This window comes from Phalacrocorax aristotelis, chromosome 5 (genome assembly GCF_949628215.1).
Source record: "Phalacrocorax aristotelis chromosome 5, bGulAri2.1, whole genome shotgun sequence".
Taxonomy (NCBI): domain Eukaryota; kingdom Metazoa; phylum Chordata; class Aves; order Suliformes; family Phalacrocoracidae; genus Phalacrocorax; species Phalacrocorax aristotelis.
This window is the reverse complement of record NC_134280.1, coordinates 24,218,522-24,362,700: the sequence shown is the minus strand read 5'-3', so window position 1 is coordinate 24,362,700 and position 144,179 is coordinate 24,218,522. Positions and strand designations below refer to the sequence as shown.

Genomic DNA, 144,179 nt, shown 5'->3' with positions numbered 1-144,179 from the left:
CTGGAACATCTTTTACATATTCCGAGTACGTCGGGCACTGGAATTAGGTCTTCAGCTGAGGTGAATCAGTGATGCTCCCTGTTCCAATTTATACCGCGAAGGATTCGGTCCAAAATGTTTGGATGGTACATAAGAGGAAAGAGTGCTTTGGCTGCTAGGTTATCGCGTTTTCCTCTGTCCTTTTTAATCTTTGTTTTGGAAGTCTTTTAATAAAAGCAATTTTTGTTACTCTCAAAGGACACATACAAGCATAGGTGTATACAGGTAGTTATTGTAAGATATGATCAGAGACACGGTCAAAGAAATCGAGTATTTCTTTGGAATACATATATGTACTAAAGAGCATCAACCTGAATGCTAAGGAACTCACCAATTACAAAAAATAAATACCGTTTTCCGACTGTCATTTAAACAGTATGTTCTAAAAAACCTTTGTAAAAATTACAAAGGCTTTTCTTATTCTCTCCTCGTTTGGAATAACCTCTCCCGGCAACACAGAAGGGGAGGCATCGCCAGGAGCCGCGCGGCGGAAGGAATGTCACCCAGGTGCTGACAAACGCACAAAGAAAACCGCCGGCCGCGGGCGAAACGCGGTCCTTCGCCACGAACGGCTGCCGGCGGCCGGCTCCGGCGGGCCGCTCCCCGCGGCGGGCCGCTCCCGGGGCGGCGGAGCCGGGCTGCCCGCCTCCGCCTGCCTCCCGCACCACGGGCGCCCCCGGCCCGGCCCGGGCGGCCCCTCCGCCCCGCCGAGTGTCCGCGCTTTCCCGCGGCCGCCCGCCGCCACTTTTGGCGGCCGCGCTCGGGGTGTCGCGGCCCGCCGGGCCGGGCCGGGCCCAGGAGGAGCGGGGCGGGCCGGGCCACACCGCACCTGCCGGGCGGCCGCGGGGCGCCGCCACGGTCCGCGCCGCTCCGCCCGGCGGCCAGGCTGTGTCCCGGACGTCGTCACCCCTCCGCTCCCCCGCGGCAGCCCGCGCTGCGGCGCAGGCCGGCGGTACCTGCCGGGCGCCCGGGGCAGCCACCCCTCCCCGGTCCCGGTCCCGGTCCCGTCTCCGTCCCCCTCCCGTGGGTCGCGCCATGCCGCGCCGCGCGGCGGGGGTGGCGGGGCCGCGAGCGGGACGCGGCCGCAGCGGCGGCGGCGCGTTCCCGGAGCCAGAGCGCCCCCTGCCGGCAGCCGTCGCCGCCCGGGCCGTGGCGGAGGCGCGTGCCGGCGCCGCCCGTTGCGGGCGCCGCGGCGCGGGGGAGCCGGCCGGCTCCGCCAGCCCGCCCCGCCGGGCCTGCGGCCGCACAGCCGGAAGGGGCTCGGAGGGCCCCGAGCCGCGGGTCTGCCCCGGGCGAGGGGGAGGCCGCGGGGGAGAGGCGTGGACCCTCCGGTTTTGACCCCGGCCGGGGCCGCGGGGCTGGGGTGCCGCCCTGTCTCTGAGGAAGGTTTTCCTCCTGCGGACAGGGCGTGCGGGATTGCCCGCGCTGGTTCACGCCCCCAGCACCGCCAAACACCCCGGTGCCTGCGGGGAAACCCCCTCGCCCGCCCCAGGGCCTCCTGCTCGGCCCGACGTGAGACCCGCGTCACCCACACACAAGCCATCAGGCGTTGCTGGAGCCACGCCAGCGAAAGCGAGGCGCGCACCGCGCTTCCTTCCGCAGCTTCCATGCGGGGGACGGGGGTGTGACATGAGCGGAGACCCGTCCCAGGGAAGTGACAGACCTGCAGCGCTGGAGGAGACTCGGCCGACCGCAACCACCTGCGTCCACCCGCTGAGCGGGGTTTTGTGCCTGGGGAAAGTAAATCCTGCAATTAACTGGTGTACTTTCTTACTCATTTAAATGGCTGCAAGTACACAACTCTTTCTGAAGAATTACGTCTTAAAGAGATTTAGCTGTTTAATAAATCAGCCCCTGATCCCCTGCAGCGGTGACCTCTGATCCCTTATCAAAGCAAAGGTTTCTTGTAATGCTGCGCCAGCAAGGCTGCAGCCGAGCGGCGATACTTACGAAGTGTCAGTGGGCAATAAAACTGCTTTGGTAAGAGGGAGGCAAAAAAGCCCTCTCCCACCCCTGTGGGGCAGTTTGTGACTACCAGCGCCTGTAGCAGTGGCCGTGCTTGGCGGCCGGAGGGACCCTCGCTGAGCTCAGCGTTTTGTCGGATGCAGGTGGGAGGCAGGCAGCAGCCAGCACCTACGCCTTCGCTTCCCAGCCCACACCGAGCACAGCTGAGAGGGGTGGCTCATAGCCCCCGTCCTCACCTGAGAACACGTGTGCCATCTCACCTCCTCCTCCTCCTCCCGGCCCCCCCAGCCCTGAGCATGGCAGGTGTAGAAAGCTCCCAGCACCACATGTGGGGGCTTCGTACCCACCCTGTCCCTGGGACAGTCGAAGAGGAAGGCAGGAGTGAAACAGGCCCCGTTTGTACATGGCAGCAAACTGTGGGCTCCTGTCCTCCTTCTCCTCGGGCGCCAGTGCCCCCAGCCAGCAGCCAGCTCACCTGCTGGCAAGCCCCACGCCACCCCGCCGCCGTGGCTCGCCCTCCCCAGCTGCCAGGAGCCTCCCGCTGCGAGGAGGAAGGAGAAGCATCTGAGGAGGGAAGGGGAACAAAAGGATGAGGTCAGGAAAAGGAATAAAGAAGGAAATGTAGTGAATAGTAAAAACAAGAGAAGGAATTTTCCCGAGGCGGGGGGGGGGGGGGAGGGATGTGCCATTTATGAGAGCTTTTTTTTCCCCTACAATTTCTGCAGAAATTCTGACAATGCACGTGCTCGTTTTCCCTTTCCCATCCCACACAAACCTGTTGTTATTTTACTTTCATTATTTCACTTTGTTGCATGAGAAATGCTGAATCACAAAATGGGGGTTAGTGAAAATGGTATTTATCTTACAGAAATGAGCCCCGCATTATTTTAAAGATCCCTGCACTACCACTGTTGTTATTATTATCATCATCATCATCATGCATCTTGGCAGGTTGAAAGGTATCTCAGAACAGTAAGAATTCAGCAGTAATTTAACATCCCACAGTAGTACTTTAAAAGCATCAAATAACATTTTGAATTTTAAGTCAGTACAAGTGTAAATAAACGGATATACTCCCACATGTCTGTTGTTTTTAAACTTGTGATGATCCTAAAATATTTGCCTAACAGCTTTGAGTTGCAACAGAATTTCAGCTCATATATACACACATGTGTGTGATATTGAATTAAACCATTTGTCACTCTTTTCCATAAAAGACACAATTTGGTTCTCAGCAAACCATTTGAAATAGAAATTATGATGATGATACCACAGTTCCATTTTATTTTATGGTAGTGTATTGATTGTCAAATAGACAATACATGTATTTTTGTAATGGTCTAAAGGAAGATATTCTGCCTTTTTATTTTACAGTCCTTACACTATTACTCACTTTCATTTCAATAAAGGATGGCATTTTTCAGAGATGCTACCATAAATTGCTTCATTTAATAAGTTGCTACACAGAATAATAATGTTACACCGGAGAACAGCACTTTGTAATTTGGAGGAAATAACATTTTTCTTTTAAAATATTTCTCTCTCTCTCTCTCCTTATTTTTAAATTAAAATGATCTCTCTCCTGTTTTCTAACAAGAATAATCTGATTATTAGCAAATTCTTTTTTTTTTTTTCTTGCAAAGATTGGAGCTTGGGTGTGACATAAAGATGCTAATTAAAATGGGGAACAAATTAGATTAATTTCCATGGATATAAAAGTGTTTTAAAAGTCTTGTTCTCAACAATGACTCCATAACAGAACAATTTCATTTATGCCTAAGCAGGTTCCTTATTCTGTCTAGCGAGGATTGCCACCAGTGTCTTCGTGACAGGTTTTTTATTATTTCTTTGACAGTTTGATAGGAAGTCAGTGCTTGCTTCTGGGTTTGCAGTCTCTTCAAACCTGGATTATGAAGGTTACCATAAAAATATGGATGAAATGGTACCTCCCCAAAGCCCCATCCGTTATGGCCCACACCCCAATGTGGAGATTGCTTTTGTGATAATAACTGCAGACAACATGCTCCATATGCTATTAGAGCTGCAATTCAAATACTCAGTCACTGGGGAAGGAGTCTCCCAAGCTGTGGAAGACAAGGTCAGTCAAAACATAGAGCAGGCTGCAAATTTGTCACAAGATGGTGTGATGTCTCTGGTTTTATGTTTTTGGTTTTGTTTTTTTCTTCTCCTGTGGCCACCAATTTCAATAGACTTAGGCATTTTCATACCCGTTTTTTACAGGGATTCAATCTGAAATTTGTAATGAGGGATCTCTAGTATATGTGAGTCACAAATGCATTATTTTGCACCACATATTAAAAAGATCTTGCTGGAGTGTTACAATATATTAATAGGGTTGGGCTATTTAGGATCCTCTGTCAGGTTGCAAAATGGCATTATTTGCAAACTACAAGGCAGAATTTGCTTTTCTTCCTAACAGCATGAAATGTTGTTGCACAGGTCTTCCACTCCTTCTCCATTTCATAGGATAAATCCTCCATATCCTTCATATTATGACATGAAGGCAGTAGAACTGCTTTCATTGCGTAAAGTTAAGATACACAAAGTTTATCATTTCCTTTACATTATTGCAGGAGTGGGTGCACGAGAGACTTGCCTCATGACAACATGGTATCTCTTGGAGGTGAAGGCAGAGCTAGATGGCATACAGAAAAAAAAACTTTCAGAAGAAAATAAGATCAGATATTTTATCCAAACACCAGCAGAATGTTCCTCACATAAATTGATTTTTTTTTCCAGAATATGAGAGACTGGATCTGCTGATAGATGAGGTTAGGTATTCTCTTCAAGAACTTAGTTTAGGTCTGAAGATACATGTGCTTTACTAATCTCAGGGGATGCATGGGTTTAAACACAGCATCAACGTAGGTGCCAGTAACAGGCAGCTGTGAGTGATACTTGGGGAGCTTTTTTCTGATTTCATTGATTAAAATAATGTGCTTCCATAAACTGCGTGCTCCAAACATGTAACCCGTCTCCATATATCAAATTATTTGTTTTAATTTGTGGGAGGCAAAAAAAAAACACACCACACATTAAGATGCTCAGGAGACTGAAATCCTCTCTCTGTCTACTTACTAGGAAGAAAAACACAAGGCCTCTGGTTGCAGTCTGACTCCCATTTCAGTGCAGACCCAGCAGTAAGATAGGGACACTTTTCTGCCATTGCAGAAATTTGGCTTCTCTGTTATAGCTGCTAAAAGATCTGGTTGCTAGTTATGGCGTTTCACATGTTTCACAGCTGTTTGATACCTCAGAGACCCTCTGATGCCAAAAACGAACTCTACTTCGTGTAGATTCCTGCTGGATAAGGCACATGGTTCAGCTCGTGTTAAATGATCAACATGTTCAAAGACGGCGGTACGTGGCATTTGACCATCATTAGGAGATGGCCGTTAACTGCGAGTGAAGGTGCAGTAACAGTAACACCCAAGTCCTGATCTCACTACGCATCTAGTACAGTAAAGCTAGGTAAAAAGGACATGAGTAACTCATCACATGTCTTTGTCGGCGTTGAGAGACATTATTACAGAAAAATGCCAAAGTGCTGAATAGCAACATGTAATGTTCTTAACCACGCAGGGTCAAATTTTCATAACATCTAGCGATCTCAAACAGTGATGTACCTGCTGCACTAACATTTAATATATGTTCAAATCATGGACTTGGGCAACCAACTAGCTGCTTAGGCATCGCTAGCAATTTACACAGACAATTGTAGTATGTGCATGCACAGCCATAGTTAATGCATACCACTCCAAGACTAGGTACTGAAAATCTAATACATAGGGCTATTTTTTCAAAGGGACCTCCTTTTTCACCACCTAGAATTACCTCCCTTTCGATCTTTAATTCAGAGTAACAAAACATGAGCACTCAAATAGCCATTAGTGCAAGCAAGCCAGCAGAATGGTAGCTTGATTGCGTGTACAATTTTCTGTGGAATATCTGAAAGAAAGTTAGTAATTTGGCCCTTTATCATTTTCTCCCTGTACATATGTGTAGGTGGGTGCTTCTGTGCATATGTATATGAATTACTATATCATATAATTACTTAATGCAATTAAAGTGAATTTAAGAAATACAGAAAACCCAGAACCTACACTCTTGTTTTTCTGACCATTTCCCCTTTTTAAAAAATAAATTACTCACCCCAGTTGCAAGAGCCAAGATATTCTTTACACTTGACGATTTAGCTACCTTATGTGTTTTTACTGGGGAAAAAAAAGCCCTCTATCATTTATCATGTCATCTTATCACAGTCTCTTTGTGCGACGCAAATAGCACACTAATGTTTTCTTTTGTTAGGGTGAGTTGGCAATCTCCTCAGAGATGGAGCAACTACAGACAGCTCTTTTTTTTGATAATCTTCCTGACACTTGGATGGGACTGGCTTATCCATCAACATACAGTTGCTCAGTGGTAAGTCGCATGCCAACAGTCAATCAGTATGGATGGCGCTTCTTGTCCATCATAAAAAATAGAATAGAAACTAAAGAAATTTTTTTGGCAAATATCTTACCTTCTTGTGTAACTCAGAATAGCTTTTTATCATAAACTGATATTACCAGTGTTATGAAAAGCAGAAAGAGCCTTTCATTTACCTTGCCAATTACTGCAGACTTTGAAAGATTTCTCTAAAATTTGCATTCCCACTTCTTCCTTGCTTGCTTGGTTTTTTCTCCTGCCTGTGTGTGCGCTGATCAAATAGGTTTGGCAAGTGCTTTAGCATAAAGTATCTCCTACTCAGAAGACTAAGCTTGGTTTCTTCTGTCTTTTGGGATCAGAATTTGTAACAATAGAAGGGTACGGCTCTGAGCTCAGGGGTGAAAAGGAGCAGGAATTAACAAAGCAGCTTGCATTAAGAACTTAGAGAAAAGTTTCAGAAGTAGTAGTGGGGCCATGATGGTTCTGTTCATCTTAATTGAACTAATTTTAGGATGTGTCCATCTACCTACTCTCCGTGGCTGTTTTGTAATACCAAAAGAGAAACCGAGAACAAAAAGTGAAAAGTCATCCAATGCTGGCAAATTATTTATTTGCTGACATACATTCAACTCTCCTTGGGAGCCTCTTGAGTAAGGCAGAGCCACTGGTTGATGGAGCTGACAAGGACTGGAGTGCTGACCAAAGGACAGGAAAGCTCTGCCTAGCACAAAGACAGGTAGCGCTAGAAGGCAAAGCAAGGCCACGCTTCTGAAATTAGTTTAGACTTCTGAGAGATCAAGAGAGGAAGAAGAAATCTTGTTCAGCAGAGGAGACATTGAGAGAAGCACCAGAGGTACATTGTGACGAAGATCAATCAGAGCTTTTTGGAATTAAATGCTCTTTTAGCTTCCCTTGATGGAAAACTAAAGCACCATAGAGATACTGTGATGTCTGTGATAAATATATGTCCTGAAGACAGAAAGCGTTGCCTAGGGGATATAATGCAGTAATGCTAAATTACAAGCTGTTTTCCTGAAGGACAACACAGCTGCTTTCTTTAAAAAAATGTATGAGGGAGTCAAGCTGGACCTTATGTTCATGTTTGGAGAAAAGAGGGTAAAAGTACCCACTGATTATATAAAAGCTGTCTTGCAGAACTAGTAGGATTTGAGGTGTCAGATTATCTTTTGCCATCAGGTGCAAAAGGCAGAGAGTCACTAGGGAGCAAAAATATTGCCAGGAGATGCTGTGTTATGCAGCTGGGCTCCAAGACAGCCTCCCTGCTGGAATGAGCATGTTCGGGGAGGGACTGGGGAGCAGGTGAAAGGGAGGTCTGTCATGAGCACCATAGAGGTTACGCATGCGTGTGACTAGTGGAGTGCCTAGTTCTGCTTGGCCATCGGTCCCTTGGGTCTGGGGAGATGAAAAAAAAGAACCAACAGAGACTGAAAACAAAACTTGAATCACTGTCACATCTAAAAAGCCTGTAGCAATTGTTGTCAGTAGCAGGAGCTATGAGCTTCCTACAGGGAAAGACATCCTCTCTATACCACCCTGTTATGCACACTGCAGAGCACGAGAAGGCCTCAGTCATCTTGATAGCTTTATCCTCCCTGTTTTTTAAATCCCCCTGTCTCTTATATACCTAACTGACATGCTACTGCCTGAGACATCAGATAAAAACCTTTGATTTCTAAGCAGTTGCCATTTCAAAGTAAAGTGAGATGGGGTGAGGAGGTGAGCAGAAGAAATCTGAATACACTCACAGTTTAAGCATCATGGGCTCAGCAAATGTGTCAGAAACAGCAAGCGTGGGTGATGAAATGAAGGAGATGATGTTAGATCACCTAATAATCTCAGATCTTCATTTTGTCTTCAGGATCCTTTTCTGTGTCTCTGAAATGAACATGATTTCTGTTAATGCTTCCCTTTATAAGCTGGCCCTATATGTCACTTAGTGTTTCACACTTCTGTGTAGGAGTCGCCTCTTGCCCCTGAGCCAGCAGTCTCCTGCCTCTGGGTTAGAGACAGTCAACTATCCCCAGGGCAGAAGATGTGTCTAGCATTCCTTAATAGCAGCTTGTTATGAAGCAAGCAGCAACACTGAATAGCGCCAAGAAAAGATGACTTCGGCTAGAAAGGTGGGGATGTGATGCCAGTGATGTTAATTGGGGTAAAAGGAAAAAAAACAAGCTGATGCTTTCTTTTTCAGGCCACAGAAATTCAGAGAAAAATCCAACAGATAGGGAAAAAGAGTGTGGACGGAAAAGGAAGATTGGAAGCTTGTGTCACAGGTCATCCAGCTTTCTGGAAATCTGCAAAAGACCAACCGTGGGATGTCTTAACAGAGGCAAATATGTTTGGGTTCTGGGCTGCGACTGTATTGGCAAGCAACAGCTGGAGCATGCTGAGGTGACAGCAGCAGTGCGGGAGGATTTGAAAGGAGACATTACACGCAGAGGGGATGAAGTGCAGGGGCTTGTAAGGAGCGGAGGGTAGCGGGCAGGGGGCAGGAAGTCATGAAACGTAGGAGCTGCCAGAAAAGGGGATGTTCGTTCCCCCTTTGGAAGATATTCATAATACACAGATACAGGCTTAGAAACTATTCCATGAAAGCTTAGGGTTATGGCACTGACTCCCTTGCAGGCTAGAAAAATACATGCTTGAAAGGAAAAGGCCTTCAGGGTAGGAGGGTTTGTTATTTGGGGTTTTTAACTGACGGAATCCACTGCTGACTTGTAAGGTGGGGAGGCATTAACTCCTGAGAAGGAGGAACAAAAGGCAGGGATTGCAATCCTGTGAGAAAAAGCCAGGAGCATTGCAAGTAGAGGTGGGCTGGTCCAGGGTGGGGGGGCTAAGGATATTCATCGAGTGCTCTGAGATGAAACATGCTGTGTGTTCGCAAAGGTGCCTGTCAGTCAAGTGGGGGAGCAACATTACGACAACCTCTCTTCCAGGAGCAGCAAAGACCAAGATCTTTTTCCTTGTAAAGGCAGCCAAGAAATTACTGAAATGGTTGTTTTATCAAAGCTAACTGGGAGAACAAAAGAACTCCAGATGCATGTACACACACATCCATCCATCTGTCCATGTCCTCCTATGGCCTCCAGTGGGCCACCTTCCATTCAAAGAAAGACTTTTACATTGGTGAGAAAGCAGGCAGCAAATTATTTTGCTGCTGTAAAACTTGAAGTGACCTGGGTTTCAGGGAGGAGTGTGAAATGGGTGTAAGCTGCATGAAAATTTCTGAGAGTACCGTTAAGTCTAATGCACGTGGAATAGCAGAAAATAGGTTAGATTTCTTTTGAAGGAGCCACTCTGGTTTCCTGAATAGCAACTTGCTGTCTTACTAGCTACCTCTCAAAGTGCAGCTGCTGCTGTAGCTCCTTGAGACAGACGGGCTCAGGTTCCAGAGGGGCTGTTCTGAAAGCCCACAAGCATACAATATTGCTGCACTTGGTGCTATTCGCTTGTCAGTACTTAATTAACAAATACAAATGCAGAGCTGTGCTGAAATCAAAAAAGACACTTTGGTATGGAAAAAACTTAATATGAGGAAGTTGCTTGTTAAACAGAGAGGAATTTGTTGTTCAGCTGCACTCAAAACACAAGAAAAGAGAAAAAAACATTAATGTGTGCCAGGGCAAAAGTACCACTGTCTTGGCAAGAAAAAGAAACATTTGCAAGCTTCTGAGTTGGTATTTGAACAATGGGGAAGAAAATGAACTAGAGAAACTGTTTGATGGGCTGCTGAGAAGAATCCTCCCCCCCCTACATACACTGATTTTTGTGTTTTCTCATACCCAGATAAGATGGACTGATGGTGCAACAAATGATATCTGACACACAACTGACAAAAAAACCATGGTATCAAGAACAGAATTCAAAATGGGCTGAACTCCTTGAATTCAAAGGCAATCAGGTAAGTGGCAAAAATACAATCAACTACCACCATTCCTTTCTACCAGAAGATGTTAGATACTGAAAACATTCTACAAGCTTTTTTTGCAGAGTTGCTATCCCAGTATAGCCTGATACAAAGGAAAAAAAAGCCAAAACAAAACACCAAAACCAAACCACGCCCTGAATCCCAGTTGAAGATCAAGGTGAGAGGAAACAAGTCTGGCTGTCACACATCTGAAGTAGTAGGTTTTCCAGTGTTTACTTTGCTCATTTTCACTGTGGCTGTGATCTTTAGTAAATTACCCCTAATCCTTCATCAGAAGACTGCCCTTATTCAGTTTTATCCTAAGTTCCTTGTCAGCAACTTCTCAAATTACTATTAACATTTTGGAGCTTTCTTCACATATTGCAGATGAGGGTCAGAATTCCCCATTGCTAAGCTATTCATTTGTATTTCCTTTTAATCCTTCTCCTACACAAAACAAATATCTAAATATTGCCTGTGTCAAAATAAATATTTTAAAACATATATACTTAACTTGCAGCTGGTGGGAGGGGTGGGCTGCAATTGTTTGCAGTCCAGGAGCTTCACGTTACTGGATCCTTCCTAGCATGGCAGGTGCCAGGTCAGAGAGTGTGTGTGCTCACACACAGCATCCCAGGTACACGGTGCATCTAGGTCCTTCCCAGCGCCTGTGATTCCTGACCTCCTATTCCCAGCTTGCTTCTAAATGTTTTTAAAGCAAGAACACCCTGTTCAGATGCTCAGTGTTTCAGCATTTTCTAAGCAGTACATTCTATTAGTGAATACTTTCACTGCAGGTTAAAATTCTCAGATGCAGACCATACAATGCGCTGAGAAGTATTGGCTCGGGGGGGAAAAAAAAGCCTGTCATACATAGCAGTACTACTGATAATGTGCAGTGTATTACACCCCAGCAAAAATGAGTAATATCAAAGCTAAGCAGGAATGATTTGTATGGTTGAGACAAGTAGAATAAAATATGTATTTTAACTAAACCATTTTTTAGGAATACCAGGCACAGGTTAATCCTTTATAAATATGTTCACGGAGTACATTAGACACCAGCCCGCCTACACAAAATGAATGCAGCACACACTCTGATGTATTACAGAGGCAGGATAAATGAGGGAACTCTTCTGTGTTTGATCTGGTTCTGCTCTGTAATTCAGAGATACTGGAGATGGGTGGTGAGTTTCTCATTGATCCCAAAAGAACCAATACTGTTGAATCCTGTGAAATGTAAGCTTTGTAGAGGATTGGAGGCTATGCACGAAGGACATTGTAGCTTTAGGGGCATATTCTCTTCTCGGGAATGCGTGTAACTGGCATTCACAAGAGTCATACACATCCTGGGGAAACTAGACCCTGTAACAATAGTGAAAATGCGTACCTAGCTCCACAGGCAATTATATCACTTTCATTGCTACATCTGCATCCAGTTATCAAAGGATAGATTTCCAGCAGATAATAAAGGAACCTGGAAATGAATGTCTTGGGAATTTTGAAACAATGCTGAATTTGACACACATCAGCATTTAAAAATGCAGCAAAGTTTAGTCAGAGCATCAATCCAAGTCCAATATATTTTAGATAGAAAATAAAGGGCTAGCACATAGATGTGCAAATAATCAATTCCAGAGGTTTTTTTCCCCCATTCCTTCCAGCTTTTTAAAGCATTTACACCAGTCCTTGCTTCTCTGAACTGCATTTTGAATATGGTGGAGGTGTTAATGCACAGTTACTGCGCAACGGGGATGTGAATTTTAGTTAATGAAAGCTTTTAAAGGCACAATGAAATCCTCAGATGAAAAGCAACAAAGAAGTGCAAAGTATTATTATAGCCTAGCCTAAGTTTTACTGAGAGCATTCTTATACACGATGGACACAGCATAAATATGTATTATGGATGATAACCTCCCTGTAAAGGCTAATTCCCACTCCTGAGGCTGCCAGAGGCAAGGGGTGGCAGTCTTATAAGACTTAATAAAGTCTCATAATGTTTTCATCCTATTCCTACCCACAGGAGCTAGAAGAGGACCCCTGTATATGTTCTGAATCCTTAATGAATAGCATGGCCATCCCGGCATATTGCATGCACAATTAGATCACAAGGACTGCAGACCAAGATGGTTCAGTGAACACTTAAAGGCAGAGGCAAATATAGGAAGTACAGCAAATGCTGTAGTTCCAGTCACAGCAGTGTGGCATTCAGTAAGTTTGCAGTGTCTGTTTGTATGCTGTCTGAGGAAGAGGTAAGCAAAGGGACAGAAATCTGTTTAATATTTTCCTTGATAATTTTTGCTAAAATCCAAGTAATTGTTTGTGCATGATAACAAAAAGGAACAATTAAGATGATCGGCATTTTGCAAAGGTGAGAAAGGGATAGCTGTCAACAGGATGTGGATGAAAGCTCCAGTAACACAGTTGGAAAACAGCAGATGTGTTGTGGAGACACATCTAGCACCAGAATAAATGTACAACAGCTTACCAGGCTGAGAGAGGACGGGATCTGCTGGTCTGAACGATGGTTTTATCTGTTACAATAAGAGTGAAGTCTTCAGTTTGAAAAATATTATTCTGCTTCCTGGGTCTGCAAGAGCTAACATTGTTCTAAAGGCTGCATCCCTCTGATCAGCTGCCCTGTTTTCACTGATCATAGCCTAAGTGATCTGTAGCCTCCTTCTTTTTTTGCCTCTGTTCAGAGAAAAGATTGCAGCCTCATTTTGATTATTATTTGCATGTTTTTCGTAACAGTTTACTCTCAGCAGCTTCTGATTTAATCTTATATGTTCTGAAGTTCAGGAAAATACTAAAAAAAGAATTTTCAGATTGGTACTTAATATTTTCAAAGTAATAGCAGGCACCTCACGCATACATCTCATGTTCCACCCTTTTGGTAAATGTATTCTAACACTCTTAACTTACCTGCTTTAAAAGGACTGGCATGTTGAACCAGATGGCCTTTTTTCACTGCTCTAGCTTTTCATGTTATATTCTGCTGCTCCAATTTCTGTATTTTCCCTGCATTTTGCAAGACAAAATGCAGAAGTTTAAAGGCTCATAATGTTTATGTGACAAAATCTTACTGCTAAGTACAGTATTACTGACGGATTAGTTTAATGCAATAGCATAATGTAATTTAATTATAGTAATAGTGCACAGCAACAACCTTACTACTTATGTCAGATTGTGAGACATTCTCTCTTAAAAGCTTCATCATTATTATTTAGTTTTTAGGTTTATTTCCACAGTATTCCCCCCCTCCACACACATTAAATTAATTTCGTAGAAGAAAAAACATTAGGTAGCCTGCTCCCATTTTGCCACTGTAAGATTCCATGAGAATGCACAACACTAAATGAAAAACCTATTTTGCATCATGAGACAATAGTCAGCCAGCCTGTAGTGAAAGCTTGGAGTCTTCTGGGCGTAAGCCCTCGGATCTGCATGCTGCAGTTTAAAAACAACAACAACAAAAAAGCCCAAGCAATAAAAAAAGACCATTCCACCAAGTCTACCTCTTGTGTTTACCTGAAAGCTTTTAATGCAGATTGATCCGAATTCCCGTGCCAGCCATGAACTACTTCTACATTCATGTAAACTATTGTAGTTCAGGGCTCCAGCTATTTCAGCCCACAGCTTCCACTGATTTCAGCTGTGGCTGACAGCAGTTCCGAAAATCCAGCCCACAATAACTCCTGTTTCTAAAGTGTTTTCTATCTGAAGACCACAGAATTTTCTATCAGTGTTAATTTAGCCTCACAACAGCTCCAGAAAGACAGAAAAATGCATCTTCAGCCAGCACAGCTGTATGCAAAGTGAACATCTGTCCATTGCCAAATTCAGTTTAGCTAATAATAAAAAAAAACACACTTTATTTTCTCTTCCAGACAGGACCAGACTGCAAGGGAAAGCCTGGAGAGGATTTCCATGCTTTAAAAAGGGAAACAGGGAGAGACTGAATTTCCTAAGGTCACTGAGGAGATGCGTGGCAGCACTAGGAAAAGAACCCAGCACTTGAGCAGCCGAGGTACCATCTTCACAGCCAAAAATGGATGTTTTTTCTCTGCAGTGTGACTGCATTACCTCTGTCGTGGTGACATAACAGCACAGACAGAGCAGGCTCTGTGGATTTTGTGGTGATGAAGTTAGGTAAGATTAATTTCTGGTAGGCAGGCATGTTGTCTTTTTGTAATTGCATCATGGCGAAAGCTCTTCTTGCCTTATTTCAATAATAAGAAGGTAGGTAACGTGAATTAGCTAAATCACTGCTTTGTAGAAGGGGTAACAAAGGTACACCCTTTTTCTTGAAACTATGGAAACTGCGAAATAGTCCCACTGTATACTGACCTGTTGCTACTTACTTACTAGCTCGCCCAAGGTTTTGTAAGACTCAATTGTATATATTTTTCAGTGTATACATTTATTTAGGTGCAAGGCTAAAGCCACAAAGGGGCTTGGGCTCAGTACTGCAAGGGTTGACTCTTAGGGGCTCTTTCAAGCTTAAGAAACCATAGCTCCACAAAAGCCAGCATCTCTGCACAAGAGTAGGCTGTGTGCAAGGGATCTACATTTCTGTTTCTTTCAAGGGGTTTGGAAGATGACTCAAGGGTGGATGGACACATTTCACTCCCCTTTGAGTTCACAGCATGTACGAGTGTATGGAAATATCTGTGCTCTGTGGTCCCTTTCTGTGCAACATACCTGTGTAAGGAGGACATAAATTGTGCTAGACTTCCCCACTCCCTTTCAAGGCACAACACTATATTTAAGACCAGTTCTGCGCTGCAAGAGATTAAAATTCACAACATTTTTCTATTTGATTTTGGGTAGATGTTTGAACCCAGTATCAATCTTTTGCAGCAAATATTTGCTAAAAGCTAGCCTATTCACTGTTTTACAATACCAAAGGCCACCTGTCAAATCTATGGCACCTTTGTAAGCTACAGAAAGAAACATATGCCAATTCACTTGTGGATTAATTTCAGCATGCAGCAGAACCCCTTTCTCTAGCCAGCCTCTGCTACTGCAGCAGCACCCTGCATTCAGCAGAAACCTGGACTTTTGATAGAAGTGGCACCATTTTTACACCTTTATGCCTCAGTGTTATTCATACTGTGTACCATTTGCTACCACAAGCCGCTGCATTCCTTAAAGCTTTGTCTCAGAAGGAAGAAAGAAATCCAGGTCAAACTTACTGCATCAAAGCAAGCTGGTGGGGGATTTCAACCTTTGTCTTAGCTCCACGTCTTCGGTGACTGTTCTGAAGATTTAAGGGAACTAAGAAAACATTGTCCTCTGCTGTGTTTTGCATGAAACTTTATAACAACTAGAAAGCAAGAAGTTGCTCCTAGCCCAAGATCTACTACAGTAAATTAGGTCACCTAGGCCGCTTTTGTAGACAAAGTGATGTACAAACAGCAACGTAGTCTCTTCTTCCCATTGATAACATTGATCCCTTGCCTATACATGTTGATTTGGAAACGAACCTAGAGTTACTGTCTATTTAAAGTGAAACTCCTGATTATAGGTCCCTCTGCTTTTTTTTTTTAATTGTCTTTTTTTTTTACTATTCAGGTACAGTGAACAACTTCTGCACTGCTGTGAGCTTGACTTCTAGCCTCAAGATTTCACCCTCCCTAGTGTTGTCTGGATATCAGGTTTTTCAACCCCCAGTCCTTCCTCACAGGTAGGAAGCACATCACAACTCATTAGTAATTTACTGCTACAGTAATTTTTATAATTACTGCCAGGAGGCCTCATTAAATTTCATCTAATGAATAAATATTGTATTTTTCAACGTGATTACCAGAACAGCTTAAGCTGAGTGCCATAAACAATTATTTTCTTCAATACGCAGTATGTCAGTAAGTATTGATTTTTATTTTGTAAGGAATTTACTATATTCCTATCCATGGCTAGTAAGTAATAAATAGCCAGCCCTCTGAAGTGTCAATTGCCATGAAGCAGATGGCAAAACTGAAATTGGGATTTCTGTTGCAAAGAGTAAAATAATGCACATTAGTGAAGAAAAAGGGTTTGGCTGGAGGTCAAGGAGGAGTGCTCCAATCTGAGTCTTTCTCCTAGCCCTCAAGAAAGCAGCCTGCTTTAGTCTGGCATCTCTGATTTGTAAGTCAATTATACAAAAAAATTTACGAAGTATTAGCAGGGTACAAGAAAGCATTTTATCTCACATAACTAAGACATGAACAAACAATGATGCCTTGTTTCATTCACTTTTAGATCAACTGATCAGATGAAAATTCTTCTAACAGGTTTAAGAAAAATATAGAAATATGTAACATGCTGAATGTGAACCTGCAGTTCAAACCAAGGCTGCAAATTATATTTACTTTCCAGCATAATTTATACCTTCTTCAGTAATTGCAGACTTTAACATACAAACCTCTTTGAACTGTAACAAAAGGCATGCATTGCCAATGTCTTAGGCTATACATCAGAGCAGCTTAGCATCAGGAGAAAACCCTTGACATTTCTGTCACCTAAGAATGTTTTCTGCACTTCCAGCTATATGGTACCGCATTAGATAGATCCAATTCTATAGCTCAAGCACTATTTAAATAAGTAAATTTATCTATATCAACAAATAGCACTGCTGGCCTGTGCCATCTTTTTTTTTTTTTTTTTTTGTTTAAGCAAGTCTTTCATTTAGGGCAAGAGGAAAGGGCACGTGAGCCACTGAGGGAAATTCATGTACCTGAAAGAATTTTTTTTTCCTATTTAATGAACATTTTTGAATGAGCAGCAATTTCTTCCTTGGTTGTTTAGTTTAAAGAAACCTGGGGAGTCTTGAGATTGTTGGCTCAATATCTCCCACTTGTCTCCTTACTGTGGCCAAACTGTGATCTGTCCTCCACCAAATTTCACTGGAATGAGTACAGTGCAGTTACTGATTTGTAACCGTATGTCATCAGAACAGCCTGTCTGACTTTTACCAACATGCAGCTTTCCCCCTTACACATTACCTCCAAGTGAATTGTAGGCAATTAATCCTACATAGAACCTTAGGACTGGATCGACCTTAGCTGCTGCTTCACTCAATACCTCTGTATTTCATGACACTTAACATTTGCTCTCATAAAGTCCCTTTAGTACCTAGGTTTCTGTTGTGACAGATGTGGAGGAACCTCAGTCTCACCAACACCGGCTTCTGTGCTTCCAGACAGGTTGTAGAACAAAGCATAACCTTCCTCATCTTACTAGTGGTGGGATTTGGTGGCACTTGCTGAATGATCCTTGCACAAGGAGAAACTACAAGAGAGCTTCCCTTCCTCCTTTGTATTTTTGGTGTTCCATGACCCAGAAACACGCTAACCATGGCACTGCAGTACAACTACAGGTCAAAGTAATAGTAACAGTGCCCTGCACTACTGTGGTCTGACATCTCCAGTACCTCTCTCGTACTCCGATGACTATTTCTGAGGGATAAGGTCAACATGGTTTAGGCACCAGGCAAACATCAAGAAATCATTGTTTGAAAACTAAGGCAGAAATAGGTTCAGGTGTTTTTAACTGTGGGCAGGAGTGTTTTGTACAAACTAAGCCATTTATCATAGGGACTTCTGAGAATCCCTTTTACAAAATCCATGCCTTCTTGGACATTGTATAGCAAGCTGTGGTGTACTGGCAGGAGCAAAGGCGCTCCATCAAGGCTGGCTATTTCACTAGATAGCAGGGAACCCTAAGATCTGGCAGGAATCACATCTCATGGATCCCAACATTTTAAAAGTTTAATGTGATATCTATACAAGGAAAAACAGAAGATTTCAGCAGTCAGGCTTAATTAGCAAGTTAGTGTGATATCAGCCAAACTGTTCATCTTACCCATAACTATTCTCAGAATTGAAAAAAAAAAATCAGATGCAAGACATAAGCTTTTAGAAATTGGAAAAACAGGTAGAAAGAAAGAAAATGGTATCTAACAGATTACAATACTCAACTGCCTTGTTTCAGCTGTAATGCATAATATACTTAATAGCGAGTACATCCAAGAAATAGACTAACTCTGCTTGCAAGGAGAAAGGGTGTATATCTCCAGTCTGTGCTTAGAAGGTACACAGGAGAGAAAAAAAACAACCAAAAAGCATTATTCCTTGCTGTGGGTAAGCCTGCATGTCTTGATGAAAATTAATTGTAATCATGTTAAGAACATTCAATTGTTATTTTTTTCTACAGTAGGCTTTAGCTATGTGGATGAACGGGGTTTTAGTCTTACAGCTGCAGAAGTAGTGACTTGCTTAGGATCATACTAGAAGGCTTTGACAGAACACTGTATCTGTATGCTGTAATGGGCACATAGATACCATATATATTGGTATATTTTTATTTACTGGAGGTACTTTTCAGAGCTTTGTAGTGCAGATGCTGTTTTCTAGCCACAGCAACCATTTAAAAACTAGAAGTTACTTCTCCCAGGGAAAACTGGGATTATATCAAAGCAGTTCAGTTCCTCACAACAAAACTCTGTGCTTGGTTTCCAATACCAAAATTGTAACATCGCAACTTTTTCATAAGAATTAAATGGAAACAGAAATAAAGGGGGAAGAAAAAGCTTTTAGAGTGTTAACTCTCCGCGGCAGGAGGAAGCCAGCATGGGCATTGAGCTCGGCACACTCATCCCCTTCTCCCTGCTGAAAGGGACACAAAAAGAACTCTGGCTAAGCATTTATTTTTCTGCTAATGTGAAAGTTTTCTTTTAAAGAGGAAGCAGATTGAACAGAGCACGAGAAAAGAATTTTACTCTGGCTTATTTCCAAAGGTTTTTTTTCCTGATGATTCACTGTTATCACTTGTATTCACATTACAACCAGCCTCAAAAAGAAATACCCAAAACCAAAACCAACCCCCCCCACACACCCAACAACAAAAAACCCATACCACAAAAGCACTAAGAAATAGGATCTTTCCTACTGCTAAATTCTGCTAATTAGCCATATAAGAAGAGAATCACGTAAGATAAGAGTGCCCGTGTTCATTCACATTTGAGTAGTAACATAGCTAAGCCTCTAGGTCTGGAACTTCAGAGCACATCTAAAGATGGTGAATCTCCAAGGTATTAAAGAAAATGGTTGACACTGATTCAACTTCTTGGTTTACTTCAGCTATATAGACATAGAAAGCATCTGAATATCTCTGAGGTGTAAAATATTTAAATTTTCAGTATAGTCTTTCCAGTAGTTTTGTTTTCAAACAGGAGTTTGTTTGGATATCCAGGGAGGAGACAACACTGCTAATTCTCTGAAAAGATGAACAATACACATTTTTGTACTTGTGGGAGCCCTTTTACCCTCAGCCCTGGTGGCAGTCAATCGTGAATGCCCAGTTTACGTAGCAATTCACAAACATACCACTTCCATATGGGCATTCAGCTGAAATGAGGTAAAGCAAGGCCAAAAGAAGGAATGCTGGTAGGATTGCTTTGTTATTGTGTACATGATTAAAAGAAAATGAAGATGCTTGCCATAGGCTTCTGTTACTTATATCTCTTGACACAACCTAGCACACAAATTTCATTCTCCTTGCCTGCAACGGTATTAACAGACAAGCAAGGATATAAAGCTAACTTGAACTCAAACACAAATCTGTCATTTCAGTAGCATTTTCAGGAGTAGATGTAAGTTTTACCTGCAGACATACTCCTGAGGAAAGATTGTATGAGTAGGGCTCAACGCAGCAGGATCTGCAGTTCAGCTGATTTTTTTTCTAGTTCAAGTGATCAGCACAAATACTGCTTAAGTACTACTAGTAAGACACAGATGCAATGCATTCTTACCCCACCCTGACCATTCCATGACTTCTAGTTTATTTTTTTCCAGTACCAGAACTATCTGCCATCCTTGCGATCCTTGGAAAAAAGCCTGTATCAAACAGCAGCTAGCAGATCTTGTTTAATATGACTGTAGCTCTAAGCTCTAGACATATTTTCATACAAATTAATTATCCACAACTTCTTATAAATATCAGTCACAATAGGATTCCAAATTCCCCCATACCTCCCAGTTTTAGGACTCCTACCACTAGCACCGATCATTACATTTTTGGGTTCAAACATATAATTCCCCTCCTGTTTGCCACTCGTACCCCAAAGGGTTTGTGGGGTTTTTTGATGCCCATCTAGGAGCCCCAGGCTTATTATTTAGCAGAAGGGTGAGACTCAAGCATGAAAGCATGATGCTGTCTCCTCTCTTAATGTTTGGAGCCCATACTCTCACATCTATCTATGACAGCCCGGCATTACCCGGGTGCTGGCGTTTAGGACCCCATAGACTGGCCAGCCTATACCTGACAGAGAAAGCCATATCTTCATACTCACTTTGGTTTAGTTGCGAGGCCGAGAACATGGAAGAACTGCAGGCAATGCTTCCAAATCTCCACACTAGCTTGTGCCATTAGCCGTGCAAGCACTGCGCTAGTAAAAAGCCGTAAGAGAACAAACTGGTTTATGCCAGCAGAGGTCAGTGGGTGACTCTCCTGCCAAATGTTTCAGATGCACATTGTGTATTGCAGATAAGGTTTCAAAGCCACCTACATTCCTTCAGCCTGGAACAACAGAAAGCCATTCTTTGACTCGAGGCAACTGCTTTGCCTTTTTGATCCTGTCAGCCTACCCAAGCAAGTGATGCTGGCTGCTCTGTATTGTTACCATCTCCTTGCTTTTGTCTTTAAAATGTTTTTAGGTTTCTGGCAGACAAAATAGAGGTATGAGGTTTAGGAAGGGTGAGGGGATAGTTTCCAAAGCTAATGCCTGTTTTTAAAATTTCCATTGCGGCTCCCTACATTAATGTAACTGGTTAAGTGGCTGAGTGTGTTGCTCTGGAATGTACAGTGTACATTCTACTTCATCAGCCTGTGAAGCAACACTTCAATGCTATTTTTCTAACTTACATGTAACAAAAAAATCAGTTTGTTCAATACATAAGGAAGACAAAAAACTTCTCAAGGTTTGAAGAGACCTAATGCTACAACATTTGGCTTAATTAAAAAGAGACAGGGAAGAAGCAAATAACATACTAATACATACTAGTCTAACAGAATCTTCTGATAGTAAGGAGGTTTTTGCCAATTCCATCAGTAGATAGTATATCACTATAATGAAAAGTTTACTCATAAGCAAGCTTGGGGTTTTATTTACATATTTAACTTTTTAAAAAAAAGATATCACTCTCCTGGCATTGTCACTTCTCTGACTATTAGAAAGCCACAAATGCCCTTCTCATCCACCTTCCATCACAGGGAACAAAGGTCCAAGGCATTTAAGAGTTTAATTTGCCTATTAGTCTTTTCAGTATTCTATTTCTAGCAGTTATAAATTATTATACCAGGTTAAAAAATAATTAGAAGTTATATCAGACCTAGGCACGAGATCACCTGACCCTAAACCTGAGAGTAGTGGGGGAATAAAAACTCATATAGCCTTTTTCAATAATAAATTAAGTCATTCTACCTTACACATGACCTTCATTCTTCTGTTCTTCCTTTATGCTCTATTCCCATGCATCTTTGTTTTTAAAGCTGACAGAGTTAGGATCTTTTCCTCATGAAGTTTCTTGAATTGCTGGTCATTTGCTGCAGATACAAACCATGAGCTCTGTAACCATTTATCAGGTTAATATCAACAGTACTTCAGTAGCTGCAGTACAGAGGCTTGGGGAAAAAGATGTATTGAGACACCTCAGAATCATCACATAAACCATAAACTAACATACTATGCAATTACATACACATTTATTCTCACATCACCAGCAGTGTGATGAAAGGTAATGCCTCTAAGCAAAGCTTTTAGGTGAGAGTAATGACATGAGGATTTTACCAGTAGAAAGTATCTAGGGACAGCTCAGTCACTCTGCTTGATCACTTTTTCCCCATTTCCTCTCTCGTTACAGGTCAGTTTTGTGCAGTCTTCTGCCAGTCTCATGTAACTCCTCTCTCTAGACCCAGCTGCGCTGATGCAAAAGCAAGCAGCACAAATACCAAACACGCACACACACACCAAGCTCCCAAGAGAAGTTACTTAAGTTTGTTTTAGGGGAAAAAAAAACCCAACCCATATGTATATTTCTGTACATATATAACAGTAGGCACCCAACTTCAACTTCCATCCAAAATCCTCCTCATCCTCCTCAGCTCAGGAGGTAGGCATCCAGTCTGAAAAAAACGTAAGAAAAAAAAAAGCAGATGGGTAAGCACATAGCACATGTGCTTAAAGTCTGTATCTGCCCTGAACTCAGCACCTATATATTTCTACCATCGCAGGTTAGTCATCAGGTACCAAACAGTTCAATTCAAGCAGCATGAATATCAGAGCAAGCCTGGTTCAGGGACAAAGGGCTGAGGAGAGAAAAATGTCCTAGTCTTACTGCACCCCCAGGTATCATGGGGCCAACTGACTCCTTTACTTCACAAGAAAAGTTTACCTGAAAGGTGGTAAAATCTAAGATCACCTCTAATGGGCTTTTTAAAAACAGTTAAGAGGCAAAAAATTCTAATCAAGAAAATGTTTATTTTCAAAATAAGACTGTACAGAACATTGTAGATCTAAATAAATCTAAATACAGCAGTCTTTGTGATACCACGCAAGGGTGTGCTTTTAGCATAGTCCTTTTACACTCTAGCAATCAGCCATTTGCGGGGGGAATTGCTCTTATCTGTCAGAACATGTATTTCTAGAGTTCCTTCTTCACAAAATGTACCTAGCAGGTAGAGCACTCTCCACCTCAGGTTGCACAGCTATTCACACTATAAAAACAGAGAGGACAGGAGCTCTTCAATAGGATGGATGACTTATGAAACAGAACTGCAAGTCTCAGACACAAAAATTTTGTTTCTAAATTCCTCTCTTCACACACTGATGTAATTCCCAGAAACATGTAAACTGTGAATCATTATGTATAGACAGTGCAAATACTGCGCAAGCAGGAGTCTAAGTCCATGTTTTGTTCTAGAGCTCAATAAAAGCAAGTTGATTATTCTATTATTCAACTGTACATTATTTATAGCATTGCATTCTAAACCTTGTACAAAGCTTATACAGTAGTTTCCATAACCAAACTTAACCGCATTTATACACTTCGTAGTTCTCCAGATGCAATTTTCACGGCACCTTCTTTTCAACAGCACTGGGTACGCAAGACCCTGTCCACGCAGCACGTCAGAATTCTTCAGGTCCATTTTTGCTGTACTCATGCTTCATTAACTACATCATGCAATATATCCTTCTACAATCACGTGGAACCAGATACAGAATTGCAGCTGGACCATTAAGGAGATGACCACAGCACTAACCACCATTTATAAGTGCTCACAAACTGGGAGCAACCCATTACATCCCCTTTTTAATTTATTTTTAAAAGCCTTCTGAAGAGGCAATTGTTATTCCTCATCTGTTATTATAACTAGGGTGTATCCCGAGAACACTATCTATTTACATTTATGCTGCCCCATGCAACTGGAAGAATATCTCACTTTAAGCTGGACTGTAGCTTAGAAAGTCCTTGCTTTTTAAATTTTTCAGGGGTAAAAAATTCAGGCTTCCAATTCCAGTGATTGTTTGTCATTGCCCCTTTTCCTGATAACAAAATTCAACAAGTTACCATCTTTCATCCACTTGTAGTTGTCCAGCCACCACATGAACCACTACCCCTCTACTTAAGCAAGCCCTGGTCTGCAGGCACCCCTCTTCCCCAGGACCAGTGCTCATTCTACAAAGAAGCAGGTCTGCAATTGCGGCAAGAACAGAGAGAAGGCAAACCAGAAACCTAGTAATTTAACAAAGGGTACATTCTGTTTTAGACAGAATGGCCACTCCACAATGTATACCAGTATGTTCACATCACTGTCGCCACTAGGCAATGCTAGTCCTGGTGCTGTGGAAGCTTTCAGCAGTGGCGTCGTCTCATCTGAGCAAAAATACAATGTGCCACCCCCTACTGCTTCTGCTGCATTTTTACGTCACTCAGAAAACCTCCCTTAAAATGGCCAATGTGCACTTTGAGTACTCTATAAAACCAAGTATTAGTGCTTGAAGACTGTTCAGTGGCAACCTTTAGGGCTTCCTTTTTGAACTTAAGGATGCATTGCTGTTTTAGAGAATTCTTAGCTTCTATTTGACCATTTATGCCCAGTAAGAGTCTGTATTGCAGAGGAAGTTGGCCTGGAGTTAAGCATGTACCTTTCACCACCTGGTTCTGTAGGGAACAGTGCCCTGAATTTTCAGAACATCTGTATCTTTTTGTGATCAACTTCAAAGCATAAACAAACCTGCAGCACCGATCACTGCATGAATAAAACTCTAATGGCTTAAAGCCCTGTCTCCTTTCAAGAAAAAAGAGATATTGGCATGAAAGAAAGTACTGATGCTATCTGATTTGCAAAGTTTTTTAAAAATAAAACAATGGCCTGTGGGCAAAGACCTTCGTTAAACAGTTTTCTCAAGTATGATTTACACTGAGATAAGTGAAAGTTCTTTATCCTTTTTTACCCAAAAGGGGAAGGGAAGGCAGGCACTGGCTTTGTAATATCATTTGATTAAACAATTCACTGTAGGCAATAACATGACATTGGTGAAATAGAACACAATTTAAAGGCAGTCACAGCTTCAGTCTTCCATTCCAAGTTCTTGTTTCAGACTGCAAGACAAGTAGAAACATGAGTTAGCTTGTAGCAAAACACTGTTTGGAAACTCTTTAGACAAACTAGTGGAAGTCCTGACAATAAACACAGCTGAAGTTGAAAGCGAAAAGAGAGTGGATGCACCACTCATTTTGGGTAAGAACCAACATGTCAGAAAAATCATATGGCAAAAACCTCAGATTCTAAAGGCAACGCAGACCGATCTTGAGATTCACCTGACAAACCAGGATATAGAGAGCTCTCCCTTCCCAGTTTTGAGCTGTGCATCCCACAGAGAGGAGCCATGCCACTGACACAATGGTATGCTTACCTTTTCAAGTAGGCATGGACATTGTCATAGCCATGGTACTTGGCCAGATAGACCAGGACACCTGTAGCGCATCGGCCATCTCGCTGTCTGCAGAAGCTACAGTTGCAGATTCCACGACATGGTGGGCACCTCCAGGTCTAGATAAATAGACAGACAAGGAGCCATTTTAACCAAACTGGAATGCCAGACATGATTCACACTCACAACTTAGGAGGGTTCCACTCCACACCGAGTTCTGCAGTGAACATCAGCACCGCAAAAGTTGTCTAAACTAGTACAAGAGTATGAATTCTTCAGTCAGTTAGGGACTAAACTCTCCTTTGCCTGCTCTGCACGTAACCACAGGAAGCATTCCGTTCTGTTCAACTCCTGCCCCACTTCCACAGCCCACAACAGCAGCACTCTGTCCACAATACAGGTCCTTTCCATAGGGCGTTAAGCACTACTGCAAGGCAAAGAGAACACTGGTCTGATGCTCAGACAGAGTAATATTTTGGCAGCTGCTCTGCTCTTGTAGTTTACTCCTACAAACAAAGCTACAGAAGTAGTAACTACAACAAGTTCTATGCAACACAAGGTCCTGTGATTCAATGTGAATCAAACCAGTGCTGCATTATGTACTATTGCACTGTAAGCAGTTCCCCTGCTAAAACTTTCACTATGAGTAACAAATGCACGCTTCTGTTCAAGCTAAGCACAACAAAGCCAATGTTCAAAATTGTCTTACCGGATCCAGCAAGGCCGTTCTGACATCTTCCCCATACCTATTGCGGAGGCATGGCCCACAGAATTGGCCCCGTACTCCTATGCAATCAGGGTTACGACAGTTTGTCTTGGTGTCTATGGTTTTTTGGCGACACTGATGACAGGTGGATCCCTAGAACACATGGTAAGTAGGTCAGGAAACAAGACATTAAAGATTGCTTTTTAATTAAGGGAATAAAGCATTTAACAAGCAATCTCTTTGGCAGCCAGCACTGTTTATCCTGAAACAGAAAGCCACCTCCCAAGTTTGAATCAAGACTGTTTTAACATTGCATCTTCACTGCCTATTAATCACCTTCCTTGGCTGCTATTGCCTAGGTACTACAGTTGTTCCAGGGTGAAAGCAAGCTAATTGGCTTAGTAAAGGCCATCCTATCAGTTCACGGAAAGGTAAGAGACAACATTTCAAGATCTCAAGCATACTTCTCCCAAAAAATCACATCCTTCCTCTCAGCAAGAGGGAGTCTGCTTTATTTGATGCTAAGCCACAAGCAGGAAATAACAAGAAAATGCCTTTAAAGTATGCAGTTCACAAAGCTGGAACATACTTACCATGGCCCTGTTATAGACTTTCTCTCTTGCAGATCCACAAATATTATTTAGCTCTTCCGCTGTTATCTCCTCAACCGGGCGCACAATGTGTGGAAAAGCCATGGCACCACGGTGACCCCTCCTGGGAGTTCGGGCTTCATCCTGAATAGTGAAAAGACAATACTACTAGTAATAGTTTCAGCAAAAACTCTACATAAACAAGTAGGGGATCTTCAAAGCAATGCCAAAGTCTAAAATACCATCACATATTTAAACAAGAAACACAGATCTCTGTAAAGACCTATGATATGGATGCAGCTTTAGCACCATCACTTGATCTGTCACCTTCAGGGTACAGAACTGCTACTGGATCTTGCATAATTCCTGCTGGAGTGCAAGAGGAAGTCATTTTTCTAGGATAACACAGGGGGAAATGGAGAATACATACAACATGCTATTTCATGTACTTCCCAGGACATAGCATACTCAATCTTGATCAACTCTGTATGAACTGCTATTTTCTCAAAGGGATACAAAACCACCTTCACAGAATCATTAAGGTTGGAAAAGACCTCTAGGATCATCAAGACCAACCATCAACCCAACACTACCATGTCTCCTAAACCATGCCCTGAAGTGCCACATCTACACGTCCTTTAAATACCTCCAGGGATGGCGACTCCACCACCTCTCTGGGCAGCCTGTTCCAATGCCTGACCACTCTTTGAGTAAAGCAACTTTTCCTAATATCCAATCTAAACCTCCCCTGATGCAGCTTGAAGCCATTTCCTCTCATTCTATTGTTAGTGACCTGGGAGAAGAGACCAACACCCACCTCAATACAACCTCCTTTCAGGTAGTTGTAGAGAGCGATAAGGTCTCCCCTCAGCCTCCTCTTCTCCAGCCTAAAAAATCCCAGTTCCCTCAGCTGCTCATTAGACTTGTTCTCCAGACCCTTCACCAGCTTTGTTACCCTTCTCTGGACACACTCCAGCACCTCAAATGTGCTTCTTGTACTGAGGGGTCCAAAACTGAACACAGTATTCAAGGTGTGGCCTCACCAGTGGTGAGTACAGAGGCATGATCACCTCCCTGCTCCTGCTGGCCACACTATTCCTGATACAAGCCAGGACGCTGTTGGCTTTCTCAGCCACCTGGGCACACTGCTGGCTCATGTTCAGCCGGCTGTCAGCCAGCACCCCCGGGTCCTTCTCCGCCAGGCAGCTCTCCAGCCACTCTTCCTCAAGCCTGTAGCGTTGCATGGGGTTGTCGTGACCAAAGTGCAGGACCTGGCACTTGGCCTTGTTAAACCTCATACAATTAGCCTCGGCCCATCGATCCAACCTGTCCAGGTCCCTCTGCAGAGCCTTTCTACCCTCGAGCAGATCAACACTCCCACCCAACTTGGTGTCATCTGAAAATTTACTGAGGTTGCACTCATTCCCCTCATCCAGATCATTCATAAAGATATTAAACAAGACTGGCCTCAAAACTGAGCCCTGGGGAACCCCGCTCGTGACTGGCCGCCAACTGGTTTTGGCTCCATTCACCACAACTCTCTGGGATCAGCCACGCAGCCAGTTTTTTACCCAGAGAAGAGTGCACCTGTCTAAGCCATGAGCCACCAGCTTCTCTAGGTGGATGCGGTGGGAGACAGTGTCAAAGGCTTTGCTGAAGTCCAGATAGACAACACCTGCAGCCTTTCCCTCATCCACTAGGCAGGTCACCTGGTCATAGAAGATCAGGTTGGTCAGCAGAACTAGAACTTCGACATACCTCCAGATATTCATCAGACATCTTTCTTCTCCTCACTAAGATGTACCGGTCATCATCTTCCTCTTCTGGTAAAGGAGTAGGAGGACCTTCAATTAGGGACCTGGATCTTGTGTGAGGCCGAGAACTTCGGTCTGGGTTCCTCCTCAAAGCACTTCTGGGCAATGAACGCCTTGGAAGTCGCTTTGGTCCCTGGTAAAGTTTAAAAGCCCCTAATGAAACAGGCAAAACCACAGGCAGCTCCCGTCCCTACTATGAACTCCTCCCCCAAAAGACATGCTTTCCTTCCATCTTTCCCAAAGATGAAGCCTCCCTGCCATCCCAAAGCAGAAAACACAAGCTAAAAACATCCTAGACAAATTAATCTTTGGCATTCTACTAGCTGCAGAGAAATAGTCAAAAGCACGTTTGTGTCCAAGCAGGTATAAGACACAATAATTTCCACACACAGCAGCAGAAGCCATGTCTATGAGGAGCTGCAACTTTCACTTTTGTTCCCATCTTCACACAAGCTTACAGGTAAATTAGCAGTGAAATTCATTACACTGCCAATTCACAACCCAACCTTCTTTAAGGACATAGTTAGGCCAAACGTCAGTTTTCTTTCCAAGGCTCCAAACATACAGAGCATTCAGCCTTGAGCTTCAAAGACTGAGCTGCCTCCCTTATCTCCAGCTTTTGTATAAATACCTATTTACACAGAACCTTGTTTAGTTTTATTGGCCTGTGGAGACACCTATCCTTTATGAATTCATATGTTCTGCTTTATACAGTGGCAAATCAAGAGAACTGCACAATGAAGATGCCTGTTTTAGGAATAGGAAGCAATAAGATAATGAACTGGACTTTGATTTACATGGTTTACTAAGTTTTTTAATTCAGAGTCCTGTTTTGTAATGTCAGAATTTGACACTCAAATCTGAAGGCAAATACAGTAAGTTTATACTTACATGATTGACAGCTGGTAATGATTTTTGCCCACCAAAGATACCAGAAACATTTTGCAACTCAGCCATTAATTTTGCAAGCTAACAAGGGAAAAAAAAAAAAAGGAAGCAGAGCCTTAAAAGGGGTTATGTGCTTTACAGACTATTAGATGAGGGCAATTGGCTAGAAGTACAGTTACTTATAGGAAATGCAGTCACTCTTCAACTTTTTACTTTTGTCTCTTATTAATGTTCTAGTGACTGCAAGTAATTTGAAAATGCTCAAACTTATTATGTTGAAGCCCTATTCTTTAGGCTTGCAGCCTATGGATTTTTACTGAAGTACTTAGCCTATGGATTTTCACATGCCAGTGGACATAAAGTATCAAATTTAAATACTAGGAACGAAAATTCCTCTTAATGCATTCACATAATTCCCATTAGAATTAATTTGAACAACCAAAGAGATCCACTAAGCATCAAGGGAGGAGAGAAGGGGCTGCCCCAAGGGAAACATTGAGTACTTGCCATTGCTTTGTTTTCCTTTATGTTTAAAGCTCTTTTCTCTAAAAATACGGCACCCTTTTCTTCAGAGTCAGAGTCTGAATCTAGAGCAGGCGTCAGCTTTTCAGGGAAAGGTTCCATCTCATCCTTCCTCCTCTCTGATCGTCGAGGTGGAAACTTCATGGCTACTTTTAGAGGAACAGGGCATTTCTGCCTTCTCTGAGCTACCTCATTTTCAGCACTTGTATCATCCTCCTCTGAATCCGATTCCAATTTCTGTTAACAAACCAGAATAGAAGCATATAAATCCAAGTGAGTTGCTCTGCAATTAAATACAGTTCAACAATATTTTGTTTGGGGGTGGTTAAAGAGGTTATCTGGCTGAAATCTAGTGCTCTAGTATATTTTGGGGAGGGGGCTAAGGAGCAGGAGGAAAGGAGGGCACAGGGACAAAAGCATCTCAGGGACAGCCACACCATACTGCTGCAACACATCAGAAAAAGGAGCTTGCTTTCAGCTGCAGCAGTCTTAGCTGTCACTTGCAGGTCTAATACCCAAGAGAGTTTGTGAGAAAGAGGATTGCCTTTAAAGGCCTTGATTTTGCAACATATTGTATTTGGCTGTAAAAAAAAGCCACTACGCAGTTCTCAGCACAGGGTCAAACCCAAGTTTGTAAGCTGTCAAGAACAGTCATCTCACAGTACCAATGATACCAAGTGAAAACATCTTTCTAGAGCCAGTCAGTGAAATAAGTATGAATGAAATCCCAATATTTTCTTATATTTGAATTCTGATGCCTCACAACTTTTTTAAGAGCCAAGGGTTCAGTGAGGACAGAAATTTATTTAGTTAAAAGGCCATTTTGCAGTAGGCTTTGACTTTCAGGTTTAGACTCAGTAGAAGAATCTTATTTTGGTCATAGGTAACAACAGGCTTCCTGCTTCACATGCACAGACCATCAGTCTCAAATGGCAACCCTTATTTGCACAGGGTTTTTATTAAACCAGGTATGTGGTTCTGGTTGCCCAGTATGCAGTTATTAATTCCTTTTTCTTACATATCTATTCCAGCTTTGCCCCGCTACCTATTTTCTTTACCATTGTGTATTATTTAACTCAGACATGTCTTCTTCCTATCAGACATTATTCTTTTCTAGTCATTCCTCAGCATGTTCTGAAGTTACGACAAACCTATTTTATACCAAATGTGGTACTACTTCTGCCTTTTCTACTACAGATCAATTGGTGGTCTCTTTAAACAATAAAACTGCTCTTACACTGATGTCAAAGATAAGCAGGAAGGTAGATTTCACCACCTATCACTATTTCTCTACTGTTAAAGAAGTACAGCAGTTCCTGTTATGCTGTCAGAGCGCAGGTCTGGCTACATGTCATACACAGAAATTTCTCAGGTTTGCTGGAGTCGATGGGCTAGCATAACATTTCATACCGAGGAAACCAGAAATGTGAGAGTCTAATGGAGTAGCATCCAGCAAGGGCAGTTTTAAGAGCTATTATATTTCAAAATCCATATGGCAGATTTTATTCTGAACTTGGAAAGCTCAGGAGCTTGGGGGCTTTGTAAGGAGACAAAAAGAAAATGGAACTATGGCTACTTAAGACTGTACATTAAATAAAATTATGCTTATTTCTGACAACATTTGGCTTTCAAGCTGAAGCTGCCGTTCTTTTTCAATTAAGAATGTGTAAGAATTTAGATTTAAAATTGCAAACTAAAATTAACTGTCTTACCAATGCATCTTGAATCTCATTTTCTGAAAAGCCACAGAAGGATTCATCATCAGAGGCTTCATGAAAAATTTTTGCCAGTTCTTCTCTAATATCTGACCTAAACTTGCATTTCTATGAATAAAAAAATATCATTTAACCGAAGTTGTACAGAAAATGATTCACATTTACCAGTGCAGCAAAAGTAAATAGCTTTTTTTAATAAAGAAAAAAAATAGTTCAGGCATTTAACAAGGGGTTTCAGAACCACAGTTGCAAATTATCAGGCATGTTAGGTTAGTTGACATTTCAAAGGCTAAAATAAATAGCTAATCTGCTTCTAACAATTACCACCTAGAAGCACAAGTGAAGAGTGAAATGAAATTACAGCATATAGCATAGATTTATAACTACTATACAAAAACATAAGCAAAGCAAGCAGTTTTGATCGTGCACAAAACATTTACTAGCTTTACATTTTTGCAAGCTTTATAACACTGCACATTCAGTTTTATTTGTTCTTGAACTGTACTTACCGTGTTTGCAAAATTATCAGAACCAAAACTGTCACAACTGTCATCAGAGGATGAGGATGTTTCCATGGGAATCAGTTTCGTATTTCGGAAAGCTGTTAAGTTTTTCCTTCCTGAGCAACCTCGGCGCTGCAAAAGGACAATGGCAACACCATTAGTAAGAGATACCTACTCCAGCATACTAGCTTTTAAGAACATTCTTATATTGAATTTTAGAAGGTTTGAACGTCTTGGGATGTTTAACAGTCTTTTATACAAGTCAGAAGAATTATCACCAGCTTTGAAATAATTACCAGAGTTAGAAATGGGAATAGTTTCTGCTCCAATACATTTCTGATCATTGTTATAGATTGTTTTTGTTCAGTATTTACAAATACTTGTTTTATGCAAACAGCCAAGTGAAAACACACACAAAAATCATATCCTTCCCAGCTCATTACAGGTAATGCTGGAAAAAAGTACAAGTGCACATATAGTAGCTATAAATATACTTTATTAATTATTTTTAGTGTGAGGCACTTGGTAAATATACACTGTAGCTGTTAAGGAAGGGACCAAGGATCATCTCCACAGAAAAGAGGAGCTTTGAAACAATTTCTTAGATATACCAGCTTCTTGATTTGTTAATTTTGTTACCAGGTTAAAACACTTTTGATGGGCTTCAGGTTTTCATTTCCCAGGGAATGTTTCTACTTGCAACGAGCCATTTTACATCCCCAGGGCAGCGGCGGCCGCCCGAAGGCCAAGCCTGCTGCGTCCACACTCAGATGCCGGCCAAGTCGAGCGCTCTGACCGTTACCAGCTCTCGGGCCCAGACCTCTGGCCCGGCTACTTTATAAACACGGTTTAAACAGTAACTAGCCAGAGCAATTTAAAGACCCCCGTCGCCTCCCAGCACCGTTCCGCAGTGGAGCGGCACCGCCGCACCCCGAGGCTCGCCCACGCCCCGCAGCTTTGCTGGTGCTGACAAGGAACAAAACGGTGCTCGGCCCGGCCGCGGCCCCTCACACAAAAGGGGCCGTTTCTGGAGCCGCCCGCCGCGGCCGAGGGAGCGCCCATGCAGGGGGCCACTGCGGCGGCGGCGGGCCGGGATCGCAAGCGGCACGGAAATAACGCCCTCCCTGCTGGGGCGCGGCCCGGGGCGGGGGGGGGGTGCGGGGAGCTCTCCTCGCCTCCCACTAAGATGGTGCCACCCCCCCTCCCCCCACACCCACACCGCGGGGCCGCCCACCTCCGCGCCCCACAGAGGCCCTTCCGCCCCGCTCCCCCCCAGACCGCGGGCTCCGCGCCCGCCCGCCGTGAGGTACCTTCCCCCCGCAGAGCCCCCCGCGCACCACCGCCCAACGGCCGCCCTCATGCCCCCAGGCGCAGCGGTGCCCGGGTCAGCTGCGAGGCGGGCGGCAGAAGGCGGGGGCACTGGGAGGATGGCGCCGGGCCGGCTGCCCCCCGCCGCAGCCGCCTGCACCCCGCCGAGCGCGACTGCGAAACCGGACCCCCTACCCCGGCCAGGCCGGCGAGGGCAGCGCCGTGCGCGGGGCAGGAGGCCCGGGGCTACCCGTCTGCGTGGCTGATCTCTCTCCCCACGCCGCTCCCCGTAGGGCGCCCGGCTCGCTCCAGCCCAAAGCCTCACACTGCCCGACCCCACCAGCCTCCCCACAGCCCGGCTCAGCAGGGTCGTAAGACCCCGCAGAGTCGCAGCCCCCTCGCCGCCAGCAAGCAGCAGCGGGAGCAGGAGGAACGACCCGACCGGCAGCCGTGCCGGGAGCTCGGCGGGCAGCCCCTCGCCGCGGGCAGCGCTCACCTGCGGGCGCGGCAGAGCCATGCTGGCGGCGGCGGGGCGAGCACCGGCGAACTGAAGGTTCGCGCCAAAGTGGCTGGGACCGCGGGGGGGCGGGGCCCGGCGGCGCCTTTCCCGCGTTGGCGCCCGCGTCCTGGCAGATGCAGCCGACATCCCCTCGGGATCGGGCACCCGGCGTGTCCGCCCCGCGACCCCCCGCCCACCCCTGCTGAGGAGCCATTTGCTCTCCCGGGGCGCCCACGGAGGGGCTATGGCGGGGACCCTGGTTTTTATTTTTTTCTATTCGCTGTGCGGCGTTTGTGGAGCTGCAAGGGCCTGGCCCTGTGGCGCGAAAAGCTCCCGGCCGGAACGCGGCAAGGCTCGCGTGCCAGAGGGGAGGGGCGCGGACGGGGGCAGGTCTGCACGGGCGGGGTGAGGGGCCAGGGTCCCCACGTCGTCTCATTTTTTTAATTTTATACGTCAAAGCTGGATTAGTTTCCAGCACTCTGAAGTAAAACCCCCCCAAACCTGCCGGTTTTCAGGGGCAGAGGGGGTTTCTCCTCAACAGGCAGGCGGGGGCTGGGGCAGCCTCGCCGTACCCGCGGACACCCTGCACCCCGTGGGGCCCGGCCTTCAGCGGCGACCGCCGAGCGGGGTAGTGAAAGTGCACTTTGTTAAAAACCCAGCCAGCAACACGCACTCTTTCATGCGCCGCCACAGTAAATGCAGCGTTATTTGCCAGTGCAGCACGAGTGCAGCTCAGCGTTAGGAGTGAGATCGCGGGTGCTGCCCTGCTGCCTCTGCCCCCTTGGGAGTACAGCAGTGCAAAAGGATTGTACAAAGGAGTTGGCTGCGTTGCTCTTTGCAAACAAAATTCCACTTGAAGAGAGGCCAGAGGAAAGTAGATCATCGGTCACTGTAAACCATTTTAGGTAGCGTTTGTAATATCGCATTAAATCAACTACAGCCGTTAAACACAGCGAGATAACTGCTGTGCGACCAGTATTGGGCAGCGATAGTAACAGGAGAAGCCCTGAAAAAGCTGTATGGGATTTGTGGCCCCAGCGTTTGCTATAATCCTCCGTTAATTCTGCGGTTTGAGCAGGGCTCAATACCAGTGCAACTGTAGCTGCCCAGCATTTCCAGGTGCCTTCCCAACAGCAGGCGAGTCCCTGTTGCGGCTGGCACGAGGGAAGGAGGCCCTGTGCACGTGCAGCCCGCGCACAGACCTGCGCCTGTGTAAAGCAAACCGCGAATCGTCTCTAGGCTGAAGCCTGTAAATAGGCTACAGCACAATAGAGTACAAGAGCCCTTGCAGAGGTTTTCTGTTTTCTGTGGGCATTATTCTCCCTGCACGTGCTGCAATCTGTCGTGTAGAAGAATCTCCATTTTAAATAAGCCCATAATTACCTACTTACCTGCACTGCTGGCTTCTCAGCGCACGCACAAAAGCAGATGAACTAAACCCGATTCTCCAGAGACCAGGCCACACTCAATTCCTCTAAATCCGCTTTAGTGGAGGATTGCCACCCAGATGGTTTCCAACCAAGACAGCTTAGTTGGGAAGGGGGGATGTTTCTCGAATTTTGATGTAGTTCTACTTCTTTCAGAAAAACACCCAACAAATCTAGTTTACTTACACAGAAGAAAAGATCCAGTTTCTCAAGAGTAATGTCCTTTAACATCCTGAATCATAATTATAATGATTTTACTGGAAAAGTAGCCATCTTCCACAGCTTTTAAGAGCGTCATATGAAATGTCATGGAGTACTGATGGGGCTAGCTGAATCCATACTTCAGACTGCAGTTAATTTTCCATTTAATGCTTAACGGAACCAGCATTCTTCAAACAACATATGCAGTGAAATGGCTTTAAAATTAATAGGCCAGAGCAGGGTCTTTATTGGGAAACTGGACAGGACAATATGTGAACTCTATTTTCAGATTTTTTTTTAATATGTGAGAAAGAATTAATTTATTGAAAATTGTGTATATCAGCTCAGATATTTTACAGAGGACTGGGGAGAAGAGGGCAGGAAAGGGAGTAATGGGAAGTATGTGAAGGGCAGGGTACCAGAAAATGAAGGTCTGTAACTTGGGAGGTGGCTGTTGTGACCTGCACTGCTGTCATTTCCCCTGTTTTCATCTTCATGCCCTTTGTACTCCTGTTCTACCCTGCAGAGCCCAGATGTCCTCAGTGGATGGGCAGAACAAACTTACCAACTGGCTTTACCATGACTGCAAAAGTTTCCTAATGTTTGTCGAGATGTAGGCAGCACCACTGTCCTACATCCAGCTATCTGCAATAGCTGAGGACATGCAAAGCTGACCCAGGTGAGTATTGCATTTTCAGCCAGACTTAACTCAATTAGGCTAATGTGAGTGGAAGAAAACATCCCTGCCAGTTTGGTCTCCCAGTCCAGGTCTTGTGTGGCCTGTCCAGTGCTACCAGCCTGCTTGCTGCCCAACTGTGAGCAGCACTTCCCTCAGGGCTCACGTGTCAGCAAAGATTATCTGGAGTATTTTATTAGGTGTTTCCAAGAAAATAGTGTCTTAAATTTTTGCCTTTCCTTGAAATGAGTTGTCAGTACATGGTAGTGGCCTTTGGAAGACCTGCTAAGGGAATCAGCTGAAATTACAGAGGGATGTGCAGTAGATTGAGCATATAATGCTTTCTGCATCCATCTAGGGGGATCAAAGTTGTTGACATATTAGGAGCCTCAAGCAGTAACAAGAACATGGACCTCCAACAACAATAGCTCCATTGTCAGAAACAGTAAATGTGACCTTTGTTCCCATGGGACGATGGACAAGTGCTGTCCTGCACGTTACCCCGCAGATTACGGCTGTCGGCATTGCAACTTAGCTTTTCTCTCTGGAGGCAGGACTCCTGCTGCCCTATCCCTGGCTCTCCTACACACTTCCTATCTTAACTATGGACAACATGCTTTATGCTCTAGTTCCACCCCCCCTTTTTTTTTTTAATAGGGGCAATACATTTCTACCTGCCTAAAATAGCATGTGGATACGTTAATTACTGTTTGTGTGATGCTAGTAATTACTGTGATGGGACATATACAATGACACAGATTTATAGATGCAAGTGTTTCAGTGGAAAGGGAGAGTTTGGATTCTCGTGGCCACAGAGCACCTGTAGCACAATGCAACAGCATGTATCCTAGCTCCATAGAAAAGAATAAGATTGCAGCCACTAATGACAGTAATTAAAAATTTCTGTAAGAGCTGTCCAATCACCTCTTCATCTGAGCAAATTATAGTGTGTTACTGAAACTGTTAGAGCAATAAAATGAAGCTAAAAACATTTTGCATTAAAATAATCAGACATTGAGTTATGATGTAAATTGTAAATCGGTAACCTATAACACAAGCTAATTGTTTCTCTCTCTCTTGAAAGGTGTGTTTCTGTAAAAGATCTGATCAAGCATATGTATTTGTTCACATGTCACCCTCCAGTGGCTAACACTACTATGCAAGACATAATAAGGTTTATAATCAGGTAACCTGCTATTGATTGCAACCCAGAAAAGACACTTGTTCTTACACAGAAGCAGGAGGATGGCCGCTTTTGGAGATTTAATTATAGTTAGACCTCTACCTGTTTGCTGGACATTAATTTTTATGAAGTACTTTTTTACCTTAAATACTTTGACATTGTGCTCTGATAGGCAGAATCAGAATTTGTACAATAAATGTAAATTTAAATATTTAGTGTGTATAATCAGTTTATAGCCAAGACCAACTGTACCAGCTCCACAAAATACCTCCACAATGCAATTAGCATCTCTTTCCTTTTTTCTCTCTCGAAGGGAAAATATATTTTTCCCTCTTAATTTAACAGTTTGCATCTCCTTGTGCTTTGCTGTAAGCTCCTTACTAGTAAAGGCTGGGTGCAAATGCATCCTGCATGTTGAATTGAAGGTGGTCATGTCTGATCCTATTAAATACTATGTTTCTTTGACACAAACTGTCGAGACCATAAAAATGGAAAGAAAAAGAGAAAGAAAACCAAAGGAATAAATACAGCCCAAGGAGAGAAAAAGTGCAGTTCATAAATGCCTCTAGGAACCTATATTCATCAGCACACTAAGAGAATGGCTGAAATGTAGTCAGTTTTGATAGAAATCTTAATGATTATTCCAAGTATACGTTGTAGCAGATCGTTCAGAGCCCAGAGCATTGTGATGCACATTATGGGAGTGTAATTATAATGCTTGTTTTGAGTGTTCTGTAGCCATTCCACAAAATGCATAGCAAAAAATGCTGATCCAAAGTAGCTGTTGATGGTATGCAGTAGCCACTTTTAAAAGCTCAAGATCCCAGCCCTTTCACTTGTGAGCTTTGATTTATATTTCTCTTTGAAAACACAAAATAGATTAAGTCACATCATAAAGAAATTGCTTACAAAATGTTCTGCAAATGCATAGCTGTGGGAAACAGGAGGCTATCAGAAAATAATCAAAAATGCTTAATGCAGTCTGGTGTTTTGCCCTTTCATATAAGGTTTGCCACTGCCTCTTTGCGAATGTTGATTTGCACCACCTCCACCAGCCTTCTGTGAGGTGCAGTTCCTGGGAGAGGATGGGAGTGGTGGGACAGGCGGTGGCTTAACCTTCTCCCCAGGGACCCTTCTCCTGGCTGCTCCCTCAGGAGGGAGGAAGGGGGGGGGGGACAGGTAGAAAGCTGTCTTGAAAGAAAGCTACTTGGTTCCATTTTAGTGAAGTGAGATCTCTGGGGTTTTTCCGCTACAAAAGCAACTGCCCATCTTTCCCAGCCTAAAGTAATAATAATTATAATAATTAGATCAAAGTGTAATCTCTAGCACCATCACAAATATCAAGTGCTTATCTTTGCTGCATGGTCTAGTATTCCTGGCAGCAAGTTTCCAGAATGTCTTAAAATACTTGGGGTTTGATCCTTAGCAGCATCAGCTGAGCTGGAGAGGAGGACAGGGGTAAGGGTGCCCCAGGCAGGGGCTGTTGCTCTGAGTGAGGAAGGAGGGGGGACACAGAGGGTTTGGGCAACATCTGCTCCTTAAGTCATCTCATCAAGTTGCCATATCATGGTCAGCTTATGGGGTTGTAGTGTGCGCCGAGGGAGGGTGGCATTGCTGTCATACATGGCCAATTGCTAGAAAATAATCAGTGGGAACATGTTAAAAAGGGCAAAACTATAGTGGCAAATATTTTCTTTAAAAAGCAAACAATGTCCAAAAACACCTATCCCTGTTTCACACCAATGTCAGCTAGAAAGCAGGTTCTCACGAGGTGTTAGCTCGTGGTGCAGCAGTGCTGGGGGAGGCATGAACAGGCACTTTCGCCCCGCAACTGAACAGGAACTGAGTTTGCTTTCTCTAGCGTTTCACAGAAATAATCAACCAGCAGCAACACCACCAGTGAAACCCAGCCCTGAAAACCACCATTCCTGGGAGCATGGCACCACTCAGATAGGGTGTAGATGGGGAGACAGAGGGGCTAGTATTGTCCCCCCTGCTACAGGCAGGTCTCAGCAGCATCAGTGCAGAATGACCAGGTCCCACAGCCAACCCATCCCACCTGGTCAGTATGACCAGTTTCCCCGCAGCACAGAGGTACAGTGCACCGTGGCAGCAGTTGGACAGGCTGAATCCCTGGCAGCTGCTTTCCCCAGTGAAACAGGGTCAGATGGCCACCCCATCTCCCCTCTCTGACCATTACTTCTGTTTAGCTTCCCGATGAGCGCAGCACAGGCATAACATTTCGGTATGCGCTTTGATATCAATGCAAGGCCAAAGCAAGAGCAAGAAATGTTGCAAGAAAGAGATTACAGCGCTGCCCAAATAAATCACTGAGCTGGGTGAAATCCCTGCCCAGGCCATAAAAAGCAGCCTCTGCACCTCTGCGGCCCCGAGATGGATTGACGGCCTACTCATGTCACAAAGAGTTAGGGTGAGGAACAGCCTGCAGTTGTTAATGATTTTGGGGGCCCCTTGGACTGTTCAGTGGGCTGTCACCTCTGTGACAATCATCCTTCTGTGAATTTGCAAAGGCTCCATAGGAAAAGGAAGGGCTTGTGTGAGGGGTTGAGCTGGGATTATTCTGCTGTTTCATCCTCTCCCCACCCAGGCAGATGAGCAGCTACAAAAGCCCTTTGAGCACCTCTCCACCTTTCAAAAATGTCTTCAGCTCTGTCAAGCAAGCTTCACCTGGGCAGCCCCTTTGAGCCCTGGCTGCATGTGAACAAAAGCAGTCTGCGTTTGCAGGACTGGGCAATGTTTTTGCTCCAGGGACTCTCGCATGTAGTGCCCGCTGTGCTTAAGACCAGAGTTTCACAGGTTCTGGAACTGCCAGCTGGTTTGCAGCACAGCAGCACACATGCTTCTGGCCTGCAGGATATGGGGAACATGTGGCTTGAGAGCGCAGTTACTTGGCCACTTCCCTGTGCAGCACAGCGCCAAGCTGCTGGGCTGGCTGTTAGTCCCTCTGCGGAGCAGGTCCCCAGGACATTTGTCTCTTACAGCCAGTCTCTCTGATGGTGGCAGCAGGTGCACTGGACTGCTGAAGAAATTTGTCTACTTAGGACACCAATATCCACCAGACTCAGTGCCAGCTCTGGAACACCTTGCTGAGCTGAAGAAGAATGATTGCTAACCTCAGTGTTAAGTGCCTGCTCTCTATCCTCCTGTTTTTCTTTTCTTTAAATACATCCTTAGGTATATAGGAAAGACAAAAAAAAAAATTAAAAATCGAATGACATATTTTGTTGGCAGAAAAAGAAAGAAGTCTCAGCATAATTTTTGCTCATGCCATGAGGACATCAGCTGGGAAGGGAAGCCTGTAAGGTTTCAGAAAACTGAGGACCGTAATGCTGAGGTTAATCTGTTCTTCCTCTCTGAGCTGAGCACCGCTTCCTCCCTCCCAACCCACCAGCTGAGTCAAGAACTAACGGCTGGAGAGAGACACTGCTGTTCACCCTGAAACCTTGCTGCCAATGTCTGGCATCCAGAAGGAGCTGGGCAACTCTTGTGATTCCTACAAGATCTGGAGTAAAATGTTGCCAAATGAACAAACAGGTTCTGTGTAAGCTCTGACAGTCAGTGTCTCACACTTTAATTAAAAAAAAAAAAAGAAAATTAGTAACTGATTTTGGAAACATTCTCACCATTGGATGCAAATAGTCACTCACTTTGGATGTCCAGTTCTGAATTTGCTTTCATGAGGTCTCCACTATTTTTCATCGTCCATTCCAGCAGTCATCCCAGAGCTGGCTTCTTATAATTCAGAGCATTTTAAACTGTGGAAAAGGAAAATGCACCTTTTGGGGATTAAGAAAACAGCAACACCAGAGCATGGAGATATGAAGACCAAGAGAAAGGAGAGCCAGGAAAACAAGAAGCAGCTCTACAGCAGTGATATTTTTTGCCATTTGCAGAGTCAGCCATGGAGGGAGGGGGTAGCACTGTGGAGGGTATGGGTATGGATGGAGGGCAGTGTGTCCAGTGTGCAAATCTAGACATACTGGTACTTAAATATGATTGGCTTTAACGGACTTGTAAGAAAACCCTAAGAAAATACAGCATAGCTCCTCTCCAAAGAGTAGACATTTGCTGAGGTATAGTTGCCCAAGACACTCTGATTTTCCACATTGCTGTGAATGGTCTTCTAGCTGTGTGCTGGTAAAACATGGAAATAAATTGCTCAGCTTCATGAAGTACTGGGAGGTAAAAATGTAAGCACATTTTGACTTACAATGAATTATAATCAAGATAGGGAGTAGCCACATTAAGAGTGATACAAATGAGATGGAAAACTAGATATTGCTGAGACTTTTTTTTTCTTGACAAGTTCACTCACTGTTGCTTTAACCAGCAATGCTGGTGCAGCAAGAGGATTTCTAATCAGTCACTATTGCATGATTGTTTAATTTTAATAGACATGATCAATACCATCCGCTCTTCCTTTAAATGCTAATGAACACCTTAATACAACAGATGTGGACAGACAGTACATTGCAGATTAAAATAAGGCACAGCATTAAATTGCTTACAAACAGCAGAGGAATCCTGCTGGACATCTTGACAATCAACCACAGGCAGCTCATAAATCTTGAATTGCCACCACCAGCCCACAGCATCTGCTGGGTGGGGCCTTGTTTTCAGGCTTGTACAACTACACTGCCATCCTCATCACCCTGGAAGAGAAATGTACCTTTCCAAACTCTTGCCATTTCTTTCCAGAATTTGTCCAGGCCCAACTGTGAAATAAGATCTCACTTCCTGAGATACATGTCTAAATTTTAATAACACAAGCACGTTTCCAGCAAGTGCTCTCAGGCCTGGTTACTATCAGTTGGTATCCTCCAGCCCATTTGGGTCATGGCAAGAAATGTTAGAGAAGGATCCCCAAACCAGACAAAATACCAGTCTCCTGCTAAGATGTGACAGAGAAACATCCAGCAGTGGATTGTCCACATCCCCCAAATCTGTTGTCAGGTTCAGTAAACCAGGGCCAGAAGCTGGGTTACTAACTAGTTTTCAACAAGTTTGAAGCCACAAGAAAGCAGCAAGCTTTGCTACCACAGAGCTTCACATGCAGCCCCATTCACTTCCAGGTAAAGCTTCTTACTATTTTTTCTGCTCTTAACTGTTGCCAGAAGAAAGATGTTTAAATGACAGAGATCCAATTCCTGACAGCTGGTATCCGTTGTGTTCTGCTCCATTGGTTTTGGTGGACCCTGTCCTGAATTCATGAAATGTGGGTCCCAGTTCACTCTCGTGGGTATTGGGAAACCCACCATGGGGCTCAGCCTCATTGGGACTGGTGGGAATCAGAGGAAGCAGATATGCATGTGCAGAGATGACCAGGAGTGGCCTTTGTGTGCAGGAGGGAATTCATACCTCCTTTTGAACATCCAGTGGCAGGGCTATGGTGGTGGGGGTCATTGAAGGGCTGACGCGCCAGCAGCTCCTCCAGCATTGCTCACAACTGCGTGCCAGCGAGCACTGCTTGGCACGGATGGTATGTAGCACCTTGTTCAAAGGCATTTCTAATTTACAGTTTCTTGGCTTTCAGAGGGTACCATGCATTGCTTTGGGTTCAGCTTCCTTTATCTGTCTCTTCCTTTTTTCCCCCCTCTTGCATCTTGGGAAACCCTAACTTTTTTTTTTCTTTTCCCCTTTTTAATTGTGTGAAATCAACTTGGAGTGAAAAGGCCAAGAAGAAACTTTCTGACAACAAGTGAGTCTACAGCTGTGTCTTTGTTCTCAGCAGAGATAAAGACCACATTAATCAGAAACTTTGCTGACCTTGTCTTTACTACCTGAAGACTGAAAGACAAAAGCGACACAGCCTGGCCCCATTTAAAAATTCAATTAAAAAATGCCTGCTGCCCAGGGATAAACATTATCATAGACCTCAGTGAGGTTAGATGTAACTATGATAAAGGCAATGCCTTTTTCTCCCTCAATTTTTATTTTTATCCCAAAACAAGAAAGCCTAGTTTTTGTTTCTCCTTCTGATTACAACTGCGTATGTGACAGAGTGTGGTCAGTGGTGTCAGGTGGCTGGTATGGGGGCTTTTAGTACAGAGCGAGGTGAGAAATTCCTGAGAGGGGATGGCAAGCTGGTAGTGGAGAAGTGAAGCTACTGGAGTGGACCAGAAAGAAAATCTCCATGTGTTTCTGCTTTTTCAGACTATGCTTGTCTGATAAAAATACTACCTCTTCCTATAGCTCTGGCAGAAGCAGACTGAACAAGGGGTGAGGAGACCCTGTTCAGTGCCAGACTCGGTGTCTGGAGACATAAGCAAGGTGAGGGGAGATGTAGCAGTACAACTCCTTCCCTAAGGATGAAACGGAGAGCCTTTCATTATGGCACCTGGCTGTGCCTTACTGCATTTATTATTGAAATATTAAGCAAATCAGTGGATATCCAGTCAGATGAGAACATGAGCAGCCACAGGAAGGGGAGAAAATAAAATTAAATCCCTTGGTGCTGACAGTGACTGGAGCAGAGGCAGGCAGGTCTCCCCTTCCACGGACAGGCCCCGGGCCGTGCCAGCCAGCGAGGGAGGTGGCAACCCGGCTTCAGTGCAGCGAATTCAACAGAAGCAGGCGTATCTTCTCTAGGTTGAACGTTCAGTTAAATAAAGGGGCAAATTCTTCCCTCAGAACATCCTCCGGCCCCGCCAGCTCCCCCTGGGCCTCTCCTTCCCCAGCTTGCTGGCAGTCTGTCTGTGGGACTTCTTGGCGTGCTGCACCTTTATCCACCCGCCCTCGCTGAGTCTGCTCTCCCCTTCGCCCCTCCTGGGCTCGCTCTCGCCCTGCGGGGGCATGCCTGGGATGGCCTTGGGCTGGGGGAGGCTGCGGGGGTAGCTGTGGTGCTGGGAGGCCGGGGGGACCGCTAGCGAGGGAGTCCTGCAGGCTCTTCCCGAGTGCCGAGGGGGGACTGGGGAGCTGGTCCTGCTGCACTGCCCGTCTGAGGAGCTGCGGGAGTTACCACTGTGTGAGGCATTCCTGCCTTTGCCGGAAGACCTGTCCCTCTCTGAAGGGGTGTCGGAGGCTGTGCTGGAGGTGCTGCTGCCTTTTGAATTCAGGTGCAGATTCGAGAGGTTTCTCATCAAACTGTGCGAGAGGGGAGAGGAGTTTCTGGAGTGGCTGATGGACGTGAACTGGTAACTGACAGGACCACGTGTCCTCCTCACGGCAGCAGCATAGGAGTCCTGGCTGCGAAGGTAGGGCAGGTAGTGGGTGACAGTGGTTGGGCTGTGGGGGTGGCTGTGCTGGAGAGAAATGGCTTTCGCTATTTGGTGCATCCGCAGTGTCTGCATCCACTGGCTGTCGATACCTGGCAGAAAAATGGAAACAGAGTCAGCTTTCTGTGAATTGATGGAAAACTGCTTTCTGTTTTACTGAATGTGTGAAACTAGGTACCAGGGTTTCTCTCTGAAGAAGCTTGACATACCACAAATCATCCTTTCCCTCCCAACCTTGCAGCAAATGGTCTTAGGTTTGAGTACGCTCAACATTATGAACATAATGTTAGACTTTTACAATAGCAAGTGATGCAAATATTTCTGATGCCAGTGAAGATTATGGAGCTTAGACTTGAAAACACTTACTGAACCATCCGTGTGGCTGTTCAGGTGGGTTCCAGCTCTCAAGTGCCTCCCAGTGTTTTTAACCCAACCTAGTTTTAAACATTTCCTGTTATGCTCTTGGCAGCTTTATCAGATGTCTCCACAGCTTTCATTGCAAAAGAGCCTGGAGACCTCCAGAGCAGGCATGGAGCAGGCACCCCAAGGTGCTGGCACTGCTGTAGCATCGCCCTCCACCTGCGTCTCCCCCAGCTGGCACGGTCACGCCATTCACAGCCGAGCGCAGAGAGAGGCAGTGCAGACCCCAGTGCAAATCTGTGCTGTGGCAGCCAGACTCACCTCCTCTCGCTCCATTTTCTCTTCAAACTGCTACACACCGCAACAACCAGAGTCATTTCGGTTGTTATTACTACAAGTTCAGAAGTCAATCCACTTCGCATGCTCTAGATACAGAGTCTAAGCTGCAGCTACACCGCTCCATCTGGGTTTGTGCAGAAAATCAGCTCTGTATGTGGAAAAGCCGGTAAGGCAGCATGCTTCAGCCAGGATAGCCCAGACAGTGCTTAACTGTGAGCAACTTGAGGTATTACAGTTCCCTCACACCTACTGTCACAGCCACAGGGTCATAACAAAAGTTGCAGCTCCCAGAGATCAGACTGACGCGCTTTTGAAAGTAGGTCTTGTGGTTTGCAAGAAAACCTATAGCAAATATAATAGTTATAAATTTTCCAGTTGAACTTTGAGGGCTGCCTGGATTGCTACTTTATGGATAGAGCAGAGACCAGGAATTCCTTTTATCCAAGGCTACAGCTGTGACCAAAACCCCATGGGGAGCAGCTTAAATAATTTGCTCTAGAGAGATTTGAATGATTTGTCCTTGAAGATTGCTAATATCATACCAACAGGAAAGAATAACCCCGCCAGCTTGAAGCAGCATAAACATGACCAAAATGTTATCATCTTCAACAGAGGACCCCAGCTCCTCTCTGGCCTTTTGCTGGTTTTCCAGGGAAAGACTCCCTATGCTGTGGGCCCTGTGCCTCTCGCTGCAATGCTGGATTGGTCGTGAGGAGTTCTGTGGGAGCTGGGTAGCAGCATTGCCCTTGTTAGGATTGCTCCTGCTAAGGTGTAATGGATGGTCTCTTCATTCCTCCTTTCCCCAGACTTTGCTTGAATCCCAAGAGATTTAAATCACTTCGACTTAATGTCAAATATGTCAAAAGAAAACTGTCTTTCCTGTCAAAGTACAAGTGTGACACCGCCACAGCAGATAGCTCTGGCTGCACTGAGAGGTGAACCCTCCTTTCACATGAATACAGATGGGAATTGCCTTCTCTGCTTCTTAACCTCCTTGAAAGTCACAGTTTCAAAACAAACATGCATGCTGAAATGTACTTGCTAGACACCATCTCCTCTGCCGTTCCCCTGTGCCCTCCTACCAAGGCTGTGGATGTAAAACACAGACCTCATAAACCTGGAAGCAGCAGGCTCAGGACTTGACTTTGTGTCTTCCTTTGTTATCAACCCTCAGGTGGCCACCACATGCCCTGTGGGACCAGTGCCAAAGCTGCCCTGAATGAGGGGCTCCCTTTAGTGCCTTCAGGCTGTTCAGTCCCTGCTCCTTACGGCCAGATGCCATCGCCAGCCCAGGGACCAGCTGCCCAGCAGGGCAGTCCTGTGGGGCTACCCCTCACTACTCATGGACTGGGGGGGGCTTCTCCCTCGTATGGTCTCTGTGCCACTGAATCAAATGCTCTATGTGGCAGCCCACAGAGGTAGTACCTTCACTGCTGGTTATTTCAGCCTCTTAGACAGGTATTACCCTTACCTTCATGTTTGGGTTTGGTGGCGTTTTAAACCTGGGGTAGGTGGTCCTGTAAAGAAGACAGGGCAGAACGCTTGCTAGAGCTGTGGCACAGCTTTCATGCTGGCTGGTAACTCACCTTCTCTGAACTGTGCCTATTCACTTGGGTGCTGACAATACATTAGTGCCTTCATGAAACTCCTCCATGTGGCAAAGGGACAGACAAGCTCTCCCACTGCTCACCACAAAAAAATGAAAGCAGCTCAGCTTACTGCAGCAGAGTCAATCTGCTTTGGTATGGCTGTATGGCTCACCACCCTGAAAGCAGGGTAACCTCCATCAGCAGAGCTAATCTGCAATGAAGATGTGTCTTTTCAGCACACCTTTAGGTTCCATCTGCATTACAAAACATAGTTGTGTCGCAAATGGATCACGATGGCTTTGGAATAAGTGCACCCATTTTAGATGTGTCTGTAGTCTAAACCCAGCAGTCTCAATTCACAAGGTCATTCTTCTACATTCGACAGTAGTGTACAAAATCGGAGAAGTTCACCTTCTGCTGACTGGTATCATATTCCAGCCCCTGTGTTGCCCCTCAGCTGTCTCATCCCAAACATTTCTGCAGCCCTACTGTGAACTCGATCAGAAAAAGAGCTTTAGCTAAGAAACACCTTTACAACAAGAACAGCAGATCTTAAAGGCAGAACCATGCTAGAGTCAACTGAGTTGAGTTTGACTATGTCAGTGGCATACTTTAGTTAGGAAATGAAGACTGTAGTGTAGAGCCCACTGTATTATTAAATGTGTATCACTGAACAAGTCAAGCCCCAGAAACCATAACAAACACTACTCCAGAAGTCAGATAATGATGAGCCAGGGCTGGCTCAAATGGACAGAAGAGTGCAGTGGGAAGGTTTCCACTCTTTCCCCACAGCAGAGCAGGACATCAGGAGGCACCTATGGCATCTGCCAGGCTGGCAGCATGTGTCAAAACTGCATTTCACCCACCGGGTACTTCTTGCCACCCCACATGCAGCTTCTCAGGCTACAGCCTTTGTCCATGTGCCCCCTGCAAGAGCACTGGCCAGAAGAGGAGCAATCTGCACCCACACATCTCTTCCAGGAAGTGCCCTGTATCCAAGCACAGCATCTGTGCAAAGCTGTCTGTGTCCTTAGTGGCCAAGAGCGGGAGGAAAGAGCTGGCCAAAGCACTCCTGTTGAGTTTGGGTTGCAGGTAGTGAAAGCCAGAATAGAAGCTGCTGAAGGCACTGGCTCCCAAAACCCTCAAAACAGCGGTGGAAAATTCCATTATTCCCAACAGGTAGAGGGTAGAGATGTGTGAGATTGTCTCCTTGCCCTGCAGATGCCTTCCTGACATCCTGGTTGAGAAACATATCTTCACCCCAGGCTCTGCACGCTTTGTGTGGGTGCTATAATTCAGTCTAAATCCTTTTGCTATGCCAATACACTTGGCTTCACAGAGCAGAGAACTCTCTTGTCTTGGTGAGGAGGGACGGATTGGGACATGAAGGGCAGATCAAAAGGTTGACCCAAAGCCAACCCAAGGAAGGGGTTGAAGAATTTAAGGTTGTGTACTCCTAGAAGATGTGAGGCATTCAGGGTTTTGGAGCAGAAGGATCTGAGCTCTATCTCTGCTGTTAATGTGAAACTACTAGTGACTACAGTAGATGAAAGATTTGTAGCTAATTACCATGGACTTTAAGCTAAGTCAGATATGCCAGGGTGCTCCTGCATGCATCTATGAAGACATTGTGGGGACCACAATGCCAGCTGATGCTGCAAGATGTGATCTGTTGTTGGAACAGAATAATGGCATTGACTTTTTGCTGTTCTCCCCGCATACGCCTTGCTCATGTCAGCAATAAAATTCACATGTACTGACTTACTTGAGTCGGATCTGGTCCGTGAATTTCCCTCTGAGTTGGGGAGTGAGGTCTGTATCATGAGCTGTACTGTCTCAACCTCGTCCTGCGCTTTCACCTTGCTCCAGCAGATAGCTTGGATGTGCCTGGTGGTTTTGGGAGCTCTAACATCACTCTGCTCAGCAAGGACACAACATGCATGAGAACATAATGCATACGAGGATATAACAACACAGAACCCACTAAGCTCTCCTACGAGGGAACTTCCACTAGTGCCTGGGCGGCAGCAGTATTTCCAATATAGAGTCTGTTTTGCAAAACCGCTTAGCCAGTTCTCAAGTATTTTTAGACTCTAGATAATTTTGGCTGGTATTTTGTGACTATGCTAAAAATGTGGTAGTGAACAACTGTTTCAATTCATGTACCATGTGGAGGAAAGATCTGAAGGCCTTCCTCTACAAACACAAAAATTTATTTTACTAATTGCATTAATCTGAGCATCATATGGGCAGTGCTTTCTGCTAAAACATGTAGGGTTAAGCAGGTATTCTTGCAGGGGAACCCTCCACAAAACTTTCTTGGAGTATCAAGCTCTTCAATTTGCTGTTAAGGGCTTATGACTCCTGTAAGAAACTTCAGTCTGAAAGAAAGCTACTTCACTTCTGAGACAGGCAAGCAAGGTCCAGGATTCCCCTGTCTCTCCATCACTGCTTGAATCCTTGTGTGGGGCAGAGCTGGAATCTCAATTATTAGCCTCCTTGTGATGCACAGCATTGGTCTTTATAAAACCACTTTTTAAAGTAACTGCAAACTCTTTTTACAAAGGCTAATTTCTATCACATTAAATTGTGTTCTGGGTTTTATTTTATCTTATTTTACTCTTGACTTCTCATTTTCTTCTCCTGTTGCTTCTCTGCTCTTCTAATTAGTACTTCATTGAAAAGGTAAAAACCAGTCTTTTCAAGTAGTGCAAACAACACTGACCATTACACTTCAAGGAAAAGGAGTTTTGTCCTTGAGAAAAAGACCCAGTCTGAGGACATCGTCTGTGTAAACCTCATTCAGCTTTTGCTCTGAACTTTAGATTTTCCAATTAATTAAAGGCTGCTGAGAATTTATTATAGGATATAACAAAGCCAGAGGATGCTATATCCACACCTCCCGTGTAGGTTTTATCTTGGATAAACAATATTTTTACTTGTTTCTTAGAGCTTACCTCATACGTAACAACACATTCTACAGACTGGTGTTCTTCTATCCCCACAATCCATTTCTCCATTACAAATGGTGGCTGAAAAAAACATGGTGGGAGTTTTATAAGGTGCTCTTAATTTCCTGACTTGTTTCTGAAACACCCCAAAGATATTTTCAATATTTGCCTTTTTTCATCCACTTCCATATTTGCTAATATCAATACTTTTCTGAAAATCTTACGAGACAATATATTTTGGCATTATTTACTTCCTTGTTTACAAAAGGAAACTGAGAAGATATCTCTATAAATAACGGATAATATGTACAACAACATGGAATGATTTAATGGGGGCATAAACCTTTTCCATTTTTGTGTATGTACAGGGTTTTTTTTCTGCTAGACTTACAGAAGCCAGCAAGAACAAATATCTAGAGATTCTTGGAGATATTCCCTGACAGACACAAAAATGTTGAAGGATGTGAAAAGTTAATGTTCTTGTACTAGTTATTAGTTTACTTAACTTTAAGCCTTTTTTTAAAGGAAAAAATTAAAATGCCCAAGAAGAAAATTAAACAAAACTATTTTGCATCATAATAATAATAATAGTAATAACACCACAATAATAATAATACAAAAAAATCACAAGTATTGTTCCAGAAATCACTAACTATAAAAATAGTTTTAGCGTGAATTAAATATGAGAATCCTTTTTGGCAAGTACCCATAATTTCACATTTTCCTTAAAATTCTGACTGTTGAGAATCTGATTTTCACTTTTTCCTTGAGAAAAACTAACCAAAAGGTTCCCCCAAAATTCCCCCCCCCCCCCCCAAAAAAAAATCACAGTGAAAGCATTCAGGAGTTTTGGGTTTTTATCAGTGCACATTAGAGCAGCATTCTAATTGGTAATCAAGCTCTATTTTTTTTCATTTAGAAATTTATTTTGTTAGCTATTATCAAGTGGAGCATATTAATAAGAACAAACAAGTGAAACAACAGCAAACAGAATTCCCTCTGCATTGACAAAGCTTCTGTTGGTTATGGAAAAAGCAGCCTAAATGCTGGCTGGTAACTATTTACAGGCAGGTTCTGAAATGAGGTAAAATGCACAGTGACACTGGATTGCAGATGTTCAGTGCTGTACTGTCTGTTGATGGGTTTCAGTCTTTGCAACCTATCGTTGCATGAAAGAGGAACTTTCAGAACCACGTAAAAGTTCTAAAACCATGTAAAAAAAACCCAAAACAAAACACAAAAACACACCAAAACTCCACCCAGACAAATCACACAAAGTTTCAAACTGGAACATTTTAAAACACTTTCTTCTCTTGAAAAGGAAAGTAATTTTTTGAACATTCTTTTCTTTAAAAGGGGTAATAAATTCAGAGGATAGAACATAGAATTAAAACAAGAAAATATAAATTAGTTGCTTCTCTTATTTTTCTATTGTTAACGTTATTGTCAGCTTAAAAGAGAACCAAAATACCTAACTCCTATTATGATACAAACCTGTTTAAAATGTGCATTTTATTTAAAAGCTGTCAAGAGATTGAGCTTCCGCAAGCACAAAAGTCGACTGCTGTGGTATTTTAATGTCTTTGTTTGAGATCTGTGAATTCGTGAAAGCTTTAAGGCTGTAAATACCTTTGTCATCTTTAAAATCTCTACATCAGGTAGGTTAGTGCTGAATGTCACATCTTTTATGTAGGTTATTGCAATTTCATCCCCGTCCATCTCCATGTACATTTTCCATTTACAATCCTATGAATAATATAAAAAAGAATGCTGGATTGTTAGAATACAACTTAAAACAAAATAAAACAAAACAAAAACAAACAAAGCCAAAATGAAACAAAACTGGAAGCCAAAACAACCTAAAACCTAATCCTCAATATATGAGGGGAAAAAAATCACCCAACAAGAAAGATAAGGAACACACACATATTTTAGGATACGCATGTTTTCCAGTAAAAGTATTGATAACGGAAAACCCTCAGGTTCTCTTGCTTGCTCTCCTCTTATCTCACCCAGAAAGACAGTCGCCACATTGACGGGTCTGGATGTCTTCAGAGGTGTGGATCCCCTGAAGGGCCCCAGGAGTATGGTGGCTTCACCCACCTGGACAGACAGCCCGTTTGAGCAGGCAGTGCAGGAGCTCTGCACACCAGTGTGGCAGTGGAGGCACAGGGCAGAGGTGGGGGCCATCACTCGGGGTCACAGCCAGTGCTGGCAGCCAGCCCCAAGGACGTCTTCCCAGTGAACCCGGGAACAAATGCCCAGAGGGTCACTCGAATAACGGACAAGAGGATGAGCTGGTTATTACAGCTCTATTATTTCAGATTTTGAGTGCCCTGTGAGGCACTAAGCATCCTCAGCTTCCACTCACCTCCAATTGCACTGTTAATTATAAGCAAGCTCAACTTGGAAATTAATCACAGTGAGTCTAATAAACCAAAGCAATGAAAGGTATCCTTAAATAATCCCCTGAGCTGAACATGGGGCCAACATCCAACACTTTGCACAGGTGTGAGCCTAGAGAAGCTGATGGCTCTGGCAGCATCCCGGCAGGACATACCACATGGGCTGAATGCTGGGACTGGGGTTTGTACCTGTGGCCAGGGAGGCCACTGGGGACCAGAGGCTGCCTGTCCATGTTGCAAACTAGCCAACTTTCGCTGGTGTGGCCGGCAGGTGCTTTGGGAATTAGATATTGTCCAGTGCACTGAGTTCCTCTAAAAATCAGCCCCCTGAGGGACAACAGGGCTGCAGTGAAGCAGAGCGTCTCCATCTCTGTGTAGGCAGGAAGGGATCTGCCCTTCACAGAGACAGGAGCTCCTCCAGACATGCCAGGGGTTCAGGAGGGTCTGTGTCTGCCGCGCGCCGCCGGCTGGTCAGGTGGGTCTCAGCATTTGCGGAAGGCAGTCTTCTCCTCAATTCTGCTCAGAAAATGCAAAAACTTTCAATGGGGACACAGATGGCCGCTTAGGGCCAAGGGCTTGCGTAAGCAGTTATTTGCACACACAAATGTACAGCAGCCTAAAAAGTATCCGTTCGCACATGCGATTATGTGCTAGTGTTTGCACGTGCATCTCTCATAAATGTAACGTAGGAGCTCAGCCCTCAGAAGTCTCAAAGCTTTCAATCAGGCATTGAATTGGCAATTCCAAGATAAAAGAAAACTGGAGGATAATCATTTCCGAACAGCAACAACAAATTATGCTTATGAAAGCATTTGGCCCTGTGTGTCCATCTGTCTCCATTGAAAGCTTCCGCGTTTTACAAGCAGAGTGGACATGTGAGTTGGTTTTCACATCACCCTGGTGCGAGTCTGAGCAACAGGAACCGCGGTCCAGCAGTCAGGGCGGCGGACCAAGACTTGGAGGCACTGAGTTCAGCTTCCAGTTCTGCCATCAGCTTCCTGCGCAACCTGGTAAGGCGCCAACATTGCCCTGTGCCTTTGTTTCCTAATCACAGACTGTATCTCTCACACATCCTTTTTCTGTCCTGCTTTTTTGGGCTGTGAGCTAATCCAGTGTCATGCCTCCCTCTTCCCAGGTAGGTACAGCATGATGCACCGGCCCTGACATCGGCTGAGGACTGTACGTGCTATGTAACTGAATAGCAACAGCGAAGCAAGTTGTCTTTGACTCCTCCTCACCTCTCAAACTGTGCTCCTTTCCCGGCCCACACTGGCCTGCTTGCCAGACTTTTTTGCAGGACTCCCTAAATTCATGCTACCTGGATTCCCTGTTGCAGATCAAACCCAAGGTTAGGGACAAGATGCTTGATGACATTTATAAGTTTTAGAAAAACACCTGAACCAAGGAAAGAACAGAACATTGGCACAAAATACTATGCTCCAGTTAATTCAGTGCATCTTCCGCCACGAGACCAGTGCCAAACATCTGAGAGCCAGAGCTGCACCTTGTGCCAGGGTTCCTGTGCCTTCACAACTCAGGATTTTGTGCTGTTCACTCACACCTTCCTACAGACCAGATATGACAACCGTGAGCTCATTTTAATAAACAACATAAATCAAACAACCCTCTCTAAGGAAAAGGCCGACAAGCTGTGTAAATCCAGGGTCTGGCAGGCAGTGGGCACCTGCCAGCGCCCAGCCCCTTGCTGGATCTGCCACGCACAGGAGTCCTCTCTGTGTGGTAACAAATCAGGCTGCCCCATGCAGCTGTGGATGCACGAGCCCTGCACAAACACTGACTTCCCCAGCTCCAAACTGCAGCTTCAGAGAAAGAAAATACACTCTCCTGTCCTTCAAATCCAGCCCCCAAACCTTCCATCCTCCTCGGAGTCCTCTCCAGCCGCACCATGCAGATACCAAAGGGCAAATTATCACACTAAGCATACCCTCCCTGGTCACTCAAAAATACATCACTCATTTTATTTGGAAAGGTTTTCATTTTGCATTATTGTAAAATCAACAGTGAAATGGGGAAAGAAAGAAAGAGAGAGAGAAAGACAGGGAAGTAAAGAGGGGAGAAAGGAAGGAGAGGCTGGGAGAAAAAAAGACAGGAAAAAAAAGAGAGGAAGGAAAGGAAGGAGAAAAGACAGCAGTGAGGTGACTTTTGAATCAAAGCACCTGGGAAATCTAAGATAAGTAGGTGGCTACTTGTCTTGCACTTGGTAACCATTTCGTTCAAACACACAGTAAATAACTGACATTTGTGTGCTGCAGAAAGGGACATATTTCCCTGTTTTCCAATCGAGTTCTAGATTCTTATTTAGCAATGAATAGGAGAGAAATGCTCAGCCACTTAAGCAAAAATTTGGCTAGAACAACCAAGCATACGTATTTCAATTCTTTGATGAATTGCAGCCATAAGATTTCTTGGATCGAGACTACATTTAGTGCCAGACGTGTATGGGAAAATAATTTGGAAATGGCTTGTTCAAAACGTCTCCATGACAAATATACTTACACAAGTCCTTCAAAGAGATTTCCCTGGACATCTTGTAATTCAAACATTAAAATACCTCCCAATATTTACCTGCTTGATTTTGACTTAAATAAAGAATTTCAGCTTTTTGTCTTTTTTAAAAAAAATTTAGTTTCAGAACTGAGAAGCACAACCAGAAAAACTTTGTGTGAAAAACATTTTCAAATAACACTTTGACAAAGCCCATAAATCATCAGCCTCTGCAAATGATTGTAGAAAAGAAAAGCAAATCACACATGTATTTTGAGTCACTTCTCAGCTTTGAAACAGAAAATAAGAACACTTTAAAAATTAAGTCTTCAGCTTACTGTGGTGACAATATTCCTTTAACCCCATATGCGCTAACGTGTGCAACAAAAATAGAAAGGGAAATAAAAAAGATCAGCACAGGCTTTAAACAAGCATGCCTCCTGCCACAACAGCTTAAAACTCTTGCTGGGGAGACACCTCATTTTCCAAGGAGGCCCAAATCCAGGATTCATTTTAAAATCGGTGGTTGCAATAAACTTTTTTTTAGATTGAAGAAAAAAATGGAAACAGCATTGTAGCAGGCAACTGGCTATTAGAAGAAAAGTAAGATGTAACGCAAGATGAAACAAATACGAAAAAAATGTTGGTCATGCTGGTACTAAAAGTAGTAGCATGTTGATGATTTAGGTCCCCAGAAGCTCCTTTACATTCTTAGCTATTATCCATCTCAGCTGCTGAAACCTGCTGTTTTAAAGGCATTAGAGTTGAACATCTAGTGACAGCACTTGGGTTATTTATCATTATGTATCACCCTGCTACACTATATTTTATTATTCTGGATTTAAAGGAAGATAACACAATTATGGTTAATTTGCTTCTCTTCTTTATATATATAGTGTCATGACCCACCACGGCTTTGTCCCATGAGATATTTTTAACCAAAAAGAAATCCACAAGAAACTCTCCCTAAAAATTCCATTAATAACCTCTTGTAGCGTGTATAGGTTGCAGGGTCTGGAACTAAGAATGTTTTAATCTCTTCAGCAAAACAATGTCTCATAATGATGTACAGGACTATTGCTGCACTGATGAAGAATCATACATAATTCAGCACCTTTCACTTGGCACCACTGTGATATCCTCATTAGCAGTGGCTCACAGTGGCTGTCAGATGGTGTCCATGCGAATGCAGGCATTATATTGTCTTTGAGATGTGCAGCTGCTTCCATGACACTGCCAGTATATAAAAACATGACGCCAGTTTGTTTTATTTAGTGCTAAACCTTCCAGTTTGTAAAAACAAGGCTGACACAGAGCCTGACATGAGGCAGTGAAAATAATTAGCTCTCATTTTCTCAGCCTCCTATTTCCTTCTCCCCGCTGTGTTCTCTTTCCACTAAACCACCACATGTCAGTCGAAATGGGAGGCAATTAGTGGGCTCATTTCAGTCCCCACAACTGTGCTGAAAAGAAAGTATTTATGATGGCACAATGAACAGCTGAAAGATTAAATAACATTTGCCTTTTGAAAAGAAAATGACTTCTAGCTAAATGGGCAATTTTTGATTATTCTCAAACAAGCTTAGAGTAGTTGGTTTTTAAAATACAAGAAAGGAAAATGAGTCATTTTTAGGTGAAAGAATCAAATAAAACTTGACACAGTAATGCAAATAACTGATGTTTTATTGCAAAATATGTAAATGTGTTATACCCTTAACAATGGCTGGTGTCTCAGGTCAGGGCAGGCTGTTGCCAGCCAGGCTCCAGAGAGAGAAGGTGGCTCCACCGCCGGTTTTGTTTCAGCTGTGCAGGCAGAAAAAAACAGGGGCGGAGGGGAGGCCTTCCGAGAGAGATGGTCTTAAAACGTACAGAAACAAAGCAAGCGAAAGATATATTTATGTTATCAGCTGCCTGGATGCCTCCTCCAAAAGCCGGAGCCCTTACTCCTCCGCAAGGCTACAGGCACTGGCTGGCTGCAGCTTCGCCTGGAGAAGCACAAGGCCTTTTTAGCACCTACGCAGACCACCCGGCAGTACCCAAAATATCTGTCCCCTGACAGCGCCTTCCTTTAACATCCAGCGCTGTGAAGCTCTGTGCCACCACAGAAGGGAACATAATTGTAAATACCGGGTGCCGCTACATGCTGCGGGCTGGTGCTCTGCGAAGAGTGGGTTGCAGCAGCCGAGGTGGAGAGCTCTGCAATAACAGCGGCCCTGAGCCTTGCTGTAGCGTTTACCCAAAGCTGCCCTTGCCATATGATCAGAAGCAAACAGGGATTGCTGCGGTCACAGGCATCATCATGCACACAAGCAGCCTGCTTGCAACAGAGGACTGTAAAGGTGGAAGCATGAAAAACACAAGTCCCTTCCCTGAGGGCTGCATGGGTGCCCTCCCGTGCTGTCAGAGCCAGCCCTGTCCTCCAGTGGCATTTCCCACAGACTGCTGACGGGAACAACATGCTAGAGCTGTGCAGACACCACGTCCCCACCGATGGTGGGGTGGGCTGGCACGTGGAGGCTACAGCTCACACACTGGAGCTTGCAGCCCTGAGGGGGCAAGGATGTGCAGGATGTCGGGAAAGGCATGGCAGGGCCGCTGGACATCTGCCCATGCCAGGGCCAGAGGCTCCTCTTCTAGGCTTCTGTCTGGAGAGGATGTGTGCCAAGCCTACAGACCACTGGGAACCTGCCTGCGCTTCTGCAGATGTATCCATAAAAGACAACATCTGGAAGGCAGCAAGTTAATTCAGAGTGGCCAAGGAGTAAAAACAAAGCTTGAGATTAAAAAGTCTAGAAAGTCAAGTGAGCAAATTACCTAGCTGAAAAGTCTATATGCCTCTTCAGGATCATAGAATCATTTCTGATGGGAAACCCTGGCTCAGCACCACCTACACAAAGATTTTAAAAGATGTCAGCTTGAGTTTGATTTCAGTTACACATGGATGCTACAGCTGGAGCAATCCCAGTGAAGTGATGGAGTTATACCAGTTCCACCTGTGTAAAAACAATATGTGGTCCAGATAAGGCTCTTTGAAAGAAAATACATGGAGCTCTGATCACCGGCACTAAACTTCTAAAACCCTACCACTGATCCACCTCCTCGGCAGACTACATAAACCAGTTCTTAATGGTGCTGGTTATATTTAAATGTGGCTGTGGTTTTATTTTACAGCTTAGGTAATTTTTGTTTTCCTTCACGAAGTATTTACCCCTTTACTGACTACTTATTAGAGTAGGAGCAAATCTATGAAAATGACACACAAACAGACCTACTCTGATTCTTGCATTAACTATTAGCCTTTAGTAGTGAAAGCATTGGGTTTTGAGATGGAATTAAAGAGAGAGGCTTTAGAAGACGAGGTTTTGAGATAAGGTTAAATTACCCCACATTAGAAAGTCAAGGTACTTGCAAGTATCTCACAAAGGAAGGGTCAGATTCGTCTGCCAGCTTTACTTACTGAAGTGGGTTAAAATACCTACAGAGCATATGTGCAACTCAAAAAGTACAAAACTGGAATTCTAAGTTTTAGACTTTGGCCCTTGCTTTATTTTTTGCCACATTTGTAATGTGAAAAGTACCTTACAAGGTGAATTAAACTGGTGATGTTATCTCATGTCTGTCTGAACTAGGAATTATTTTTAAGAAAGTGACGAAAGGGTGATGTAGTGGGAAGGTGGAAAGGAAGAAGCAGCAGAAATGGTCTCAGTCACTTTTGCAACTGCATTCCCATTACATCAACTATTTCAGTACTGTTTTTTCTGGTACTGCCTGCATTTTGCCAGCCCGGGTTTCTCCACATGAAGAGTTGGTCACAATGTCTCTCTAAAGTGACCTTAATATTACATTCACTTTTGCATTACACATTTAAATAATAGCATTCAAATACATCCCAGTTTGGATATTCTAGGCTAAAAAATAGTTCACACAGTTAGCAGATGGTTATGAAGAGGCTCTGCTCCTTACCTTGTCAAATGGAGGGAGAGGTAACTGGGGAAAAATAAGGCAAATGGTGAGCCAGCTTCAAGGCTTTGTGTTTGGATATAGGTCAGTTTGTGCCACACTCGGTAAAAAATGAAAACATTCGAAGGCATGATGAAATCTGCCCTTTTGAGGACCAAAACTAAAGACTGCACCAACAGGAGACAAAAAGACTCTGAACCATCCTTCTTAAGGGGTTGGGTGATTCATCAGTGCAGAGCCGACACAGCTCAGACACCTTTCCCTGATTGGGAAATTTTAATGAGCCACTGAGGACGAGAAAGCCATTGAAATCTCCCTCTGCAGTTCTGTGAACCGGCTCAAGCCACAATTGCCAGGGTTTGTTTTTTACCCTCTTTGGTATCTTGGAGTTAATTGGTGTGTGTCCCCCTTTTTTTTTAATTTGTGGAAAAAAATTATATAAAATGTCTAAATTTATCACCTTTCAGCTCAGTGGGAACTGTGTACAGAAAGGTCATTAAAAGGAAGTGAATGGAAGTAACCACATAACTTGAACTACAAGAGTTGGAAAAGAAACCTCTAAAAACCAGGTTAGCTTTGCAGCGCTCACTCCTGATGCATTCAGAGAGCACAAAGGTCAACTGAGCTTTCATCACCTCCAAAGATGCAGCTAAAAAGGGAAGGAAACTGTAATGAAATGACTGCATCTGTCAGCTGGCGGAAACCAACATAATCCCACTAGAAGATGCAGTTTAAATTAGATAACAAATCTGAGGCTGGTAGAGTTGTGTACTGGGAAGTCAATGTTTCATTCAGTGTACAGACAAGGCTGAACACTGTAATGCCATCCTGAAGTAAATTCATCAGGATCCTTGCTAAAAGGCACTGCCATTCCTACGGCCTTTAAGTTTCTGCCTGCTAACAGAGAAGGTGCACTGGCTGTGCTGACAGGGCTCGGTGCAGTGCTAGGGAGAGGACACCTGTGCCCCAAAGGAACCATCCTCTCACCTGAGACGCTGCTGTGCTCTGACCAGCCAAATGCATCTGAATTGACCTGCATCCCTCACATGGTTTCTGGGTCCTGGACCAGCTCATCCAGCACTTTTATGCCCTGTGGCATTGCAGTATGTCATGCTGCACGCCAAGGCTGCGCCCACACCAGGGCTTCAGTTTGGATCAGGAGCGTGCTTTTGTCCCATGCGTCCATCCTGTCCCATGCTTTGGCAGAGCCACCTTTGAGCACATGGATGGCTTTGCTTCCAGGTGCAACTACACCAGAAGACGCACTACAATAACTAATGGGAACTCAATCCTGGAGACCAGTGCAGAGCCAAGCTGGGGTAAAAGCTCCCAGCGTGACCTGTTGCCCTGTACAGAGCCCTTCCTGCTGTGCTGCACCAGCTCCCAGCTGAGCCTGATAAACTCCCATGATGTACACAGTCTACACATCACCTGGGAAACACTCATTCTCAACTCATAACCCAGATTTGAGCTTATTGCCTCTGTTTCCTCATGGCTAAAACAGAAGAAATGCTTCTTATCTAGGCAGCTGGTTATAGGGACTGATTAGGGCAAAGTTCCTTTGAAAAATTTATTTTTAAACTGATGTAGGCCAGATTTTTAGCTATAAATATGGTGGAAGGTATGATCCCAGGTGATTCTGGTGACCCGTTTTACAGGAATAGGCACCACTCTTCTACAAAAACGGGACAGTAAAAGAAGTTTAAACCCTTCCATCCTAGTTCATTTTGGAACAAATCTGGATGGCAGCAGTAGTTGGCTTAAAGCAGCCTCTAGGGGAGCTAGAAGATTGTAGCCAGGGATTTTCAAAGAAACAAGCTCGCCAAATTTTCTGTATTGTATGTACCACACCAGTGTTTGTTAGTCTGATGTTTAACACAAATCACCTTGTTCACATTAGCCCTAGCATCCTGCCCAAAAGCTCAGTCAATCTACTCCTTGCAGTCCGCTTGTTAAAACCGGCTTAGCTGCAACATCTTTAAAGGCAGGTATGAGTTAATAAACAGATCTCGGACAGAAGTTTCCGGTCCCCACAAACTCAGGTGACAAATAGCACATTTCCTGGAACGGCACTGGGGACTCGGGCACTGCGGTAGGGCGGATGCCAGGGCAGGCATGCCTGGCACGCGCCTACGGCTGTGGAGGGAATGGCTTCCTTAAGAAGTGGCCTGACAGCACGCAGAGCAGAGAGGACCAATTAGGAGGTCACAGGGAAGGCAGGACCCAAAAAAAAGGGTTCTCAATTGGCATATCAGAAATCTGCAAAGGTTATGCTGGCACTACGCAGGCCCGTTGAACTAGCCCCATCCTCTCATAACAATTCAGCTTCTGTCCTGTAGACTTTGGCACGCTGTCTCATTTACAAATTTTGCTGTCATGGCTAAAATACCTACTTGTCCTCACACTTAGTAGGCATTAGTGAAACCTGAATTTCTCTCCAACACTCAGGTCTATTCACTCCTTCTCTTGCTGTTTCCTGGGGGAGGCTGCCCACCTCCCTACAGTATAGCTCACAACCCATATTGGAAATGGAAGGGAGATATGAGCTATTTCATGGACTTTTAGTTCCTTGTAGAGTTGCACATGGGAAAGTCACACACCTACAAGAAAGCAGCTGTACAGCATCATAAGCTACCTGCATTCAAGAACACTGAGACTAAGTAATTCACACAGTGATAAAGAAGGTTTTAATAGGAAAAAAAAAGTGCTTAGGATAAAAGAAACAAACAAAAAATGGACATCTCCAGACAAAAAGCAAACAGCTTTTTCAAATTGATGAAATGATTTCAGTACGAGTCCAAGTTCCTACTAAGTACAAACCTAAATGTTTTCTCAGCAAGCACCACCAAGTACAGAAATCAAGAGACTTCTGCAAATATGCCCTGAAAGCAAAGCAGCCAGATAACACAAGATGAAAGTCAGCCACCCACAAGTTTAGGGTGGACACACAATGCAGATTTGTTAAATACAAAAGGAAACAAATCCTGCTGTCACAACCCCTGACTCTAACTCAGAAATGCTTTGCACACCATTTCCACATAAACGATTAATTCTAAAACTCTTGAAACTCTGAGTCTATGGCAAGCTGGATAAAGAAAACAAAAAGCATGGGACAAACCTCACTCTCTGAAAAAGACAATGTAGTGGAAATGCTTTGCTGGAACATCTGGAGTCATCAACACTCCTGTTACACAGGGCGTAACGAGAGATCCTTGAACCAGCTCGGCTTGGAGCGGAGGTTTGATTAGGATGCGGCATGCTGGTAACTGCCTTTTACCAGCTCTGCACAGTAGTTTTGCCATCTGCAGTGTGCTGTACCTACCCCTCCCTCCTTCCCCAGCAGCGTGAGTGAACACAGTCACCACCAGGACCAGTCCTCCCCAGCCAGCAGGTGTGCATACCACGTATTTTCCAAACTCCTCTTGCTTGCATAAAAAGCCACCACCTTTCCGCTAAGACAAAAGTAATAGTCTCTCCACTAACAACAGGCGTATGGCACTGCTGAACTGTGAACGGGGTTTTTTTGCATAAATGGATTGTTATTTCACACCCATTGGAATAAAAGGAACAAAGCAAAAGCCTGAATTACAAAAACTAGAGTAAAAAAAATTGTTCACAAGGAAACAAAAGCTTTCAAAGCTTTCTGTGCCACTCTCTTCTTCCTCGCCTGCTCTGGGGTGCGGTTCCCCATCACCAATGCAGCCCCATTTGCCACCTTGACATTCGGTCAGCACTTTCCAAAACAAGAGGATTCTCACACAAATCCTCTTTTTTTTTTGTTCAGAAGATACTGGACCCTCTGGGTAGTGACTGTTAACCACACCAGCTGATCTAGCACTCCCAGCTTACCTTTGGACCAGTTCCTGGCTTCAAGTGATAACCAAAAACGAGTTCAAGATTCACTATTTTCTCTATATTTTCTTCAGCTCCACCTGCAGAATCCTGCCAAAAAAAAGGCAAGGTGAGACTTCACATCTACCACAACCCCCTAGGAGACAGGAGTAAGGCCTTTGGTGGCAGAAAGGATTTGCCTTTCAGATGCTACAAGTCTGGCAGGCAGCAAGAAGGAGCCATCACACTGCTCCAAGAGGAGCCAGGGCTTCTGCACAGGTTTACAGTGCACAGTGGACGGCACCTGGGAGATGCTGCAAGATTTCTGCTCCTGGTGGAGCCGCTCCAGCCTGGCACGGTGCCGCTGTGAGCATCGTGGCAGCCACTGCCATTGGAATCGCAGCCGCGGCACGGCGACAAAGCCCTGACTTTCATTTTCCCCTTCAGGGAACAGAGTTTCACTGCACGTAAATTCACTTCAAGTGGATAGCACTCTATAACTGTGCAATAAATTATGACTAAAAAAGCTACTTCAGGCTTTGGGGTCTAGAATTGCTTGATTAGCTCACGGAATTAAATCAGGCAAATATCTGCTCTGGCAACCTCAAGGTTCCCAAACACTCTCTCCGTTTTGCATGGCTCTTGTTACTGATATCAGAAAACCAACAGGTTAACACAAGGGTGACCAGACATTATAAATCATCCTTCTCTCCTGCAACATTAACAAACTGAGGAATGATGGGCTCATTCTTGGCCAGAGGTCTGCCGTTCTTCAGTGGTGAGCAGCTGGTGGCACCGGTTCAAAGGAATGGCTCTTAAGAGTAATTTCTGATCAAAGGAATCACAACCAGTAGTCTTTTAATTTAATAGTACCGGTTCCATGATAAAAATCTTAGAGCCCCCTTGAAAACAACTTTTATTATCCTATTACTCGTTCTGATGTGACCCATTGCTGCTGTTGACCCTCCGCATTCGTCACAACTCTCTGTAGGAACCGCTGCTTTGCCCTCCCACGAACAGTAGAAAAGTTGAGACACGAGAATAGAAAAATATTCATACCAACATAAGAAGCAATGAGACTTGCCTTAATTAATGGTGGAAAATGAAACAGATTTAGGTAGTCATGGGTTAACTTCTCAATAGCAGTCTAGAAAAAAATAAAACAAATCAACAATATTAGATGAGAGTTATTCAGTGTCTCATACTGCAGTTATCAGCATGAAAACCAGCGCAATTCCATGTGCATGGTGCTTTCCATTATGAATACAATAGGGCATGTAGAAGAGTTTAAAATACAGCTCTGTTCTGGAAACTGCCCTGGTAGATTGGCCCCATTTTGCAGTCAGAATCAGATCTGCTTAATCAGAGAAAGAGATGTTTGGGGGGTTGTTTTAGTTGTTTTTATTTACACTCAGTCTACCCAGGAAGCTGAAATCTTTCGTTTTGGGCATTATCAACTTTATTAAGTTTGAATAATTTTCCCTGTAGGAAATACAAATGAAATACATCAGTAATGGCAGGTGGCATGGAAAAATGGCTGATAAGCAAAAGGGGAATAAATCTGTGTGACTTAGGAAGCTAAATTTGCAGGACTAGCAATTAGGATACAAGTATCTCTTTACTAGTAAATTGTGGTATAAAATCATTGAAACCTAACGGAATTATAGACGCTGCTTTTAAAGAAATCCTTTTCCAAAGCTGACTGCCAGGAAGCTGAACTCTCTCCTGTGGCTACAGTATTAATACTATTACTGCTGTCATGCTTACGTTTTCCAGACTATGATTTTCCTAACTCATTACAAACATTAGATATTTAAAATGCTGTGAAACAAAGCTTTAAGAGCAAAGCAACCTGGCTGTCAACCAGCTTTAAAGTTTTCTAGCAGAGTTTTCTTAGTCAAAGTATGTTTTAAGCTATAGGTGAGACGTGAAAGTTGAAAATTTCAGAGATTTCAGTTCAAATAACTGTTTTCATATGTGCTCCTCCCTCAACTAAAGAGACACCTTTGGGGAAAAACTCTCTCTGAAGATACCCAAAGCTTTCTGCCGGGAGAATGGCCCTCCTAGGCAAATCTTTAGCAGTATTGACAGTCCAGCCCACAAGAAAACCAAGAACTGCAGAGGAATATAAAGACTGCAGCGCATTTTCCTGCCTCATAAAATGCTCAGGTTCCTTTGGGTTCTAGATCCCGTATGGATCTAGAACCTGTAACTCTGGGGTTTTTTTATTCAAATATGTTCTCTATTTAACTTTATAACTTTTTTTGGTGTTAATACTACTGAAAACCCTTCTTAATCTTCACAGTATAACCTGTTGCAACATTCAACATATGCTGTTAAATACCTTTAAATGGATGATGTGGCCTCTGGAAACAATTCCCATGTCCTTTAAATCCTCCTCTTCTAGAAGAAGCAATCGTTTCCCAGTGATATGATGTTCCTTAAACAAGCTAGCATATACGCTCATTTCACCAGAAGCATCACCTTAAGATAAGAGAGGTTATTCAGAAATCCACAGGGTGGCTTTATTGGAGGGAAAAAAAGATGAGCAAATGTATATATATTCATAAATGTGAATATGAAGATACGTATAAATAGCTTTTACCTTTTCTAGTAAGTTGCTGCATCCAGAAAAACTGCAAAAAAGAGGAATCAGTCTTGAAGTTCACATTATCACAATTTTATATTACAGTTATTTGGAGTTTGCAAGTAATAACTCTTTTTTAAAACAAAATTTAAAAATATTTCTAACTTTGGGTTAAAGAACTCAAGATTCACCAATGCAAGTGATTACTTTTAATTAGCTTTTTAAAACTGCCTCCTATTTTTCAGCCACCTTCCTCAGTTTATTATGAAAAACAACAGAAATGACCAAAGCAGCTTAATGATCTGTCACATGCTAAAAGTGCTGATGTTAAGGAGCCAGGGTGGGCTATCATGGGTTTTGCACTGGCTTTCTAGACAGTCCTTCGGTAAACATTAGCTAAACCCCATGGTGCACAACACAGGAGGAGGGTGCTAGACAGGACATTAAAATCACTATGACACATGACTATGCTAGAGATAAATCATTGATGTTTCTTGTTTAGCCTTTTAACTGAATAAAGAGGTTAAAAATGCTCAATGCCAGTATTTTATATGAAAGAGAGATTCCACACCCCTTTAAAAACCCCATAATTTTCAGTTAATTGCCATCCTAGTGGCACAGTGGGATAAAACCTTCAAACCTGTTTTGTCCTGCCCAGGACATGTCTTGGGCACTTCCACCTTAAATGATCATTCAGGAATATCCTCCTGGCTGCTGACAGCTCCCAGCACAGATTATTTTCTGGGTATTGGAGAAAGTGACTTTTGTGAAGGTTGCTCAAGTTCTTAATTTACTCATGGTCATTTTAAAGCCTTTCTGGGACACAAGTTTCACCAAATGAATAGCAGTAAAGTCTCACCTAGATGCTCTGATCCGGCTTTCCCTCCCTCCATACCCACTGCAATCTGTTAGAGACCTCCAGCAGCGCAACACTGGCCACATCAACACAAAATACTCACCACATCTTCTTCCGTCCATGCACAAATATCAAAGGAGGGCAGCAACTGTGTGAGAGATACGAATTGAAAAGAAAACTGTCTGACCATTTTTCTCCCCTCCACCCAAGTTTTACTCTGGTGGCCGATTATTAATTGGTTCCTTTTCCCCTGCAAAGGGCAGGACTTGAGGCTGCAACTCTCATACTGACATACTAAACCCTTGGATTGACATTGACCATGGGCTGTCTGCAACAGCATGGTGGCAGTGCTAAATCGATCCCATCTCTTTAGGTAGATAAAATTATCAGCAGGTCTCCAATAGAAACAATTTAGGAAGTAAAAGTAAACCGTCCAATGGTGAGGGACCCTCTAGCTGCATCTCGTCTCAGCTCTGACACTATGGGAAGGCTTTTGCTTTTGCTATGGCTTTGGTACCACCTGATTTCTGCAATGGAAGTAACACTGTGATTACGACTCTCTGCCGAACGATGCGTATTTTCTGCAAAAGGAAGGAAAACTGTCACTGAGCAGCAGTGAAAGCAGAATTTGGAGTCAGGCCACTGTGGCTAGTCTTCCTGAATAGACAAGTCTCTCTTGGTTTCTGCCAACACTTTGTAACTGCTCTCCTGAAGCTGGGCAAGTCCAGCACTTCCAAGCCTCCTCCAGTGCTGCAGCCCATGCAGGGCACACTTTGCTGTATGCAAGATGGTGTTAGCTCTTCAAGCGCAAGGAAACCACGGAGAATGCACAGGAGAATGGCTGCGTTAAGTGAAATTCTGGAATTATTTGAAAACTGACACAGGAGAAGGCATCACTATAATACTGATTGCCATTTTACTCACTTCAAGCATATGGTATCCCAAGCTTCACCTTCTTGGCATTTTTATCCAGCTAAAGGGTTAACATTGGTTGGTGTGTATTTGGACTGTCAGTGTCTCCCAAAGGCTCAATACCATGATGTACTTGCAAACTTATTCAATGTAGATAACATCGACTTACTAGAGACTCAGATCAGTTAGCCACCAAGGCGTTGTTACCTCCTCCAGAGAGCCCTGCCACCCACCAGCCCTCCAGCTTCTCCCCCCCACCCCTGCCCCGGCCAAGCATGTCCCCCCTCCCTGGCAGGCACTCACCCGTGCCTGCCTCCAGCTGAACACCGAGCCCCAGGGCAGAGTTGTCCATTATGTGCCTGAGCACTTCCCTGGCTCTCCAGGCAGGAGATCAGGGTCTAGTGTAATCCGCCCGCAACTGTCAGCCTTCACTGTGAAACACCCATTGCAGCATCCACACAAAACTCCCACTGAAGGATTTGTGACTGCTTGACATCCCTTGACTTCTGCCTCTAACTATGACTTTTTGCTGCCTACCCCACTTTGAGGATTCTTCAGATCCTCTTCCTCCTCCTCCAACAATGTCTCAGCCAAACCTTATTGGGCACAAACCATCCCTGAGACCAGCTGAAGCCACCTTAGTGAGAAGGACCTAGTGGACACTCAAACCCATCCCTTTGCCCACTATCTCCCCACAGGGGATGGAGCCAAAGGAATTAGGGTGAAGTGGCAGAAGGGAAGATGTGTCTGCCAGAGAAAAAGACCATCCTGGCTTTTTCTCTCTACTACACCACACTTCCAGAAAATCTTCTCAACATACCTGCTGTTACTCAGGCATTCCCTATGCTAACAGCTACCCACAACCTGGGCAGGACACTGTGGGGCAAAAGTAGTGCTGGGGACAATGCCTGAGCACAAGGGAGGGCAAGCGGCTATTGTAAACATCCTCAGGAAGGCAGCGGGTCATGCCTTTTGCATGACTTATAGTCAAACCAGCTGGTGCCGTGGGCCTGGTACAATAATTTGTAGAACTGGATCATTTACTGCAGACGCCCAATATTACATTTTTAGTTGCACAATAGATTTTTGTCAGCTTTTCCCATGTTTAAATATAACAAGTGGCAGAATATGTTCTGTATTGTTTCAATTTTAAAAAAATAAATAAATGGGAGAATAAAGGAGAACTGTCACACAGTGAGTAATACAAAAAGTTACTTAAACCAGCAGACAATAAGTAACCTCTTGAAACACCAGCATTTTACACAGGGACACAAATGCATAAAATTTACTGTCAAAATGTTTATTGCAAAATAGAGGTTTGGAACAAAGAGAAGCAAAGGAAAAAGTTCACATCAGAATAAAGTTTATGACACCAATTGAGGAAATCAAATACATTGCATGATTTCTTTTTGTTTGTTTGCTTTGGCTTTACACTGGAAAAATCAAATCCACAGTGTGAATAAAACAAGACATCATATGTCAAGTGCAATAAAGAGTATAACTGACGCTGCAAGGTTTTACCACACGGAAGTGTAACATTGCATGTTCCACACAAATGATATTCAGTTTACAGCACAAGAGTTTTTGCACAAGCATTACGCTCAGCTTTGTTTTTCAGAAGGGAAGAATGAAGTTTTCTAACACTGTGAAAATATTTTCTATTCAAATTTTATCGGTTCACACTTGAAGTGTAAGTAGCATTGACTCCTAGTATTCAGTACAAAACTTCTTCAGTAGTGCAAAAGCAAGAAATGCAGTGGACTATATCTGACTTTAAAAGGCATATGAATATTTAGCACACAATATAAAATGTTTGAAGTTGTTGGTTCTACAGTTTTAGAATTAAATCTTCACACATCAGAAATCTCTGTGCAGATTTTACAGTGTACACTAAGTTGAATTCTGGGGGAAAAGGGAAAGGTCTCTCCTCCAGATTCCTACCAGTGCATTTATAAGGGCTGTGAAAATTACTAAATGAACTTATTTTTCTACCTGAACGTTCTACCTAGGGCTGTAGTTAAAAGCTCCATCAAGTTAGAGGTCTTATTAAAAACCTGTAAAAGCTGCCTGATTACAGAAAAAGGAACTACAGTATTAAAGACACACAGTAACACTGCTGAATCTTTAATAGCTATATGTACACTATGGATTTACTGCTACTGCTGATAGCAATATAAATCATTATTGCATCAAATATTTAACTCAGAATAACACCTTTAAAAGCCAGAAGAAAAGGGAATCAACATTTAACAAAACTGCTGGAAAAATAACCAAATGACAAGTCAAGAACATGACTGTGTGACAGACTGCTACGCCAGACTTCACCTCCTGGAAGCCCTTCCCATATAGAGGCTGGGGAAGCAGCACACCTACACACCATACTTTAGGACACTTGCTACTCCAAGGAATTAGTGGTGTGATGGTCACAAAAATTACTAGATCAAAAGTTTTCCTCTATTAATTCCCCCTTCCATTTTTTTCCCCACTGGTGAAGGAAAAGAAAGGGAGTTGGGAGCTGGACATCCTGTCTTGGTCCCAGCTCACCCTCTATCTTTAAGCAAGCCAAAAGCTGATCCTCACCATTCTTCTCTTGGGCCATTTACCCATTGAGGTCAACGTTGGCAATACAACAGCTTGGGAAAAGTGAGATGTTCTTACCCTTCCCCTCTGTCAAATGCAGCAATATTATTTTACTGTAGATACCTCCAAGGCTTTATGGAAGCCACAGAAAACTGGGATCCCAAGAGGCCTGGTGGGAACTAGTGAGCTGAGAGGTGTACGAGGCATGGAAAGGCTTTTGGTGGCTTTGCTCACAGCCCAGAGCAGCTGGAGAAACACCTTCTGGGTTTGGTTAATGCTTTCAAAAGCTGACACTCTATGTGGCTGTAGACCATTGGGGAGATATATACATAAACATATATACACATACACCCTGGTGATGATACAGGTAGAAGACAGACTAGGTTGCACTGCAGAGCAAAATCAAGTGTGGAAGATGAAATACTCTGACCACCTCCAACCAACATACCTGCCCACCAGAGCCACTTTCAAAACCTTTATTGAGTGAGAAGCATATCAGAGGCAGAAACAACACAGCTTGATCCTCACATATGATTTTTAGCTTGTAAACTGGAGACATCTGGTATGAAAGTCATCACAGGGAAGTAAAAATGCAATCAATACCATTATTTGTTTAATAAGCATAGCCAATATACTAAGTATAACACTATCTCATGGGAACTGCATCAGAAAAGTTTGTCATGTTATCACCTCTACAATTCAGAGACCACCTTTGCTACTTTGAACACAGGTAAGTTTTACAAGAGTTTAAATTTTCCCTTAATATAGATTAATTTGCTTTGACAAATAATGTATGTGGAAAAAGGGGAAGGGGGAAAAAAAAAAATCCATCTTTGTTTCATTAAAAAAATACTGGAACTAAGAAGATAGCAGAAATTCCCAAAAGCATGGTACCAAATTCTGATTATATTACACACCTGGGTAAGCACAAAACCTTGGAGAGAGACGTAAATCCTGTGATTTTGCAACTATGAAACCCTCTGTCATAGTACTTAAGGACTATTTTTACTTCTGTAAAGATTAAGGAGTGGATTTACAAATTCAAACCCATGCAAATATAAACATGCACGAAGTGCTCTGAGATTGTCAGATGTTAAAGAAGTGCAAAACATCAATGCTAGGGATAGAATTCTTTATTTTGGGGAAGGTGGGGAGGGGTGGGGGAGGGTAGGGGGGTTTGAATACTAAATTTTCAAGCCAAATTTCCCTTTCAGTTAAAGCCGTACAACCCTACACTGCTTATGTGGTACAGTAACTTATGCACAATGACATACATCTTAAGATCTAAAGTGCATATATTAGATTACACAAACCCATCAAATTTTCCTGGGTGCAAAGTATCATTGCTGTCAGTGTTCGCAGGCGTAGACTTACAAAAATACTACAAATCTGCACTCTAAACAGCATATTTGCTCTTATTTCCATTTAGTTATTTGCCCTTCAATGTCCCTTTTTCTCCCTAAAATCAGGTTGCTTTGATGGAATGAAGAAGCCATCCCTACCTGTGCCGAAGGAGCAAGTTTCTCCTTGGGGTACTCTGTAAACTCATTTAAATTATAATTCTGTCATGAGAAAAGCTTCCTGATACAAGAGGGTTAACTTCAAGCCAATAGATTTGCAGCTGTTATGAAGACAGTGGAATTACATCCTACAGAAATTAGAAATTAAGCATCTTGGAGGGTCTAATCCTACGCAAACTGAGTGGAGTAGGCCAGCTCGAAGCGCAGCACTCGCTGCCTTGCAGGTTACCAGACCAGTGCCGATGCTTAAGGATAAAACAATTCTCTCTCACAACCCAAAGAGGTACCCACTCGTCACTCTAGAAAAACTCCTTCAAAGAACTTTCTCTTTTGTTGAGTGAACGTGTAATGATTTCAGGCCTGCTGTTATCTAATGTATCCATTTTTCTCTAAGCTATCTACAAAAACACTCACCATAATATGTAGGTTAGAGCTGTGTAACAGGCAAGCCTATAATTAAAGAAGCCACTCAAAAACAGAAGTTTTATAAAAGAAACCTCTCCAGTAATTGAGAATGGAATTTTGATGGCTTATTCCCACTATAGCTGAACTAGACAGTAATCTTTTTCTTTTGAAATACTGCCCTTCTTCCTTGGGCAAATATTTTACATCCTCCTTTCTAACCTGCATTTGTGTTCGCACTGGTTTCCCTCCCTCCTTCTGCATCACCACTAAAGGGGTCATCAGGAGAAACATACTCGCTGCTCTCAACACAAGTGCCTGGCAGGCAATTATTGCAGCAGATTGTTACACACTGAGTTTTATGGTAAGTCATAACAGCAGTGGCAATACTTTAAAAGTGATTTAGCTGCAAAAAACAGGTACGCAGAGACTAGTAAATAGTCTTCACATTACCGCCTTCACAGAGAATTTCGCATAAGCCACAGTAGTAGGGCCCAAGCTGAAATGTCACTGTGGCTTCTCTTTGTCCTTTCATAAGGGTAACACACATGGTTTAGGGGATGCAACAGGATCAAAATTTACTTACACAGATTTTCACTCTCAGGTACAAGAATAAGTCCATCAAAGTTAATGAGGCTTCCTGGATTTACATCAACATAACAGAAAATTAGCTTCTGGATCACAATATCTGATAATAGATGCAGAGGTCTGATTGCAGTTCACTTTGCTAGAGTGAATTACATACACATGTATATACACGTGAGGGGAAAAAGGAACATTTATACAAATCATCTACTGATAGGGTTTATCTAGATTCTGCTGCTATTCAGTTTTTAAACTGTGTATTTAACTAACCCCTCTCTTCCCCTCAACCAAGCTTCTCTTCCTCGAAACATATTTGTGACTTCCCACAATGCTGCCTTGAAAAAGGTTTTAAATTAGAAACACAGCAAACCCCTTCACTACAACAGTAAGAAAGAACCGATTGTAAAGAATAGCAAATCTGGAAGTACAAGTATATTCATATGACTGACAATTAAAGGGGTAAGGGAAATGACAAAAACACAAAAGAAAAATTTGAAGTACATTAATGGCATTAAAGGCATTGAAGTTTCCCCCAATGTTTTCAGATCTGAAGTTTATCAAGCCATAGTTTCTGTAATCAGGCATCAAGAATTATAGATATAATCACAGTTCTTAATAATAATCTCAATTAGTTTGGAAAGTTTAGTTCCAAATTTCATCAAAGCAGAAATAAGTCAGCGCAATCTAAACAAAAACAACATGTCTTTGTACACACAAACATGCTCAGCCTGGAAAATGTTTTTGTTGTTGCTTTTTGGTTTTTTTTTTTTCTCTCTCTCTCCTTTCTTTCTTTTACAGGATTTAAACAGACCAAACTGACAGGATTCTTGTTCTAACACTTTATTGTTTCACTTTGCTAAAACCGATTTCAGGGTTAATTCTATAAATTATTTCATTCGCTGCTATCATCTGTGTCATCAAAATCATCATCATCATCGTCATCTGACCAGTCGAATTCACTGAAACCCAAAGCCATGTTGATTTTCTTTCCTTTTCTCATAGAGGTGGTTTTAGAAGAATTCTTTTTGGCTTGCATGTTTATCTGCATTCCAGAGTGCAGGACAGATCCTGCTTGGTTCAGAGAGAAGATATCCCCAAAGCCCGTCATCATCAAGGCCTTCAGACTTTGGTTCATGCCAGCTACCTCCCCGTTACTTGCTGCTGTGATCTGACATGACATCTCTGCACTGTTTGACTCCTCTGTTTTAGATTCAAAGTAAGACTCCTCAGACATTCTTGCAGCAAGAGGTAAGAAAAACTATTTAAAGGAGGAAAGGACAGAGCAAAAGTGAAAGTTAGAACCAATTTAAAAATCAAGGAGAAAGACACCACCAGATTAGTTGGCAATCAACAGAAAGCACAATGATTAGTGAATCTAAACACAGAGATCAAGTAAGAATTCATTAAACCAGACAGCTTCATTCTGGGGTCATTGCTCTTAAATGGAAGTGCAAAATCACTGAGTCGCAAGGCAAGAACCACAGGTAGCAGAGCTTTCATGACAAAAGAAGGTTCAAACTCTTCAATCCTTCATTTTGTACAGCGTAAAACAGAATGTGACATTTCCCAGCCAGGTGGACTGGCTCCCAAGGCAGTGTAGGTACAACAGAAGTCTGAGTAAGTTGCTTAATTGAACGTTTCAGGATTGAAGAATATATCACATTAAGGTCAGAGAACCCAAACAAGCTCCCAAAGTTCAGTGCAGAAGTAGCAGCCCTCTAAATATCAGAAATAATAGCAGCAGTATTATTTGTGCAAAGACTGGGTTTGAGCGTATGCTCAGGAGAGGAAAGGGTCACCCTGCGACGGCCACAATCAGAAACAAGCCTCTCACCAATGCAAAGGACATGGAACCGGCCTCCAGCCCGCACCAGCACCTTGCTTCTGGAAGCTGTCCCAAGAAGGAGCAGACAGAGGAAGAGGGGCTGTTTGGTCAGCTGGTCAGGTTCTTCAGCCTGGTTGCCTTTTTTTTTTTTTTTTTAAATTCTAGATATCTGCCATTTGGATGCACATCATATTAAATCTCTACTCATTTAATCTACACCTACAGATAATAGCGTTTTCCTGACACAGTCTGTTTGCAGTAACAAAAGAAACATGCCCTCTCCAGCTCCAATCATTAAATAATGATTAACGCCTCTTCAGAGTGGCCAGGCTAGTAACCTCTGTGACATGCTTGCCTGTTCTCCACAGGGAGTAAAGTCTCAGGAGTTTCATCCCAAATTAAACTACCTATAAAAGCAACAGCAAAGGAGCTGTGTGTGAACACTTGAATTTGCCTTTCTTTCCAAAGCTGTCTGCAAAACTACCTCCCCAAAATGAATTTTTAACCTAATCAGAAAACTGAGTCAATGGCAGTTGGTCACAACAGGTTACAGGGGTGATTACGGTGATTCCCTGGTCTGTAACACAGGGGGCTTCATGGCCAGGCTGCTCAAAGAGTGCCCATTTCTTGGCAAAACCACTTACACTGACAGATTGTCTAACATTAAGAGACAATATCTGTTTTTTATTCCTCTCGAGTTTTCCCTACTTACATAGGCTTTCTATTTGCATTGTGGTTAACAAAAGTTAGTGATCATGGTTTAAGAAATGAAAATAAAATTCAGAAGTTGGGGAAATGGGATGCCCTGAATACTTTTCATGCATCCTATGTCTAACTGACAAAAGAACCTTCAGCTAAGCTTCTGTACACCTGGCTGCACAGGAAAAAACGATTATACCATCAGCAGAGCACTACTCAAGGATCAAGGGCACCAAAAGCTCCTACTGATGAAGAGAAAGAATATTTTAAAAACAAGATCTAGCCACAGAAATGAGATGCCCAGCACACATGATTCAGTGCCAGGTAGTCCTGCTGCCAGCTACTGGAGTTTTAGTCACTTTAGATCCATGGAAAAGCATGCCCTGAATTCCCTATAAAAATCAGCAAAGCTGCAAAACAGCCTTCCTCTAAAACACGTTTCTGGGTCAGTGTTTGTGCAATGCCTGGCAGTGGGTGAGCTGCGAATGAGCCATTACTGTCGCTCATTTTGCGAGTCATAATCACCCTACTTCATTCATATCTTGCCACCTCATTATCTGGAGAACTTCGGAGCTCTTTGCAACAGGACCTGCCTTTGGTGTCACATTGCATATAACTATCATGAAGAAACTTTTATAGATTGCTGGGATCCCCAATCTGTATACAAGCCACTGTTCTTAAATGACCACCTGCAGGTGCATGGCACCACAGGTGAATATCTGGATTTCATGCCTTGCTCACTGTCTTCCTCTAAATACGAGCTTCAGCTTAGCTACATACACTCCCTTCTTAAGAGTCAGGCCCTCTCTCAAAAGAAGTCTCCCATTTCACTACAACTGTTGATTTATTTTACTCCTCCAAAAGGCTCCAGATTCCCTTGTGCAAGAGGCTCTTGGAAATCTACACAAAGGGAATTTGCAGAGATCAGACTCAAAGGTGTCTATTGTATAAGACACAGCAGAAACAGGGTCAAAACAAGAGCAGGGAGAAACACTGCTTTAACTGAAGTGTTTCTAAAGACTGGCCTCATCCTTCTCTCATGCTGATGTGTGTAAAGCTATACTTTATTCTTTGGAGTAGGAGCTGCCACTCATAGCTACCTTCCATGCAGGATGAAGCTTCTACCAACCCTAAAACAATAGAGAATCAAACAGCAGAGCAGCTTCCTTGTTCTCCAGTCTTTGCTGCAGAGCAAAACTAAGAAGTGACTGCAGAGCATGGAGCAGGGATGACAGGACACAAGGCCTAGTGCTGGTTAAGAACCAGGTATAAGCCTAGTGTGTACCCTAAACTGTGTTATTAGCTCTGGTTGTCATATCTTTACTACTGTTTTTACAGCCAAAGTAGCTTGAAATTGATCAGTGCACCTCCCTGTTGCAATCCTCTACTTTGATACTGCTGAGCAGACATACCAAGGGAAGGAGGGAGACACTTGACTCCAAAGATTACAGCTTGCAAACAGAATGCCCATGGATATTTTGCAAATGATTTACAGCTATGAAGTTAAAATATAGTTGCGTTTGTAACCAGTGCCTTGCAGAACTTCATTTGCACTGAAATAACCAATCCTGCTTGAACAAGCCAATTTTTGCCAGTATGTCAATTTTTTTCCAACAAAAGGGTTTTTTTAAAAACCATTCTGTGCAACGGTTGACTAAAGATCTATGGAAAAAACAAACCTATATTTCTCTATTAGAAGAAATTGCATTTAAATGCAATAGGAGAGTTGGGTTAATGTTATGCAGAAAGATAGTTCATGCTTAGCACAATAGGCCTTAGCACAATGCTTTATTCTTTCAGCAATGCCAGCTCTAAGTGAAAAGTAGAAGTCATAAGCAAGTACAGCATAAAAAACCCTAGGGCCTTGCTCGTGAAGAGGTTTGCTCATTAAGGCTGTGTCTCATGCTGTGCTCAGGATAGATGATGGCCCACAGCTCAGTTACTGGAAGTTTGCAAGCGTTAAAGCAGGCATACAGATATCTACCGAGAACATACAGTATCTGCACACAGGAAAACATTAATTCTTCATTATTTCACTACTGCATGTTCACAGCTGGAACATGACTGTATCTTCATTCAAACAATAGCAATAAGCTATGCCTTAAAAACAAGTGGTATGTAAATGGGTCTGGCTGGAATCAAGGTTATAAGTAGGATAAAATTGTGCATAAGAAAAATCATATGCTACTGCAATCTCAATTTGGTATTTGTTTTGGCTAGTGCTTTAAAAACAAGTAGGCAATGCGGTATTTTTCCTAACGACAATTCTGTTGTAGTATGTCTAGCCATGCACTCACCCTGTGGTCCTCCCTCTGCCAATCAGTAGTCAAGTGCATCATATTTCATTCAGGAATTCCAGATAATCCAAAGAATTTTTGTTGTTCAATTTATTAATAGAAATATGGCAATCCTAACAGCTAATAACTGGCCAGTACAAGCATGTTAACTATAATGAGCAAAGGCCTAAATTAACACTTCAGATTTTGACCCCCTTTTTCACAGAATGGGAATTTGCTTCTTCTCAAAGAAAAAGAACAGAATAATAATAAAAAAAACTACATAGGTTTTTCCAGCCTTCTGCAAGAAACAAGCAATTCTTACATTTAAGACCAAACCCTGCATCCATTAAAATCAACAACTTTCTAGTTGAAAAATGAATTTATTGAATGCAATCAACTTTTAAAGCTGAGAACTCTAATTAAATCAATGGGAAACTGCTTAAGTGCCCATGGCACAATATGAACTATCAGCAATATCTGATACCTAATATATTAGATGAATTTCAAAAAATAGTATAGTTATTTGCAGTGATGTAATAAAATAGACTTTAATTGGGCCAAAGGACAACTGAAGAAAATGGGTACTATTTCCTTGGTGTGTCTTTAGATTTACATAGACAAAGCTCCAAATACTTTCTGAAGAAAGATGAAAAGTTGAATTATTGTCTACTTACAGGAGTATTGGACTGTTCGGTTAACTTCTGCTCCCACATCCTCAAACGTCGCTCCCGTTCCTTTAGTTCCTGCTCTTTAAAGCTCAGATCACGCTCCAGTTTCTTTAGTCTCTCTAAGGTTGCCTCAATTTCACATCTGCACAGAGACAATTTGTTACGTCTTGTCTTTTCCTGACAGATATAAATTGTTCATAATTCCCACTTGAATGTTAATTAAATGTGAAAGGCTGAAAAGTACAATACTGACTTAAGGAGTTCGTTTAATTACCAAATGCAAAGCCTTTCAGAGCTTTGAGAACAACTGGCCACGTTTATATTTGAGAATAACCATAATACCTTCAGTTGAAGAAAAATAACACTGAAAAGAGTAAAATGCCATATCATATCAACATTTTAAAAACTAAAATGCTGTCTTTTCCCTCAACATCATGCAACATGATCTTATCCATAAAGAAACTGCATTAAGAACTGGTAATGGGACAATCATTAGCAACACTATACGGGCAGTCTGAGAAGCCCATTTGCCTGGGTTTATAACTTGGCTATAAATATTATTTGGACTTATACTCAAAATACACAGAACCAGCGCTGGGGTGTTTTTCCCCCTTATGTTCCTGTTTCTCTAGGTGAAGACATAAAAGCAAGAATGATATGACCCGGCCCTGCAAATGGTTACAAATACAAGCTTCTCAAGTTAGGAACCATTAATAATTTGGTTTACTTTTCTCTGCTTCTCACCATACATGCAAAAGGTGTGAAAAATAAGAAAGGCAGGAAGTGAAGGCAGTACTTCATACACCATCTTTATTGGGTTGCACTGCATGTACATCACCCCTTAAAGTGGTTTCCTTTGACATGCTTTCTGATGGACAGTACCTTTTAAACACATGAACTGAACTACTCTTGGAAAACAGTTTAACAAGTTTTGCACTACAATTGCACGGGTGTATACTAGAAGGTTCAGAAAAATAATTCCGTAACTAAATTCAGCCACAGTTTCGCTTGTGCAATAACCAAAGAAAAACCTCCAATTTGTATCACAGGTGGTATTTGCATTTAACAAACCATTTCTGTGACTGTTTGGGAGACACTGCACTGCCTGCCACCTGTGTCCTGACTATTACTTCAACTGTTTCCTGTTCACATTGTGGGAATAATCAATCACAGCATTCCATTTTCCTCCTAGAGGAGGCAGAGAACCTTAATAGAGGTCTGAAGATAGCTATTGGGACTCTGCAATGCCAAATCTTCTGCTCAAACTTTCAGAAAGTTTTCACTTTTTAAACACACTGCAAACAAAATCTGCTCCTTCTGATGTTCTAAAAAAGAAAATAAAAGGACTAACAGAGTTAGTTGTAATTTCCTGGAGGGGTGGGGGGCAGGCAGGGGAAGAAAAAAAAAAGGAGAATTATTTCTTCCTGTAAATCTCCTGTCCGAGCATGGAATGATTGAACTCTTCTCCGGTACCAATCTAAAGGAGTTCCAGCTCTCAACATGGGAAAATGCATACCCAAACAGCCTATTTAAGTAAATGAAATAATTTAAATATTCCAAATCTTAGATTTCTTATCTTAATACGACATCTCTGACAGACAATAATGCTTACAAAGTACAGTGAAAGGATTCAGAGCTGGAATAAGCAGCAAACTCTACTGCAACCTCTACCACCACACTTAATTCTACTGCAAAAATCAGCCACCTGGGGCAAGGGCATTTATCACACTTAAATCCTGCTGAGTGAGCTGTTCGACGTGGTGGTCAGAACAAATGCCCCTCACAATTATTATGCTTCAGATTTCAAGCAAAATTCTCTCTCATATTTAGGCAAGCAAAGGTCAAGGCTGATCTCTGTGCTAGATGGAAAGTGGACACACATGCTAATAAAGAGACAATAAAGGAACAAAACTAAAAGGCACTGGACAGAAGATCAGAAAGTGACTCCTCTCCAAATATTTATTTCCCTATCATAAACCTTTTCTGTCATTTGCAACATACACTATGCAGTCTACTGTGGGAATTAAAGAGCAATTTGAGGATAGTCGCAAGTGCTGCTTTTCTTAGTTTGTCTCTCAACATCACTGCTACTTATACGCAACTCTATAATTTTTAAAATATGTAAATTAAGTTCTCTTTTAAATAACATCCTGCACTAGGAAAGTCCTGATAACAATAGCTTTCTATATGTCAAAAGTCTATTTTGTGCTGTAATTACCTCTCTTCATTAGACAGAAACTTCTCTTATAATAAAAGGTCAGTCTGTGAAAACAGTTGCATTCTGAAAAATAATTCCACTGTATAATAAAACTGTGTAATTACAGAGAAAGCTACTGTACATTGCCCAGTTAATGAGTCTTACTTCATAAATGAAGCAGCTTGAAACATTATACATGGTAGGGCATGTGGATTTGTTTGCTTCTGTAGTTCTGCAGTCTGAGCTGACTAGCTTTTCTAGAATAATCTCATTCTGTGACACTGAAGATCATATCCTGTATTATTAGAAACTACAATGATAAACAGAGATTGAAAACAATGACTGACATTTGTTTATATGTCTTGAATTGCTACTCATACACTAATATAAGTATCACTAATAGACTATTTTAATCATTAGAACAGCCGCTTGTGGGGGGAGGATGGAAGGAGAAATGCAGTTAGTATATATGACTAAATGCAGACAAATGTGATCTCTCACTGAATTGGAACATCATTACTTCAACAGTAAATTTTTCCTACTGTAATGGAAGTGACTTGAGAGAGAGCTCCAAAAAGACCACAGAATGCGAACTTAAACATTAGGCAGACCTGTGCAACTTTGTCATAAGACAATGCCCCTCTTCAATTAAATAATAAAAAAAGTGAAGGGAAGAACAGTTAGGAAATAAGATACTGAACTATTTTAAGGAAACGATAGAACAGGCAGATTAAAATGTATTCTTAATATAAACATCAAGACCAGTAAATGCTGCAAATAAGATCACATTAAAGATAGGTCAAAATATCATTTATCTTATCACCTCTGTCTATCATGTATACACTCAGCCCACTCTCTGTTTGCACACCAGCCAGCCAGCGACATTGAAGACCCTGGTTACTCGCTGTTACAGATGCATTTTTTGCACATCTCTATGCAAAAAGAACCTCACCTCGCCTTTTTTTTTTTTTTTTTTTTTTGAGTGGGAAAAAATTTAATCCAGCTTGTCTGAGCTTTGATTTGCTTTGATAAGTGCAGTATCCCTGTGAAAGTGCAGTATCTGGATGACTAATTTGGAGGTCCCTCAAAGGAACAAGGGTAACCTTCACTTTTCCCAAGCCTACCCTTCTCCAGGGCTCTGATAGCCAGGCTTCATTAAAATTCCCTATTTCTTGGTAACGCATCTCATTCTTTCCCTATTGCTAGTTCAACTATCTCTTTGCAAATCACTATGGGATAAAAAAAAAAATGTAAAAAAAATAAACCAATGAGTAAAAGCAAAGATTTTTTAAATGAAGAAGTTAAAACATCTTGAACTTCTGTGCAGCTGTTCTCAGAAATGGTCTTATTCTGTTTTAGTTTATCCCTTGGGGTCACTTTATGCATATAAGCCTTTCATCTACTTTTAACTTGCGTATTTTTTACATACTTTGTTAATTTGGCTTAGCCTTTGTGAGTGTCTCCATACAGACATAGCTTTTGCATCAGGGAAGGCAGCTGTTACTGGAATTCAGGTAAGAGACCACCCCTCTTACCCAGCGTCTGAGCAAGTCCCCTCATGACTTGTGCTCTTTCTGCACTTCGCGTTTTCATTTTGGCTTAATTCAGAAATCACCTTTGCTTTCAGGCAAATCATGCCCCATCATGAATTTTTATTTTCTCTCCCACATTTCCTTGTCTCCAAGTTATTTATTCTTAAAAAAAAGAAATAAAAAAAGCCAAATTTACCTTTAACAAAAGTCTCCATGGTAAGAAGCTTTTCCATGACCTGACAGTGCCAAAGAACTTTTTGTTTCTACATGGCTTTTCATTAACACCTTGTTAGCCATTCCTCATCTGAGCAATTTAGGTCCATCAAAATAAAATTTGCAAGAAATACTCGGCTGCCAGAGACACACTCCAAGAAATGAAGCAATTTAGTAAAAGAAGTTTAATGCCACCAAACATCAACTAGCACAGCTGTTAGTCTACTATAATGGCAAGATTTAAGGAGTCATTTGTTTTTTCCTAAAGGGATTTGAGTGCTTGCTCATCTTTTAATTAAATATTTTTCTATACAGAGGTGTATAAGAATCCCCTTTCTGAGGGGCAGTTTTCTTCCAACCCTCCTTGTTCTGTCTGCTACCAAAACCACAGAACAACGTCCAGAGTCTGCAAAAATAACGGTGGCCAAGAAATAACGTTTTTATTCCTTGAAAGCTTGACGTTTGTCCCGAGCCTTAGCACACAGATCTCGGGGGCGAGAGGGCGCCCGGGATAAAATATTTGCCCGCGATTTGAGAGCCGGGTACTGGCAGGGGGGAGCGCTGAGCAAGGTGCGAGGGGCGGCTGCGGCGGCGGCAAGCGGCGCCTCCCGCCACGCCGGCCCCCGCCGCCGGCGCGAGGCGCAGGTGGGCGCTGCCGCCAGCAGGTGGCGCGTGGCCGCCGCCGCTCCCCGAGGCCGCGCGCTGCCGCCGCCGCGCTGCTGAGTCAGGGCGGGAGCGGGAGCAGCAGCGGCCCCGGCCCCGGCCCCGGCCCCGGCCCGGGCTATTTATATTCCCACCATGTGACCGGGGGAGCGCCCATCGCCAGCTCACTTTTTCCACTCTCCCGATTAAAAAAAAAAAACCCTACAGGTCCTGATTTTCCGTGGAAGCCCGCGGAGGAAATGCGGGTGCCTTTGACACAAGCCACCTTTCCATGTGCTCTTCCCCACCCCTGCTCCAGGTTTCTTTGGCAGGCAGGGAATCTTTTAGTATTTCTGCTCCCCGCTTACCTGGAGCGGGGCCAATGCCTCTTAACATAGACTGAGGCACGATTGCCTGGTAAAAATCTTCTGCCTGTGCAGATCTGTTTTCAATTTTCTTTTCCACACGGAAGGATGTACTGTGAAGCAGCGAGCTTTCTAACTGACAAATAAGCTTCAGGGGCAGGTTTTTTGTAAAGTGTTGGCATATACAGAAAATAGGCCGAAAGTTTTACTGTAAAACTGTGTCATGTAATAAAATTTTCTCAAATCTCATCTCCATTTATAGTCACTTATGAATAAAAATTACCATTGGCAATAGGTAAAAATCATATGCGCAGGCAATGCTGGTGCGCTACGCAGAAACAGGGCTGGCCTGGACATATGCTGAATGAATGCACGGACACAAAAGCAATACAAAGGAGAGACTGCACAAAAAATGGCAGAACACGTATAAGTGAAGACAAATGGAGACATGATTTGAAAATATTTTATGCCCTTTATCCTTTTCTTTCTTTTCTAAATATACACCTATACACTTTCTATGAAAATTGCATCAAACATACCTATACCTAAGCTGTTTTGCCCTCACACTATTGACTGAAAACGCATAACTGGTTTTAAGATGTGAATCACAAAACCATAAATATCATGATACCTAAACCAGTGTAATAATAAATATAGGGTACAGCTAAGTGTATTGGCTCCAAATACAAGTTTCACAACATTCTGGGCATTCCTGAAAAACAAGGTAAGTTACGTTCTAAAAATACCTCAAGCACAGATATTTTCTACCAATATGTCATCGGAGTCTGATGTCTTTCTGAAGAATATGGACTCACCATTTCAAAGGAAAACCACATCATTTCATCTTGGGAGGAAGGAAACTTACCTCCACTCTGCCTTGTTATGCAGGAATGAGTTACACTGGTCTGGAAGGTTGCTGTCATTTGACATAGATTCCAGGATTGAAATGATCTGCTTGAAAGATGGCCTTTTCTGAGGGGGGAAGAAAAAAAAGAAACAACAAAAACCCACACCATCTAAACCAAACCAAACCACACTATTTGCATTCATATACAACTACTACTGTGTAAAATTATTTGCAGGAATTTTTCAATTGAAGGACTGCAAGCAACATAAATTGGGATGCTGCTTCTGAACACAGCATGCTACAAGAGGACAGTAAATTCGTAAATTTTTTTTTTTGTTCTTCCCATTCAAGAAAAGGTCAGTTTGGGAAGAGTCACATAAGCTAGTAGGACTCAAGCCTTAGTTTAGTCTCCCAGATCTACGAATAAAACATTTTGGTACTCAGTAAGAGCATTAAACAATATTAGGAGCATCAATAACCATCAAGATTCTTTTAATTCTAAAGTTTTCCTCAAGCTAAGAAGAAAAATACTGACAAAACCAGAAGGCTGGACCCATTAGACAGATGGCCTTTTACAGGTAGTAATCCAAACTCTTTAACATGTGAACAAGCTATTTAGCTGCCCATCAAAAATGGGATAGACTTTCCAGGAAAATCTTTCCCTTGGCTACCTAAGGAGCAAGCAGGGAGGAAGTGAAGGCTGAGGCTAGGCGAAGATGCCTCGCCTGGCAGCCAAGCTCATGTCAGCAGTGTCTGTGCACTTCTGTCCTGGGCTTATTTATTGAACTTTTTGTTCCAGGGCTCTCCATCCAGCACCCACCGTGCTCACTAGTCACGGAGAGCCGTTAAAACTTCTCTGTATTTTCTACTTTCTGCTTAGTCCCAAAAGGAAGCTATGAAGTAGGATAATAACTGAAAACTGAAAAAGCCACAGTTAAATGTGTTTCTTGAAAGAGTGCTGACTCTGTTAGTCTGTTTGACAGACCCCAGACAAGGTTGAGACAAAAGGTTGAAACAAAATGTAGAGACATAATAAGGGGATGATGCACATTCTCTCTCTATCACGCCTGTAATTATACCATTTCTGCTAAAATTACAGATGCCGCAATTAAAACGTGCATTTTAATTTGGGAGCACAAAAACAATTAGGAACAATGCTGAGGTGTCTCTCCCAGGAAGATCCAAGTGATTTCCACATTATAAAAGAAAGACAATTTCTTTATTTTAAATGTCAAACAGCATGAAAAAGTGTCAAATGCATAACAAAAAAAAAAGACAAGCTCTCTTATACTGTAATGCTGCACTATTTGGCTGTAACTGGAGGCTTTGTCTGTCATTTTTTGGTCCATCTCCTTGATTTCAGGCAACGGGCAGTTGGATGAGCTATGCGGATTTTCTTTGCAACAGACAGCACTTGCCCCAGCCACCACGTGCTTATGCAATTTGGCCCCCAGCCCAGTGTCCCCGAGCGGCAACGCGGGCTCACCAAGCAGCATGGCAGCAGGTGCCTGTTCAGCAGCACATTGCTCACACTTGTTGATCTAGTCCCAGTGTGGAAACCCACCAGGGTCACCCTGCATTTACAGGGGCGCTGGGGGAGGCAGCAGTCCTCCCCCTACACGCACGATGCTGCTGGACCTGCCACAGTTGAGCAGACCCTCTGAACATGTCCTGGAAGAGCACAAACCTCCCCAGTCAGGGAGCGTGCTGCGCCAGGCGTACAGAGCACGAAACTCATCCCTGGCACCAACCAGGACAGACAACTCTGGTGCAGTTTTGGGGCAGGAGAACCTTCCAACAGCCCTGACACCCTTGTTACTACAGCTGCATCTCTTGTAACCACCCCAGTGGGTGTGAACTGTTGAGAGGATTCAAGAGCCTCCTAACTATACTAAACCAATTCCATTTTCAGGAAGAGATGAAGGGCAAGCATCCCCATGCTGCATTAATTACAATATTTCATGGTTTATTTAGGATTCTTTTACAAGACACTTCCATGAGTTTTGCTTCCTCTTCCTTTCTTAGCGGTATACTGGGAAGTACCTGGCAGGGCTGACACTAAGTGAGCACAGTCAGCCCGGGGTAACTGGAGTGAAGAGAACAACAGCAAACAGGGCTTTTACTAAGGGCAGGTGACAACACTGACTGACTGGGAGGAGCAGCGACGCACACGCTTTGGGTCCTATGCTAAACGCAAAGGAGCTGTTGAGTTGCGCAACTAGAGCTGGAACAAATGGACAGTCACACAGTACTGACAAAGCCTGTACATCTCTGGCTGTGCAATTTCTGTGAACAGTCACCAGCTACCCTGCCAGATTTACAGGTACCGGCTTTCCCCAGAGGCAAAGCTGACAGGAAGGCACAAGCCTACATTGTCATGTGGGTTTCGTTAGTTTCTTTCCCCTAGGCAAGGATAATTTCAGATTTAATAAATGCACTCAAAGTGCAGACTGATAACTTGGTTAAAGCTGGAAAGAAGTGACTGTTGAAATTGGGAGCCCAAGCTGAGCTGCCTTTTTTTTTTTGTTTGTTTTATTTTAATATCTTATTTTCAGTGGATGACTACTTATCACTTTCTAGAAAGTCAGGCATCTCAAGTCAGTACTTATACGAGATTCTTAAAATATCAAGGCATGAGTTGCCTTTGAAAATTGTTTCCCTTTATATCTGTGATGTCTCATACAAAAAAATCTTTAAAATATATGCTCCTCTAGAAATAATTCTGGCTCATGTTTTCACTGTTTCCTTCCACTCAGTATTTCTTACTAAACAGGCCTGCATAAAACCAGGATATTTAATCCACATGGGTTTCTTTTCTTGCTGCTTCTCTGCTCCCAGGTTTCTGATTTCCATTAAAATATTCAGTAATTTATAAACCTCTTTAAGGTTAAAATGGGGATAAACTGGTTTTTTTCGCATTTCATCTGTTCCTTCAATCACTTCTGTTCTAAAAGCAAGTATCCCCAGTAACAAAAGGCATCAGTGATAAGCAACCTTGTTTGTACAATTATCTAGTACCCAAGCAAAAGCAGCTTGTTTGGTAGGGATTTTAACACGTCGAAGTAGTTATTTAAGATATTTAGTTACCACAGAGATCGTTCTTTAATAATTACTGACTTAAAATAGTTAGCAATTAACATTTTAGTAAAACACTTCGAGCCCACTAGGGACTATTTGTTTCAACTAGCACAGTTTAAACTGTGTAAAGAATACCGGTACAAATATCACATGGAGCAATCCACTACAGACATTTTTCTCGACGTATGAAGAAATTGTTAAGAATTCAAAGCAAAGTTAATAACTCTGTCCATGGCCATGAGGAAGTTATGGTCTGAGCAGTGTCTGATGCTCCAGCTGCTATGCAGCAGCTCTCCAAGTGTATTCCTTAGCCCCACAGCAAACGCGCATCCCTCTTTTCTCAGGGGTAAACCACCTAAAGATACCTTATGCTTTCTGCAGGCTGAAAGTATGCATGTTAGCAATTGCTTTTGAGCAGCTGACATCCTCAGGGTCACCCCTGCTTGACCTTCAGTAACTTGTTCATGCATCAACCCTCTGATTTTCTAAAGCTAATCCTAGCGAAAAGGGAACGTTACAGAGAGCAGTATTTTAGAGGAGTGTGCTCCATCTTTTGGCTCATGCAGGCCACACAGCCTTTTATCAAGGCATTCTGAGAGCTGTAAGTAGTGAACCTTTCCCAACACGTGACTGATTAAATCAGTCACATGCCCAAACTGTGACCAGGGATTACTCCATTTCAGTCATGTGAACAAAGCATTTATAATTGCCAAACAGAAGAGAAGCTACATGAAAAAAGTTGCAAAGAGCAGACTGTCAGAAAAAACCATCTAACATGAGATTCACTCTTTGCGCACATCAGACACGACTGTAGGAACAACGCTCGCAGGAGCCAGCCTAAACCCAGGTGAATTGCTTTTGCAGACAGAACTCAGCCTGATGATTGGGCATCCCTCTTTTACAACATGCAGATCCCTCCCTCTCCTTGAAAAACAGCAACAGCCTTCTGGACACATATATGTGGCTAGAGCAAGGCAGAGAGCAAGCTGATCTAGTATGTGCTGCAATTACAGAAAAGAAGCTTCAACAATTCTTATTCTGTGGCATTTGGTAGTGATGCTGATCCTTGGAAGTAGTTATTAAATATATGTAGTTACCACTAGAAAGTGCTCTTCTGTAATTCCTGGCCTAGAACTTGAACGGTCTACTTGTAGACTCAAAACATTTTTCTCCCCTCCCTTCTGCAGAGAGGATAAGGAGGGAGGTATTAAGGGAATGGCATTTAAATGTGTGTTCACGTGGAAACCACGTGTTGGTGATGGATCTCAGCCTTCCAGATCCATTCTGTAGGAAAGCAACTCCTTGCTTAGAGAGAGAGAGAGAGCGTGAGAGAGAGAGCAAGAAGGGAAATCTTTCTCATGTTGTTCTTCTATGGCTACCCTCTGATAACAAGTTCTAGCTTTAGAGCACCTAAGCGCTATAATTTGTTTTGGGATTAATCTTGGTCCCTATGAAGTAGTAGCTAACTTTCTCCTGACTTTAAAGGAACAAAGTTCTTCCTCGTGCTTGGACTTCAGAAAAAGAGCATTTAATTTCTTTTCCTTAAACATCCTTCCCTCTCTCAAATACCTTCATAGGCAAAGGAAATGTATGCTAATCCGTGGCAATAAAGCTAGTATGCCCACAGGCTCTTTCCAGCCAGTTTTATGTACAACAGGATGGTAGCAGCGTCTATTTGAAAAAGGTAAGTCCCATAAATCTTCAAAAGCTTTTACTGACTAAATGCTCTCTTTAATTTCTCTTTTACTTTATTCTTGTAGGGGAAGATTAATAGTGGTAACGGTTTGGCTCTTTAACCTGTATTTTTATTCTGTTTTCATGGTTCAACAGTATACTACCATATTTCTATTATTATATTATTACAGTATAATCATTATAAAGCTCATCATTCAAAGTCCTAAGGGAAAAGTTTAGGAAAGGTTTAATGTTAATTTAGAATGTGTTGCTGCTGTTCCTACCCACATTTTATGGATTACCTTATTCTTTACATGTTTTCAACACACAGAAAGCATCAAAATTGGACCTTGAAATAGATATTTCATACATGATGCTCACATACATCCAAGAAAGATTAGATTTTGACTACTGAAAGAAAATAGAAGAGAACCATTTTTCACTTGTTCCAAAATGGCTACATTCTTACCATCCCACCCTGTTTACTGTCATTGTCTTTAGTAGTCAGGTAAGCTAGTAGCATAACAACTCTTGATTAAAAAGGAAAGAGAGGCATTTAGGTATAAATATAGAAACCCATTAAAAAAAAAGACAGCCCAGCTACCTTTGTGAAGAAACGTGTCTATTAGCATGCATCAACGGTGTTAGCTCAGACTTGTCCCCCAAAGAAATGCTAACACATTTAGCAAAACAAGGCAGGGGATTGTGATGCAGAAATTAAACACAAATTAAATTACCTTTGAATCCGCATCCCAACACTGGTGCATCAGTTCTGCGAAACTCCTGGGACAACTGCTTGGAATGGTTAATCTCTAATGGAAAGAGAATGTGCCAGTTATTGGAAGCATTTCCTTTTAAGCTGCTACTAATAGATTTCCTGTAAGAGCAATGCAATTAAAAGAAGTAAAACACAATCTTCTTTCTTTTAAACGCAATATAAAAACTGAGGATTGACATATTAAAAATAATAAATCAAATTACTAACACTAGCAAGATGTACAATTAATTAATAGACCTATAAGGAAGAAATGGAACAAATGCACAAATGGAGTTCCTTAAGAAATCTCGGAGACAAGGAAGTAAAACATGAGGCAAACAGCTTTTAATACTAAAACATAATAGTTTGTGGAGGTTACTGCATGGTATTCTAAGATGCTTGTCAAGATAGGTGTAACGCACAGCCTGCCTTAATTCCTTTCTCCCACACAGACGATCCAGCTGTACAATACTATAATCACTTTTGATATAACAAATGGCTGAAATATAGATTACATTAAGTGAGTTAAAAAGAGTTAAGTGAAGCTCTACATGACACAAGAGACGAGTGATGAGCCTGTGGTCAGAAGAATTAATGAGGACATGCAGACCTCAGAAGGCACTCACAGAGCACAGTGAACTCATAAATATTTCCTGACAACTGAAGACAAGGAGTTGCTGGTTATAGCCAGGACCACTGACTGCAGAGAATTAGTTTGAAGCTTGTTTGGTTTCCTTTGCTGAGTGTTTTAAACCATGAAAAGATTCTCTCAGCTAGTCTTAGAGGACTTTTAAAGACTCTGCCCAGATTGGAAAGCCTAAAAGCAAATCCTTTCTCGTATACAAACAGACAGATACTGAAGCCTCTCCAGTTGATTAAACGTGCATCCCACCAACATTACAAATATAAGGAGATCCCTCTGCTCTCACTAAGGCAGTTAACTGACTTCAGATGTTTCATACTACATTTAAAAAAATATGTAAACAGAAAACAGTTCTTCAGTGAAAATTAGTCCAAATATAAGAGGGCTCAAGCTGGAAAAAGGGTTCCAGGTGAGAACAGGTGTTACAGTCCTGTTCAGACCAACCTGCCAGGAAGACCCTTTGACCTGTCCTACTATGGCCGTTTCAGAAGTAAAGCAGAGCAAGTGGTATCAAATTGTGTCATTATATTACTGCAATGTGACCTGCGAAGCCTTACAGGCCACAGCAACCAAAGTAAGAGTTAACAAATTCTGCCCCACAAGCATTCGAACACCATGAAAACTGGAAACATGAGATACAGAGCCAGGGCACTGCAGGATTATGATTATTAAAATAATGTAATACCTTAAGGTGCAAAGCTTTCTGTGCAAGAAATACACATAAATTTGTACAATGCGTAAACAAATTGTACTGGTGCTCAATATCTGTTTGAGTCATTAGCCTAAAAATACTCTGACTAGTCTTGCTACAGTATTTTTCTGTAACCCTCACTGTTCCAGGAGGTGGAAAATCAGTTGCAATCACCATTTATGTGTGTCTCGCTTGTGCAGAATGTTATCTGTCATGTAATAGAGAGGTAGCAGGTTCCAAAAGTGTTGTATTGTAATAAATTACCACTAAAAAACATCTTTATTCTGAGATCATGCTTAGCATAATCTGAACACTCAAGCTTTTCTTTTCTGGATTAAAAAAAACATCCCAAAACCATAATTATATAGAAATTATACAAAGAGTTGAAAAACCCATACAGAGTCATGAAAATCCATTTGTTGGGCTCAGGCTTTGCAAAGGGGGATTTTTCACCCTATGCAATTATGCTTTGTCCTCAGTCCTACACTGATTTTAACAAGATACTTGCAGTGCAAAAAAATGAAGGACTGGCTCAACAGTGATTCAATTCTGTTGTGAACTGGAACCATGCAACCCCACTGGTGTCAACAGATTGACCTGAGAGCAGAACCTGACCCGCACACTAGCTTTGGGACGTAGAAACTATGAAGAAAAGTAGCACATGCTGACTTTTACAAGGCTTATGGCTGGGCATGTTCCCCAGGTCATGGCCAGAAAAAAATAAAAACTATGTAAGCAAGTGTAAGCTCTGTGGCACCCTTCCAAAGAAGATGGTAGCAACAGACAAACAGCTGGCTCTGAAAACATCATCCCTGAGGTTTCTTCAGCCATGAGTAAAATAATCATCATGTCCACATTTTGTTCATATTGTATTTTACACAGGTGCTTTCTCTGGAAAACTGTAGAGAATCTGTAAGTGTGTTGTACCCTCTGACACCTTTCAGCATATGACTACATCTCTTTACAACACTCCCAATGCCATTCTGTACCCCTTACACGAAACTGCACGTGGTAGGCACCTGAAACAAATACTGTTGGTGGAAGGCTTTATGGTTCCTCCTTCAAAATTATGTACAAGGCTTTTCCTAAACTAGGAGAAGGTGTTTCTTTGTGCCTCCTGCTCTGATAAATGCTGTAGAAGACCAAATTCATAATCTTCACACTCTTAGTGTAGCATTTCCAACTAATCAGTGTATCACAGTATCACCCACTGGAATTAATCCAGTCCTCAAACAGAAGAAAAAATGGGGGCAGAAAAACATCAACAAAAAATATTAAACTAAGAGGAGGAAACCTAACTCCTCTGTTTAACTCTGAAGCATTTTGAGAAACAGTTTATGTAGAATAATAGGAATCTGTATTGTACAGCCACTGCCTCGCCATTGTAATGTTTCCCAAGCTTCCGCTGTGTCTAGATAGAGGAGGTTTCATCTTTGTGGAGGATTTCCATGCTTGTCTGTGTGTGGTACAGTCACAACTTTAAATGTTTTTTAAATGTAGTTACTGTCTTTGATATCAAGGGACTATGTGTTCAGATATACGCTCACATGTCCAACTAACTGAAAGCCTCAATTTGTGAGAAGAAAAGCGAGGCTGGGGACACTGTACAAACGGTGTTTACACCACTGAAGTGCTTTTGAAATGGAAAGACTCTGCATGAGGAGGCTTGCAGCTATGCCACAGCCTTGCCGATACCAGTGAGGAGCTCATCTTCAATGTAGTGTTGAACGTAGGTGGCAAAACTGTAATTTCTCTCTTTTTTTAAAACTATTTTTTCTTCTTTTATTTTTGAAATTTTCATCTAAGCGGCAGTTTCTTGTACTATAGTGACTCCTGCTGGGAGAGTTAAGTTGAAGTAGCTGAAGGTCTCTTACAGATATATCAACTCCCGGCCAGTAAAAAGATGTCCTAAACGCAGGAGATGGAGTTAAACTGTTCCCCTACCTTGGACGCAATGGCTTCTTTCATCACTAAGAACAAACCCCTAGGTTTTACAATTGAGACTGAGAAACTAGTACAGTACTTGTACAATTTTTGATCTACAGCATCACGACGTGAAGCTGCAACAATTAGATGTAAAGGGTCCATTCATGAGGAATAACATCACTTTGACCCTTTGTGTTAGCTCCTACTGCTAATCTTTCCATACGCGTGAACTTACTTTCAATTTGAAGAAGATGAAAAAGTCTTTTGCAAAACCCCAATACTGTTTTCTGATCTATGTACCTGAATGTAGAAACGTAGTCTTACCTCGTTTTTTTCCACTACAAGCCAAGCTACTTGTAATCCTTCCAAGCCTTTAAAGGGGACCTCCCTTGTTAGCATCTCCCAGAGAACCTGGAACAGAAAAAAAGAAAAGAATTTTTATTTCTGTACTTTGTATTTTAAATACATTATTAAACCTTGATACAGCACTATTCTGTATCCAATTATCAGGCAACCAGTTTCCATTTGCAGGAACTTCGACCAGTGTTTGTGTGCAAGATCCTCTCGCTAAATTAATTTGAATGTTTCTGTTTTTTACTCTACAGAAAAGCTGAGATGAAAAACTGGGTTGTGTGGGGTCTAATGCCTGCAATTTTGTGAGAGCCATGGAAAATGCTTTTTACTTTCTTTGTACACTATAAAGTTCACATTTGGCAGTTGAAACTTGGGAAGACAATGAACTCCTCCTCACCTTCTCAACCCCAACTAGATGCATCTTTGCTTTGTAGTCATTTTGCATTTAAAAATATTGCTACATGATTTGCAACTAGTGCTTCACAGTAGTCAGAATATGATCCAAAAGGTATTTTGATCCTATGGCATGACTATGAAAATACTAAATAAAATTTTGCAAGCAAAACTGTCTTTTTTTATCTCCAAGTATGTGATTTTATTAAACCGAACAACACATAGCATATAGAAAATTACTCTGTCCTCCTCGATATCTTACAGACACGCTGTCCTTACATATAAAAAGACCTCCTAATTTCTTATGCTTTTAGCATTTTGGTAATACAGTACCTGAGAATCTAAGCTACTCTGTAGAAAAGAGTTTGGCATCACCAAAATGGCTTCAAGTCAATAAATCCACCTTGGTTTTCTGCCATTGGGACTGCATATTGGAGTTCAACCAAATTAACAGGCACTTTGTGTATGTGTCTTTTTTTTTTTTTTAAATCAGAACATTCATATATGTATCTTGTTACAAATATCTACATACAAACTTTTTCTTCTGCTCATACCAAGCACAACAACAAAAAAAGACATCATTTATGTTGGATCTGACCAAATGCATTAAGATCCTTATGCAAGTGTCTATATCCTCGCTATCTGGATTAGTACCCAGGCTTATTCCAGCTACATCCTTTTGAATGGATTCTGGCCAGCTATGGAGGTAATTAGAAAGAAAATGAGAGAATATTGGCAGATGCAGCTCAACCAGAAAAAAAAAAAATGCATTGAAGCAGAGTTGGGCCTTTAATCAAGTGAACAGGGTACTCCATCAACAGACCTATTTGAATAATTCTGCTTGAGTCAGAAGACTGATCAGTAAAGGTAAGGGTATCTTGGAAAATAAGTAAAAGGACAGTTTTCCTGAGAATGAGAAATATGGGGAAGGCTATCACAGAGGAGTTCAATTCTCCTTTCTGTCTCAATTCATTCCTTTTAGAAGAGAAAAAAAAAAAAAAGGCACCTCAATTTTAATTCCAATTATCACCCCTCGACTGGTAGACAAGGAAATTTAACTGTGAGAGAAGGAAATAATTTAGCAGTCCCATGTACTTCAGACAAAAAAAGCAGCATACAAAATAGCCAGTTTAAAACAAAAGCCACTGGACCAATCAAACACGCAGTTGAGCAGCCTTGCAGAACCACCTTATCTATACCATGAAACCACAGAGAAAAAACACAAGTTTCCACATCAGATACAGCAGTACCTAAATACATCTTCCAAATAAAGAACACAATGAAATACACGTTAAATGTCTCCAACAGCCTTGAGTTGGAAAACTCTACTGCTCTGCTACCTTTCTTTTAGAAGACTGTAAATTATAACGGTTGTCTCGTTTCATTCATGCATACAGTTTGTGCAGAACATTTTGCACTGAATTCGTTTATCATGACACCTCTAGTGTTTATTTCCACTGCCTATACAGAATACTGCCATCATAAACCAACAGTGCTAGCTTAAAACACTTCAAGACTGCACACAGTTTGAGAGAAAAAGAGCAATCTGACACAATATGAAGAATTTTTCTTAATGCCTTATTTTTTACTAGTAGTAGAAGAAAATAAAAGATACAAAAGTGGGATGTCAGAAATCCTTATATTTATTTACAGAGGTTTAGAAAATGTTCTAACAACATCGCAAATTTCATATTCAAGCCAATGATGCAGATAAAGCCTTTCCTTCCAATGGTGACATGTCTCTATGTTTACAGGAGCTATGTTTTACAGGAGCTTCAATCTCATCTCATGGATTAGCTACCCTGAATCATCAGCTAAGGTGAATGATTGCATTATCAGTCTTTTAAAAAGCAAATGGGTATCTTTTGCATTCCCATTTGTCTCCTCCTGTCCCCAGGGTCATTCAGCAGCAGAAAAAGCACTGCAACCTGACTTCTCCCAGCCTCTTTATTGCAAGGTACACTCTGTTCATTTTCAGAACTAGCTCCTCAGCTAACCTCATACGGAAATCAATTTATCTTCCATTTCTGGTCTAATTTAATTGAGACTGACATGGTTCACTTCCCCTCCCATCTCTGATGGTGAGGATCACCTGCTCTCCTGATCACATCATGTCTCTGTGATGACGGACAGCAGGTGCTCACAGAGAAACAGCCAAGCTAGACACAATGATAGAAAAACAAAGCAAGATCATTTAATGTGGTGGTTTGTAAGCCGTGGCCCTGAAGATGTTGGACTCTTCTTTGCATACAGAGAAACAGAAAGGAGAGACAAATGTATGATCGTTCATCCTATCCATGAAGCTGAGAATAATAACTCTATGGTCTTCAGAAAAAGCTTACACACTTACTTCTGTCAGCTCAGCTGTGCATTTCAATTCTTATCCTCTCAACTATGTGACAACAACCAAAAGAAAACAAAAGAAAACAAAACAAAACCCCCGCGTGCAAAGCCATCAAAGATTCAAAGTGCCGTACAGGATAGGGAACATCCAAATGAGTAATTTGAGAAAAAGCAAACACTCTGAATATCTTCACTAAAAAAAGAGAAATGTTTTCTCTTGGTAGGAAAGTGTTCACAGATTAGGGTCAGGAGCCACAATAGCAGAAGTATAGCACAAGCAAAACGTGTTGCACTCTTCGAGGTACTGCCCTTAGGCATGAAAATTAGGTCAGTCTTCTCTGCATTGATCCAAGTGGAAGTTAAAGATCTCATAATTCTTTTCAAAAAGAGTAAGGGATAACCCCTGGAGCTGGCCAACATTCCCTCTATAAATAACTTATGTTCTCTTAGCTAAAGCAATGTATGAACTATTGCTAGGAGCATAACAGCTGCTACATTTAATGGCAGCCTCTATGCTACCAGTAGCCAATTAATGGTTTTCCTTTTTTGTTCTTTTAAGTGTTAAAATAGTTCAGCTACATTGCATAAGCTTTCTATGATTGAACACATTTGTATTGATACAGAAACACATACTGCAGCGCACTACAAACAATTTTGCCAGGATAACATATTCTAAGCATGTATCTTCATGATTTCAAAACAGCTTTTAGAGTGAACATTGTCATTCCATGTAAATTTTCATATCTGGAAGAGAAGCAAGGAATTGTTTTCGAGGAACACACACAATGACATGCAGGTCAATTTCTGGGTTGATCACTTGTAACAGGAGGTGTCTGTTGTTTAGAGTATGGATTTGGAAATGGATTAGAAAAGAGAATAACACCATGGCTGAAGGAAAGTGCAAGATCTGTCTTTGCATTGTAATGAATCTCCTGGAACGTTTAGCTTTAGCATTTCATGGCAATATCATAAATTATTTACTATATATCTCAAAGAGAATATATGGAACTGTTCAACCACCCATGAAGAGCAGGACAAACTAATCTGAACGTTAGCTATAAACATCTATGCAACTGTTTACAAGGAGAAAAATTCATTTCAGCTGAGGAGCAACTCAGACCTATAAGGTTGCAGAAAGACTTTGACACTTCATGGAAAAAAAAAAAATCTCTCACATACCTTAAGCAGAATATTTAAAATCGCAGACTGGTTTGTAGAAAGAAAAGCCAGTCAGGAAAAAAAGTAGCAGAAAAGAAATTAAAGAAAACCATGGGGAAGGCAACAAATACTGCAAACAGAATATCTATTCCTAGCATCTTACTAGTTTACATTTGAAAGGATTCTGTTCTTTGTTAACAGGACTTTAACTGAAGAAAAGTAGATTTGCACAAAAGCTGCTGGCAAGTGTTACACTTTGAAAAGGGATTCTTTAAATTTTGTTTTTATAGATGATAATCATCTGAAGAGACAAAAATACCCTAAGATTTTTTGTTTTCAGTCTCCTAGCTATTTCTCTGATAGTCTAACACTTATTATAGGGAGATTCCAACTTTCAGTGTTATATTCGGACAATTTCTTGCTGGTCTAACCCCATTATGTCAATAATTTCATCAACAGTGAACTTGGGCCACTGCCATTCTTCATTTCTACCCCTGTATCTCCTCTGAAAACGATGCTGTTCCAAGACTGGAGTTATAAAAAGACAAATTCATTCCTAAGTGCTTATGAATTCATAAGCTTCTACCCACAGTGGAACACATTAGCACAAAAACAATATATTAAAAAATGTGGGTCGAATACTATTAGGCATACTAAAGTAGCACTATACACCCATAACCATATTAAAATATTCTAGTAACACTGAACTGTGTTTATATGGAGGGTCATTGAGTTTTACCTCCAAGCACAGAACTGTCAAAGGAGCTTTACTTTTTGGACAAGGAAAAATAAACTATGTGCGACATACTGTTCCGAAGGGTCTGCTAATATTTGACACGGTAAGATAGTAAACAATTTCTTACCTTCACCCACTTCTAGAACATTAAAGTCAATTCACACCAAATCGACCATGTGAGCAGTTTGAGCTGTAAGACCATGTTTGGAATTTCTCTTCTAACATCTTTACTTTGTTCTGAAACTGGAATGTTTCCCTTCAGTGGATAATATGTGATTGCTTCCAGTAACAGTTTACATTAACATTTACATCTATTAGCTTATGTTCTCTTAGTGTTTGTGACCTAGTTCAGTTACGCAAGGAAGGACACTGAATCTGCCAATATGGGCTTCTTCTCCCTCCCTGCAAGTCTTCAACCTTTCATTGGTAAGTGTCACCACATCATCTCTCATCCATTTTTTTCACTATAAACAATTGTTTGGCAAAAGTTTAAGTCGTCTTCCATTGGGACATCAGCTTAGCTATGTATAGCCATAGGTACTAGCTTAAAACCATAGTGCCTTCCTCACATCTATCTCCTCGAGTCCCTCAAAAAGAAAGAGGCAATACTTGACAGGTACTGAAAGAATTCTTCATTCTGCCACCCACCATTGAATCCAAACCCCAGAATGGTTAATACACAGATGTGCATGGAAACTACAACCCTACTTCGTTTCCTTTTCCCCCCAAAGTATCCATCGTTCTCTGTCAGAGAAAGGCTACGGGGCTAGGCACACAATTGTTCTGACCAGTAGGCTATTTCTAGCCTACTTTGCATTGCAGAGCAAAAACAAGTTATAGTTTCACTGTGGACAGAGCGATATAATTCACATTACCATGTCTGCAAACCTGATGTTCTGATGAACTGTAACTGATTGTTCCCCCTTCAGAAAAATGGCAAAGCCACGCTGGCCTTTTTTGTATTTTTAGATGGGGCCTCTACCTCCACAAGAGGTACAGTCTCTATTCTCACAGCTAATGCTAGCAGCGTCTTTTAAACAAAACATTTAAGCATGGAGAAGTGGCTTACTTTTTAATATAAACTCAGTGACACTCCATTTTATGGAAAGTGGAATCCTAATAATTTAATCCTGTTATATATCTATGGCAAGACAACCTTTTTCTCTTCCGTTCCACTAAAAAACACGAACAGAGATTCATGACGCAGATTGTTCAGTAGCTCCTGCAAGCCTTCGGACACATGCTGAATACTTGTGGTAAAACATACACTTCCCATACTGGCATACTGCTAATCCAATCAGATAAGGATTTTACTAAACATGCAAGACACTGATTTTCCTGTAATTTTCAAGCATGTAATTGTAAATTATGGGTCAATCTTGAAAGAAAGTGTGATATTTTTTGTTGTCCTTATTTAGAATTGACCTTGCATCACACAAATTCTGTCACACTAGAGATCTGCTACTATGCATAGGGAAATGAGAGGCACTCACCACTCCGTACGAGTATGTGTCACACGTTTCAGACACTGGGAGGCTTTGGATAACTTCTGGGGCCATCCACGGGAAAGTGCCCACTAATGACATGTGGGTTGTATGGGAATGGAACCTTGAGGCACCAAAATCACAGATCTGGCAAAATACAAAATAAACAGATATTAGAGTTATCAACCTCATTCATTAGGCATCAAAACATCAAGTCAAGCAGCAGCAGCGTCTCTCTACAAATAATTAAAGTGTTCATACCTTTAACACACCATCAGCAGCTATAACAACTGAAAATGAAGAAACAATAGGTTACGAGAATGCTATTAAAAATAAACACAACACATTTTCACAGCAGAAAACTTTGCTTTTTATCAAGAAAAATGATCCTATGGTGAGTCAGCAACTGAACATGCACATATGCACAATTGTCCTGGTTTCTTTGAGAAGCTTTAGAGAACATCTGCTGAACACCTGCAAGCCTGCGAACAAAGGCAAAACCTTTCAGGCCTTACTGAGTTCAAAGATAGCAACACAACTATAGCTAAAATACAGATAAACTGCATTGTCCCCAATGTAGTTAGGCTTAACAAGAAGCTCTCTGAAAGATTCATTAATAAAGGGAGAAAACTTATAACTGAGGTGAGATACAGACTCTTCTTGACTATTATCTCCCCGTGCACATTATTAAACTCTGTGTCCCTCCTATCCCACTACTAGTAGTTAAAGTTTCAGTTAAAAGGCGATGTCCAGCAAATTTCATAAATTGTCGTCAACTGCCAAATAGACTAACCAGTGCAGCTCCACACTGAGTGCATATTACATGAATATTTGTCAAACCTCCAAGACAGTAAAGACAAGATTTTCAGATAAGAAATAATAGGCCTTATCCAGTCTATTGTGTCTGGTGTCTGCCAGGCTTTCATGGTACTCAACCTTTCCTAATAGAAAAAGGAAGTGAGGAGTGCTGAGGCAATGTCTGACAGCTGATAAGATGGGTACAATCATCATCAGCAAGACACAACTTGAAAGAGCCCTCCACAGTGCTCTAAATGATGCCAGGGACTGTAACAGAGCTCAGCCAGCCTCAGGACGGGGAGGAGGGAACAGGCTCTTCTGTGCCTCAACAACTCCTAGTGCTGCCTGATGACAGCCAAGGCGTGTGTTAGTTCTGCATGTTCACAAAGCTCAGGTACATATTTAGATGCTACATTAGCATGTAACAGTAAATACAGAGCATTTCAGTGTTTTGCTACTTTACCATTCCTGGACTTCAGATCCCTGTGGATTACTTTAACCGGAGCTTCCATGTGTAAATAGTGCATTCCTACACAAAACAAGGGAACAATCTAGTTAGACAGGATGAGCATGGCCATGACCTATCAGCAGTCACGTTTTCTGGTTCTCATTAATTGTCCTCATTACAAGTTGGCATACGTTACCTAAATGCTATATTGATATGCTGCAGGAGAAGCACATCTTCCCATACTCTACTTTGAGTAAAAAACACTAAGCAAAGCTCATACATCTCTCAGAGAATCTATATGGGTACATTAATGCTTTTTAACATCAGATTTATTTATTTCCTCAAAGGTGTTGTCTACACAGGGAAGCCAAGATATTCATTCATTAGTTTACTCTAATTGTTGTATGGTTACAGAGAACACAAAGGACAAAACAGCTTGTTCTGCATTATTACATGAAGAATTTCAGTATGTTTGCTGAGAATAAGCCCTTAGCTTCCTTAAATGTCCCAAATCAAATCAAATGTAAGGATAATTATGCACTTTACCTCATAATTACTCTACATTAGCAAAATTATCCTTTTGGGACTCAGGGACAAACCAGAAGTAAAACTGGCTCATAGAAGCCATTTTTACTCCAGAAATTATTTTGGATTCATTACAACCAAGGAACATATTAAAAAGCACAGTGAATGTCATTTCCTTTTTTTATGTTTATGTATGGGCTTTTTTGTTTTGAGGTTTTTTTGGTTTGGAGGTGTTTGGGGTTGTTTTTTTTTTTTTCCTTTACAATTTGAATAAGGAAGTATAGGAAGGCTTTCCTGACTTCATAGGGAAAGCATCTCCAGCTGTACACTTCACCAGCTGTGTAGGGCAGTAATGCACTGCTCGTCTTGCTTACCTTTAGCTATGTCAGTTGCCCAGGTCATGATATGATCCATATCCATCTCTTCACTTTTGTTACTATTAATGTAATCAAACAGTGAGCCAGCAGAAGCATATTCTGTTAAAACACAACAATAAAACTCACATGACGTCTTAAAATGTTTCACCTAAACTGAAAGATCTAATGGAAACTCTGCCAGTTCCAGAATGCACTCAGCCTCTGGCTTAATGACAAAGAATTTGGGTTCAGCAGCTAGTATTATTAGTAGTGTAGTAGGAGAGTGGTTCTGATTACCCCAACACAGACATAATCTACTGCTAATGGTAGCATTAGAAAGGTCTGGCATCAACAAAGCTCAAAGAAGTTCAAATTCCTTGTTCAGGATCAACAGACCTTTTTTTTTTTTTTTAAACTTCTCTCAATTACACCTACAGAAACCCAGAGCAGGATTATATGCGTACAAGCAAGGACTTTTTTGCCCTGTTGCTGTTTGCAAATGTGGCAGATGGAATCCAGTCTGACTGTCAGAGCTCACGCTGGAATATGAGCTAGTTACACCTACACACATTTAGGTATGAAACTGGAGGACAACTGAAACCTCCCCAGCACCACTTTTATATAACTCGAAATTCTTACATATTTAAACAGTGAGTTTGCCACACCTGATCAGAAGAACAGTTAACGGATGAGTTTGGTGGTATCAGATCCTTCTTACTGTTTCCAAAGACAGAGGATATTTCCCAGTGGTGAACAGTACTGCATATAAAGGTTGCCTCATAACAAAGGATAATTATTTTTCTTTTTAGAAGTAAAACCAGATGTTAAATATATAATGTTCTGTTAGGAAGAAAGGGTTTGCAGGTAGAAAGGGAAATGAATTTTTTTTTCCTATTTCCCCATGGAGGAACAGAGTAGCAGATCACACCATTTGTTCATGAAAAAATGGAAGGAAGGAACTAGAGGTGTACCCCTGAGATAAGTGGGCCAGATTTCCATGTGCTGCAGGTCATGTTCAGCAGCCTAAAGGCTGTAGCTTCTCTGCTTAGTATCCATTAATAAGCTTTATGCTTATTTATTATTCATTCATGTTTTACCAAAAACGCAACAGGAGGTTCACGAGTTGAAGCAGCTGATACATTTTTTTTCTATCTGGTCGCCAAGACAGAGTGAGCATATGCCGCCTGGTGTAGCCCAAGTAGCACAAAGACCAGAGGGATGCAAGGAGCAGCTTCAAGCCTTTCATCCCTCTATCCCAAGGCTATTCAGTGTGCTCCTCAGGCAGTCTGGAGAATTTAACACCTGCTTACAAACCTACTTACAAGACTCCCAAAGTCTGCATACCTAAGGTGGCAAACCAGCTAGTATACAATTGAAATGCTTAATTTCAGCCATTTCAAAGCTGCCACAAAATCATTCCCTCTAAAACTACATAAAATATATCTGAATTGCTGTTAATAATAATATCAATGAATGATATATAATAGACTAAATGCCTAATAAGTAAAGGAAGAAAACAGGAAGTCCCTTGGAAGTAAACACTCGAGTTCAGTTAGTTTTGGATCATTACTGCAGGACCTCCCACTGAAAGGAGCCTCTGCAGGAGACAGAAGTGTTGCTTCTGATGTCACCAAAAGAGGAGTAAGCTGCTGACCTGCACATTTCCTCAATTAAAACATAAGCTGTTTTTACCCATGATGTCATCCTCTGTCATGTAAATGGATTCTTCAGGAATAGGTTAGTTGCACGCTTTGCATGCTTTACAATGCATAATTTGATCCACCAGGGTCAGGGACAACTCAGCTCCCCGGGCCCTTTGCCACTCTGTGTGAACAGAGGCAAACAAGCTTCAATCAACAGAGCTCAATCCTTTAGTATTTCTTCTAAGTATTGTGCCACAGGTTTTTACTAGGAGCTTATGGATTTGGAAATCATATTGTGAGGATAATTTTCTGTCAGTAATGGAAAAGAGGTATTTCCTTTAGAAAGAAAAGCTCTGAATGCCTGATTGGACTGACCCTGTGATGGGCTGTGGGATACACTGTATGTTTCTGAGCAGATGGAGGGCACAAGCTCCAAGAACCTTTTGGGGGGAGGCAGCTGTGGTCAAAAAACATCTGAAAGCTAGGCATTGAGACCGCTGCTGACTGAGACAGACAGTGACATCTAGAATGATGTGATCCATGTTAGCTGCTCGCTGAGCAGGATGATCAGTTGTAACTCTGACATGCATCCCAGCAGGGAAACGTGTTTTGACTGCAGATGTAGCCTTTCTCAGAGAACTCTTGACAATCTCACATAAGACACCACGTGCAGCTAATGCTCGGTACATGCCAACGCTTGGCTGAATGCCCTCATCTCCAGCACTCTGCAGAATCATTAGGTTCTCAGGATTTCTTGTTGTTTGGGCTTTTCCCTCACAAGAAATGGATCTCTGACTAAACAGAGGATTAAGTCCGCAACCTGAAGTCCATCCAGAAGATCTCAGAGCAAAAATCTCTCTAAAAGGTATTTCCAGCACAATTAAAATTTCTTTTCTCAGTAGCCATTCTCCCATTTGAAAATGGTGTGGGGAAATAGAGGCTTGCTTCCCTTCCAAACCAAGAGACTCTAGTCTCCTTGGAAGTTGCAGGGAGAACCAATGCAGTTTAAAAAAGCTTCTATCTTTCCAGAGTGGAATCAGAACTCGCTGAGTTACAAAGTGGTTGGACTATGCAGAGTAGCCTCTTTCTCACATATGGTTAGAGTCCCCATTCCCAATGACATAATGAACTCCTTTAGCTGCTGTCTGTCCCGTGACTGGCAAGCAGGTCAAATGTCCTCCTTCAAACACTGACCTTTTGTGAGATCAAACTGAGGACTTTCTGATCCAGACATCACCCTGAGTTGTTGATTACACATTTCCTTTGTCACTCTGCTTCCTGGTTTACACTTACTACACTTATGTTATAAATTATAGTAAAATTACATTACTTGATGTATTAGCTTTCTATTATTTTTATTGCTTCAAGAAGGTATTCAAGTTCCTGTCTATATCTTATCATCAGTGCATCCTCCGAGTGGTGTAGGCTGTGGTCACCCCCATGCACCTCTGGAGCACTGGCTGGAACACCATGACCTCCAGCAGGCTGATACTTCTGTAAGTAGAACTCTCCATGCTCTGAAGAGTGCTGTATCTCAGATGCGCTCCACCGGAATACACTGCCATCTACTGTGATAATCGAATGTCTAAGAGACAGGTAGAAATAACTGAATTTTCACAGATTCTGTCCACCATCTGAGAACCAATAAAAACTTGAACAGCAGTGTTTCAAACTGGCATTAAACTGTGCCACATGCAAAAACTACTCTTCACATCAAACTCTCTGAAGTGTTACAGGCATGCCAAAACATGCCTCCTAATCCATGCTTTTGTGGTTTTTACCTCTCCAAACATTTGTTTCAGCAGATTGGAGATTTCTTTGCTTTGGATTTATGTTCTACTACTGTCTTACCTAGTTTCTCCCATACAGAAAAGGGAGAAATTACATTATCTGTCATGTAATTTTATATCTGGACCAACTCCCAAGATACAGGAAGGAAGGTTAAAGTGCTGATAGGAAAAAAAACCCAACCAACCAAAAAACCCAAAAAAACCCCAAACCCACAAAACCACAAAAACCAACCTCTGCATAATTCTAGGAATGCCAGAACAAATGAAATCTAGTTTTCACTGAACAAAGAGAGTTGTCTTATGATGTCTAATAAACCCTGACTATTTCAAGCTCTTCCCACGGCTAGGAAGTTCCCAATGCAGATTCTCCTATTTTTGGTACAGGCAGAATTCACAGTGCAGCTTTGCTCTGACCAGACTCTCAGCTTTCCCTCTCCAGTGAACTTGCCAGAACTTCGTATCATGAAAACCTCCACTTCTGTCACATGTCAGTTAAAATGGAAAAGCAATTCACAGAACAGGGTCAGAGAACACAGTGAAAGCTTCTATTTAAAGGGAGTGCTGAGTTTGTGCATTAAGAACGCCCCAGACTCCAGCTGCCTCTGTGCTGCCACCAGACACTCTCCCAGCGTGGTTACCACCTCCTGCATTCCCATTTACACTGAGGCAGGTGGTGCCGAGCACTCTAACGTTCAAAGAGGGCCAGAACAATTAGCAAAACACTGGATTTTGAGTTTTACAGAATCAAGGCAAGAGTCAGACAAAAATCCTTACCGGTAACTATGCCATAATTCGGAGGTTCGATGACAGCTCCATAGAACTGAATGATGTTTTTGTGGCTGAGCACACTGAGTATTTCTGCCTGTTAAAAGCAAACAAACAAGTTAGACAATTAAGAATGGGGCAGTTACTATGATAGTTTCATTTTATACTCAAGCAGGTCTACATGTATATATATATCATACACACACACTCTCTCTTATCTGGGAAAGACTGTTCACAAATGCTTGGCATTTGAAAAACTTCACGAGTTTGGCAGATGAATGCTTCATATGTATGGGAGAAAAGAATTAAATAAATTTTCAGACTATTCTTTCATGGCCAAGGCACAGATGTAGAAGCTAAGTCTTTGGAAAAAACTGAAGGCCTTGGAAAACTCTGTTCAAAGACAAATCTGGGATTTTTGGCAGAGTTGCAGCAGCCCTATCCAGAATTTGTGTTTATGCACAAAGTACAATGGGTTCAGTGAGCCCAGTGCTTCAGGCTCTTAAGAGCATACCATGCACACACAGCTCCACCCAATGTTTACTGGAAACGTGGAGTTTCCAGCCATGCGCTGTAGAGTCTGATTGAATATGCACTGCAAGCACACTTGAGATTGCCAAATAGCCAGCAGTGCAGTTGAAACTGCTCCTTAGAGCAGATTGCAGATGTTTGGAAATTCTGGATAAATATACAAAACCTTCAAATTCCACTTGAACAATGCTTCTACGTTTGAGAAACTGCAAGACAGTGAGAATGTATCCACAGAAATTAAGACATATAGTCCCTGCAGTTTTTAAGAAAAAAGGCCAGATATCTCCTTCAAGGTCTCTCAACAGTTTTGCCTCTGTAGTATATTAAAATAAATACTCAAGATATTTTAGTAATATGTTTTTACACAAATATACATATTATGCAAATACAGATATATACTATTTTATATTTTTTCTCTATAGCAATGCATTACTTTAAGACTTGGAGATTATGTTAACTCTATACCAGTCAAGAAGCATCAAACAAGAACAAAAACCACAATTAATTCCTCTGAACTTATCAAAAGTACCTGATCTGACAGATCCCTTCTCTGATCCCTTGACTGGCTGTAGGAGTGTTGCTGTTTACTTGCAGGTGAGTCTTCCCACATTTGCTTAGATAGTTGCCAATTAAATTATTTTGTGGCCTTGTAGATTCACTGAAAACAGGAAGGCTATAGCAGCTTTGATGCAGAAAACCATGGTACATTAGCTAGTGCTACTGTAATAAATGTATAGACATAGCAAAACAGGGTTTTTTTTGGTCGTTGTTTTATAGCTGGTACTATGATACATGTCTGTAACTGCATGATTACAGATAAAGGTATCAGATGGCTCAATTTTTTGCTATTGTTGTTGTTGAAAACCTTTTCTGAATAACTTCAACACAGTTTTGAATTCAGACCTTTATCTTTAGCTAACGCACATTTACACATATTCAACTGAATCTTTAACTATAGCTTTGAACTTAACATGGGTTGCAAGGGTTCTTCGTGCTGCTTAGCCTGCTCAGCAAGGGAAACCGTGTTACTGTGAAGCGAGTAATTTTTTCTCAATACCAGAAAAGTATTTTTTTAAATGTATGTTATTTTCAGCAAAGCATACTGCAGACTGACTCACCTACAAGTCCACAAAATAATTTAATTGGCAGCTATCTAAGCAACTACCCAACCTCCTTCAGTAGCCTGGAGGATGCAGGTGACTGTCTAGTCATTCAAAACTCCATCTCCATGGCCTAGCAAATGCAAGACCCCTATGCCTCAAAAACTTTTGTATTATGTTTTTATCTTCTTTAGGAAATATTAAATTGGGACTGTCCTCCAACTCCTACCAGCATTACTGCCAGATAACCAGGGCACCTAATAATACTTCTTGGCTGCCTACCTGAATATTGTTAGAAATGAGACAGGAATAACAGGCCACCAACAACATCAGACAAACTATCTAGACCATCTTTTCTTGAACGCCTTGGTCATGAGGAGCGGAATAAAACTATTCTATTGTACAGTATTTAAAAATCCACGTCTTCAAAGCACTGTGCACACCACCTGCTCATGTTTACAATACACGTACCTCAACAGGTCATTAGAATTATATTGACTGGTCTCACGTTTAACTTTCCCATGGCATGATGCATTTAGGTCCTGGCTGCAGAAGTAGTACCAGATGAATCTTTTTAGAGAATGATTAAAAATGCCACATGATTAACACATCCAAGGACCATAGCTCCCTATTCCACCGCAGCAATGTGCAGAACCCAGTGACTGTCCTCCATCCCACACATGATGCTGCTGGATCCAGTAATCGCCCACCAGTTACTGGACAAGAGGAGAGGCTGCACTGCAGCCACATTAGCAAAACCCAGGCCTACCAATCACCAGTGCTACCACGAAACGGAAAACAAGCAAGATAAGAGCACTGGGCCAAGAAGATGGGTTCTTTGATGCTGCAGGCATACTGGCACACAGTGCTTTTATTATTTGGAGATTAAAAAATAATTATTTTCTAAGATTATCTTATTTACAGTGTATTACACACTAAGATCACATTCCAGAAGTACGAAGAAATGCTGTGTCGACCGTGGCCAATACCATCATCTTCACATTGATGTTCATACTCTAAATTGGGATTTAACAGACACCAAAGCAAGCTTCCATCTGAGAATAAAGAAAGGCACCTACTAATTGCCCACAGATATACCAAATTAAGAATTGGGAGGGGGGAAATTGCCAACTCTTTCTAAGGACCATTACTTCTGAAAGAAATCCTTTCTAAACACTTTTAATCACTCTGCTGTTGTTAGCACTAGCAATTCTAGACTATTCCTTTCATGATTTGCTCTTTTCAGTTGCTGTAGATCAGCTATGAACTCTATTAGCCAATTTAAAGACACTTATTCGTTACAGTGAGAACCAGATGCAAGTCAATCCACATCTTTGAAGCTTTTGTACTTTTTTTTTTTTTTTTTTTTACAAGAATGTGCCATATTTCAATGAAAGACTGACTTTCAGATAGCAAATTACAAAGTGGTGGTTAAAGACTGGTATTTCAAAGGTCTCTTAGGCACTTACAAGAATATTTAAAATCACCTTTAAGCATCAAATTCATACTTAAATCCAAAATGCCTAACTACTTGGAAGAAAATCCTGTCATGCATCTGTCTGCCTAAAGGCCACTGAATAAGCCAGCCCTCACTGTCTTGGGTATGACACACTCTCCTCAGTAAAGCTGCTATCTTATGCAACTTAAATGAGCATCAATTTCCTTCCTAAAGCCATGGTGATGACAAGTAACAAGTCTTCAGTTATTTCATTATATTACTTTTTGTGTGAAAGACAATTTTTATCTTTTTTTTAAATGTGGATCAAAGCGGAACTAGAAGGAGCTCAGCTGAAGGAAAGGCACAACCCAAACATGTCAATACAAACTCCTTGGACATAACATAGACACAGAGTCAGACACACAAGGTGACTGCAGTGGAGTTGAATATTACGCTTAGTCCCACAATAAGCTTAGTCACAGCCTGGTACTGATCATCAAAGCATGATAAAACCATTCACCCTGTACTTATACCACAGGTATGGGTGAAATTATGTCTCCCTCTTGAGCCCTGCTGAAGGGAATTGCAGGCTAGATGCCATTTCTTGAAGGCAAAAGGATTCAGAAGTCAAAACCAACCTCATCCACAGTTTACATAATTCAACCACTATCATGAAATCGAAGGTCAGAGCAAATTATACTAAAAACATTTTAATTTAATTCTCACTTACTGGCTCCTGTAAATATTACCATAAATCAAACCCAATTCATAAGACAACTACAGTATAAGACTTAAGAATGCAGGTAATCCCTCAGTGTACAAACTAATTGTGTCCTGTGAACTGTGGTCTAGATCACAGTGCTTAATGGCTCGTTTATTTTTATGCCTGTTTAATCTCTGCTTATTGACAAATGTGAAAATGTCAATTACATCATCTATGTCTGACATCACCCTACAGCTGCCTCTAGACCTGCTAGTACTCTCTTAACCTTCTAGTACAAACTACTCTGCATGAATATTCATATCCTCAGTATTTTCAGCACATAAAAACAGGGTCCTCCTCTAGGCCTTGCCTATATTCCGCAATTGTTGAACAGAAACCACCGACAGAGATTTTGAGTGTGGTCAGCAACAGATAAGGGGACAAAGCAAGCTACCTGGACAGCGTGGTCTTGTTATGAGCAGCACAAGCCTCAGCTCACTGGGATGACAATTCCGAGCTTGCTTTTGCTCTGCCCAGTGACAGTGCAGAAACAGCAGCAAAGGCAGCTTAGCTCTGATGAGATCTTCAAGGTCGGTGCTGACTGCAGATGTGGGCAATGGCCACCTGATGCTGAGCTGGCATTACTCGGGAACACAGACAAGGCCCTATCGTCAGATCTTTAATTGCAGCCGCAAAGGCAACAAGGATGTGGACAGAGGCACTTTGCATACAGCTGTGTTGTTGCCTGACAGCTACTCTTACCATCTGCAGCTGCTCTTGTTAGAGCTCCCTATCCCAAGGCAGCTAAAGTTAGCAAAGACCAAACTACTCAGCATATTTTAGTTACTCTGATCCTCCTTGGAAATACATCAGAAAGTTGTTACACTCACACTTGTAGTCAAGAGAAGTGACCAAGGATTTGGGCTAGTAGCCTATTGCAGCAGCACAGCTGGATCTGCAAAAGAACATCTGCCCACAGAGTTTTTTCAGATTCAAAAGACCTTTTAGCTTGGGTCCAGGCAAACTGCCCACAGCAACTTAACCACCATTTCTTCCAGGTCCCTTTGGAGCTGCTGGCTGCCAGAGAGGACAAAGTACGGCCATCCTTCCACCCTGGTCTGAGCATGCTAGTTTAGGATTAGCACAGGAAATATCTGCAGCCCCCCTATGAGACCATTGGGTCAGCCAGCAGCCAACTGAATCTCCTGTTAATAAATCAGTTAATTGCACAGCAAGAGGTACCTTCACTCCATGCAAAATTACAGGGTCAGACATGGCTAACTACTTAAGGAATCCGATTAATACAACTTCCTTAACTGCCTTCTAATATTTATTATTACATTGTGCAATGGTTTGATTATTTACTGTTCCAAATAAACGTTTGCCATGTTTATTAAGGAGCTATTTAGACACACTTAAGGCAGCTTTGAAAAGATTTTTCTTAAGTCTTGTAGCATTTTAAAGGCTTTGACCCTTGTCATATTCTTGGGAGAATTGCAATTCAGCTACTCTCAGGGGGTTTACAGTCTAATAAAAGGGCAGCTGGAAAAGGCCAGCTGATGTTTTATTAAAAACATTCTGTTTACTGACAACCACATACAAAAAAGATATAGAATGCTAACATAAATCAATCCCAAACCTTTATTTCCCAATTCCTGCTCAAAAATACTTTCAGTCTGTGTCCATTTCCAGTGTCTCAATAATGCTCTTTCCTGCAAGTTCACTGATGTCTAATAAGGGATGATGTCTCTTATAATGCACTCATTTCTCCAGATAAATGAGCCCAAACCATCATTTTACAGACACAATACTAAGACAATCAGCATCTAAAGCTAGAGTTCAGCTACAAAACACTAGTAAAACAGGCATCTTATGATCTTTTTAAAGTAATGCTGACTTTTTAAAGTAATGCTGACAAATCATTAAGCCATTAAGGATATCGAAACAGTTTATGTAATTTAGCTCTTTCTGGATTATTATCATGCCATAGTTTTAGACTAATGATAGAAACTAATGTTCTATCATTGCTAACTAATGCTCCTCCCAATATGAACAAATAAAGGGATACGTAAAGAATTTTAGATATATAAAACTATGAAGAAGAATTTTACAACAGGGATCTTATGCAATTATTACAGTTTTTAACATTAAAAAGAAAAGCAAACAGATAAAAAAATTTATGAGAGCAGAAAGAACAGTAGGCAAAGTCCTAAATTTTTATTTTCTAAGGAAAAAAAAAAAAAAGGAACATTTTGGGCTTTGGGGTCCCCATGAAGAGAGCTATTAAGAAGCAAAGCACACTGATTATCCAGTTCAGAGAATGTTTGTTAAAACTATTAAACTGTCTTTGATATTAACAAAGCAAGAGGAAAACCACATGAACATGGCAAAGCCAAAGAATCCTCAGTGAGATTTTTTACCTGCAAATAAGCAGAGTTACCACCTGCTTTGACAAGTGGTGTGGGCACCTTCCCAGCACTAATGCATTACCACCTTTTTCAAAAGGCAGTCATAGCCCTTAAAACTATGGTTGCATATCACTTAAAGCTGTGTGAGTTTGGTGTTGTTTTTTAGTATATGCTTAGAGGATCACTTATCCAAAATCAAAGTGATTTTCTATAGTCCACTAACATCTTAAAACAACATTTGTTATGTCTTAGAAGACAGCCGTATATTTGGTGTTATAGGGATACTATTTCACAGTCCATCCAGAAAAGAAGGGTTAAATTACATTCTCAGACTGATGCCACCAGCACTTCCATAAACAACAGAATTAAATTCTCCTAAGTACATCCACAATGACGTACAAAACATGTATTTAAAAGCATTTTGATTGAGCAAATGTTGCAAAGCATCAAATTTGCATCCAAAATTATGTCCTACACTGTTACAAGTCCCAGAGATTAAAAGTGAAAATATAAAGGAAACTAATAAAATCTCATTACTATACAATCATCTTAGCATTATTTTAAATCCTTGTTTTATATCACCACACAATTCTCATTTTTTAAAATACTGCGGTAGAAACACACACTTTAAATAGCTTGTATTGACTCCTAGGTTGCAATCTTGAAACAAACAAACAAAAAAGCACATTACCAAGATACCTCAATTCCTTTAAACTATCATAACATACCATGCTGAAGGAATATGGACATAAATTTATTATGTACTGTTACAGGTTTACCCCGTTTTATGTAACTTATTTCAAAATATTTCACTTGCACCACGCAGTAGCAAATGTGTATGAGCATTTTTGGAGGTAACACCACCTTAGGACACGTTAGTAGTAAAATATATTGAACATTGACCATTTGAAAAAGTTTTATAATCTCCTATAACTTTTTATAGTAACCTTTGCACATAACTTGGCAGTTTTAAGGATAATTTGAAGGCTATGGGATTAGGAGTACTATCCAGCCAATTCAGAACATCCCTGTCAAAACCACTACAAAGGCTTGCTCCACTCATGGAAAGCAGGTTGGTCCCTCCAAAAATCACATGGAGATCTGTCCTTGTGATAAAGCAGTGGACCTCCTGCCTTACACAGAAAGAGGGAGTTAGATCAAGCTAACTGGCTCGATCCTGCCACTGATGTACATCAGCCAAGTACAATAACTACATGGAGCCCACCAAGCAGCAACCGAGCAACTGCAGGATCATGGTGTTGGTCTTCCTCATGATGGGGGTTAAAAATTTGCTATCAATGAGAGAAGAAGCTGTCAACAGAAGCTGCAGCATTTAGGATAAAAGTAAGCAATGGCACTTTCTGCAGAAAATCCTTATAGAAGGTTTAATAAGCTGGAAATGACATTTTTTAGTTACAACTGCAGTGCCATTTACAAGGAGAAAAAAAAACAAACCGCCACACAAAAAAACCACCAAAACCCACATAAAAACCCAAAACCCAACCACAAAGATCATGGACAAATAATTCATTTTCACACATATTTCAACTAGAAATCCACAATGTCCAAACATATCCCACAGGAGTGTTACATTTTGCAGCATGCAGCTTGAGATTGTATCAGCATTTAATATTAAGGTACCTGATAAAGGGACATCTGCCAAGAAGAAGGGTAGTTTGGATTTCACTAGTGTTATTCACAGTTAGGAAACCCCTTCAAAACATGTATAAACTATGTATTTGTAATGGTGTACAAGTTTAGAAATGAGCAATGTCCTGCAATATTTATAATATTTCCTTCAGGCAGATTTAGAGTAAAAAGCTGCCTCCAGCTGCAAATCAATACCAGCAACTGAACAGAAACAATAGATGAGTGGACTAAACAGCAGGTTTAAAATACCTGAGCTCCCATAGAGCAGTTTATTTTCAGCAATCATCATTTCTTTTCTCAATGTTGGGAAATTTTCCCATTTACTTGCAATCATTTTGAACGCAAACCTGCTTTGACTATAGAGTACAGCAACAAAACCCACAGCATCTCTAAAATACAAGGGAATAACAAACTGTGAAACTTTCTGACTCCTGCTCACTCCACATGAGAGCTGGTATCATGGCTAATATGCAACACCTGACTCTTTCTAGACCCAACAAATGGAAAAATATCCAAGGAAGTTATTTCTGAGATCAAAGTCACTATAAGTCTTATGAGTGCCTTGTTGGAAAGACATTCAGGTACGACAGTGATGGGCAAAACCAATCCCCTCTCAAAGAGTTTCTTGCAGTGCTTAGGAGCAACAGAAAAGAAAATAATGTCAAGGAAATGGAGAAAGGCCGTGTCCATACATATCCAGCTAGAGCAGTAATTTTTCCGAGGTCTGCAGAGTATTAGTAAGGAATCTGGATAAGATAACTTCGAAGAACAAGTCTAATCTGTACAGTGGCTTTTGCTGAACGATTAGCACAGGCTTCAACAGAGACAGCAGCAGCTCTACTCACAGATCCTGATCTACTCCTCTAAAGCACTTATGATCTTTCCACTAAAGTGTTTTCTCAAAATTGATAATGAAAACTGTAATTTAACCAAGGAAAAAAAATCATGTTCTTGATGAGCACTTACTTTAAGAGTGAGTGTCTTAGAGTAGATGAACCCAACCTACTGTAGCTAATGATAGGGACAGCACTTGATGGGGATCCCTCTTATTGGAATCCCTGTGATTGTTATAATTCTAGAAAATGTTCCTCAACCAGACAGGCTAAGCCCACCCTCATGAAAACAGTGCATCACAAGACATGTCACGTCCCTGTTATATATTAACAGCAACTGCTGGGGAACCATGTGGGGTTTTGCTTTCCACACAAGCTGAGCTCTGTAGAAGGCTCTCCCCAGTTACCATTCAAAAATGACCTGCCCCTGCAGAAAAGCAAAGAATGCCACCTACCCAAAGACCACCTACTTTAAAAAGACACATAACTTTCAGCACAGAATTTCTGGCTGTGACCAGCTACCATAAAAGAAAGGAGAGAAAGTAGTTGCCAACTAGATGTTCTTCTGCTGAAGTGTCCTGAGAGTCCTCCATGGACAAGAAACATTTTTCACGCCACATTTACCTATACCATACCACAAGCTCACAAAACCTGGGGTTTTCAAGAAAATGAGTTGTCACCATAATCTGAATCTCTGACTGCTGTACATTATCCAAACACATTATCTGAATGACACACATCATGGTTTTATGTGCAATTGTCCAAATGATCCACCATGAATCATGGCGAAGTCTTCACCATGAATCTGCTTCCGGTTTTGGTTTTCCCACGTATTAGCAACAGAACGCCTTCCTTCCTGAATCCAGAGCAGCAAGCTGCCTCTGTGACTTACCAACTCTTTTCTTTACTGTGACTTAAACAGTAAGCACCCTTCCTCAGGTTACAGCCAGATCTCCGTTTCACCTTGCAGAGTCTGGCAAGAATATAAGGAAGAACAGTCTCTGGGAACAGGACTCCCAGCTCCACCAAAATCTGATTTTTACTTTCTCCAACTAAGTATGACTACCCTTCAGCCAGGACCACGCCATCAAGCAATAGTGAGAACAGCAGACTTCACAGCAGCTCTCTGGCTATGTCCACACTGCCACCTAGACCACTATGGATCAGAGTCTCCGTTCTCAACAAAACTAAAGCTTCAGGACACAAATTCTTTACCTGCTTTTCAGAAAAATTACTCTTCTTGGTCTAAGACTGAAAATTGTACTTAGAAACTAGGCCCAAATGCTACCCGTACTGGGTAGAGATGATCAAAAAATGAAACTAGACAAAACTCCTGAAATCTCAATCTTTTACCTTTATGCAAAGTAGATCCACTGGTTTTTTTCCTTGGGATTCTTGAGGCTACCTTCATGGTAGATTAACCTTCCTCCATTAAGACTAAAAAACTTCAAATAAAACAATGCCTAAGATAAAAACTTTAGAGGAAAACTAGCAATATTTTAAAATTGGTTTTAGTGGCATAAAACCACATTTATTAGTATTACTGTACTATTTATTCCTGACACGTAACTTCAGCTATTCCCCTACTTCTCTTTGCTGAATTTATTGTACACAGAACTCCTTACCTTATCTATACTATATTTATAGCTATCTGCTTACATAGATATGTCAATAACAGGTATTTAATTTCTAATCTTTGTTATTAAAAAATTATTTCCAGAAAATAAAACTTATTGACATCATATCTATGTAAGAATACAAGCAATCAGCCTCAAAATAAATCGTTTAAAAAGTCAGTAACTTGAATATCAGTATCTCTGAACTCTGTAGAAAGTGGAAATCTAGAAGAATCTATCTAGAAGAGTGATAGAGACTAATTACAGAGTGACCTGGAAGCTATGAAGGCAGTGGCTTTGAGTTTTACGAACAGCAGACTTAGACGGAGCAGAGAACTCGTACAGTTTTTGCACCACCACAGGATACCAAATTAAGCCACAACTCCAACTTTCCCATTCCTCTTCTCCAACCAAACAGCAATATCCCGAGCCAGTTCCTTCCCCAAAGTTATGACAGAACAACCAGAGGTACCATGACCTCTACTGCTCTCTGTGCTGCAACCTTGGCTCTGTGGTTCAAACCTACCAGAAAGAGCAAATCTGAATAGTGAGCCAAACTGAGAACGCAAAGCCTAAGACCCACTCTAACTCCTTTGCAATGATTTGGTGGAACAGAACGCATGCAAGCCAGGAGCATCTCTGGGGAGATTTGGAAAAGTGGAAAAACCACAGCATCCCGCATGCCATTAATTCTCATTCTCCAACACATACAAATTGTTTCTGAGAACCACTCTAACTCACATATAAGAGCAGATCAACATTTCTAAAAGAGTACAGATGTAGGAAAAAGTGATAAATAGAAGACAGTTGAATGCAAAAATAACAGTACTGCAATAATACTCCACAATGTAACCACAACACATTTTAGGGTAAAGATGTAAAGGAAAAGAACATCTTGCAACCACATTCAGCTCTGGCATTTCTCCATTTTTCAGTTCTTACTTCCACACAAGTAAACTGCACCTTCAGACTTTGAGTTTTCTCTTTCATCATATTAACAAAAAAATTCCAGGCACATCAGAAGTAAATACGAGGGGAATAAATACCACACACATACCCTAATAGGGGATTATGAACATTTACAAGGCCAGATAGAAAATGGAAATCTATTTTGTGATTACAAAACAATTGACTTGCACTACTTCCTCCATCACCCTGCACTGTGTGTCCCGAGGACCTGCAGAAAATGAAACAGCAAAGAGGAAGTGGGAACAACGCATTACATGAGCCCACAGGAACTTCAGGACCAGGGTCACGCTGTGCAGCGTACCAATGAAACCTCTTTCCTATGGGCTGTACCTGAAAAGCCAAAGAGGAGGCAACATGCTGCAGCTAATGACAATTCTAGTCTGAATCTAGGCACAGCAAAAATAATTGCCATCTCCCTTCCTATTCTAGCAGCATCCATAGTCCTCACATGATTACTGCTTGATTTCTGCTTTGAGTACACAAGGATTAGATCGGTGAACTTCATTGCAATGAAAGCTCACAAGCTGGATCCAGGGCCCAGGAGCTTTGTGCTATTTTGGTGGCACAGAGCGCATTCAAACCTGTGCACCTGCAAACCTTTGGTGTGGAAGAGTAACAGCGTCATGTATACCACAGCTTCTCATTTTCCAATGCCAGAGGTATGCAAAAGCTTATCTAAGGACTATTCTGATGTTCATATAGGGAGGAATCAACTCTCCTCAAGGATCATACATGAGCAAATGTAATTTTCCATGCCACGTTCAGGTCAAGCAAGGTTGGGATGACTTTAAGCATTCTCCTTTGTCCAAGCAAAATAATCCTCTAGCAATAGTGTTCACAAAGCTTCGCTGCCCGAGACACATCTCCCTAGAGGGCACAGCCAGAACTCTTTCCCACCCTGTGGGAGTGCTGCATGGCTACATGACACTTCCCCTTTCTTTCCACATGTGCCACTACTGTGCTGTGCACTTTACTTGCAACACCACTGGCCTGCTGAGGGTGTTGACTTCTAGGACACAATTCCCTGATTCCAGGGCAAGTCCTTCCTTCTGCCTGGAAAAAAAAAGAAATGGAGCTTAGGAAGGCTAACTCTGTTATAAGAAAGATGGAGTACTGGCAGGAAAAAAAAGCACCCAGAGAAACATTTCTTCTTCGCTTCAAGTAGCGATCATCTTGTTATTAGTATTCAGTGTTACTATAAAGAGGGTTTGGCTGGTCCTATATATCCGGAAGGCAGTCATAACCCTGCCTTTTTTCCTTCTTGAGTTTGAATTGTTGCAGTTTGGAGGGCTTCAAGATTTCTCCTCAAGGCCAATTTCATCAATTATCTCTGCTTTTATCAAATCTGGATATAATTACTGTAGTTGGCTCTGAGTGGAGAATATCAGACCATCTGGAGATTACTGTTGTGCAGAGCAAGTGTGATGGTCTTGCATATTATTGCAAGCCTTGCAAATATTATTTATTAGTAGTTCAACCATTAATTATTCCATATTGTATCCTCAGGGACAGCACATTGTTGTTAGTTTCAGACATGGTTTAGAAAGGAAGCATTATTTTTAGTTTAGCTAGGTAAAGATTAGATACCTATCTTTAGCACTTTCAGGGCAGACAATTTTGTGACAAATACTCATAACTCTTGCTAAAAATCTAACTACATTTTTAGCTAATAAACTGTTTGAGAAATAAAGACATTTCCTACAATGCAAAAATAAAATTATACTCTGCCAAAATTTGGAGAAAACTGAGCATTTCAGTTGGGTCAATGATGCATCTAACTTTAAGTGCCTACATTCGAAAATTATCTTGTCATTGATTCAAGTCCTCTTTTGCTTGCTCCCATTACTCCCAAACCACCAAAAAGGCAAAACTGTTTTTCTGAAAAGGAAATCTTGAGGAACAGAGATCTTAAGCCTTTAGAAGTGTCCTGCACCTTTTCACATGTCCTCACCATTTAGTTTAGACTAACATACCTTTATTATTGTGTATGCACAAAAACAAAGCACAAGGTGTAACAGCCTTCTGAAAACATTGCTTTTTTTTGTTTGGTCTCTACTGAATTCAGAATTTTGATGGGTTGAAGTAAATGGTGGTGCTAGAATAATACTGAAGTTCTAGAATTCAGATCTCAATTCTTCTGGGTATGTATTTTAAGATATATAGCTTCTTTAAAATGAGAGGAAGTAAAATTCCTCATTCTTTTAGAAGCTGTGTACAGGAATGGGTTTTCACAGTGATGAACAGCCTAATCAGGGTGAAGAATCATCAACTGAAAGCTCACAAAGGGACCCTTCTATCCCTTCTTTATTTTTTCATTTCCACTTTTCTTTTGAAAGGGGTGTCTCACCAGAGAACCTAAACAGTGAAAGATTTTAAAGTATAGGACTGAAATCCATCAAACCCAGGCTTGCGGTCCAAACCCAACCAGCTGTCAAACCCAGAGAAATGAACGTATGCTCACTTCTGCCTAATAAAATTTGAATCAAACACTTTGCATCTGATTCTCCATGTGAGCTTTTATGCAAACTTCTAAAGTACAAGGAATCCTGGGGTGGAAGAGCTATTCTGAGAGCTTTCACATAGTTCATGTAATTAGGGAAACCACTTCCTTTGATTGTAAGTGTTCAAAACAGCTGAATTTCTTCTTTCAAAGGAACTCTGTGATTTGGGTCATCTCTTTTACTTGCTCTTTCATGTTTCTCAAGATGAGAGGTGAGACTGTAGAGCACATTATTTAGAAAAAAAAAAAGATTCCACTTTTTGTTTTAGGGATTGAACTTGGACTATTCAAAAGGTTGTCATTTGGAAATCTATCTTTCTTTCCCTCCCTCTGTTTCCTTCCTTTTCTGATAAGCTCTTCAGTGGCTCCAGTGAACATAGTCCAAAATGCCAATTTAAACCTAAGGGAAAACTGAAATATGGTACATGAAGGAAAAGGGACTCTTATTTTCCTTTGTACGGTTGTCACTGAATATGTAATTATAAAGAAGCTCTAGCTGCAGGATCTCAGTCCCATGTCACGTTTACTTTTTTAATGGTACTAAACACTGACCAAGCAAAAAGGCAGAAATATAGATTTTTAAAAGACAAAGCAGCTGCCCTGGTCTTTGAAATGGGTCAGTGGGCTTCTTCTTTCCCAAAAAGGGAACTCAGGTCATGGTTTCAAGGCAACGATCATGTCACTAGAGCTAACAGCCGATGCCAGTGTCAGGACAGAATGAAGTGTCACTTGCCCTGAATTTCTTGAGCCAGGCACCCTGTTAGCGCTGTTACTCCACGTTCATCTCTGTGACAGTATGAAACAGTGCATTACAGCAGTCCATTGCAACAGTAATGAAAAGGCAGGAGGTTTCATACTGCAGATTTCAAATTTATTAAGTAACAACAGTGTGCTTGTTTACCCTAGGAGGACTGAGCTTTCTTCCCAGTCAGTAAAAAAAAAAAAAAAAAAAAAAAAATCACACTCAGGACACCCTCCAGAATTGTAGTGCTAAAGGGGAAGTGGTTTGCAATGGGAACAGAGTAAACCATTTGGGACACAGCACCAGAAACCACAGTACTACCAACATCTGCACAGGACAGATGAGACACTGGCTTGGAGAGAAAACTTTACAATATAAACTTCAGTACAAATACACAAAAAAACAGAAAAGCAGACTTTAAGAGCAGAACTCCAAGATGTGTGGTCCTAATAAGTGGATCTTGTAGTTGAATTTAGGGCCCTCGCAAACTCTTACGGGGGTGCTAGCAAGCGATATGCAAAAGGAAGAGCAATTCAAAAGCTCTGAATTTTTCCCATCTGTTGCTACGTATTTATATCAAATGCAGCACCTCAGTACACACAGACACATTGCAAAGAGGTCAAAGTAAAACCTTTTTCCTTGGTTTAGGAGGTTAAAAGTACAGCATTCACCAAAAATGAAAACTACCAATCACTACTTATAAGCCATCACCTTGGATAGGATTGCCTCAAATGCATCTGACATTACTAAAATTAAGGCTATTAAACAATTAGGCAAAATGTGATCTCTGTTTTCCCTCTCTAACTGCACGCAGGCATGCACTACATTTTCCCTGTTCTGCAATTCTTCCAAAGAAGAGGAAAAGAGATCCTTTTGGAAAATGTCACTCAAGGGTGCAGCAACTAGACTATTTTAACAAGGTCCCAGAACAACAACCTACTCACCTCCCCTATTCTGCTTCTGCCAGATAAAGATGTGCAGAGCGCCACAGTTTTCATTGAAAAGCTGACGCCCACCCAGCCTGCACGCCTGCCTTTTTCGTTTTACCACCTTCCAAAGATGAGCTTGGTACAAAGTAACTGCATGTTGTCTTTTTGTGTCTACCACTAGCTTCCTCGCTTCTCCTACAGCAGCTCAAGGGTTTTTACAAACCAGGCTCACTTTCGACGTGGCTACTGGAAACCCACATGCCCGATACACAAAACCCACAGCTATTTGGTCAGGTGTGTGTCATGACATGAATTTTTCTCTCCCATTTTCAACATTTAGCTATAAGGAACCTCAATTTTCAGAAGTTTTGAAGTAAAATAAATGAGCATATAGAGGCAGAAGAGGAAGACGTGTGGCACTGTCCCCTTTCACTGACATCCTGGGGCCAGGCACTACTTCACTGAGGAGGTGCAGCTGTAGGGGGGCCCCTCCTGTGTGCAAAAGGCTGCCCGGCTCCCAGGGCATCAGCCCGCCGAGCTGCAGAGGGCACCGAGGAGGCACAGAGACGGTCACCATTACTCGTCTCACCCAGTGTGCCAGTGGAGCTGGCTTTCGCAAATAGAAGTTACACATAAGTTATACACGTGTAAGTTATACACGTTACAAATGAAGATTTACTAAACATTACAAAGAATCCTATTTGCAAATAGGATTCTTCCCCAACAGCTGAACTGTAACAGATGAAACACCTTTAAGACAAACAGGGCAATTCTGGGGCAGCTGGATGAGAAAAGCAGCACCATATTTTCTCTTATTGGCCTCATCTCCCCAGTGTGTTAGCACAATTAATTGAATATGAGAGAAGGAGTTAATGCTGAAGCTGTTCTCTGGGCTCCTCTGCAGCCTCCAGCTAACATAAACAGGTCTGAATGTTTCCTTGTGACTGTTTATATCGTCCTCTTAAAAAGGAAACCTTCTCTATCAGCACCTTAATAAGTGGCAATAGGTAAATGTGAAATAACTTTTACAGTCTTAGTTGCATCATTACAATTAAAAAGACTGATTTTGATGCTTCCCTTAAAGTTAAGATATATTTTTATATATTTTTTGTTCAACTTTGCTTTCAATGAAAACTTGTGCCCCAGACCCCTATACAACTCATGTGCAGCTGGCCAAAAATTAAGGAACAAAAAAAAAAAAAAAAACAACAGGCAAGTAAAGGAGGGCATGTCTAGTCCTATCAACTCTTTTACTGCCCTCTTAAAAGAACAAACCATGTTCAAAATTCCACTGCTACCACGTGTGTGGCAGGTAGTTTGGGGTCCCCAACCAAAGACTGTGGGCCTCATGCTCAGCTTTGAATACACATGTGAAAAACAGCCTCCAATCACATCAACTACCAGCACAGATCCCTGACTTCTTCTGAACCATCACATAGTGTGCAACAAGCCAGAAACTGTGTTAGATTCAAACAATACTTCCGCACACCTCAACAGCAACTTTGGTATTATCAGACACAAGGATTTGTCATTCCATGTGCTGCAGTGAGTGCAAGTTATTTAATTAGAGTCCCCAGGGACTGCAACACCAACAGATTTGAATGCAGGTCACAGACATTTAAATTGTCAGCTGTCCCTCAAAACACTCCAGACTCAAGCATGCAATCACTTACGCTACTCTGAAGTTACCACTAGATCTCACCTGCCATGTGTTTTTGTACTGTGACCTTGTTTTAAGAAAACTATATAGTTGGATAAATGTAGAGATAAGACTAACTTGAACCAACCCTCAACTGCTTGAGCCTGCAAGAGCCTAAAACACCACCTTGAGAGAAAAGGATCTCTTCCATATCCATGACATTTCTACAGTAAAGTTTCAAGATGGCTTAAACATCTAAAAATACCATTCTGCAGTTGATCACTTCAACAGAAGCTTGGGGTCAGAGAATGTCGTGGGAGGGGAAACAAAAGAGCCACCGTCTGATGTCAAGGGTTGCTGGCATGGAGAAATAAGCAACACAACCACTCCTCCAAATTATAAATAATAACTGGACCCATGCAAAAAGAAAACAGAAAAGGGAGAAACACATCTAGGGCAAAATAAATTAAAAAAAAAAAAAAAAGAAACTAGGAAAAATATCCTTAATTCCAGCTAAGTTTCTACTGGCAACTTGAGCAACCCACTGCTGAACAAAAATTTACAGCAGATTGACAGAATAATTTTAAAGACAGTATATGATGGACTTAAACTGATTATGAAACTAAAGAATATTTAATAATATCCTAACAGGCTGCATATTGTGGCCAGCAAAAAGAATAAGACAGAGTGCTTTCTAAATAATCAGAGACAGATTTTCTCCCTATTCTAAACATTTTATTCATAACTTGTAGGAAACTAGCATCAATTTTTTTTACCTGCAGATGTTGCACCTTCTGATAAAAACAAAATTAAAGATAATTGAAGTAAAAGGGCCCAAACCTCACAGAGATATTCCTAACCCAGGGATCAGGCACATGCTAAGTTCCTGTGCCTCAACCAACCTATGGCAACGGTACATGTATTCCTGACCAGCAGCACACGCAAGGTAATTTTGCTTCATGCTGACAAAATTTAGGGCTATTCAAGAGAGTCAAGCAAAAAGAAGCAACAGACAAATCTGGTGCATCTTAGCTTATTAATTTACCTGTATATCAAGTTTGTTTATGTAGTAACTGCCCAAAGCTGCCCACCAGTCAACAGAAGGACACATGTACTTAATCCTTTACAATTCCAGTACAAAATCTGGTGGTTTAGCTGATTAAAAAAAGGGACACAGTAACTTCATAAATATCGCTACAGCAAGATTTTTAGAACTTGTGAAACTGTTTTCCATTTATTGCAAGCTAAGATGACAACACTGACAGTCACCATGTCTCAACTGACCCAAAATAACTTTTGAAGTCACAGATTGCCGGTCTGGGCCCTGACATGCCAGTTCCACTGAAGCTGATGTCTACATAAAATTAAGCCAAAATTGGCTTGATTTAAAAGAATGAAGAGTGTATACACAAGCCTGTGTAAGTAAGAACTTCAAATTAAGCTGATCAAAAAACCTCTGTAAGCCATACAACTTGTACCACAAACACTCATTATTTACATGAAGCAACTCTGAAAGACTGTACTCATCTAATGAAAACCTTGGTATAAAAATGTTTAAATACCCAAGTAAAAAAAAAAAATCCGCTACAAAATGTAGCAAAATACAGAAAAATACTTTTCTGTGCCTGGATTATTATGTTTCTGAGATTGTTCTGGGGAGCAGAGACACAGAGGAATGAAGTTTCTTCTTAAAACATACAAAATGAAAACAAAGACTGTTCTTCCTAAGAATAATTGCATTCTGGCAATGCTACATCATCTTTCTTTATACCAGTATCTTCCAAATACCAATGGGGTTTTGATATCATTTTGGTTGCAACACATACGCTGCTCAACACTTACAACACAGTCTTATCCAAAGCACCCACTAAGCAAATCTGATGCGGTGACTTTTTTGACACCTGAAAACATGATATTCATTTACAAAATAAAGTCCTCCAGAAAAAAATCCCTTGAATGGAAGGCAAGAGTAGGGCAAACTCAAAAGCAGTCAAAGATTTATTGCAGAAATCTGTCCTATCCAAAATTATTTATTCTGCAAGATACAGAATACATAACAGCTGGAACATCCAAATCCATTTTGACAACTTCCACAGTCTATAAAGGGTACCGAGTATCATCCTGATACCTTTTGGAAATACACTAGTCAGCACCAGGAGGAGTGCTCTAAACCATTTCCTTTTTTTATATATATATATATATATATAAAAGAAACAGAAAACCCTGCAAAATAACCACTCTGTAAAACAGAAACAAAGACATTTTAAGACACCCCTTTTGGCATAATAAATACAGTTTTATTTCCTTTTAGCTGTTAACAAGATACAGCAGTATTTCTTTAAAAATTATACGGGGCTGGAAGAGTTCCCATGTGATCACTTTCTCTAGGGATATACAACCTTCCTTTTTTGTGAACTCTGTAATTTTCCAATATAGGTACATATATCTCTAGAAAGTTCATATACACCTTATGTACCTTTATATAGCACACATTTTAAGCCCTCTTTCACTGTTCATTAGGAATAGCGCCTGCACCATAGAATCATGAGTTGGAAACACAGGCTTTGTCTTCCCCCTGCTCCAAGCGGGAACCAGGTAAACCCAGGCATTTCCTGGCAGATGTCACCTTGAACCACTCGCAGCACTTGCTGACTCAGACATAAGAGGAGTAAGGGGGTAGGAGCTCCTAGAAAGAGCTAATAAAATAATAAAAAGCAGCATCAAAATTGCCCTTCATTACAGCCAGGTCCCAGTGTAGAGGGTCATTCCAGGCTGACACCCAAGCACCCATACCAGCTATAAATCCCAAGCAAAAACATCTACTATTTTTAGTCCTCTCAGGGCTATCAATTTCAGTTTGGTTTCGTTTGTTTTGCTCTGTTTTACTCAGTTGTTTTTCTCTTGTTACTCTTGAAAGTTATTCCCAGTCCTTACTCTTATGACCCACATTAAAATTACCACGTTCTCTTCTAGGACTACAAACATGAGTGAGGTAATCCCAGTGACATGCATGTGATTACACTTATCCCCTTCAGAAGCTGCAGGCACAATCCATGTTTTCTGACAATTCCTTCCAGAAGCGGATCATAAAATAAAGTGAACAAGCTGCATTATATTCCATATGAAAAGTTTTATGAAGCATGAAAAGATCCCCTAAAGCTTATTGTACATGTTAACATGCAAGAAAACCTGACAATATAAAATTAATTTCCAGCAATATGGCATCAAAACTAGTAAAAACATGTTTTTATTTTTGACTCTCATAAAACTCAAAAGCATTGCACACACATGACTGAACAAGCACGCACAGTTAATCCTACTCAATTTAATGTCTTTTATCCACAAGTTCTGTTAGTTCACCAGAAGTATTTCCCAGTAAGATTACAGTTACATTTTACTGGGTTTTTTTTCCACCACTCTCCTGTAGTTTGCACAGACCACCACCAGTATTTTGAAGGAATCCAGGAGCAGCTGTGCTGCATGAAAAAAAAACAATCTTGTACCTAAGTACCCTGGTTGTAACAGCTGAAGCAAGCAAACCAGATGCTGTAATGCTGCCCATCAATAGCTTGGAGGTGGTACATGGATCATGGAGTACTTCCAAAGAGCAGCGACGTTAAAATTAAATTCAAATTTCCGGTAAAATTCCAGCAGTAATAAATCTCCCAGTGGAGAACCACAATCCAGATCAGATGCCAGCTGCCAAAAAACAGCCACCAAAAGCTGAGCCTTCGAAAGCAGTGACAAATACCAGGTGAACTCCAAAGATGTACAGACAATCAAAGGAGGTGAGTGCTATTCAGTGAAAAGCTAACATGGCAAGGCATAAAACAACAGGTTGTAACATTTCACTCCAGCAGCTACCTGCTCAAGATAGTGGCTGCAAAATAACTGCTAGCAATTTGCAGAATTAGGCCTTTGGGCCCAATCTCTCCCATCCATTTCAGTAGGAGCCAAACTATCCAATAATTCATATGAATCGTTCACAAAAGTACCAAATAACTTCCTGAGTAGTAGGTGTGTGATTTTCTTCAATGAATGCACACAATTATCACTTAGGGCAAAAGGAGCAAGTACACATCCTACTACAGGAGGCATTTCTACTCCCCCCACATGCATCATAAACATCACGCTGATAGTTCGATTTCCCCGAGAACATCCACAAGGAACTCCTATCTATCCCATGCTTAAAACCTAAAACTGCTAAAAGTGCTTGGACTAGATAGTAAAACAGCAATTAAATTTTGTTTTTGCTGTTATTTGATCACTCAAAAGACACGTCTATGGTTTACTTAATCAGCAGAAGTCTTGTCCAGAGTTTCAGATCTGATACTCTAATCAAGGCCTTGCAGCATATTTATTTTTCTCAGCACACCTAGTTAGCTGTATTTAGCTGTATTTTATTCACATAAACACAACTCTTCCTGTACAGTCACATTTTACTGCCTGTTTATAAAAAGTTAATGGTTGCAGAGGTCTCCCCTCTTCTCAAATTTTAAAGACTTTTGAAGAAATCTGCCTGAGCAACACCCTTCCAAATACTTATAAGTTTTTCTGACCACATACTTTAGTATGATACACTGCTATATACTGGAACAAAAATTGCTTTGTTTCACATGTTAGAACTTGTTAGCCGCTTGGCTAATATAAAGCCTTTGAGATCTTTGCTGGTTTTTATTGGCTTGTTTAATAAAATGAAACACAGATACAACATATTTGCAGAATGATACCACAGCTCTATTGACTTGGCTTGTGCCCTTGGACTCAGCTAGCACAAAATTCCTCTGAGCAAGCTTTTCCCAACTCTACTCTGTTTTGTCTTTAATCAGTTGTTATGGATTATTGGCAGCAGTTAACAGAAATACAAGAAAATCAGTCATGAAGTTAAAAGGACACTTCCTTTCAAATAAACCAGAAAGGGTAACAATTAGTTTTCTGGGCTAAATGCAAACCATCCAAATATGTACTAAACACAGATACATTACAGTTACGGCAAGTTATTCTTCTATTGCTATCAGAAAAGCCATTGACCCTCAATGACTCTCAGCACAGTTCAGTCACAGACGTTCATTATTGTCACTACAGATAAACATACTGCATACTATGTATGTAAACAGACTAACAGCCATTAGGGTCAGAAGAAACCTTTAGGCCACCAAGGTTGGCCTCCAGTACATCACAGGCCACTATGCTTCAGAAGCTGCTCTTGTGTTGAGCTCAGCAACTTGACAAAAACAATTGTCCAAAAAGTCATCTCAATGTGAAGACATGGAGAGATGGAAAGGATTCTCCATCTTTGCTCCTTCCCTTTGTAGTCCGCTCCAAGAGTTACTCATCCTCACTGCTTATAATTTGTGTTTTATTTCCCACTCTAATTTGTCTGGCTTCAGACTGCAACCATTAGCTCCTGTAATAACTTTCTGCACTAGATTAAACAAGCCCAGCACTTTCTCCATATGAAATGCAATTTTTGTAAAAAGCTCTTATTTTTTAATTCTCTAGGGTTTTTGACAGACAAGTTCTGGCAAAACTTGCTAGACTTGAGGCATCACCACTTGCCTCTCTGCTGCCTCCCCAGAAAACTTTCAAGAGAAGGTGCCCACACCAAGCTGCTCCCAACTATAGCCCATATTGTCAGCTTAAGCTGCAAAAGATGACCAGTCTGAAGGAAAAGAAATAATTTTGTGCTGGAAGGCACTTGTTCCCCTTCTGTCAAGTCATCCTGATGGATGATGTCCATCACGCCCTTCCAACACACACACCCCCACAGTGCCCCTACTTTCCACTCCTTGAGTGTCCTTTGCAGTCCACCTTGGGTTGCCCCTCCAGTTTGTTTACATTCTTTTAAACACAACAGAAACAGGTCTGCACCTACTGCCTAACACCCCTTTCCCTAGTGCCACATACCAAGATAAAGCATGCCTGATTCTTACAAATTACTTGATCCTCATTTGGACATGCAAGGGCATTAACCTAATTTGCCTAACACCACCATGATATGAGCTCTTAATGAGCTGCAAGACTTCATTAGTCCCTAAATAAACCCTTAAATTATACTAAATTCTTTCCAGCATATGGTTTCCTTTTCCTAGCGTACAACCTGTGTTCCTCGTTACTACAGGCTGAACACTGTATTTGGCTGTTTAAAAAAAATATTTTTGTTGAATGGTCCAACTCTGTCAAGAAATACATGACTGTCCTACTTTCTCCATTATTTCCCATTCCACTAAGGTTTATGCCATCACAAGATGTAGTAATATTGTTTTTAATTTTCCTTTCAAAAATGCTTGAAGTATCTAGTAACAGTTCTAGCACAGACTCTTGTGTAATCCCACCAGAAATACACCTATTCAGTAAAGATACTTCACTGACCACTACCGAGATCTACCAGCCAGTTGATTTTTAAGGCGCGCATTACTGACACTGCATAGCACCAATTTTACTTGTCTTTGTATATCTTCTGATATTAACAAGTAGTAGAAATAAAGAGAACAGTACAAACTGACACTGGACAGAAGGTGTGCATCTCCCACCATCCTGGAAAAATCATGAGATCCTTCCACATTATTTCAGACAGCAACTTGCTTAATCATGATCAAACATGCTTATCACATCACTAAGCATGATGTAATCACGCTAACTCGGCTGCTGCAGCAGAGGGTGAACTTTGGTGTCTGATTATTTACTAAGCATATTATTCGTAGCAGTGCTCTGCTGTCCTCCAGCTTATAACTGTCTTCCTAAAATACTCTGAGGATGTTGTATACCAGTTAGATATAGTCATGCTAGAACAAAAGTCCAGTAACTTGTGCTGTCCATCACTACACCAGTGTGTCCTCACTGCTACATCAGTGATTGTTGATCCAATCAACAGCCAGATTGGAGCACTGTGACAACCACATACCCTGTGTCTCTGCTGGGACTGTACAAAGCTGAGGGTCAGGAGGATTTTTAGGTAAACCTAGAAGTCTTTTTTTAATTAAAAAGAAAAAAAATCAAACCAACCTTAGTTGGTAAAGGTGCAGTTAAGTTAATTCTGCCTTTTCGCACAGGATTGCCAAGGACCTGTCTGCCTTTCCAGATGCACAGGATGCCGCGAGAGAAGCTGACTGGTAGAACAGTTAGGCTTAAACATCTCTGCAAGATGAGACCAAGCCAAAGTGCAGCTATGACTAACTCGGAGCTAGCAGAGCCCCAGATCAAAACCTGCAGTAGGCATGGAAGAGATGACACCAAGCAGCACACACTAAGCCTATAGTGAACATACAGACAAAAACCACAGCACTTAAGGGACCAGATGTAAAGAGGAGAAAACAGAACCAGGCAAAGAGAATGACCACTAGCTCTTCTTATCTAGCAACATGCTCAGCAGTATATCAAAGGGAAATTACTAGCCCCACAGGTGCAGCTAGCTCTCCTCCTCAGGGCCACAGCAGAGAGGAGCTGCTAAACGAGAAAAGTGGGGGAGAACAGTAAACAGCAAACAATAACGCTTTAAATCAGAAACACCCTCTGCTGGGACGTCCTCAGTATGCCTTTACTGTAGCATCATCCAGTTATGGGGGTTTGTAATTAACAAAAAGCCCAGGGCAGTTTGCCTCAATTAGCTAGAGGATGGAAGACACTAGAAAAGAATTTCTGTCCTTGTTTCCACAGCAAAGGGAATGAAAAGTAAGCTCTTACCTCTTTTTCTATTTTGAGCAGCTTCTTTACAGCCACCTCCTTGTCCTGAGAAATCCATCGGGCTCGGTAGACACTCCCGAAACTCCCTCCACCGCAGTTCTCAAAAAACTGCAAGTCATCAAATCTAATTTGCACAAATGAAGCACTGGTAGACGACATCTCATAATGACAAAATATACCACAGCAAAACCTGTGAAAAGAAAAGCTTTTGTTAATACATATGCTCCATGGATTTATGGACTTTCTTACTCATGCTCAAACACCCCAAAACCAGAGTCAGTCACCATACACATGGGACAGTAAAATCCGTGGGGGCACAGGAGGAAAAGAGCCTGGGAACTCGCACTCCAACAGGCTCTGCAAATGTTTGCATAATTTGCAGGAGCTATTGGGAGCAGCTGGGAGACAGAAATGACTAAAAATATTCCCCAGAGCGATACTGACGTTTCCCGAACACCTTGGAAGCAGCTCTGTGAAAGGCAGGCACGTCGCTGCCTTCCCCAACACGAGCGAAGCACGCCGATGGACGGGAAGTGCGCTCTGCGCTCCGAGCTTGCCTAGGAGCTCAGGCATGCCAGGCATGCTGGCTCTCTGGCCGCCCCGGCCGGGCAGGCAGCCTTCCGGCAGGCGGGCAGCAGCACCTTGGCACGCACCCACATGCTGCCAGCGCTCGGGGCGAGGTAGGAGTGCTTCACGCAAAGATGTGGAAAAACCTGGCCACGGTAAATGTCTCTTCCCGAGTGACTCAATTCTGTTCACATGTTATAACAAAGCGCAAGTACGTGGTAATTCATCTGGGTTACAGTATAGGAAATTCTGCAGCCTGTGCCAAGGTTGGTGTCGGCAATTTCAAGAGACGATCCCATGTCTGCTGCCAGGGGAACAGAACGTCCTTCTCAGAGATTTCACAGCGATAAAGCTTATGCCCGTAGCGAATTTCAAGAAACACTATCACCTAAATGCATGAACAATGACTAATTTTAGATTTCTTTTTTTTAATGGTGTAAGATCAGGAAGCCTCAAGTCTTTAGTGGGACTGCAGGACACAGCACCTTCCAGAACCATCTGCAAGCCTGCCAGAGGATCATTAAAGTTCACCAGTTTAGACAAAGTAGTTTTAATTACCAGCAGAAGTCACTATACTTGCAAGTACTGAAAGTAAACTTAGCATAAAATGAGAGATGGGTTTGAATAAAACAAGCCAAAACAAAAAAAAAAAGACACAGATATTTTGGGTTGCTGGTGAAAATCATACCTCCAATTACACTGGTCTAACTATAGTGCCAAAACATACTGTGTCTCCTGGGAACCCCCAATCCATAGGGCTTTTTGAGATAGAATCCACACATTATGTGTTGTCTGTGGCTGGGAAATGCACCTGTAATACACCTAGCACTGCCAACTCCCAAAACTTCTTCATCCCAATCCCTTCTGTAACAAACACAGAGACATAACTTCCCCCCGGCTCTCCTGATTGTGCAGCTAATCTGATTAAAATTTTGAGACATCATTTGACCAGAAATTTCTGGCACTATTTGGTTGCAGTTATTCTCCAAATAAGAGATGAAGATACCAACATTTTTTCTACACATTGCATAGGATAACATGCAGCCTTTTCTGAAACTGCCTGCTTCATTTTACATCTCTTCACCTATAAGGTGATGCTTGAGGCAAGCGCTGACCAGATCATCACAACTTTACTATGTATACCAAAGGTATCACATTTAGGAGGGAGCAGGCTTCAAGCACACCTTTTCGCTGACAGCCAGCCTGCAAAGCTCTCAGTAAGGGAACGTGAATGCTCTTTCCCCAGCTCTGCGAGTCAGAGCAGGGGTTACCCATGGGACACGAAATAAAGTCCATTCATCCACTATCCTGCTGGCTCCTTCCCCGACACAAGTGCCTGAACTCTTCGCTGACCTTTCGTTCTTGTGTTAACCTTGTCGCTGTTGTCATTAGATTTCCTGCCATCTCAGAGTCATCTTTTGCACTGTCCTGCACGCATTTTCTTTAGAGAAAGCTCAAGGGAAAGGAAACCTAGTCACTCCTACAAATCAGGAGGGTAGCAAAGCCAGTTTTACCATTTTCTTCTTTGCCAGTGCTGCTTAATGAGCAGGTCTTCAGAAACAAACACTCATTTGCCTCTACTCCAGCAGTTGCTCCAAGTTAACGCTGTGTACACGGTGTCTCAAGCATATGTGACACTTTATAGAGAAATAAAACAGGGCAGCTTCTCAACCTGGGGACCTCATGATTTAAGGCCACAGCCCTGCACACGTTTATGCACATGGATGATTACGCTCCAGTGAATAATCTCCTTACCGACAACAGAATTATTCAGAAGAGTAATGTTACTCATAGGCAAAAACATACCCACCGACTGGACCATAAATTTAACAGAAAACTGCAAACAGTTGATAACAGATGGTTGTATTTGGGATGGCAGAAGGAACAGAAAACCAAGTGAAAAGAAAAATACACGACAGGAAACAAGTATTTCTGGCCTTCACTATCTGAATTCAATAGTTCTGAAGAGCTGTCAAATTATTTTAAATTACTGTTCACCCAGAACCACCAAATCATCCATATAAACAAGTAAATTATTTGATTTCTGAAAGTTATGGTAGCATAGAACAAGATGTTATTCCAAGATTTCACAGGAAACAGACCTCAGGATGGTACAACGTACACACCAGACACTTGATAAATACAAGTACTTTTCTGATGCGTCCTCCTTGCTGCTTAAAACTTTACCTTAACATTTACACAATCGCAATGCAGCACCCAGCACACAAGCATTTCCAAAAGCTACTGTTCATTCTTTTAACACTTTCCCAATCTCAAATTTATCTACAGCAGTCAATCAGCTGCAGATGCTATAGGCACCAGTATATGATAACGTAAAATAATTTAAAGAATAATTCATTGGTTTGCATCAGGTTCTTCCAGATGATTTTTTCCAGAGAAAGTAGAGGAGATTTACATGGGACACTCTTTATTTAGAGATCTGTAATTAATGACCGCCTAAATTAGGTATAGAGTTTTCTCCTTCTAGATGAAAGAACAGACCTGTTTAAATATTACTCCATGTTTTCAGATGCAAGGTAGTTAATCCACAATTAGACTGATCAATCCCTTTGTTATGTTTGAGAAAACAACTGTTTGGAGTAACAACTGCATGTGACAAATCCACAGAGTTATTAAATTGTCATCCTGCTGCAAGATACTTAACAATCTGAGTTTACACCATCAGTTAAGTAAAAAAAAAAAAATATGGGGATTTCATTAAACTCCATCATCTTGCACATGCATCCAAAACAAGTGAATCATTCCAACACGGTTGTGGCACTTCTTCACATCTTACAGTTCTGCAGTCAGGAGAGCAGACCTTTGCAACAGGGTCTCCAGGCTCGGGGCCAGGGGCATGACAGCAATTCCCCCGCACGCAAGCACACAGGTTTAGCGTCAGCACCGTCCTTCCCCACTAACACAGTTCTGAGTGTTTAACCACTATTGGCGTGTAAGGGGAACACTACCTTGACTGACTTTGTTGCTTACTCTCAATGAAATGAAAATGTCACAGTTCAGAGACAGTGAATGACAGGTATTTGAAGAAATCATTCGATTGCTGGTTATTTTAATTATTCCTATGGGATCTTGGAGGGCATGGGGCAGAACTTTCTCCTTCTGTTTCATTTCTAATGGTTAACACACGCTTGTAATCATGCAAGACCATCTCCATCTTCTGTGTGTTTTTTCCTCATAATAACTTACTTCAGCATGCTGTTTGAAGCTGTTTGTTTCACACAGAAAAACCCAGACCTGAGCCACATTTGGCAGTATTTAGTATGTGGCATTATTATTTAACATCAGTATCTTAACATGTCAGGACTCTATTATGCAGAGTCACTTTACAGCAAGCTATTAAGCTACATCAAAACTCAGTTCAGTACAGTAATAAGTGCTCAGTATAGGAAACTATCCACCATCACTGGCTTGTTGTGATTACAGCATTTTGGGGGGGGTAACCAGTGGGGGGGGGATCCCTCCCCAGAAATGTGCTAGGGTCCCACACCTGCTGCTCCCCCCAGACCCTGCCCAAGGTGAGGGAACCCCCAAGCACCCAGGCAGACAGGTTGTAAACTGACAGCACTGCAGGCAGCCCTGCCCTGCATCCTAGCACAGCAACACTGGAAGAACGCAAGATGATCGCTTGTACCTCCCAGCTCCCCCCAACCAGCCTGTGCAGTAGGCGAAGTGCTGCCAAGCCAAACTCTCTGCTTTATTCCATGTAGGAGCCAGAAGACCCTAACATCTGTCACTCAGCTACTGCTCCCAGAGCACTGAGAGCTTCCACTGAGGGAGCTGCGAGTTAGAGACAGGAGGCAGGAAAGAATTTAGCAGAAATTGCACTGTAACTGCAACTCATATTTTGTTTAGTGCGTGGCTGCAGAACTGAAAATTGCATCCCTCATCTTGCACACGCACCTGACGCTGCTTAATTATTCGATTACTTTAGGAAAACCCTTTGTAATTTATTAAAGGAAACAACCATGCAACTGACTGCCCTTGCTTCACTGTGTGGTTCCATGAAGCAGGATTCAGTGCTTCTTTCAGGAAGGCACACCGCCAACATATTGCCAATAAAGTAGTAGCACACTACACTTGTGCTATCTTAAAATACACAGCAGAATGTGCCAAGTTTCCTTATTTGGCAAAACAGCCCATTTGCTTTCAGGATCTTTGACCATCCATTTTTAGACCCAAATCATCCTTTGTCTCCAACACGGCCTACAGTCCTTGAGCATATCAACCTGGATTTTTGCAGCAGCATATTTATTTAGCTTTTAAACAAACAAAACTAAACAAAAAAAAGCCTGACCAAAAAAAAAAAAGAATCCCTCAAATGCCAAAACATTGTTAACCACTGTCTTGTCTAAACAGAAAACAGAAAAAGAGTTACAGTGATATCAAGCTATGAGAGATACTGCAGAAAGTTTTTATAAATAAAAGATCCTTTAATCATATCATGAACGGCTGATGGATAAGATGCAAACAAACTCCAAGCACAACTCCAAATTAAATATATCCTAATCTCCCAATAAGTTAAAATAAAGTCAACAACCCCCTCAATTACTCAACTTTCTTACTCAGACTGAGCAGGAGCCCTGCAGACGATGAGGCTCTGCCTACCTTAGTTACAGAAGCAACAACATTTGAGCCTGTCCTTTGTCAGAACCTAAGAATTCTGCATAACTTCCATTAATAACATTTCTAATTTTATTTGAATTTATATAACCAGCAGTGGTACGGAAAAAGAGCTCAACCTAGCCTAAACAGTTTGAGTACTTCAGGAAAAGAACTATTTTCGACCCGAGCTCTGTCAGTGGCAGAGACTGAAGAGTTTAAAAGACTTCACTTTAAATAGAAAACATTTTATCTTGGAGAAATCCTGAACTGCTCACTTTGCTTACATTATAACTCGTCAGTGATGTGTGCCAGGGGCACACACACGACAACACGCAAGAAAGACAAGGCAGCTAAACCTGCACCCTGGCCTGCAGAGCCGCTCGGTCCTTGCACAGGCACAACTGCAGGATCCGGGCCTTGGTTTTGTCAGCGTTTCTGCCTTCTCCTCCCTCAGTGAGCCGGGCTCTCCAGGGTTACCATTATTCACACAATGCCACCGGTATGCAAAGCACATTACTGATAGATAAAACAAGAAGCCTTCTGAGGACTTACAATTTCAGGGCAAAGTCCTGAAAACATCTAACCGCATGCCTCCAGCAGAAAGCTATGATGTTTTCAGGCACTGACCCAGTTAATCCAGCGCTTTCAAATTATTTCTGCTTCTGGAATTTAGAAAAAATAATGATCCATGGCTTTCCCGATGGCTCTGTCGCTACAACTCACAGCAAAGCATGCTGGATAGAGGGGTAATGGATGGCTGACACACAGGCGCGCTAAAAAAAAAAAAAAAAGGCATACTGGTGGAAACGAACTAACTTGAGCAACGGTAGAAAAAAAAGAATGCCAGTGCACTTAAAAAATGAGGAGGAAAAGGAAAAAACGGAGGGGAAGGAAAGTCACACCTTAAAGCCCAACCTGAGGGATTTTATGCCCAGAACAGAAAAACGCAGCAGGTGCAGGTAAAGTGAACGTGTTTGATGCGCCGTCGGAGGAGCGGAGGGGCGGGCGAGGGTGGCGGCCCCCGGCCGCCCACGTCCCGCGCCCAGCGACCTCGGAAGAGAACGGCTGGCGGCACCCTTCCCGCGTGGGGCCGCCCCCCGGGTGCCCCGCGGTGGACACAACCCGGCCCGACCAGGGGAGGCACGGCCCGCCCGCCGGCGCCGAGCGGGACCCCCGCCCCACCGCCCGGCCACGCGTGGGCGCCGCTGCCTCCCGCGGGGGTCGGCCGCTCCCCGGAGGGAGGCAAGGTCAGGCCGGGCGCCGGGGCGGCCGGGCGCCTCCTCTCCAAGGACTTCCAAAGTTGTTTCAGCCGGTGGGAAACGTCAAACCCGGCGGGGACACCCACTGCCCGGCCCGGCCCCGCTCCCCGGCCGCGCCGGGCCCCGCCGCCTCCCTCCGCCCAGCGCAACACGCACCGCCGCCCCCCAGCGCTGCCCCGCCGCCCGCCTCACCTTCCCCGAGGGACTCCGGGCTGGCGGGACGCGAGCGGCGCCGACCCCGGAGCCGCCGAGGGAGGCTGGAACCGGCGCGACCGCGTCTCCCGCTCCGTCCCCCGCGCTTCCGGTTGGTGCCGGGGAGCCGCAGCCGCCGCCGCCGCCCCCACGCCGCCTCGCAGCGGCGCCACCCCGCGCTCTGCGCCGAGCCCCGCGGGGGAGGCGAGCCCGCCGCCGCCGCTGCCACCTCGGGGGTGCGGGCAGCGCGGCCGCCCCGCCTATAGGGGGCGACGTGCCGGGGCAGCCAGGCGGCCGGTACCGGCGGGGCTGAGGCACCGCACCAGCGCCTCCGCCCCGGCCGAGGGAGCGCGAGGCGGCGGCGGGCGAGGAGGGCCGCATGCCCACCCCGACGCCCCCGATGCATCCATGAGCAATGGGGCCCCTCACGGCTTGCGCACCCGTCGCCCGCGGCGCCAGCTGCCGCCGTGGGTCTGCCGTGAGGCGAATGGATGGAGCGTTTGCTCCGTGGGTGGCTTGGGCTGACCAGGGAGGGTAGCCTTCGCCTGAAGCTGGGTGTCAGTGAACCACGCCAAATTTAGGAAGAGCCCTCTGGACCGAGCAGGGCCTGTCACCTGGGGTGTTCTCGGTTCGCGAGCGCAGCCCTGCCGTTGCAGGTGGAAGGAGTCCTGGCACAGTGCTGCGCTGCCATGGCCACAGCTTTGGAAGCACAACTGGCTTCCTTCCAGGGTTGCTGCTTCAGTGACAGGCAATGCAGCTCAATTCATCTAAAATTCTTACCAGAATGATCAGACGATGGTAATGTTTTAAGAAACCTGCTGCGTTGTTCTCATGGGACCAAAGCTAGGATGGTGTTACCACAAGCAGCAGCGTCTTTTAAGTGCTGGGTGTCGCCTGGGATTGCTGAGCTGCTGTGTGGATGGGTCTGTGAGAGGGTCTGGAGGTCCCCAGGAAGAGGAAGGGAGAAGGCTGTGCTGCTATAGCCAGTCCTCCTTTGAGGAATGTGGGAGAAGAGGAGGACATGACTGGCAAGTGCAGCCCACTGGTCCCCCACCCATATCCCCAGCTGCTCTCAGGGTGATTACCCCAGGTCAGGAAGAAAACAGAGACAACCACCTCCGCCCTCTGAAGCCACGTGGACCCTTCCTTATCCAAACATTTCAATGGTCTTGAGGTACTCTGCTGTGGCAGAAGACTTCTTGCAAATTGAAAATAAGCTGTCATGCTTAAAGGAAGTGACTCAAAAGACTTGGGGGCAAACAATTTTCCTGCAGAGGCAAACACATCACATGGTCGTGACAGTACATTTTTTTATATCAGTATCGCACAAGATTCATTGCATATCACTGCTTTATACCACGCTCCCCCGCTTGTCTACCAGTCTCTGTATACTGTGGTTTTGCATTCACCGGAGAATCTCGGCTCCTCATTACCTCTCCTATTTGACTATTGTTATATGTATGTGCCATATAAAAATCAGCTGTGTAGCACAGTGAATCACAAAGAGGTGTGCAGCATCATACTGAATCATATACATTCGTTGTACATCACAAAGATGTACGGCATCGAGGTGAATCATGGAAGAACACTTTACTGATTAATCAAATACAAGCGTTTCACGAACATCAGAGGCTTCTCCCGAAGGTGTGTTCTTTTGGCATGGGAGAGGCTAGAAAAAAAAGTTAAAGCAGTGGAGCAGAAGTGCCCATTTCTGGGCGTAAAATAAAACATATTATTTCATTGTGCCATAATAACTAACCGGAGTACAGTTCAGCAAGATCTTAAGCACTCCATGCAGTAAGTACATGAAGATGCCAAGAAAGTCAAAAGGCAGGTGCTGGAGGCCCCCTTCCGCCCACCTGGCAGGTTTAGCATTGCCAGGACAAGCAACGAAGGAGGTTGGCAGGCTCTGGCTTCCCCTGGATATGGCACTTTCAGACACTTCTTGTCTGATCTGACAGTGCTTCTGATTTATTATGAACTGATCTGCTGGTAAGCCTGGAAAAGTCTCCAGACAAAGTCAATCAAAGGTGCCACATTTTAAAAGAAAGCACAAATATCAAATGCAAATCACATGAAACTCATGCTCTGGAGGAGGAGAGGTGCCACATACTTAGTCTCTTAAATGCTAAGATTAACGTGTTTATCCTTCCTGTCTGAGGCAATTGCCAATTAGTCAAAAGCTTTTAAAATCTATTTAAATGTTAAATCACTCTATTCATTGGCATTTGCTTCAGAGAGCAAAGCACTTGCATTCAGAGATCTCTTGCCTAGGGCGCTTGGTCGGGCATTTTGTCCAGAGCATTTGTCCATTTTGTCTGCAGAGCTGGGATTTATCATGTCTGACTTTAGGCCCTGGTTGCAGAAAGAAATAAACTATTCCAGTAGCGCATGAGAAACGAGGGGGTGGTGAATATTTCCTACTCCAAGAGTGCAGAGTCTGCATCAGGCACTGTGTTAACACGCCACTGTTGAAAACATGTAATTGCACTTGCTCTACTAAAGACAAGAGAGCGAAAGTGAAGGAGCCTATGCAAGGACTGTCCAACCCCAGTGGTACACGAAGTGTCACGAAGCTGGAATTATTGCAACAGGTTTTTAGTGTGCACTTTTGGGTTTGTATATTTTGTGCCCTCTGGCAAGTGAGTCTCTAGATATTTTTGAGTTCTTTTCCATTATCATGTGAACTAAAATATTACCTAGAAAAGATCAGAAACCGGAGTAATCGGGGTTTCTTGGGTGGCCATAATGCCGTATAAAACAATCAGCCAACACATGGCATATGTTTTTCCCCCCCTTTTTGAGGCAGCAAATTCAAACTGAGAAAATCTGAGTTAGCTCTAGAGAATTCAATCCTAATCTCAGGCTTCTTTAATTTAGATGGAACAGGCCGAAAAAAAAAATAATTAAAAGCTAACAAAAGTTACTGTAAAGCCACAACAATTGGCAAGAGATGAAGGCAGCTCTGGTAACTTTTAACTCAATTTTCAAGTTGAAAGGACTCATATGAATTGTCTCTTTACATCTCATTGCCACACTGGGTGTGTGATAACGTCTCACCACCTTTCAACATGGAAAATACAGTTTCATGCATACGTCCAGGCGATTTAAATCATCCTGCCTGCCAAAAGCAGCAGTCACACCCCTCCCCTGCCTGGCGAGCCCTGTTCCTGCCACTGTGCTGCCCACCTCGCCTTCTGCCAGCGCAGTCTTTGCATGGCTGCGTGGTGAACTGGGCTGCAGAAGCAAAGCTACGGAAGGGAAAGGCAATCAGTGACCTGTGAACGCAGGTCATCGGGCAATTGCACAAAGACTTGTGCCAGCGCAAAGGCGGGAGAGGAGCAAGGGCTGATACGAGCAGCTGAGAGGGTATGGGGCGTGGAAGAGCTTTTTTAGCTGCAGGAAAGGTTTATGCCAGCTTAAACTGTACGTGAAACTCTAGACACAGATAATTTGGAGGTAGACACCTGCTCCATATTTTTCAAATCTCCTTCAAGACTGGCTCAGAGTTCAGCTCAGGCTTAGTACTGAGGTCTCTTTGAAGGACTTCTGCTTCTCTGGCTGATATGGCTTGCCTCCATTTCTAGCTTTAAAAATTGGCCAGAAAACACGGTGAGGGCCGTGCCTGGGATATACTAGGATGAAAGATTGTACACACATTGCCATAGAAGACGTAGTGCTAGCATACGCTAGTGTTAAGCTGGCTAGTTTGAACAGTAGTAGCAGTAATTATATGGTAGCATTAATTTTATGCCATTTGTACCATCAGGTTTGTCACCTGGAAGGGGTTCACAAGTGGCTTTCCTGGAAACCCTCTCTGCGTCATTATTTTTGCTTGCACTGTCCAGATTGAAGTTCATGCAGGTTTGTGCAGATATGCTGCAACCACGCACCTCTGCGGTTTCATCCCAAAACATAACTGACAGGGTTTGTTTCATGACTGAAAGAGAACTTGCATGGTACTGCTAGCCAAAATCAGCTGCATTTTACTCTTTCTGAGTGATGGAGTCAGCGAGCTCTAACAAGTGGAAAATCTAAGGAAGTGCCTTTGGATTTGGCTCAGAGGCAATCCTGCCTTTCCTGCTGCAAATGACATGGTGAGTGTCCACCCACCAACACCGACGTGATGCTACGTGCAGGCCCTGTGCCCACACAGCCAGGGCTGATTCCTGTTTGCTTCAGCAGCCCAGTCTTTGGTGTGCTGTGGTTAACGGCTAATTCTCGGCTGTCCTGGGGAGTGAAGAAAGGTAGAGCCCATACTAACCATCATATGTCTCTTAGACCCACACAGATGGTATTTTTTTCTGCTGTTGTTTTCTCGTCTGTTTTTTGTATTAGAGAGAAAAAGAAGGAATTTGTGATTTTAACATAAAAATTATAGATATGCATCATTATAAATATTAATTATGAATTATTTGTAAAATTATTAAGCACAGAATTATTACATATGGACTAGAATGGTAAAATATAGGCATTCATGTGGCAGAGAAGGCTTGTGTGTGATGGGTGTTTTACATGTGCATCAAATACCTGCTTTGTGCATAATGGTTTTCAGAGCTGGCAGGCTACAGCTTGTACACTATTTGTCTTTTGATCTGGCATGCGTGCAGTATAAAAGCACATATAACTTCTAAAAAAATGCCAATATAATTAACAATGAGATAGCAATGAGATGGCAAAATATTAATATGAAATACATTTCCTGATTGTTTTACAAGAATAGTTTTCTTATCTTTTATTGGCACCACGATTTTTAGCTGATCACTACACTCAGCTGTAATCCACTCAGTAGTACTCTTCTCAGTTACCATTTCATTACATACTTTTAATTATATATATATAGCTCATACTCCTCCTTATATTAAATTTTGTGGTCCAGTAGATTTAATTTGTTGTTCTAATTTCAGCACATTTTTTCTCGGAAGTGTAATACGGCTTAGAGCCGTTTTCTTTGTTTTAAAGCTGTACTGAATTTATTGTTGCTGTGCCTGTTTGTGTTTTCTAATCCACACTACTGCGAGCTCCACTGAAGCAACAGCCCCTTCATCTCCCTCGTAAGTTTTTTTCCAATAGGTTGCTCGGTCGTAGGGAGTCTGGGGAGAGGCAGGCACAATTCCACCTCTGAGCACCACCAAAGGAAGATGACAACACAGAACATTCAACAGCTGGTTTAAAGCATCGTATGCTATTTTCTTTATTAAAACTAATTACTATATAACTATTTAGCACATTTACCTTTCTTGGAAAGTAAAGGCAGCCACTGAAATCATGAAAACTTTGGCCACTGTTAACAGGGAGTTGGTTTGAATGAAAAAGAAAATATTAGCTCCTTTTAATGATGTACTGTGGTATTAGTAGCTTACATTTTTTGCTACTTGTTTAATCCAGAGTGCATTAATTAGAAACAAACCTGCCTGTTGAAGATCACATCTTTTTCTCTTTGGATTTAGAGATGAAATAAGACCAGAAAATGTCCATAATATTAGACTGCCTCAGAAATGCCTTTATTGTAGATAAATCTGTTTAGCTATACCATCTCAGTCCCTTTGCCTGTGTTTCCGAAAAAAAGGTGATCAACACCCCCCAAACACTAGCACACTATTAACAATGGCTAGTTGTGACAGGAAGGAAAAAAAAAATCTCTGCAAACCTCTAACTAGTTTCTGGCAACAGCACTAGCTGATCAGGAGCATCACAAAGGACTTACATGCCAGACAACTGGAACAGGAGAAACATTAGGGCAGGAATTACAAATGGAAGAAAATGTTAGATTTCAAACAGACACTAGGCAGCAACCTGCCAGTACTGCAGCCCTCAAGGGTCAGTCCTACTGAGAATGAGGACATCTAAAGAAAACCCAAGGCAGCATTGGCTCTCTGTTATCTGAGAACATCCACAATGCTGCCGACGGTACTCCTGTGCAGAAATAATGTACACCTGTGAAAAACCACAAAGAGTCGGCAAATACAGCTAGCAGATACATTTGCTGGCTCGGACAGCATCTGAAGAAAGAACTATTTAAAAACACAAGAGGTGGTGTTATAATGAGGAAACCATGGGGAGCAGAAAGCTTATGATTATTGACACAAGTTGATTAAGAAATGGATTATTGTCTGTTAGGATGTTGGAGTATCTACTGTCACCCCTATCCTATGTATCTTGATGAAAATTTCCTTTAATTCATTTACAATCATTATTTTCATTGGTAATGTGCTTTATTTGCATTTGAAAGCAAAAAGAGGAAAAAAATTAAACACGACTGGCTGACCCCTGCCATTTGACAAAGGCTTTGCTTTTTGTCACTCTGACCCAAATGGATTAGGGCCAGGAAATAAAGGTCAGTCTCTTACCAGTACCCCTGTGTGTCACATTTTTATTACATGGAGTTTCCAAGAAAAATATTCCAATTTGCGTCAGTAATTATGCGTTCTTTATACATTTTCATGTAATTTTTTGAGTTTGTTTTGAATTCAGAAATTACCTTTGAGTGCCAAACCTATTAAAAACGAAACCCTTATGAAATATCTTTCAGCAGTTAGATGTAAATAGTGGATTTTGTGGCTGTACGTGCTTTCTTTTTTTTCCCTTTTAACTACAAGAATCTTCCTTTTTACAGTAGTGCCTCCATCACCTGAGTCAGAAAACACCAAGACCATGGCTGGATTACTTTCCTTTGTGAATTTTCAAGTTATTTCCTTAGTTAGGTACTGTATGAGAGCTGCATTTTATTGCTAAAGCAGTGCACGGGGCAGATGAAGTAAGAGCCGGCCTTACATGTTACTGGATGCGGTGCAGGTAAATGCCCGGAGGATGCACCCGGGGTGCTCCTATGGCACACTGACCACAGCCTTTCACCACAGCGAGAAGCTGGAGATCAGGTTTTAGCTACCAGCTGTGTCGGGGAGCTCCCTGTCCTGTGGGAGCTGGTTTGGGGCAGCAGTGCCTTTTCCCAAGGGAGGTGGAGGAACAAGGGTCCCCTCTGTCCGCTGGGGCCAGCCATGCTGTCACCCTGACCGAGGGCTGGCTGGGAGACGTCCAAGGGTGGCAGGGGTTCCCTGGGCACAGCTACAGCGCTGGAGGCAGGGCTCCGCTGGTTGGTTGTGCTCGAGGTGAAGATAAGCTGCTGTAGAAGTTTCTGGTTTAGTAATTTTAATGATAACTTTTTAATCTGGTCATTATTTTCTTTGATTGCTAATACCTTGACCTCTGGTGACAGCTGCTGCTTGTGCCTGCTAAACTTTAATGCAGACTACAGTAAAGAACATTATGATTATTTGAAAAGGCAGGGTGTAATGCATTTCAGATTAACAGTGAAAGAAAAGCTATTCAAGTTAGAGGTTCACTTTGCCATATCGCTCTCTATGCTGCTTTCCTTATTATCAGTACAAAAAATGAAATGAGAATAGCACATCTTTTAATTTTCTTCTACTATTACCTCTTGATTTGCATTCAGAGCTCCCAGAAGAAATACCGCTGAATTCAGAAGTAGTCTATTTAAGCTGCGTGGTGTTTAAAAATTGCTAGAAGAGGTTAAGGTACTGTATATTATGCAGTTGACCCTACTAAGAAGCTATGTTAACAATTTAGACTTATAATTTTCTGCCATTACATTTTGTTAAATTTTTTTTTTTAAGCAAAATTCATTATCTCTTTTGGTACCCCTGCAGATTAAACCTCTTGATTTCTCTCTAACTTGTTTTGTAAGATTTCTAAATTGTATTTAAACTTCTGGTACTTAAAAAGTTGTTTTGCCAATGTCTCTTTGAAAAGAGGGATTTTTTTTTTGTCTCTGTCTCTCTCTTTGTACCTGGTCTGCAGAGGCTGTGTGCCTTCACAGCCTTTTCCTTAGAAGGAAAAAATGCAAACCCTCCATCTGCAGAGTCCTGCAAATACTTTTTAACTCTTTTATCTGGCACTATCACGTCGTTGCGTCTGATCAGGTTTGAATAAGGTATCTGGGG

At 42.2% G+C, this 144,179-nt stretch overlaps 2 protein-coding genes across 7 annotated transcripts; both read right to left on the bottom strand.

Moving 5' to 3' along the window:
• Positions 1-23,896: 23,896 nt before the first annotated feature.
• On the bottom strand, positions 23,897-34,339 carry CDCA7 (cell division cycle associated 7). Its single transcript, XM_075092499.1, is given in 13 exon segments — positions 23,897-25,026; positions 25,341-25,477; positions 26,068-26,217; positions 26,658-26,798; positions 28,413-28,601; positions 29,360-29,437; positions 29,864-30,115; positions 31,591-31,701; positions 32,103-32,228; positions 33,901-33,951; positions 33,953-33,974; positions 33,976-34,055; positions 34,058-34,339. Coding segments are annotated over 13 exon segments (1,650 nt in total). The 3' UTR covers positions 23,897-24,995.
• An 8,714-nt stretch (positions 34,340-43,053) lies between these two features.
• MAP3K20 (mitogen-activated protein kinase kinase kinase 20) lies at positions 43,054-136,351 on the bottom strand. Of its 6 annotated transcripts, XM_075093471.1 has the most exons (21): positions 136,219-136,311; positions 135,320-135,540; positions 129,578-129,767; positions 104,846-104,933; positions 100,657-100,758; positions 99,773-99,838; positions 98,773-98,801; positions 98,521-98,658; positions 92,368-92,454; positions 88,764-88,838; positions 83,293-83,399; positions 77,485-77,620; positions 66,112-66,156; positions 65,171-65,201; positions 64,910-65,049; positions 63,650-63,712; positions 62,584-62,676; positions 51,494-51,610; positions 49,871-49,945; positions 48,679-48,829; positions 43,054-44,717 (listed from the first exon to the last, which is right to left on the bottom strand). In XM_075093471.1, exons 3-21 carry the CDS (start codon positions 129,734-129,736, stop codon positions 44,038-44,040), a joined length of 2,382 nt encoding a protein of 793 aa, XP_074949572.1. In that variant the 5' UTR covers positions 129,737-129,767; positions 135,320-135,540; positions 136,219-136,311; the 3' UTR covers positions 43,054-44,037. The 6 variants fall into 6 exon arrangements, with proteins under 6 accessions (XP_074949572.1, XP_074949574.1, XP_074949573.1 ...); XM_075093473.1 differs by lacking the exon at positions 135,320-135,540 and having other exon boundaries at positions 136,219-136,351; XM_075093472.1 differs by lacking the exons at positions 135,320-135,540; positions 136,219-136,311 and adding an exon at positions 129,867-129,965.
• Positions 136,352-144,179: the final 7,828 nt, after the last annotated feature.

Excerpts from the sequence above, each read along its gene's own strand:
- MAP3K20 (XM_075093473.1), bottom strand. The coding sequence starts at position 129,736 with ATGTCGTCTACCAGTGCTTCATTTGTGCAAATTAGATTTGATGACTTG. Across the intron at positions 63,713-64,909 it reads GCCACATCATCCATTTAAAG|ACTGCTATTGAGAAGTTAAC; the intron begins GTATTTAACAGC and ends ATTTTTTTCTAG. Across the intron at positions 48,830-49,870 it reads AATGTGTTGTTACGTATGAG|AGTGATGTTAGAGCTCCCAA; the intron begins GTAAGCTCTAAG and ends CTTGCTGAGCAG.